The following is a 118,995-nucleotide window of genomic DNA, read 5'->3' as shown; positions in this document are numbered from 1 at the left end:
ACATGTTTGACCATTCGTCTTATTCAAAAAATTTAAGTAATTATAATTTATTTTGTTATGAGTTATTTTATCACTCATAGTACTTTAAGTGTGATTTATATCTTATATATTTGTATAAAATTTTTGAATAAGACGAATGGTCAAACATGCGAGAAAATGGTAGTATCTACTTTTCAGAAGCACCAATGATTTAGCCTTATAGCAAAACTTGAAATTTACTGAAGAATCAATAGTCGTGTTGTGTGGAGTTATGGATGCATTCTAATCGGGGTTTAAATTTTGATGCCTACAAATATTACAAACATGCAGTTGTGCTTTAAATAGGAACTAGCATGGTGGCCCGCGCAAATTGCGTGGCTAGCATCATTATATTTTCTCTCATATAATAGCATATATGTTTTCTCATTATATTATTTAAATATATTAAAATAACAATATAATTTTAAATTTTGCAATAACTTTACAAAACTACTAATGTGTAATATTCATATTATATTTATTTTAGGGGTAATTGTGTTCTTACCCTTGCTTTATAGTTCAATTGTGATTTTACCCCGCTTTACAGTTCAATTGTGATTTTACCCCTATTTTTTAGGATTTGTAATATTACCCCTCTTTTTTTAAACCCTTATTTTTTAGGGTTTGTAATATTGCCCCTGCTTTTTTAAATGAAGCAGCTGCTTGCCCCTACTCTGTTACCTCATGGTAACGGTGTTAAATGTGTAGTGAATGGACAAATATACCCCTACTATAATTTTGGCATGAACACCGGACATGTTTCAAGTTAAATTTGTGCGTATTTCATATGGGACCTAAATGTTAGACAAATTTTGTACAAGTTGACAGAACACTATATTTAGGATAGTTTTGACAGAATTTTAGCAATAATTTTGACACAATTTAAAAAAGATGACAGAACACATTATTTGGGACAATATGTACAGCATCTCCGTCATATGATTAGAACACATTATTTGGGACAATAAACTCCTCCGCCGTCGCCCTGCCGATGCCGCTGGCGCCGCCGGTGATGACGGCGACCTTCCCAGTCAGCCTACAAACCCGCAAATCACATTCACATCCATCCCCGATTCGCAATCAAGAAGATGAAATCAGCGTCCCCAACCAATGGCTCAATGCAACTCCAAGCTGAATCGATCAAATCACCTCTGCGAATAGGAGGCGGTAGCGAAGGCACTGACGGAGGAAGACGAAGCTGCAGGTGTCCTCCTCCCCCTGAATTACAAAAGTTTTGATCCCTGCGCGTGCGCCCGCTGCTCCGCGCCCTCCTGCGCACTGGCCGCGGGGCTGCCGCGCCTCCCTGCCGCGCGCGTCGCCGCCGCCGCCGCTTGTCGCTAGGTTTTCGATTTGGGGAAATCGTTCCAGCAAGAGAAGTGGTTACTGGTTAGCCCTTTTAGTGAACCAAGGGATGGTCATTCACAAACTATAATATCATTTTCTTTCTTCGTTTTATTGGGAAATTCCGGGCCCATCAAACTACCGTCAAAACCAGGGGTAAACGGGTGCTTCATTTAAAAAAGCATGAGTAAAATCATAAACCCTAAAAAGTAGGGGTAAAATCACAATTAAACTGCAAAGTAGAAGCAAGAATACAATTGACCCTATATTTTATATACATGTTAGTTATTAATTATTTTTACTATCAAATTTTAGTTATTTATAAATTATATATATTCCTATATGGACTCTAGACTCGTCTTTTAATTTCATTTTTTATTCCAAATTTTCTGTAAATTGTATTTCTATATAGACTCTATGCTCTTCTTCCAATATTATTTATTTTTATTTATGAATTTTCATATTATATTTTATATATGTGTTAGTTAATAATTTTTTTAATATCAAATTTTAGTTATTTGTAAATTATATATATTCATATATGGACTCTAGTCTCGTCTTTTAATATTTCTTTTTTTATTCCGAATTTTCTGTAAATTGTATCTCTATATACACTCTATGCTCTTCTTCCAATATTATTTATTTCTATTTTTGAATTTTTATTATTTCTAATTGTATTTCTATGTGGACTCTAAACTCATCTTTCAATATTCTTTAATTTCAAATTTCACTTACTTCTAAATTGTACTCTGACCTTAAACTCTTCTTCCCATGTTTTTCTTAATTTCGAATTTTAGTTATTTGTAAATTATATTTTTATACGGACTCTAAACTCTACTTTTAATTTTATTATGTTTATTCCAAATTTTAGTTAGTTTTTAAATTCCTATATGGACTCTATACTCTACTTCTAATATTCCTTATTTTTTAATTTCAGGATTTCTATTTTTTTTTCTTAATTGTATTTATATATGGACTCTGTACTCTACTTCTAATATTCCTTATTTTTAATTCCAAATTTATATTATTTCCTAATTGTATTTCTATATGGACTCTATACTTTACTTCTAATATTCCTTATTTTCTAATTCCGAATTTTAGCTATTTTCCAAATTGTATTTCTATATGGACTCTGCTTTTTCTTTCTCCTATTAATGTAAGAATTTTTAGACCATAGGAGTGAACGTGGAGGCTCCTTTTTCTATTCTGAATTTCAACTATTTCTAAATTGTATTTCTATATGGACTCTAGTCTCCTCTTCTAATATTTCTTATTTTTTAATTCTGAATTTCAGCTATTTCTAAATTGTATTTCTATATGGACTCTGCTTTTTCTTTTTCTCCGATTAATGTGAGAATTTCTAGGCCATGAGAACGAACGTGGAGGCTCTTTTTTCTATTCCTTTAATAATATAATAGATAGATTTAGTGAGGTTTTGAGATTTGCTGCCCACCTCTGGCTATTTGAGCACGTGTTTAGGGGTGGGTTCGTGGATGTGTGAATATGGTAAACCTTTTGTATTATCCTCACAGGATATTGATGACTCTAATCTTACTCCTCCATCCAACATATGAAATACCCCATGCTTGCAGGATACCAATAATCCTTTTTAACAAAATTTCTTAGGTCGCCTTAGTACAGCGACTCCATATGTGACAAGCCCTAGCTCAGTTGCTATCCTTAGAGCAAATCAATCTAAATCGTTTTCGCACCAGTATTTTGAATTTTTTTTTAAAGAAAACATGAATACACCTAGAAGGGAAAATGCTAAAGCTATCTTCACGAAATCTAAGACAAACTATGAAGTCCAAGGGAAGAGCCAAGGTAGAACGAAACTAGTGGGGTTAGAACGTTACCAAGAGATATTAAAAAAATATATCCTCAAAAAAAAAATTGAGAACCCTAAACAGAATTTGATGCATGAAAATAGTCGTCTTTTCCAATGGATGCCTAAAACTAATTCCCTACAATTGATAAGTGAGCTCGGTAGAGAAGAAATCTGATTTTTCAATATAAAAAATCACCCATTCCTACCAACAGTTCCTCGTGCTCGCGTTCGGATCCGTGGATTAGAAACAAGGAGGACTCCCAACTTATGGAGAGCGAGATATGTGGAGATGGGGTTTTCAATTTTTTTTTGGCACCTCTCTAGTGGAACTGGAATCCTATTTAACACATATGCACTAGCAAGATAAGTAGCGCACACCTTATCCAATCTCCTTTTCCTCTTGTTGAAAATTTTTAACTCGGATTTAAAAACCTTCAACTTAAGATTTGAAAACTTTTAAGTTAAGTTAACTTAAAAGTTTTAAACTTAGATTTAAAGACTTTCAGGTCAAGATTTAAAAACTTTTCAACTCAGAATTGAAAACTTTAAGTCAAGATTTGAAACTTCCATTTCAGATTTGAAAACTTTTAAATCAATATTTGAAATTTTCAACTTGGATTTGAAAACTTTCAGCTCAGATTTGAATTTTTGAGTTGAGAGTTTTAAATTTTGAGACGAATGTTTTGAAATCTGAGTTCAACATTCGAATTGAAAATTTTCAATAGAATACTTTAAAATTTAAGATGAAATATTTAATTATAAAATACAATGAAAAAATTGCCAAAACGGCATGCTAACGCTAATCGCTATTACCTTAACATTAATCTCTACTAGCGCTAAGCGTAGGAGGTATGCTGCAGGCGGGCTTGCTGGTGTGGTGTGCTCTAGGAAAATGCGGAAATCCAAAATTATACTCCCTCAGTAAAAAAAAAAAGTCAAATCTAGTCCATAAAAAAAATCAAATCTAGGACGTACAACGAATCTGGACAATCAGATTCATTATATTAAACGGGAAATCTATTTCGAGAGCGCTCTCGGTTTAGCTGTATAGCGCGACACATCTCAGAGCCGTCTAATCGTGCATGTCATCGTGGTGTCCATCCACGTGGGTGTCTTTTTCCTCTTCAAATAAAGTTTTCTCTCAAATTACTTATCCGATCTATAATCCGATTATACCATTGTGTTCGTTACGATAAATCTTCACAACAAGATATTACATGATTATATTACAATGAAAAAATATTTATATTTGTTAATTACTTTTATTATATAAATAAGTTACTTTTATCATATATATAAGTTAGTTTTAGATTTGACTAAATTACTTTTTAGACATATAAAAGTAAATTCAATAAAGTCTAAAAGTAATTTACATATATTATAAAAGTAATTTAAAACAAAACGGAAGTAACTTTGTCACAACATTAGAAGTAAATTCGTTGTAGGGATAAAAATATGACTTTATCTAGAAATTAAATTTAATCAGCACAGATCAACACACGTAAGTTTAACAATTTTTAAAAGTAACTTCAATGTTTTTCAAAAGTAACTTCAATGTTAATTGGAAGTAACTTTTGCATGGTTAAGAAGTAACTCTCTATAAATATGTTTAATTACCGATTGTTTTTTTCCTTTCATTTTTGTTTTTCATGTAGAAAGAGAAAAGAAGATAAAACCTCTAATGGATTGTAAATAACATTGATGGAATAACTAATGAGAATTAACCATGTATAAGATGTAATAGTTACTTCCTGATAACATAGAAGTTACTTTCTAACATGTAATAAATTACTTTTAAATTAATTAAATGTTTGAATATATTCAATAGGAAAAAGTATGAATTACCCCCTCGAACTATCGCGGTCGTCTGAATTACCCCCCTGAACCACAAAACTAGACATTCTTCACCCCCAACTATGCAAACCGGACGAATTACCCCCCTCGACCCAATCCACGGTGGTTTTGGTCTACGTGGCGTACACGTGGCAGTCCAGTCAGTGTTTTTTTAATTAAAAAATTGTGGGTCCCGCATGTAATACTCTTCTTCCTCTCTCTCTCTCGCTCTTTTCTCTCTCGCGTAGCGCGCACGGCGAGGACAAGCGCGGGGACGGGCGGTCGGCAGGAGGCTGCACCGCGTCGGCAAGAAGCCTTTGGCTGGGAAGAAGCCTCTGGCTGCTAAGGTGGATCCAGACGAGGATGACGCGGCGGAAGAGTGCGACGATGGTGCGGTGGTGCTCGGCGGCGTTGAGCGAGAGGTAGCAGGCGAGGAGGTCCTGCAGGTCCTCCAGCCGCCAGACGCCATTGGTGCACAGCATCTCGATCATGCTGTCCACCAGCTTGATGAGGACATTCTCTACTATTACCCGCTGGCAAAGACGCAAAAGTCGAGCGCCGACCGTATGAGCCTCTGAATAATCCTACCTTGCTTAGCTTGGGAGAAGGAAGACACCTTAAAAGAGAGAGCCACCCTTCCCCTATTGGACTATTTTTTTAGGGAGATTGGGCCTTTCCCCGAGTGGGTGTGCCTAAGAACTATTGGGGTCTGGGCAACCTTAATTTATTGGGCCTCGGCCAACCCCACCTGGGCCGGATCGTTATCATTTGGTATCAGAGCTGAGCCCTTGTTAAGAGGGTGGGAATGATGAGGACATCTTCCACTATTATCCGCTGGCAAATACGCAAAAGTCGGGCGGCGACCGTGTGAGCCTCTGAATAATCCCACCTTGCTTAGCTTGGGAGGAGGAAGACACCTTAAAAGGGAGAGCCACCCTTCCCCTATTGGATTAGTCTTTTAGGGAGATTGGGCCTTTCCCCAAGTTGGTGTGCCTAAGAACTATTTGGGTCCAGGCAACCTTAATTTGTTGGGCCTCGGCCAACCCCACCTAGGCCAGATTGTTATCATTTTGGTGGAGATGCGGGGTATTCTTGAATACAAAGAATACAATACCGTGAATAGATTATTCCAATTTGCTTGCAAAGCTGAAAGAGAAGTGCAGGGACGCAACAAGCATAGGAGTTCTTTTGCAGGTGCTACTTCCACACGACAATCAACACCACGTCAATTTACTACGGCCGTTCGTCCACCTACCTCCACGCCATCCCATGCTCAAGAAACAAGCAAAAACGCTTCAGTTCAGACTCCAGCCAAGAGTGCAACTTCAGTAGCTTCCACTGGACGTACCCGTGATATTACATGTCATAGGTGCCATGGCATTGGACACATTGCCCGCGACTATCCAAATTAGCGAGCTCTATTTGTGAATGATGATGGTGAGTATACTTCTACTAGTGATTGTGATGATGAATATGCTTTAGTTGCCACTGACCATGTAGGAGGACAAGATAACGATGACATCGAGGAAGTCCATTTGCATCCAGAGTCGCTAGATCAGTATCCTAGCCTAATTGTCAAGCTAGCACTTAGTGCTAAAGAGAAGTGTGAAGAGCAAAACCAACGCCACAATTTATTCCAAAGCAAAGTTCTTGTGAAAGGCCATACCGTCAAAGTGATTATTGATAGCGGGAGTTGCAACAATTTAGCAAGTGAAGAGATGGTCAAGAAGCTTGGCTTGACTACCCATCCACATCCACATCCGTATCATATTCAGTGGTTTAATACATGTGGTAAGATGAAGGTAACCCGCTTGGTTAAAATACCTTCTTCTATAGGCTCCTACCATGATCAAATTGAATGTGATGTTGTGCATATGCAAGCTTGTTCTGTTATTTTGGGGCGACCATGGCAATATGATAGAGAAGTTGTTTTTGATGGTAGGACTAATACATATAAATTTATATTCGATGGTAAAAGAGTTGTTTTGCATTCTATGACTCCAGCCGCTGCTTTGAAAGATGATCTTGCAAGTCTTGAATGTGAAAAGAAAGCGAAAAGTGAAAATCAGATTATTACTAAGAATCTTGCTTCACCTAGTACAACAGAACCAAGTGCCACAAAGAATGAAATTAAGTTGACGGGTGCTTTGTTAGCTTCTAATATAATATTTGTGCACTAGAAGAGCCAGATTCTTGTTGCTATGCTCTATTTTGCAAAGATCATATACCCACATTGGCTACTGCTTCCAGTACTTTATATTCTTTGCTACTCGCTGTTACTAACCTTTTGCAGGAATATGAGGGTGTTTTTCATGATGAGATACCTCCAAGGATGACCCCTGGACGACAGAGTGAACACGATCAAGAAGATGGGATTGAGTCAAGGACGACTCCAATTCAAGAAGGGGAGGATGATGAGGACATCACTTCGTCGGAAACGCACATAACTTCACACGTTCCAATGATAATTCCAAGTCCAAGTCCATTTCGGCCTCCGGAGATAGCATTGACTTCAAACGGACCTAGCGTCTTCTTGCCAACTCCGATTTGGGTGATCTTGGACTTTGTGGAAAGCTATCTCGCTACCTTTCAAACGCATCCGGTCTCATGTCCAAATTCATCTCGAGTCAACGGGAATCACCAAAACAAGACAGTGCTTTTGCTCAAACCGAACTTGGGTCTTGGGCCTTGTAATAGACTAGACCCATCTCGGAAGTGTCTCCCTCCACCTCCACGAATTAGCACTTAACCCTAACTTTATTTTCCTCTATAAATAGCTTTGTACATCCTTAAAAACAATTGGGTTTTGTTTAGTTGAATTTTGCCAAGTGCCATTCACCTTGTCTCTAGTCTTCGTTCGATTAGTCAGCTACTATAGATTCAGAGCCCCTAATAGTTGGTGTGTTGATTTGCTGGGTCGATTAGATCTACCACTTCAATTGCAACTATTCCTTTGTGCTTAATTACCTATTTTCAATATTTAGATTGCATCTTATCTTCCTTTGTGCTTAATTACCTATTTGCAATATTTAGATTGCATCTTATCTTGTTCTTGCAGTGTTCTCTCGTTTGCATTGCAGGGATCATCAACCGCGGGTCACGGTTGATACGACATTGTTTGTGGTGTAGCGATTGCAGGCGTCCTGGACTTGTTCTGGTTGGTAGCCACATCGCAAACGTCGCACTCGATCAAAGCGAGAGTTATCCCCCTCACCAGAAGATTGGGCCACGAGAGAAAGCGTCATCACAGCTCCAGCTCTGCTCCATCGACTCCATCACCACCGCCTCGCTCTCGCGCAGCCACATCCACCACAACCGCGGCCGCCGGCTCGGCCTCCCCGCGCTCACCGACGACGACGACGTCGGCACCGGCGCCGGCACTAGTGTGCCGGCATTGTTGCTGTCATGGCCGTCGCCGCTACTGCCGACGCACGCACGGCCGCCGACCCAAGCTCCATGTGTCATCACCGAGCTCGCATTTGGATCTGGGGTGGTGGAGCGGGATTCCCAGTCGCCATTCACGCCTGCGTCCTCGGTGGAACCGCGTCCACCAGTCTCCGTCGCCGATCCTGGCACGAGGAGGTGGGATGGGGCACGGCGCGACGGCTCGGAGGAGGAGCTGCAGTGGCGGTGGTGTCCCCGCGCGTCCCCGTGCGCCCACAACGAGGAGGAGGAGCCCACCGCCCACCACGTGTCCCCGTGCACCCAGTTGGCCTCCGCCTCCGGCGGCCGCCGTCGTCCTCAGGCCCCCTCCGCCACCCACAACTGGCTCCGCCCCCCACGCGCCGCCGTCCTCACCTCGCCAATCGAATCAACGATGAGTCCGCCTCCGCGCCGCCACGCTCGCCTCACCTCGCCGACCGCCCACACCGACCGCCCGTCCCCGAGCTCGTCCTCGCCGTGCGCGCTGCGCGAGAGAGAAAAGAGCGAGCGAGAGAGAGAGAATAGAGAGAGGAAGAAGAGTATGACAGGCAGGCCCCACAATTTTTTATTAAAAAAACGTTGACTGGACTGCCACGTGTACGCCACGTAGACCAAAACCACTGTCGATTGGGTCGAGGGGGGTAATTCATCCGGTTTGCATAGTTGGGGGTGAAGAATGTCTGGTTTTGTGATTCAGGGGGGTAATTCAGACGACCACGATAGTTCGGAGGGGGGGTAATTCGTACGTTTTCCTAATCAATATGAATCTCGTTTTGTCACATATTTTGGGTGGAGTACAATGATGCAAATAGATCTTAAAAACAATATGTGATTTAAAATATATAATTTATTAAAGAGATTAGAAAAAGATACATACTATTGCATTTTTCAAGTTAAAAGGTGACACTAGATGGAGTACAAACCAGCTATCACTAGCTGTGTAGTCACGTCCACAATGAAAAAAAGTATGCATTAAAGTTACTTTCTCTTTGTTATAAGTTACTTCTATAATATATGTAAATTACTTTTAGGCTTTATTAAATTTACTTTTATATGTCTAAGAAGTAATTTAGTGAAATCTAAAAGTAATTTAGATATATTATAAAGTAATTTATAATTTTTCATCAAAATATAACCATGTGAGATTTTATTATAAAGATTTAATTGTTACGAACACAATGATGTAATCGAATCATAAATCGGATAAGTATTTAAGAGAAGATTTTATTTCAAGTATAGATGGATAGGGTTTCTCATAGATGATGTGGTAGCTGATTTAGACAAAACAGCTACCACTATATATGTAGTCACGTCTTATATTAAAATAAGACACATTCAATTCTATATTTAATTTTTATGGGATGGGGTAAGTATGATTGAGTGTTACATTTAACTATTTGTCTTTTTTAAAATGTGACAATTACGGATTTAACACTCACTATTTATGACATATGTACCATCATGTGTCTATAACATATAAGTTTAATGACAAATCCTTTATGACCATTCATAAAAGTGGAAAATAGTTAATTATTCCTGATTGAGTAGTATAGGGACGCACACTTACACACACCACGCGTGTAAGTGTGTGTCCCTATATTACTTACACGTGTGGTGTGTGTAAGTGTGCGTCCCTATACTACTTACACGAGATTGGAGGCACTAGGCCTCAGTGCACGGCACGCGTGTATACCTTGTTACCGCCGGGACCAACAAGAAGTCAGTCCCGGGTAAAGAGAGGAAAAAAAACCCGGGCGAAGGACGAGCGTCGAGTCTAGGGATTCGAACCAGACTCGTACGCTGGTCGGCACGGAGCGAGCCATCAATCAATTTCCTCCCACGGGAACTCCATGGTGATGGTGGGCTGGGCCAGTCCGGGCCGTGTTACCATCTGCAACTTCGTGCCGGCCGGGCCCAGCACGGGAATCCCATCCCCAACCTCCGGCAGGAGCCCAGGACGGCACGGCGCAAGTATCCTTGTTCCTCCGGCTCTGCTCCTCCTCCTCCTCCTTCCAACAAGAGTTGATTCTACAGTACAGATCCCTCCCTCCTCCAAAGCTTTCCCATGGCGCTGCAGTACGTGGAGGCACAGCGCCAGGCGCGCCCCGACCTCGCCGACGCCTACGCCGACCTCGCCGACCTCTACCAGCGCAAGCTCTGGCACCAGCTCACCCTCAAGCTCGACCACTTCCTCCAACTCCCCGCCGCCCAGGTCTGCACTTTTCCCCTTCCCCTTAGATGCGCCTCTTCTAGGTTAGCCACTGCCCCCCATACGGATCTCGCCGCAAACCCTACCCGCCGCGTTTGTAGGTGCTCGATCTCAGCCCTAGTTGAGTTGGCCCTGCCCTGATACCGATCCGGCCGCCGCAAGAAGCCACCACTTTGTGTAGACTTAGCTGAATGTTTCAATCTTGGATTACTTCAACAACCATATGCTTAGGGTTTTAACTGATGGGCAATCCTGCAATTCTAACGGCATTCATTCTCCCACAGACTGGCGACACCATCATACAGCTCTACAACAATTTCATCTCTGACTTCGAGACGAAGATCAATCTTCTCAAACTTGCCCACTTTGCGGTCATCGCTTCACGCCAGTACCCTGACAAGGATGCCGCGATTAGTTTCCTCGAGGGGGTAACCACAAAACTGCGCGAGACGAGGGAACGGCGCATCGATGAACCCGTTCTCTATGTCAAGATGCAGATAGCTGCAATTAACCTTGAGAAGGGAGATCAAAAGGAGTGCAAGAAGCTTTTGGATGAAGGGAAATCCACCCTTGATAGCATGACTGATGTTGATCCCACAGTCCATGCTAGCTTTTATTGGATATCATCTCAGTACCATAAGGCTCGCCAAGAATTCGCTGAATTCTATAAGAATGCTCTTCTTTATCTGGCCTACACTACTGTGGAGTCGCTCTCTGAGTCATTCAAGCTGGTATTAACAATGCCAATTACATAACAGAAAAAAAATAGCATTTCCTCCTCTCATTAGTTAGTTTAATAACAACATACCGTGCATATTGTTTGTATTGATAATTTACCCTTTGACACTGTCATGTGTCAGGATTTGGCATTTGATCTCTCCCTTGCAGCCTTGCTTGGTGATAACATATACAACTTTGGGGAATTATTAGCTCACCCGATTGTAAGTTGGGCTTTTCTTGGGCATGATTTCTTTGTTCCCACTGCCTACCTTTCATTTAGTCATATCATTTGTGCTAGTTGATTACTTGATTATGGCATTAACTCCACTTGCCTCTATAAACGTTACATGCGGCATGTTGTCATCCTCAGGAATAATCAGTTTACAAATTATGCTTTGTAATGTGAACTGCAGGGCTCCCAAAGAAGTTGCATGTGTGTTATAGTAGTTAGGCTTCGTGGTTTTGTAGTTCTGTACGCAGATTAACAACATTTATTGCTAAATTGGCAACAGTAATTTCATGAGTTGAATGTATGGAGTTAAGATTGACATGATTTTTGCTATGTAGCGAATATAAAATACAATGAAAAATCATGTGATAACTTGTGATTTTTTTTGGCTGAAATTTCAATAATGTAAATGTAAACCACTGAATTGTTATTACGGAAGCTTTGTACTTTCTTTGAATGGAAACAGCGTAAACTTAATTTTGCATAAATTAACGGCAAACCATCTTTAGTTGAAAATTAACTTAGGTGGACTAATTTTTTGTTGGGAAAATTGATATTGACCTGTGGAAGCCTTCAGCCCCCAAACAGAATTATTCCACAAATGCTACAAGGTGTTTTTTTAATGCTTGAATGGCCCCCTAAATCTATGTCAGCATATAGTTGTCAATTTGATACATCTCTGTTCTGAAACTGCTATTTTTTAATCCTTAGATCAACAGTCTAATTGGAACCAAGGTGGAGTGGGTCTATCATATGTTGCAAGCATTCAACACTGGCAACCTAGCTCTCTACCAAGAACTTTGCAAGGTCCACAACGCTGCTCTTAGTGCACAGCCAGCTTTGGTGCAGAATGAACGAAAACTGCTAGAGAAGATCAACATTCTATGTCTGATGGAGATAATCTTTACGTATGACTTTGCTACTTGCTTTTATATGACAAGAACAAATGCCCTATTCCATCGTTTTCTTTCTTCTAAGCCTTGTGTTCTTTTTCATGTTGTAGCCGGCCATCAGAAGACAGAACTATCCCATTAAGTGTTATAGCTGAGCGCACTAAGCTTTCTATCAGTGATGTGGAATATCTTCTTATGAAGAGCCTCTCGGTAACTGCATTTCCTACTTTCTATCTTCCATAAGATATTATTTGCATTTTCATGGAAATTCATTGTTGTTATGCATAAATTGATTTTAAGCTTGGGAGTTGCTGCCGGTTTATGTTGCAGCTGGATCTGGAATAGTGATTGTTGATAACTTGTGATGCATATCACTGCTGTCAATTCCTTGACTTTCTTAACTTGTAATTTACTTGGTGATTCTTTATGGTTTGTTTTGTGAACCTTTAGTGGTGAGTAATGACCTACGAGTGTGTTGGCAGTTCAACTAGTCCTGTGATTCATGTCTTTGCGTTTGGATGATCACAGCCCTGTTTCTTTTCTTGTTGCATGTCACTTCCTTTTGCCTTAATGCTATTTCACTGTTTGCACAATGCATCAGCCAGTATTCCTAGTGCTAATGCATCAGCTTCATTACCGTTCTTTCCAGTTCCACCTTTTTCAGACTTCCATTACAGTTTCTTTCTAAATCATTAGTACATGATTCTCACCCTGAAAAGCAGGCTATCTAGTACTTCCTCTGTTTCACAATGTAAAACTTTCTAGCATTGCTTATATTCATATAGATATTAATGAATCTAAACATATATGTGTCTAGATTCATTAGCATCTATATGAATGTGGGCAATGCTAGAAAGTCTTACATTGTGAAATGGAGGGAGTAGTCAAATATTGAAATTATTTTAGTCGCTAGTGTATCAGCTGCCATGCATTTTCTCCACTGCAGGTTCATCTTATAGAAGGGATAATTGATGAGGTGGACAGCACAGTTCACGTGTCATGGGTCCAGCCTAGAGTACTTGGAATTCCACAGGTGAAGGCCTTGCGTGAGCGGCTGGACGCATGGGTCGGAAAAGTTCACACTACACTGTTGTCAGTTGAGGCAGAGACCCCTGATCTTGTGGCTGCATAACTTATCGACCACTTGTCCTTTCGCTATACGAGCTTGGTCAACAAGGCTGCGGTGCTTAATGAGAGGTGATCTGGCTGTGGTGCTTATAGTTTTCTGGAGAATGAGAACATGTTGCCTTGGATATTTCCCTGCGTCCTGTTGATCAGGATCTGTAATTTCACCCTTTCTTTTATCCTTTGGGCATTGAGTCCTGGAGCTATCACGGAAAAGATACAAACGGGCCAAAAGTTTCATACCGGCAAGATGTTATCGTAGTTCTTTTAGTCAAATTTAGATTGTAATGCAGAGGATTATTTCCCCTTTTTTTTTTTACATGGATGCAGGAAACTCTAGCTGATTCCCGTTGTGTTAAGAGGCTGGTGCAGTAGTGCATGACGTTTGGACTGGCAAACAGGGAGCGCTTATTCGTTGTGCGTTTTGGTGAGGTGCTGCATAGTGCTTACAATACTTTTTTTTCAAATAATTATAATTTAATGAAATTTTGCAAAAAAAAAAAACAGAAAAAGGACCAAGTTCTAAAAAATCAGTAACCTATCGGCAATTGGGTGCCGACAAGGAAAAAGATCCCATGGGGCATCGCTAGGCTAAGTGTACAATCTATGAAAATAGAGCTATAGGAATGCATGTGCATTTCAATCCATAGAAATTTTTCAAAAGGTTTGAGTGGATGAAATTTTTCAATATGAAATAGAGGGAGTAGATTTTGCACCCTACACGCACTCGCATTCTGAACTTTCACTTTTTTAGTCTAGCCAACAACTCTATCGACAACCGTTAGACGAGCTTTTGACATCACACATCCAGCTAATCGTATGGTGACCGTCTGATGTAACATGTTGAACTTTGATTATTCGATATGGTGTTACACTTGTGATTTCCAGCCAACCGACTTCTATTTTTGGGAATTGCTAAAAAAACTGTCGCAAGTTTTTTTTTTTAAAAGAAGACTTTCAAATGTAATTATAGTATATTTTAGACTGTCGACCTATATTTTTGGCAAATTTTAAATAAATTGCCGTAAGTTTTTTTTAGATAAAAAGCTAAGGGCCTGTTCAGATTGTAGCCAAAATAAATCTTACCAAAATTTTGGCAAATTGACAATATTGCTTAAATTTTGATAGGATTTCCTATATATTTATCAAATTTAGCAACAAACTAAACGTAGGAATTTTTTTTGACAACTTTAAAAAAAAATGGCATGGTTGAAAATAGCATTAATTTGAACAGCCCCTAAGCACCAAGGCACTCTCTAGGCAAGCATCCCACCTTCGCCGACCCACCGCTGCCGGCCTCGCGAGTTCACCCACCACCGGAGCCGATCTCCATCTCGCGAGCAGCAATGCCCCCCCTTGCTATTTCTCGTCGTTTGCTGGTGAGTATCCATCAGTCCGGCACTCACATCCTCTCTTTCTCTTTCTCCCCCACATTTTTCTCTCCCGTTTGCATTAAACCCAAATGTTTTCTTCTAGAGGTAGAAGCTTTTCTCTTTGCCTGAACTTACTGATAGCATACAATTTTTGCCCCCAAAAGTCAAATGAATCCCCAAAAGGCAGGCCCACCGTAATTCATGGGTATTCAAATGGGTATTCATAAAGTATATATATTTAATATGCACATAGATATGGTGGTGTTTGAAATTCATGTAGATGAAGATTAAGTGTTTTACGTAAAACGATGTGGTATTAACGTTTGATTAATTGAGTTTTTATTATTACAAATTTAAAAAATATATTTATCTGATATTTTAGAGCAACTTCTTTATAGAAAGTTTTCATGCAAAATATACCGTTTAGCAAGCAGTTTGAAATCGTGCTATAAATATCTAAATTTTCATCCAACCTTTTTTTGAGAAAAGAACGGTTACTTAATTGGGCTTGCCATCCTCCCACCCTCCTTCTCTCCTCGTCGTTTCCGGCCCATTAACCCCCAATAGAGAGAAAAAAAAACCCAAAACCAAAAAACCCTAACTCTTCTCCCCATCGATCTCCTCTCTGAGCTCTCTCCGACAGCCGCCGCCAGGCGAGGACGCGCCGGCGCCCGTCGCCCATCGCGCCGTAGCCGACCTCATCACCTCTCCGGCGCCCCGCGGCCTGCGCCGTCGCCCCGTCTCGCCGTCGCACCCGCACCGCCCCGGCGCCCCGCGAGCCCGCGACGCCGCCCGGGCCTGGCGAGTGGCGTCGGCGCGCTGCCGTCCTGTTCGTCCACCGACCATTCACCACCGCACTTTTCCTGTCCCGAGAGCTGAGAGGCCGAAGGTAACTCTGCCTAAATCCTAATGCCTACTGTTAGATGGTAGTGCTAAGTGCTGTGAATTTAGGATTTAGGAACTTTTTTACCATTTGAATCCAGGGGATGGTTCATGGTTGATTTATTGCATATATTTGAACAATTGAACTTTAGTAATTTAATTAGTAGTTTCATGGTTCATGGTTCATGGTTTCTTATCATTTTGCCATTTTCCATCCTCTATAAATTTGATATGTTTTGTCAATTAGTAGTTTAGTACTTTCATATGCTAAGCACATTCAATTTATGGTCAATTTTATTTATCTATGACTTTATGATATTATGCTTATACCGCTATATATTATACAACTATTAGACTTTGGGTTGTAAAAAAAAATGATCTCTTCCCATTGCGAATAACCAAGTTCAATCCTGGGCCGGTGGGCCCACCCCCATGGCCCCCTGAGTCCTGATGATTACAAGCGTTTATATTGCTTTGTCAGATTAACCGCCGCAACTCCGCATGTTCTCCTTGTGTTGCTGTTTCAATGCTTAGTCATCTTCATTGTTTCTTGCTCTGTGGCACATTAAGGGAGTAGGAATGTAAAATTGTCTCTTGTGCAGTTGATTCAGTGCAGTTTGTTTGGGCAACTTTTATGTTCTCGTTAGCTATCTTACTTGCTGCAGCCTGCGAGTATATAACATATCTATGTTTTTTGAGGAACATGTTAGTTTATTACTACTTTTCTGTGTTATTAAAAGGAACCTGTGTTATTGCAGAAAACTCGAGGGTTAAAGTGTTCTCTTACCTGTTCCTTTTTGTGACATTTTTAGAGTTTAATTTAAAAATATATGTATATATTTAGCATTCTTATAATTGACAATACCACCTGTCTTGAAAAAAAAATCACCCTTTCACTATGAAAGACACAAAAGATAAAATGATTTACACATGGTGATTCATGCAGCTTAGGTGGTGCAATGGCTTTAAGTTCATCCATTAGCATGTCTCGGCGTCTTTTCAAGGGACTTACTATCAACCCGGCATTGGCATCTGGGATGACGTGCCAGCATCACCAGCTTCAACAGCATGCCCCAGTGAGTGGAACAGCCAAGGGTAAGGCTAAGCTCAAGTCTGGCCAACAATTGAAGCGTAACACCATTGGAGCAAAGAAGGGCGGCGCGCCTTCCACTGGTGGGGGTGGTGGCAGTGGGCGTGGTCGTCGTGAGGCTATTGAGCGTATTACTCAGATTGCAGAGTCTTGTCTGAATGCCTCAACTCCTCTGCGCCATCTATCCCCCAAGGAGCGTCTTCGTGAGGCCAAACGTGAGGAGCTTGGACTCATTTCTAAGGAACGTCAACGTGAACTTGATTTGGCCAAGGCTAAAGCCAAGTCCAAAGGTACCCGTGAGGGTGATGGTGGCCGTGTGCTGATGGGTCCACCAGGTCTTGACTACATCAGTCTTGGATTGGTTGATGAGGACGCAATCCCTAAATACGAGCTGACAGTCGAAGATGGCCGGCGACTTGCCAAACAATACAGTCAGGTGCTAATGCGACGGCACCGCGCACGGCAAACTGCAGAATCGTCTCTTCTAAGTCTCAAGAAGGAGGCCATCGCAGCACTCCCTGAGAAGCTGCGAGCTGCTGCTATGATTCCTGACATGACACCATTCCCTGCAAACCGATACATGGCAACACTCACGCCACCAATTGAAGGGTATATTGAAAAGGTGCGGGATGCTGCCAAGAAGTATTCTGTGAAGGAGAAACTTCGCTGATTTTTACCTCAAGGGAGGAAAGGGTATCTAGAGGTAATTATTTAAGTTGTGCTTTTGGCCTTATATAGTAAACTAAGATGTGCAATGCTTGCTATATTTTATTTTACTGAAATAGTGTGTTCAATAGCTCACCATCCAGTTTCCAGTATTTACTCTGTAACCTATATTAGTAATGTACAAGTCCTCTTGGAAGATAAATGAACTTAATCCAATTCGTAGCAATGTGTACATATAATGATTTTGGCAAGTGTTAGTTTCTAGTGCTACCAGAAATTAGCTTGAGAACATGAGTTGAGAATCATGTGCTCTTTTAGACAAATTTGTTGGGAAGTTTGACCTCAAGCAAACTGTGTTGATGTTGTTCACTTTCTATAGACAAACTAGTTTGGAACTCTGACCGCAAGCATGAATGGGCAAAACTGCACAGGTTTTTTTTTTTTTTCATTAGACACAATGCAAGCTGAGTAAACTAATTTGTTTCCTGTGTCTACTGTCAATATCCTCTAATCTAGCATATGTTTTTATAGTCTAGAAACTGGGCTTAAGTTTAATCTCACATCCAATAAAATGCTAACCACTATCTTGTATCTCTAGTGCATACTGTCTACTAAAATCCAGTATCTGCTCTTTTATTGGTGGGGTTTCATCAACTGATTTCTCTCGTGTGTCCATCTTCTAACTCACTTCTGTTTTTTTTTTCCATTACATATGTATAGGTACATGAACATGTCAGGCTGTCAGCTATGAGAACAGAGCATACTTTGTGGATTGGCATATCAATGCAAGGAGAAATTGGGAAGCTTGTTCAATTTTCGGTGAGTTTTTGGTCATTTTCTTCTGGCTGGGATGCTGCATGAATGGCAATTTCTGAAGCTCGATGGGCATTCGCTTTGTTTCATTGTTTGTTTGTTACGAATGTTGTATGCAGCCACTTCTGTAATAAGTTCCCGGCAGTTAGATTTGCTTCTGCCATTTAGATTTTGCGAACTTTTTTTTTACTGCTAAAATGGCTGTAGCAAAGCAATGCCTCACTTAGGATCTTGATAATGGCTCCCGTGTTTATCTCGGCAAAATAGCACTGCTGTCTGCTCCTGAATTTAATCTGGATAGTGCTGCTCCTTAGTTTAACCTGGATATGTGTTTTTTGGGCCTGTTAGCAAGCACGGAAAGGGAAATATTTCAACGAAAGCACTAATTGCAGAGGGTGTGGATGCTACTGTGTTCGGGCGCCCAGCGCGGAAAACGGTTCAATTAAGTATTAGCTAAACTTTTGTTAAGAAAAATGGGTCAATATGATTTTTTAAAGCAACTTTATTTCCATGTTTTTTAAAAGCGCACCATTTCAGTTTGAAAAACGTGTAAAAAAAACAAGTGAGGGTAGTTGGGAACTTTAACAGACGAACACAGCTGTTATTGTGTTCTTTGTTGACAATGGATTAGCATGGGCACGCCTAAAGTTATTCTGGCCTAAAATATAATAAGTTAAAGTTAGTTATAACTCTTATTTAGATGTATAGGTAAACCGTTAATTTATTTTGAGATAAAGGGTGTAAATTGTTTTTTTTTCGTGCTACAAAGAGTTTACTTTTATAAGGGCATTTCCACTGTACTAATATGTGCAAAGGCATCTAAATGTCATTTCCCACAATACTAATATTTAATTTATTTATTTGTACTCTTAATAATTGTCAAAAACTTAATTTTATCCATCATCACTTTATCACACCCTAACAAAAACTGATCGAGAAAAGCAAACTCCACTTGATTACTTCATCGTGCCGACGTCGACGTCGACACGCAAAATGTCGTACTACTGCATCGTCGTGCCACGTGGCTATGCAGCGGTCGTCGCGGATCTCTCGTGTCGTGCAAGTGTCCACCGCCTTCGGGAAGCTCGGACCTGATGAGGCACATCCAAATTGATCCAAAGCCAAATTTTGATACTTCCAAGTCGCGCGTGATTTGTCAGCTGTCAGTTGTCACACCTACTCATCAGCCAACCAATTCGCCATCAATAGCAAACCAAGCGGATTGATCGACCGAGCATTCTAGCGAGCGAGCGGCCAAGCCAGCAAGATCGACTCCTCACTCTCTCACCGATCGAGCAGCAGCAGTGGTAGTAGCTAGCAGCGTCAGCGTAGCAAGGGGTTGCGAGAATGGCCTCGCCGTCAGCGCCGGGGCCGAAGCTGCAGAAGGCGATGGTGGCGGTGGACGAGAGCGAGTTCAGCCACCACGCGCTGGAGTGGGCGCTGCGCAACCTCGCGCCGACCATCGCGCCGCCGCTGCTCGTGCTCACCGTGCAGCCGCTCCTCCCCCTCGGCTACGTCTCCGCCGCCTCCTTCGGCTCCCCTCGTACGTGACGCGGATCCCTTTTTCCTCCTCTTTCACCGGATTGATCCCTTTTTCCCCTTCTTGAATCCGTTGTTGATTTTGGGATTGTGTGCTTCTTCTGCTCCGCGTGTGTGATAGTGGGCACCCCCGTTGTAGCCCCGGAGCTGATCAAGGCGATGCAGGAGCAGCAGCAGCAGCTCTCGCAGGCGCTCCTCGACAAGGCCAAGCAGATCTGCGCGCAGCATGGGGTATGTATTATGTGCTTGTTTCCGCACCTACTATGACCATAATTTCTCCTCATTAAACTTGTGAGAAGTTGAATTATCAAGCAGGATGTGCAGTACATCAGTATGAATGACCTCTTGTGTTTGTTTGGTCGCTGCTCAACTACTCAGCACATTGTTGTTAGTTGTTACTAGTTCAAGATATTCAGCATTTTTTGTTGTTTGGCCATATCAGTAAGGGAAAATGCCATAGGTGTCCAATTTCATGTGTTTGCAACTGCAATTAGGTAACTGGAGATACTAGCTTGTAGTTACAAATAGTAGGAGATACTAGCTTGTAGCTTGTGATCGGTTTGGCTCTTGTCTGTCTTGTCATCTTATACATTTGACTACATTTGTATCTACTAACCCTGCTCTAGACCACATGGACTGGGTTTATATTTTACAATCGACACATCATATCAGGGAGGGTAGAATTGTGATAATTGTTTGGATTGTCGTAAATTTGTCTATGTTATTTTATAACGAATGGCAACGTAGGACCGACCAACAAAAATAAATTAGCGTGAGGTCATAAGGATAAGGCAAATCACAGGAGATCTTCAGTTTATTCCGTGCAACACTGTGCTATGTGGATGGATTAGTGTTCAGTGATTGTAATCCTTGTAATATTGTACCTACAATTCAGGTAGCTGTAGAGACAATGATCAAAGTAGGAGATCCTAAGGAGATGATATGTCAAGCAGCTGAGGAATCAAAGGTTGATTTACTGATCGTTGGGAGTCACAGCCGTGGACCTGTACAAAGGTATAGTTTGAAATATCGTGGTTTCTTTATAGATTATAGTTGATAGATTATATTTTCTGCATGAACAATCAAAATAGAATTATATGTTCGATGAAAAACTGAAAACATGTTGCTCTTTTTGTATGTATTATGGTTGGATTAGGCTCTTTTTGTATCTTTTCATTTTTTTTTTTAGATAATGGATTAAACCGGCCTCTACATCCAAACGGATGTACACAGCCAACAGATATGATCTTTTCATGAACCAGACTAAATGGATTGGTACAAGACTGTAACACCTTCCGATCAATAAGGAAATCCACAGTTGCACCTAGCACCTATGGAGATAATTACTGTTAGCTGATATGTTTTTATAGGACTCCTTATATACCGCTTGTAATCATGGTTTTACTGAGGAGCACAATATAAAAACAAGAGTAATATTTTTTATGGGTGAAGATAAATAATATTTTTTGTGTAGATCCTAATAATATGGTATTTTAGTGAGCAAGACTAGATGGACTGGCAGAAAACCTCCATTAGCTTCAGCAAAGAAAAGCCTCAGTTTCACCTATGGGATTAATCGTTGTCAACTGAACATGTTTTGATGGTGCTCTTTATAAACTGCTCATAATCATTAAGTTTATTGTACTCTGTACATTATAAAGATAAGAGTAATATATTTTACAGGTGAAGATAAAATATTACTTCTAATAATTTTATCATTGAGTGACGCAGATGTAGTGATTGCCCTTCTTTTCAGTTCCATTCCTTTCTTTTGTTTTTCTCAACTCAACAGCTTCTGTTTTGTTATGTTCCTTATAAATTCCAAAGGCCTAATACATATCGGACATTCTGCATTTCTACAATGACATTGATACCAACTCTTTGCATTCAACTATCTTTTCTTGAACAACAGTTTTATCAAGTAAAAGAATAACTCTGATTACATCAGACAACTATTCAGTTACTTATATAAAGCTCTCCTGATTCCAGATATAGCATTATCGAAGACAAGGATATAGCATAAATCAATTGCTTGTTGCATGAATTAATTTCCAATTTATACATAAAACTCATCGTGGATTATCTAACTGTTGCCTATTGCTGCTGCAGGTTGTTTCTTGGAAGTGTCAGCAATTACTGTATGCATCATTCGAAGTGCCCAGTTCTTGTTGTGAAGAAGCAGGAGTAAATAAGCTTTCCGAATCTCAATAAAAATCTTTGTGTATTGTCGATGTGTTATCCTCAACAATGCAATAAACAAAGCCGTATTAGATGATATTCAGATAACTGAATAATGTATTGTGTAAATAGTCAAGATTATCTTGCAAATAAATATCCGCTTCTTGTTGCTGTAAAGTAAGGGCGTTTCCTTTAGGAGTATCATCCATGTAGCTGGCATCTGTTGCAGAACCGAAGACGATGAACACCCAACTTGTGTATATATGTGATATGTGTGTATGTTTTGTTACTTATTCACAATGTGTCTCGTTCATCTTGATGTCTATTGCCGCTTATTGGTTGGTTATTCTTGTACTCTCTCTAGCCAGCCAAAAAAGGAAGTCGTTTTGAGATTTGCATAAAGGTAAATACGAGAATCGTTAAGCCAACGTGACAACTGCCTCTCGTGACAAATATTATAGCTGTAGGAATAAATACAACAATCAATCCCAAAATTACGTACTAAATTTCATTTTTTTTTGCAGTATTTTTTGTTTGCATCCTAAGGTGGGGAGGGGATGGCATGCATGCACAGGTATTAGTTGTATCCTCCCAACTTTTGGTGCATCAACACATGATAGATAATTTTTATTTCGAACATTAATTTTGTCTTGGGATCAAAGATGTGAACTCGTCAGGAACAAATCAGATCTCGAAAAAGGTTAGTGAAATACCACATCAACTCTGGTTTTAGGAGTCGACAGACGCGTCATATCTAGTAATGCGGTTTTGAGACGAATTACAAACTAGGCGACAAATTAAATGACCTAAGTGAACTTATTATTTCCTTGGTTTGCAAGAAGAAGCCATACATTTTCTCTTTAAAAAAAGCACGCACAGGCCCACTGATGCGAAGTCTACAGAAAAATCACATACTCCAATTTGTTAGTCTAAAGGCCGACAGAGAACCACAGAGACAAAAAGCCCACAAAACAAATAAAACCCACAAAGCCCGAACCCAGGAAGCATTTACTGGGCCTGAAGATATACAGATCCAAAGCACATTATGTGTGTTTCAACATCCACCCTATATTCTATATCGAACGGCTTAAGAAAAATGCTAGACAACACAATTTCATTTTATAGATGTGGGTGTACATAGACTTATTTCTAATATAAAATATGTTTTATACAATTTTGTGGAGGAATTATCAAGGGAAAAAATGATAATGGTGTAGGGGAAGCACTTAGTTTTAGTGTCTGCCATCTAATTCAATATGCATAGACTAATCAGTCATATCTAAGCAAGCTATGCAAGCACGTTTGTTGTTTGCCGGCCCCCACTGCCATACACGCAAAGTCTTCGAATTATATTTTGAAAATATTACTATTTTTTCGTAATTTTGCAAAAGTACACCGGTTTCAAAAATTCTACAAAAATTTTTGTGTATAATACAACGTTAGGAAGAAACAAGAAAAATAAATAACGTTAGATAGTAAAGCGAACCATTTTTAATCTTTTGGAGGGGTAAATAAGTTTTTTAAAAAATAATAGTTAGTAAGTGATCCAATGAAATAGTTGAGGGTAAAATTGACTTTTTTTATATGAAAAGAATTACACAAGAATCATTAGAGGAATTGGCGAAGCCATGTCCCTTTGTTTCCAAGCCATTTGGCAATACCATGCCGTGCCATCCGATGGATCAGCGACATCCAAGTTGTTGCCAATCCAATTGGCAAATCGGGTATAATTTTACAATTATTCTGAAAACCAGTATATTCCTTAAAAAAATATGTAAAAGTTTATATTTTCATATTTAAAACAATAGTCCTCAAGCTATGCTACTCCCATGTTTTCTTTACCGTTTGGAGAGGTTAAACTACCCCCAAAGAAAAAAAACCGTTCTTGCAGTTTCTGTGGTAACAGTCAATAACCGCATGAATTTCATCTAAAAAAATGAATTCAAAATTTTCAAAAATTACACGGGTGTGCTGACCTTAGCGTAGGCCCATATGTTATGCTGCCATAATACTTGAATACCTTTCACCGTGGATATATTGTGACCTCGAAATATTCTGTGATGAGCATACGGGAAAACCTTCTTTGGATTTCATCCAATATCTTTGGAATTCATTTATTTCTTGTAGGGGTGGCTTTCTTTGGCTTTGGCAAATTTCATGTAACGGGTTTGTATGGTCCTGGGATATGGGTGTCAATCCTTATGAACTCACTGGGAAAGTACAAGTTGCTGTTACGCCAGAAATTTAAGGTTACACACGAGTTCCTATTCACGGCGTGCTGCTAGGGGATTTGTTCTAGGTATAGGTAAGGTTAAATCTGTAGGGGTTATACAAATACATAGGCCCCTTTTCTTCTATCGAGTTGTTTAGAAGACATTTCCGTTCTACGGTCCTGGCTCTAATGTTGTGTTCATCAGGTTGCAGGTGGATAAATGTGGATGTGGGGACTCGGGTCAGGGCACAGCGTAACTAACATAGGAGAGTGGTTTGTTCACGATAAGCTATGGTAACCGTATGCTATAACCGTGGTATTTGTGACTTAAATAATGAAAGCCACTAAGAAAAATAAAAATCACAACCTCATGTTTGACAACAACAAAAATAAACCCATAATATAACTGTCATAACCACAGAGATTATTGTGAACATAATATACTATCCACGAGCATCAAATCTTTATTTTAAAGCAATGCAGCTTTGTTGTTATGCTAAATATGAAGTTAGCCTTAGAACTTTTCAAAAAATAAAAAATCACCATACCTCATTACAAATAATGTAATATTTCTCCAAATGTTTTGAGATTTTTCCTTTTTCTTTTTAAGATTGAACTCGAATAAATTTCTGTACCCCCACGCTGTCGTGGTTACTGTGGTTACCGGTAGTTGTAGAAACTCTGGTTGACACTGGTGTGCCTATGTGGGAGGGAGTGTAAATTTTGTGCAGTAAATACTCCCTCCGTCCCAACTATATCTTTTTATAAGGTCTTCAATGACATATTTTTACCATTAATTTATTCCATGTTATGTTCCCAACAAATATGAAACTAGCATCACATGAATGTACTTTAAAATATGAATCTAGTGATATAACATACATAATACTTAGCATATATATGTTTAGTATGATTATTAGTCAAAATCTATCAAGTTTAATTTTCTTTAAAAAGAGGACACCCTATAATTTAGGGATAGAGGCAGTAAAATACTAGTAGTGGTATTAATTATGTGCTATTACAAAATTCGGACATCACATGATTAATTAAGTAGATGTTAAGAACCTTTCCCATGTAAAAAAACGAGGTTGTTTATTAGCACATAATTAATTAAGTATTAGCTAAAAACTTAAAAGTTAAATTAATATGATTTTTTACAATAACTTTTTATTTTTTTAAAAAACACACACATCAGTTAGTATTTTGGGAAGCGTGTGTATGGAAAACGAGTGAGTAGTGGTTTGGAACCTTGACTAACACAACTTTAGGCCACCCAACTCTCTATGTCATCTAGTGTTCATAGCATTAAATACATTACCACATAAGCAAAAATCTTATGTGGAAAAAGAGTTAATGAGGAGAGAGAGGGGTAAAAAGGTAAAGAAATAATTTCTCATGGAAGAAACCATCTCTACACAAGAACCAAGAATGAAAAAAGGGGATATTTATGTGAATAAAAGGAGAGGGAATGGATGTGGTTGGATGAGAACTTAATTTGAAGATATTATCTATAGAATTCATAGTTTCAACATAGTGTTTATATAACATGATAAGTATAGAAACTTACTTGATAGTTTCTAAGTTGGGATAGCCTTAGGCTGTGTTCATTCCAGTCGATTCCCAACCCCTCTCACTCGTTTTCCACGTGCACGCTTTTCATACTGCTAAACGGTGCGTTTTTTGCAAAAAAAAGTTTATATGCGAAAGTTGCTTAAAAAATCATAATGATTCATTTTTTTAAAAAAATTAGCAAATACTTAGTTAATCACGCGCTAATGGACCACTCCGTTTTCCGTGCCAGAGGTAGCGCTTCCAGCCCAAGGAGATGAAGGCAGCCTTAGTTTGTGTTCCCAACTTCACTCTTTTGTTTTTTTCGCACACGCTTTCCAAACTGTTAACCGGAAAAGTTGTTATAAAAAATCATATTAATAAATTATTTTTTAAAACTAATACTTAATTAATCACGTGCTAATGAGTCATCCTGTGTTCGGGAGTGATTAATTAAGAACTAGCTTAAAAAATAAAACAAATGGATTAATAGCTGAGTGTGCGAGGCGGTGCAGCTCGCGCCGCCCACTTCTTCGGACCGCCCAATAACCTGTCATATCACGCGGCAAGTGCCCGCCGCTAGATTCTCGTACCAACCCACAGACTCTCTAGCCAATCCAGGATTCAACCCGCGAGTCTTTTGCCAATCCAACCAACGGTGAGAGCGACGTACGGGTTCCAACCCTGAGCAAAGGGGGATGTAACCTGTAACCAGACGCCCATGGTCCATGGATTCCTTCACCCCACCCCCCTCCTCCCTTAAAAAAAAAAAATGCGGCTCCGGCAACTCGGCACGCAAGTGGCGCCCGCGCACCACTCGCCTCGTCCGTCCCCGGATACGTGATCCGGTCACACGTACTATACTACATCATCCGTAAGAATCAGCTGGCGAGGCGGCCAACCACGGGCCCCGGATTCTCTCATCTCCTCCTCATCAGGCTTTGGTTTCCGCCAAACAGTAGTAGTAATAAAATAAGCACAGTATTCCATTCCAAGTTGCACGGAGGAAAACCGCGGAAGTGGGAGCCGTTGGGAAGTCACGAGCCGCGGCCGCGCTTGCTTTGCTTGCTTCTCGCCCAAGATTTTTTCTCCCCGCCAAGCAAAACCGCTGCACCGCCCAAGGCATCGGGGGCGGGCGGTTGTTCTCCTTCCTTTCCTCGCTGGTTTGACTCTGGATTGACAGCCAACTTGGGCTCTCTAAAATGCTGGAATCGCTCCAATCCGTGGGTGGCATATGCATGAACCTGAGCGAAACCGACCGGTTTGGAGAGGTAGAGACGGTGGCCCCCAGAGTTTTGGAAAAAATCTTCCTTTGGCCCAGCCGTGGCCCGTGGGATTGGGGGATGCAGCTTCCTGTTCCCTCGGTGGTATTCCCATCTGTGTTCCGTTAGTATCAACGGCTGAGTTTATAAACAGCGGGACCCACACCTTCTTCTTCCTTGAGAACCAGCATTTATTGCATCGAGCTATCCATATATATGATCAGTGCCCTTTAATTTCATTCATCGGAAAAGATCATAACTCACAAGAAAAGGAATCTTCACAGTAAAGAAACATGGGAGATCCCTCAAAATTCCGATCACCCGCACGCGGCTAGATTTATAATCGTGTTTAATTACCCACTAGATGGTTGCTGAAACAAAATCATGCCGTCATGGACGTGATGACTCCATGGCGCTGAATATTTGTCTTTTATGAAAATTAGATGGCACTTGACTCGTAAATAATTGAATTGCAAATATATTTGAGAATCTTAGTTATGATATATTCAATTTCTGTTCAACTTTTTGATACAATTCAAGTTGATCATGGTACGAGAGGTTTCGTCGTCGGCTTGCCAATTGTATTAGTAATGGCATGTTTGTCCAAGTCTAATTAGTTTGTTTTGGAAGGAAGAGATGGTGGCTCGATACTGAATCTAATTAGTTTGTTTAGTGGTTGATGCCATTAGCCGGTTCTCAAGGAAGAAGAAGGTGTGGGTCCCGCTGTTTGTAATCTCAGCCGTTGATACCAACGGAACACGGATGGGAATACCACCGAGGGAACAGGGAAGCCGCATCCGGGATTGGGAACATCAGTTGTATTTGTGTGCTTTGCCACGTCTCTTTTTGCTGAAAATTTCATTAATCTTGAAGGAGTACAATAGCAATTTACTGGGATAAATATACATATAACCGCACTGGTTAATAATTTTTTATTTCAATTATATAATATATAATTATCTGTATATATTTTTGAATAACTATTTCCAAATTTTTTATATGTTGAAAACCATATAAGTTTACAAATTAATTTTTATATTACATAACTAGTTTTTATTGTTTATACAATAAATACTTAAAAATTGCAATTGATATATACCAAGTTGTACATGATGAAGAGTCTTATAAATCTAGCTAGAATTCAGATCTAGTATGTATAAATTACTTCCTCCGTCCCATAAAAACTCAATCTCCTCTTAGATTGAGTTTATTTTGGACGGAGAGAGTAAACCAATAAATTTTGGAATTAATAGTTAGTACTGCGTAGTAAGTTGTTGGAATGAAGTCCCTAAATCTCTACTTAATATATATATCTTTTATCTAGATTGTGTTATCCTGTGACGTGGAATTGAGATTACATAAACCCATTTTTTAATTCATGCTAAGGGGGCGCTGAGCCATTGTCTTCAGGAAATAAAAGAAAAGGAAGACATAACCCTCTATTTTATTTTGTCGTAGAACACCCACTTGACGTTTTCCCAACAGCTTGAAGAAAGCGATACAAGAATCCCACAACAGAACTACATTTGTATCCATCATACCATCATGGCATCATGCATGCTTGCGGACCAAAGATCTTTTTTTTTTTTCCAAAATTGGGCCGGAGAAGATAATGCTATTCCTATACCACATTTATTAGAACACACGGATTTTTTTTATTGCTTCTAAAATTGAGCTATACTTTCTCTGAGCTGATAATACTTGTCATTTTAGATAAAGGTGATGTCAAACGTTAGAATCTTTGATTATAAATCTTTTTAAAATATTTGTCCTTCAAATATGATGACTACATGTATAGACTGGTTTTAAATAGTACTTTAATAAAATCATACATTTGTTAACACTTTTATACATATTATAATAGAAAATAAGTGTTAATTTTTTTTGGAGACCGTACTTTTGTCAAGACGATAAGTACTCCCTCCGTTTCGAAATGTTTGACACCGTTAACTTTTTAGCACGTGTTTGACCATTCGTCTTATTCAAAAAAATTTTATGAAATATGTAAAACTATATGTGTACATGAAAGTATATTTAACAATAAATCAAATGATATGAAAAAAATAAATAATTACTTAAATTTTTTGAATAAGACGAATGATGAAACATGTGCTAAAAAATCTACGGTGTCAAATATTTTGAAACGGAGAGAGTATTATCGTTCCGGAGAGAGTACTAGTAACAGTAAACGCTTCCACAGTTATTTTTCCTTTTTCTGTGAGGACATTTTTTTTCTGTGAGGATATTAACAGTAAACGCTTCCAAAGATTCTTTTTCCCCCTTTCTTTTCGATGAGAAAAACGCACCAAAAGTTCTGAAAGGATTCGCGCAGCCCCATATATAACTCCTCTCAGAACGTTCTCCTCCTATACGAGTATAAATGCTGCTGTGTGATTTTCTTTTTCCTTTTTTTAGAACGTTTGTGTTTTCTCACGACAATCAATAAAGGCCTCAAAGAAATGGTAGACCCCAGAAGTAGCCACCTGTATCCAGATTCCATGGGGAGGAAAACACACATGCGCCGGTGGGGCCAGGACGATGGCCGGGAAGTTGGAGCTCTCTCTTTCTCGTTCTCCTACTCCAACAAAACCGGAAACCTGGACTCCCAAAACCGCGGACGCAGCTGGCTGTTTCGGACGCCCCCGCGGACCCGCGATGGCGACGGACGGCCGAGCCGAGTCGTCCCGGAAATCTAGGGAATATAATTGCGCACAATCACGACGCCATCACGCTACAGTAGTAACCAGTACCCCTCTCCTAGGACAGGTGCCAGGTGGGACGCAGGCACGGCACGCGCGCGATTTTCACATCGCTGCAAAAATGGAATCACGATGCGCGCGCTCACCGGGTCGGCGTCACCGGCCGCACCCCCACCACCACTGCGTTGTGGGCACGGCCACTCCGCTTATCCGCAGCCGCTGGTTATCTCCATTATTACTGCTCCGGCTATGGTGTGGTTGAGATTGATGGGTAAAATATACCTTACCAAAATTTTGATAAATTGATAATATTACTAATATTTTTTTTGTTAGAATTATCTTAATAATGTTGCTAAAATTCTATGCACATTGCCAATATTTGATAACAACTAAATATAACCACATAATTAGCATTCTTACCAAATAAACAGTATGGTTGAAAATGTCATTAATCTGAACAGGCCCAATGTAATTTCAAACCATACTCCCTCCATTCCATAATATAAGTCACAACCACTTTTTTTAAATGTTATATAATATAAGTCATGCATGCATGTAGGCAATTAACTATAACACATTCTCCATTAAATTATTACTTTTTTAAATCATCCACTCTCATGTTCTCTACTTTTATTGTATGCATGTATTGTATTTATTAGGATGATCCAAACTACAAGATGATAATAATTATTTTCTTGGTTTTTGGGTTATGGGTGGTTATGCCTTAGGGCATCCACAATGGTTATCTATAAGCTCTCTACAAGATATCCATGTCAGCATATTTTCCTACTTGGAAGAGATTAAATGAAGAGAGAGAGCAAAGCTATCTACTAACCTGGAGATAGTCTATAGAGAAAAACGAGGCAATGGATTAGAGAGATATAGATACCCATGTGTAGATATGCTATTGAGGTGGTATGCTATTAATCTAGTTGCTGAGATGTACATATTTTATAGATAGCACCTTACTTTACTATTGCGGGTGCTCTTATATTTTGGAATGGAGGGAGTACTATTTTTGATAAAGTTGTTAAATACGTGTATTCATTTAGTTTTTTTTTTATCAAACTCTGGTAAATAGATAAGAAATTCTGTCAAAACTTAGTAATATTATCAAATTGCTAAAATTTTAGCATTGCTAAAATTTGTTAAGATTTAATCTAAATATTGCCCTGCACTAAAATATTACTGCCCTGTTTCGCATGCGTTGCGTCCGACGAGTGGGAGCACCGGTGTCCTGGAGTACCACTTGTGCTGGTCAAACGGCGGTATGCCGGTATGGGTGTGTTAGACTGTTGTACATTGTGTTGGGGGTGTATGGTGTGTTGTGTGTGAACAACTGAACATAGGTAAGGGAGTGGGGCTTAAACAAACGATCAACTGGGCAAAATGGTGCGGGGCTGTCTCCTGGATTACGCGAACCTGGCGCCTTGGATTCAAGAAGACCGGTTAGGGGTGAGAGCATTCTCCGGATTAACAATCCTAGTACAACTTTTTTATATCTTTGGCCGGTGAGCCTTCTTTTTTTTTTCATTCATACCCACTATATAGTAGAGATGCTGGCAGTTACACACGGTTGGTCTTTCAAGGCTTCCCTCGAGAAAAATAGCCGTAGTTTATAGAAGTTGTTTCGAAAGGCCGGTAAGCTTTATAAAACTATGGGAGGTAGGAGTATATATAATATACATGTGCAGATCTAGTGTCAAACTTATGAATAAATTACGTTCATAAGAATAAGTTCTACATAACTATGTTTAATTCTATAGCTCACATCTCCAAGCTACAGAATATTCCAAAACTCTATGAGCCTGCATTATGCTTCAACGGTGGCAAAGAGATAAACATGTGATTTTAGGATACAAATTGCTTATGCACTTAGGCTCCATTTGTAACATACAAATTCAACGACATCTTCGCAGGAGTTCGATAAAAATACAAAACAAAGTCTTTTTTTTTTGTAAAGAAAAGCACTCAGTTCTCCCTTTGTGTTATAAAAGAAACCCATGTTTAGTAACGTTGATTCTTGAACAATAGTTCCCTGGCAATTTTGATTAGTATTATTTGTGGAAACTTGTACGAGAACATGTATACGCATTTATGGTTCAATTCATCAATTATATTAAGCCTCAAGCGTCGATATAAATAGAGCTGCAAGGTTTAGATCTCAAGTAAATGAGTAATCCTAGAGATAAACTGCAAACTAATCATATATGATAATATCCTAACAAATCAGCCGGGTCATATATGATCCTATCGTTCTACATAAAGATGTCATCATTTAGCAACTAATTAGGTCTTCATGTTTTGTGCGTAAGGCCCACCGTTTGTCCATTATTGTATTTCTTCCATAACTCCCACTAACTTTGTATTGGGTAGGTCATTCGCGGATTCCGCTGTTTAGTCATGTATCAACTGCACGCACGGGCTAATTTTTGCGATTTTCATACTTTTTCAAATTTCGTAGGATTGGGGTAAGATCTTTTATGAAAGTCAACTTAAAAAATGATCTACATATTAAGAGAAAACATACATACATTATTTTAAATGGAACAACAAAACAGAGTAAGACACTACTATACAAAACGTTTTTCTACACGGACAAAGTAGATTATCGCATATAGATGGCTGACCCGCTTGCCTGAAGCTATATATCTATGAAATTGGGGTTTTACATAGACGGCCAGCCGTGCTGCATGAGTTAACTCCTTTCGCACACGTGCACTTGTCCCTCGAAGGACCGAGCATACCGCAGGCATGAGTTGAGGATTGTCCGTTAAAACCAAATTTACATAGTGAGATCCAATTCATTGAAGTTGTGATACAATTTTTTTTCTCTTGTGCATCAAAGTTTGAGTTGAATATTTCCATGTTTTATTATCAACGACGAGGATCCAATTACTTGAAATTAAGAATTTGAGACATTTTATACATCCACGCCCTTCTTTTTCTGCTAGTAGTACGTGAACCAACAGTGAGAATTGACAAGTCCATATGAAAGTTTGACCATAACACATCCTATCAGTAGCCTGACGAAAGAGAGAAAATTGGACGCAGCTTAAGTAGGAACTAGGAGTGCCTGCCATACTAGTACATTGCTTTACTCTCAGGGTGTGTTTTTTCTGTTAAAATTGGAACGATGTGACGGAAAAGTTGAAAGTTTGTGTGTATATGAAAGTTTTGATGTGATGGAAAAATTGAAAATTTAAAGAAAAAGTTAGGAACTAAACCAGGCCTCACTCACTCCATCCAAATATGCATGCCCGTGGTTATCTTCAAAATATTTTTTCTTCTCAACCACTTATCTGATTTTCAATCATCTGATTTTCAATCCGATTACACCATTGTACTTTTTATAATTAAATCTTTACACCAAAATATCACATTATTATATTCTGGCGAAAGAAAAACATAGATTTCAAACCGTTAAAACTTAATGTTCATATACAAGAGTGGCATGTTTCACTATGGGTTTTTACTGTGTTACACAATTTTTTTTTCAAATGTTTCAATGTTTACTTTTTATTTCACCATATATAACTTAATATTTCATCGATGGCTGATATACATAGGGTGTGTTTGGTTGGTGGGATATACCCGGATAGGCCACCGCCTTTTGGAGGGTGTTTGGATGCTAGGCGAGAGTGGGATAGGGCGGCCCAGAGGGGAATATTCTCTCCAGATGTTGGATAGAGGGATCCGGCCGATTTGGCCGGATGCAACCGCCCGAGGCTCGGTCGAGCCGGGCAAGCGAGTTGCGTGACTCGCGTCACCCCTCACCACCACAACGCGAGCGAGGCGACGAGCGCGGCGGCCGGCGAGAGGGGCGACGAGCTCGGCAGCCGGCGAGAGGGGCAACGAGCTCGGCGGCCGGCGAGAGAGGCGACGAGCTCGGCGGCCGGCGTGGGCGACGAGCGTGGCGGCAGCGGCGGGAGGAGGCGAGCCGCGGTGGTGGGAGGAGGCGGCCGGTGGCGGGAGGAGGCTGCCAGCGGCGTCGGCGAGCCCAGATCTGGCGCTGCTTTTTTTTCCTTTTTCTTTTTCTTTTTTCTTTTTTCTATGTGTATTTATAATGGAATGTGTTTTTATAATGGAGTGTGTATTTATAATGGAATGTGTATTATGTATTAATTTGATGAGGTATATTCACTATCTCAAGTGAGAGGTGACCACACCTACAAATCCACCATACTTCCTCTAACCAAACAAAAAATTGGATCACCAAATCCACCTTTGTCCCTACAACCAAATAAAAAATTGGATCGCCATATTCACATAACCAAACAAAAAACTGGACCGCCATATCCAGCAAAATATGGACCGCCGTATCCCATCCAATCTTGACCAGGAACCAAACACACCCATAGCTTACTGTATATGCATGTAGTGATCTTCAAAATATTTTTTTTTGCTAAAACTACTTATTTAATCCACAATCTGATCACACCATTGAATTCGTTGTAATTAAATATTTATAACAAGATATCATATAATTATATTTCAATGAAATAAAAATATATGTTTCAAACCATTAAAACACATTGTTTCATACGGGATAGCGATGCATTTCAACGTGTGTTTTTATCGTGTTTTACAAATATTTTGACTGTTTCACCATGCACTATTTAATATTTCACTCGGTAATCAACTGAAATATTTGACCATTTAATTTTTTGGTAAAATCAGGCACTTGATTTGTAGGTGTTCGAAAGTTTGGCTCTCATTTTCGCTGGAAAAAGCGAAGAATATGCATGCCTCAGCTCAGCGCAACTTCAAGCGGGCGACCCAAAAAGCCAATTTCCTTAAACAAACTGCTAACCACATTTAGTTAACGTTGATTGACTCCAACAGATAAGCACGAGAGGAGGCGCGAGAGAGGGAGAGGAAAAAAAAAAAGCAAATAAAGTGGGTACAGGCACGGGTGCAACAGCCAAAAACTATGGAGAGCAGCAAAGGAGGAGAAGAAAAAACAAACGTGGGTTTCTTGGGGGTGGATGACTAGGAAACTGAGAGGGGGAGGAGAGTGGGGGGACCTGGCGGGAGGCGGGATCCGGAAACCCGCCCACGGTATTGGGCGCGCGCGCCCACAGAGCAGCGGAAACAGGGGCCGTCGCTGTACGATTTCCACAAAACCGGGAGCCAGAGCCACCCCACCCCCTCCCCTTTCCAGTTTCCGCGGTATATGTGGTGGTGTGGCGCCGCGGTCTGTGGCTAGCTTGCCTGTTCGCTGGGCCCCACGGGGACGTGGACGCCACGCGCTGCGCTGTGCTGCCCCGCGCGGCCCGCCTCCTCCTCCTCGCCTCTCGGGCACGCACCACTGACCACCCTCCTTTCCCTGCGCCGTGGGGTCCACTGCCCCCCGGAGTCTTGGATCTGTTCGCTCTCTTCACGCCAACTGTCAGAGGACAGAGGTTAATCATAAACACAACTGCACAGTAACTAGTACTACTAGCCACGATTTTTACCGTGTTTTTAAAGATTTATTTTTTACAGAGTAGAATGATTGGAGAAGGGAGGAAAAAAGTGGAGCCGGAGTACTAGTTTCTTTGCAGAATCCTTTTTTTTTGCGGGGGTTCTTTGCAGAATCTGAGTCATCGCCACGTCAAACAACCTGCGGTTTACTGTAAAATCAACGGACGGCCGGGCCGTTGTTTCCTTTCTGGAATGAAAGCAGCCCTGGAAGATGGTAGTAGTAGGGGTAGTAAATAAACTGGAGTAGTATACGTAGTACTACCAACACGTAATAGTAGCAAAAGTGTGTACTGCTGCTAGTGTACTCCAGGACGACGCGCGCGGGGGTAGTGGTAGTAGCGGCACGCGAGCAACAGGGAAAAAGATAGCACGCGGTTCCACCGAAATCTCCCGGCCGGGGCGCCTCCAGTTTTGGAGCTAGAATCCATTCCTCGGACGCGGCTTGGCGCTCAAGCCCGCAGTTAAACCACGCGGTGGGCCCCGCCCCTTGCTTCGCCTCGTTTTTTCTTTTCCCTTTTTTTTTTCTGGTGCGGCGCCGAACCCGGCCTTCCGAAACCACTGGCGCCGAACCCACTTATAAAACAGGCACCCCTCTCTCTCCTCCGCTCCCCGTCATTCTCACACCAAACATCTCCATCTCAACTCATCTCCAACAAGCAAGGCAGTATCGAGTCGAGTCCTCGCACAGGCTTGGAGAAGAAGAAGGAAGAATAGTACCACCTCGGATCTCCAACAAGTCCGGCGCCCAGTTGATAAGGGTTTGCAGAAGCATTTCGAAGATGCGGATGAGTTGCAACGGTTGCCGGGTGCTGCGCAAGGGATGCAGCGAAGGGTGCACCATCCGTCCGTGCCTGCAGTGGATCAAGACCCCCGAGGCGCAGGCCAACGCCACCGTCTTCCTCGCCAAGTTCTACGGCCGCGCCGGGCTTCTCAACCTGCTCGCCGCCGGGCCCGACCACCTCCGCCCCGCCGTCTTCCGCTCGCTCCTCTACGAGGCCTGCGGCCGCATCGTCAACCCGATCTACGGCTCCGTCGGCCTGCTCTGGTCGGGCCAGTGGCAGGCGTGCCAGGCCGCCGTCGAGGCCGTCCTCAAGGGCGACCCCGTCGTGCAGGTCTCCTCTGAGGCCGCCGCCGCCGCCCAGGCCACCCCGCCGCTCAGGGCCTACGACATCCGCCACGTCGCCAAGGACGCCGAGGCCGACGCCGCCGCCAACCTGCTCCGCGTCGCGCGCGGCGGCCGCACCCGCTTCAAGCGCGCCTCCTCCAGCTCCAACTCCAAGCACGGCGCCAAGCTTGCCGGAGCAGCCGCCGCCAAGCGCGCCGCGTCCCCCAGCAGCAGCAGCCCGACGCACGAGACGGAGCCGGAGGCGGTGGTCGTCGTCGGTGACCATGACGACGACCACCACCACCCTGCGCTGAGCCACGAGGCCCACGAGGAGGAGTCGGCTGGCAGCCATGACCACGACGACGACGACCATGTGGACGACGGTGACAACAACGACATGGCCATCGCCGACGTGACGCCGCCGCGGGCGGGATCGGAGGATACCGAGGTCGAGACCGGCTCACACGTGAGCCAGGCCGAGCAGAGCCCCGTGCCGGTGGAGCACGAAGAGGGGGAGGAGGAGGAGGAGGTCGGGCTGGAGCTCACGCTCGGGTTCCAGCCGCTCGTCGTGCGCGCCTCGAGGAGGCCGGCGTCGGCGGAGGCGCGCTGCGATCTTAGCGGCTTGAGCGCGGAGTCGAGTCGCATCGGCCTGCGGCTCGAGCTGCCAGCGTGAGAAGCGGCGTCGCGAGCCGCGAGCTTTCTTTTAGCTGATAGTAGACAGTTTTGGTTTCGTGCCAGAAGGGAAACAGGAACAGAGGAAAACATCATTATTAGTTTTCTTTTTTTTTTCACACCTTTTCTTTTTGCTTGCTCTGCATCGTTGTAGGATTCCCATGTTCCTCCTGTCATGTACTTGTGTGATGTCTGCCTGTACAGACTTTCTCAGATTCGGCTGTGACAAAACTTGTTCAAAATCGATAGAACAATCCAGATTTCTGGAGTGAAAAAAGAAGTTGAAATCCGATTATTCTCCAAAGAATTGTGATATAATTTATCTTTGGTTATTTCCTTGTTTCGCACCTTATTTTAACTTCTGCGATATTCGTCCTAAAGAACTGCAAGCTTGTTAAACTTGATTGGATATTAAATTACTCCATTGGAACTTTTATTTGTGATTCGTTGCAAGTCAGGCCAGGAAGGATTGGAAGCATTAATCCCAGCAAATAACCAAGAAGGTCACAGTCCCATAGTCCAAACATTCAGTGAGATCGACAAAGTTGCTGATACTCTGTCGCAGCCTTATTGTTCATTTCATCCACTCCTCGCAAACCAGAGAACTTTTTCCTGAGAATGAGAAGCAATTGGATGACTTCAATCCCAACAACAAGACTCCACCTTCCCAACATCCAGTCAGACCAATACAATTGAGAGGATTCATGAAATGATTTTGCTTAGACCTGATTCAGGTAGGCAATAAAAATCATGGGGATACATGGCAGTATGGGTCGTATGGCCTGCAGTACCAGGTTTTCCATGACCTGAATAATTGGCATTCGATGATCCAAGGACCACAGTCCACAGGAGAAGAGCACTAACAGGACCTATCACCTAACCACATGAAGATCGGCGTTTTGGAGAACATAGCAAAAGCTGAAACTTTAAGATGCTTAAATCATGACTGGAAGCAGCGAAGTCATTCTAACACCATGGAGCATATGAGATCAACCTTGCATGCTGTCTTCCTCCACTAGTGAAATACATTTACATATGTAAAGCACAACAGTAGGGTTGTGAGACAAATTTCTTCTCTATGTCCATCTTATTTCTTGTAGTCCAATTAGTCGAAACAAAAACTGATGAAGAAGAAGAAGAAGAAGAAGAAGAAGAAGAGTCTGAATTGATAGTTTCCACACCCCAAGCATGAGAATCGGGGATGCCACTCCATCCAAACCCAGAGGCTAATGACCATCCAAATCTACCTGATGAACAACAAAAATTTGTGTCCCCGGCATCTTTTCTTGAGTTTCTTGAATTTTATTGTGAAAGAGAAGTTGCAAGAAGATCTTAACTTTAGATGGGTTCTACAGTGCCGAAGTTTTTCAAACTATTTACTCACCCTCTAGATGAAATAATTTTGTATGAGGAGTTGGACACACGTTGATGATTTTGAGTTTACTTCTGAACCACTTGGCCCTATTGCCCAGGAGTTTGTGAAGGAGTTGGACATTGAAGGAGTTTGTGAAGGTCGGATCTCACATTCAAAAGAGAAGAGATACTCTTGGTGGAAGGAGTAGTGCATTTGTGCAGCCTCAGAGGATAGGGTCAGAAAAGACTCGGCTCATTGTGAGCTCTTCAAAGGAGAGTAGAATCCCCTCAAGAATTTGAACTTTGGTAACACATCGACTTGCAAGAATCCCGGTGATATCTCTCTCACACTCTTATAGCTTTGCTATTTGGTGCTGCTAGTAGTTTAATCGTTGTTTGAACAATCCTTTCCCTACATGTGTGGCTATCCCATTGTGCTTGCCTTGCTAACTTGCTTGAAAATATGAGATTTTCGGAATATCCGAAAATATTCTGAAATATCCGAACAAATTCTAGGATATCTAAAAAGTTTAGCTTCTGCATTTTATTAAAAATTTTAAATGCCTATTCATCCCTCCTCTAGGCAGCATCAAGGTCCTTTCACAAACTCTTGAAATCTACAGTCTTGGAAATAATTCAGTCAGGTTGAAAACCATTTCAGGGTGTGAAGAAACTCCCATTCTGTTTTGAAAAGAATTAAAAAATAGAGAAGTCTTATGTTGGTGAGAAGACACCAACGTTACTCTTTCATCATTGATTTGAGCAATTATATCATCCAAATCTTTCTGTAGCCATTGCATGGAAGAACTTCGTGTTTTCTCCCCTAACTCGATCCGTCTATTAGTGCATCTCCTTTTCCAATATAATCTTCTAAAAAGATAGAGCTTTGAGATTTGTTTCTTGACCACTTCTCTAAAATTCCATTTTAGGATAGTGAGACTTCTGCGTTCTTCTATCAGATATAGAAAGTCTAAACCCTTATTATAGATAGAGATTAACTGAAGTAGCTTGGAGAGACCCTTACTCAATTATTTTAAGAATTTTCTCAGTAGCTCTGGCTTATAGATGATACATCTAGCAGGCTCAATAAAACTTGGATCAATGTTCCATATCCAAGCACCATGATAAAAAAAACCCTTCCATATCAACCCAATAATTCTCAAAATGAAAGACATTGGATATGGGGATAGAAGAGTATTTTAATCATATGAACTGATATTGCTCTCGTTAGGGTAAGAACATAGGACTTTGGATATCTTAGTGTCCAAGCATTGGAAGTTAAAACCTAGTCAAGCTGCTCTAACAAGAGGTTAGCTTGTATATTACTACAAGTAAAAGATTTTCCTTTTATAGGAAATTCCACTAAGCCTTAAGAACTTATAATATCAGTGAAAATGATAATATCATTCATGTCAACTCCAAGTTTGTTCCTATTCTTGGTGGATCTATAAAAATTGAAATTCCCTTGGAGGATCCAAGCTTCATCACTTTGCATATGAAAATTTCTCAAGTAGTCAACAAAATTCTCTTTCCTGTCCTCTACATGGGCCATAAATGGAAGCCATAAACCAAGACTCAGAATTATGCTTTGAGACAGAATTCAAGCATAAAGCATAATTATTAGCAAGAACTAAAGAACCCACAAAATATTTTCACATCATAAAGCCACTAGAGGCCCCCATAGAAGGTATGATCTGAAAACAATTAAATCTCTTAGGGACCACTTTTTTGAGGAAATTTATGTCAATTGATTCTCTCTTAGTTTCCTGCAAGCATATGACCTGACATTTGCTATCATCAATGCATTGTTTCAAAGCATCTCACTTGTCCTCTGAGTTCATCCTTCTTATGTTCTAGCACAAAATATTCCAACTACGAACTTGATGGATATTCATTGATAAACAGTTAGTTAAAGAGAAGCACATAACAAGCAAAGCAGGTCTGAATAAAACTAGACTAGCACATTACAATAAAAGTCTTAAATCCTCTGAACATATTTAGAGGCACGACATAAATAGATTCACAAAAGGAGGACCACTGCAAACACATTATCTTTAAGACAACTACCATTAACATAATGAACATTTGCTACTCATCATCCTCAGCTGGCCTTGGGAGTTTTTCCATCTTGTCTCCACCCAGTTTGCCCTCAGCCACCTCGTCAGGAGATAGGCCACACATATTAACTCCCATCTTTTGTAGAAACAAGATAGAACAATAAGAAGAGGAGGAATCAACATCAGAGTAAAAATCACAATCAAAATCAGATTCTGTATGGATACTGCTAGAAGATTATGCAAAATACCTACCAGTTCCTTAAGTTTTTTGGCCGACATTCCCTTAGGCTTTCCAATACCCATTCTTGGATCTTGCTCAAGATAACTTTCAGAAGAAGCCCTCAGCCTTGCACTCTGCCTCCTCTCTGGGTTAAAGAGTATAGTCTTACCATCCCTCTTTTTAACTGGAGTTCCTGGGAGGATAAGGGCCAATATGTTACCCTGATACGGGGATACGGATACGGATACGGATACGCGATACGGGGATACGAGGACACGTCATTTTCTTAAAAACACTGATACAGGGATACGTCTATATATATTTAAAAAAATAAAAAATACAAAGGAAAAACATAACACATAAATAACTATAAGCCTGCAAATAGAGTTATATAAATTACATGACATCATTAGAGATAATTAGAATAAAACTTGTTCTGGATATCAAGTTCAACTCAATAGCAGTTCAAGAGCTGCTTGCATTCATAGCAAGCGATGTGGCTAAAAGAGATACATCCCAGACATGTCCCATGCACCAGATCTTTTAGTAGTACTATCCCAGGAGATCAAGGTCATCATGTAGCTTGCCCCTCGTAAATAATATGCTCCCATGCCTAGTCACAAGTGATCCTGATGAATTTGTAGCCGCGCTAGCAGTACATACTAGTGCTAGATAAGTGGTTAAGCTTCCAATTCCAAAATTCACCGGATCTAAATGACAAGGAAAAACACATAACAAAACAACTAGTGCAGATCGAGACTTAAAAGGGGAAAGAACCAAATAGCCGGTGATGATGGACTGTACGCGTTGGGCTTGGTAGCTGGCGGAGAAGCTGCGCCTGGTGACGGAGATGCCGCGACTACCGACGGCGGAGGCCCTGCGCCCAGGGGACCAGGGGTGGCGACGCGACGCACGGCGGGCGGTGGAGGCCCTGCTCCTCAGGTGGCGAGTGGCGGCGGAACCTGGCGGCCAACTGGTGGAGGCCTTGTGCAGTGTGCCCCTGGTAGCGATGCAAGCGGCGCTACAGGAGGATTGGATCTGCCCTTCTGTGCTGTGAGCGTGGGTTTGTGAGTTCAGACATATTGGGAATGTATCGGAGAAGTATCCGAGTAATTTTCTTTTTTTTTATATCGTGGTGATTAGGGATACATATCCGTATCCGATACGGATACGTTTCTTGTGAGCCGTATCTGGGTATCCTAGGGGCCAACTGAGTTGATTTGTGGAAGTGAAGAAGGCTGCTGTTGTATAGCCTAGAGCTGCAAATGTATGATTAGGACCGATTCTTTAGTCACTGGTGGCAAAATAGCCAGGGGAGTTGGTGGCTCTATCAAGAGGTCTTAAGTCATCATGACATCATCCACATAAGCTGGCTTGTTTGCACGGCCCAACTAGAGGCCTCATCCAAATGGTCTATTTTAAAAACTAGCGGGAGATGATCAGAAGGAGCATTCCTCTTTGGGTACAAAAGCTGAATGAAAGGGGTTGCAATCTGAGTTGGCTTTGAACACTACCCCTTCCACCCTATCCACAAAGTTGTTTCAAAAGTTGTGTTTTAAGCACCAACTCTTCAATTTTTCCCTGCATGTCTTCAGAGATAGAAGATTGAGGAAGTGTGAGCTGTTGTTCTGGGGTTTCATCTGCATACATAATTATGTGCTTGTGACCCTCATTGGCATCATGAGAGCTCACACCAGATTCACCAGTTGCCTGCTGGTTTTCTGCTTGGTGATTCCAATTGCCCCAACCTTCATCTTGCTGTGGTGGCTCCTCTTGGTCATCCCAGGTTGGACCCTAATGAGGAGGTTGTTCCGGAGGTGGAGGTGGAGCACCCAAAGTTGGCAAATCTTCATCTTGCGCTTGTGTATCCACAAAATCATTATAAAGGACAAAAACACAAAAGGTCCAAGATTCTCCTTGCCCTCGCTGAGTCGGGATTTGCTTAAAAACAATCCTCCTAGGAACCTGATCAACATCATCAAAGAAAGCCCTCATCATAACTTTGTCGGGAATAATGTCAACTTCCTGCCAATAGTCCAACCAACCAAAGAGCCCAACTCCTCTAGATATATAACTTGTAGTGTGAAAATCAAGTGGGCAGCCCAGGAACATGATCCACCCAACCCTATCTACATACGCTGCCCTCCAATTAGAGCCTCTATCATGATTTCTAAATTTGACCACATTAACCCCATTGTAATGGAAACCAAAAGCCTCTACCAGGGTATCTCTGGTTAAAGTTGATCTAACAATGAAAAAACCAACCCCAAAAGGATGAGGAGAGCAATGGGTAACCATTACACCTAATTCATTTTGCAGATGATTGCGAATCTGAAGCAGATGACCATCCAAATCATCTTTTGGAACCCATGGCTCTATGTCTGCAAGCATGTAAGACTCATGCTACCTTTGAGGGGTAGGAATCATCAAGTCATCGTGAAACAGATGGTTAGGGCTACCATCGTACACATGCTGCCCAACATCCAAGAAACGCCCTAGGTTGATGTTGATGTTGGCCATGGAGGAAAACTTCAGCAAGTTGGAGGGAGAGATTGGATTGGGGGTTTTTGGCATGAATAGTAACGGGCGAGAAGAAGGAGGCAAGGAAGGAGGAGACTGGGATTTATTATATTCCTTTTCTACTAAATTCTCCTTAACAATCCACTTATGACATGCCAACTTCCATCAGGCCAAACATTGCTTGGCATTATGACCATAACCAAAATATGCTTTACAACGAAAAGGCATAGTACAGTTACGAGCAAGATGGCTAGAGCCTAAACATCGAAACACATGGGAGTTTAGAATTTGAAAATTGCTCCACCTTATCCGGCGCCATCATAGGCTTTGAAGAAACAGAAATCTCCTGACCATGAACATGACTTTGCAATCTCTGAAAAACCAAGGTTCAATTGGCGACATTGAAATTCAGGCGATTTTTAACATGAGCATTATGAGAGATCAAAACCTTGTGGGAAATAATCCTTTTTCAAAAAGGAAAAAAACATTTTCGATCAGGATCACCGAGGCCTTAGTCAAAGACACACGATGAAAAAGAGCACTTTTAGTACTTGCAACCTTGGCGAAAGAAAATCCTAGGACGAACAAAAGGATTAGAGAATTTCTTCTTGTGTTGAACCTCAACCCATTCATTTTGTTGTTCCATGACCCAATTTGAGTATTCACGGTACCAATTTGGACCTCCATTTCTCCGAAGATGGTAGAAACATTTGAAATGATCACAAGAAAAAAAAAAGATTTCAATGAACGGACCAAAATGCCAACTTGCTTAGTAGCCCCTACAAAACTAAAGAATTGTTCTAAAGATGAGAAACTTGGAAGGCATTGGAATCCCTGCCCAAACAACAACAAAGAGGCACAACCACAAATTCAATGGATATGCGAAAAGCAAAACGCAAAAAACAGACCACCATCTTAAAAGGTCTATGCCGCAGGTGATTTGCATAGAAATGCACTGTTGTAGCGAAACGAGATCTAACCTTTGATGCAAAAGAAGATTCTGGGGATAAGTCCCAACGATCGGCGAAGGAAAAAATCTAACGCACATGGATCATTGCGGAAGAGTAACCAAACGCCAAATCGCCAACATAATCGCCTCCGAGAAAGGTGGAGCCCTCATCTCTTGTCATGTCGGATCCTCCGAGAATCTCCTACTGTTAGTACTAGTAATATGCACGTGCTAACGCTACGGCAATATTTGATAATTCAAATCAAATAATAGAAAAAGATATATGTTTGAGAATGAGATATATACTCAAGATTGATTGAAAAAAGAAACAATATAGAATTTTTATACATTGTTAATTACATAGCAACTTTTTAGTCTTTCAAAACCCAAGCTGTACTTCTCATGGAATGTGTGTTAGGCACACAGTAATTTTATCCACTGCAATGGGGACAACTCTACAAGGGGCTCAATTGCTTAGAATTGATCATCGAACACAACTTCCTAAAACCATTGTATTGGCACTTCTCTCGGTCACGTAGTATATTTGTGAGCTGGTTCGCAATTCCTGCATGAACTAAAAATAGCAGAAATCCGATGGGATTCATAGCACAAAAACAAAGGAAATCCTCTTATCCCATATACCATCGTTTGTAAATATACTTCCTAATTGATCAGGAAACATAAATAAAAATTATTCCTGCTTGGTCTGTTTAAGCTGTTCTAAACAACACGTAATGGACAAACATATATAAGTATGATATGTATTTGTAGCCTCATTAGAAGTACCATTAGCTTGCATGCTAAATAATTGTAATTGCACTAATAACTATAAAGAAATAATATATGGGCTATCACAAATGCACCTATTTTCCATAAAAGTAATTTCCATCTAACATAGCTTGCATATATTACCTAACCAAGGTGTTCAAAGAAGCAGCCTGGTTGCTGGCAACGCCCTTCGAGTCGATCACCTTGTTCCTCAAACACGCTGTGTTTCACCGTCATCGACTAAGCTTCTCCTCCACCCCCCTCTACACATCTGTCTAGAACATCCCATTGAACATCCCATTGAAATCGCAAGTAGGGCACCACTGTAACACAACATCATGCTCAGGGAATATTTGGCACTGAAACAAAACTCCAACAGCAAAAAAACTATAGTAATTTTGACTTGAATAATCTATAGTAATTTGCATCAAACCAGCATCCCAAGCCTAATCATATCATATCATATAAAGCCTTTAGTTTTCCTACCAACAGTACAACGTTTCACCAGCTGACACCGTTCTGCTACAGTGCAACTGCGCCTGCCCTGTTTTTATCCGTCCGATGCTCCCGTGATGCTCAAATCCAGCCGTCCACGTGTGCTGCACGCCCCTATCTGCTTGCCATCGGCCGCTCCGCTTGTGTGCCCCATCCTCCTTGACTCCTCGTGGCCGATTTCCCCAATCCATGGAAAATCGATTGCCCTAGCCCACCGTCTGCCCACGTATCGACGGCCTCGTCCTACCGGCCGCCGGCCGATCAACCCCGCTCTGCTGCGGGGCTGTAGTCGCCGCTGGCTGCAGCACCTGCTAAGGCGGCTGCCACGTCCTGCCGGCCGCCGGCCGATCGTCCCCGCTCTGCTGCGGGACTGCAGTCGCCGCTGGCTGCCCCGTCCTTCTGGCCGCCGGCCGATCGACCCTGCTCCGCTGCGGGCCTTCAGTCGTCGCCAGCTGCAGCACCTGCTAAGGCGGCTGCCATCGGCCAAGGATTTGGCTCCTGAGGCGTTCGTCCTGCGACTTAGTTTCCTTCTCTAGCTGCCTGGTATGGTTCTATTTCAATGGTTTGCCATATATACTGCGATTAATTTTTCCTAAGTGCTTTCTGCTGCTGTTGCTTCCTGTGATGACATGAGCTACCTGACATAGTAATGAATGAACATCTGCTACTACTTGGCACCCCATTCTTCACTTCTTCTTGCTTGGTTTCAGTTTGAGACTTTGAGGCACACAAACGGTGCCAAGCTGAAGAATACTATGCCACTGTAACAGCTGAAATCTGAATGTATTATACCAGCCTATAACAGCTGAAATCTGAATGTATTGTGGCAGCCTATAATGTATTGTGTCAAACCTATTATAATATCTATAACTCACCAACCTATAACATCATATTTCGATTATTGAAATGTCAGTTTTGATGTCATTCTAGAACTTCAACTTGGTGGCTCAAACCTATTACAGCATCTGCATACTCTAGCATGACATTTGGTCTTGATGCTTCCATTTTGAAGATACTCTGTTTGTTTTCTCGCGTGCAGACGTATTCTATCTAACAATATTCTACACAATCTCTCAATCTTCTCTGTACTTGCACTTTTACCTCCTTTCTAGGTTGATTCAGCTCCTGATGTCAGAAATAAAACATTTTCTGTCTTCTCTTTGTTGTCCCAAGCTTACTCATGTATAAATGCTACATATCAAGTGGTTAAACAGAAAATTATGTGTATGTATGTATGTATGTATATCACGCAATGTATACACCAAACTGAACAATTGGTGATATGCTGTCCTATGGATGCTCGCATTTACTCAGATCGATACATTGCTTATATGATGTTTTCCCTGTTTTAACAAGCATAACGATTTGATTATTGTAATTTCTGCATCAGTCAAACAATGTCAGCCTCCTCTGGGCCATCAACGCCTAAATCAAGTCGCAAGCGCAGACAACTTGAGATAGCTTCTCTGCCTTCAGGTTAATCCTAAACTTGCTTATTTATACTTTTGTAAAGCTTACTAGGTTTCTTCTTGAACTATCCTATTTGTTCTTATGCCATATCTATTTTTTAGAACATATATGTCCCAATGATGCTCATGTGCTGCCTGATAACACTCTCTCCCATGTTGGTGATTTCCCTACAAGTTTTCATCTGCCATCAAGACACTCTGTACGCTGACGATTACTTGCTCAGCCTGGTGGTATAATCATTATTGTTCTTCTGATTTATGCGTTCCAGTCTATTCTTGCTGATATGCAGCATTTGTTTCCATTTATTCCACATAAACTTCATTAATAGTATAAATTATTCCCACATTGTCTCTCAATTCTTCCAATTCTTAACCAGGGTTCCCCCATCCAGATCCTATAACTGCTGCTCAATCACGTCAAAAACGTAAGCTTGCTATGGCTGCGAAATCGCATAAAGGTTTGATTATATTTTTTATATGCAATGTTTATGTATATCTGGACACTCATACCTTCTACAGAAGATTTCCTCCTAATGCATGTCATTTGCTCTAGAAATCGGTAGTACCACAGATAATGTTGGGCATCCAATGCACAGCCAAACACGACAGCGCTATGTTCGACAACGAACCTGTCCTTCACCAATCAGTTGCACTCGACTTGCTGATCAACTTGCTAATGTAATTATGATACTCAACCTGATGCCTCAATAATACACATAAACAACCCCCTTCATTTTCATGCATATACTTATTACATTTCCTTTTTTTAGGCACTGTTTTCTTGCCATTAAGGCTTGGACCACCATGTCACACTTGCCAATACTGCGGGGCTTTTTTCTGGTTTGAAGAGCGCGTTCATCGAGGCCGGCAGGGCTCACCACCAACATATAACACATGTTGTAAAGGAGGAAGTGTCATCTTACCTCCATACAGGCCACCTCCAGAACCTTTGCATAGCCTACTCACAGGAGTTGATAGGTCATTGTCAGCCCATTTCTTTGAGAACATTAGGTCCTACAATTCTATGTTTGCCTTCACATCAATGGGTGTTAATGTCATTGATTCTATCAATGATGGGCGAGGCCCATATGTTTTCAAGATAAGTGGTCAACTCTGCCATCGCATTGGATCATTCATGCCAGCTGAAGGAAGACGGCCAGAGTATGCTCAATTATACATTTTTGACACAGAAAATGAGATCAGGAATAGGATGAATGTTGGAACCTATGTAAACAAAAGTTTCCGTCCGAATCAGGAGATTGTGGCTGCACTTATAGAAATGTTCAACACACATAATCCAATTGTCAAGCTGTTTAGGACGGCTCGTGATAGATTAGCTGAAAGTGGTGATGATCAGTATATAATAAGGTTATTTGGGGATCCTGACAAGCATGGTGATGTATTTAGTGCTCCTGTTGCATCAGAAGTTGTTGGATTAGTTGTTGGTGATCTAGGTATAGGTGATGTTGGTCGTGACCTAATAGTGCAGGACCAAGTTGGTCATCTACAAAAAGTTAAAGAAAATCATTGCAAGTTTATGTCAATGCAATATCCAATCTTATTCCCATATGGTGAAGATGGCTATCATGAAAATATCACATATAGACGTTGCCCTCGATCAGAGGGTATCAAAAGAAACAAAGCTACTATGCTTGAATACTTTGCATATAGGCTTCATGATAGAGCTGATGACTTCAACACTCCCATGCGTTGCAAGAGAGGAACCCAATCCTATGTCATAGATGCCTATTGTTGCATGGAAGAGTCTCGGCTGAATCACTACAGATCCAAGGCTTTTCAGCTGAAGTATAGGACAGCTTCATTCAATGAGGTCCGCGCTATGGTCTATACAGGTGTAACAGATGCATCAGAGGCTGGACACCGAGTTATATTGCCTTCTTCTTTTATTGGGGGGCCAAGATATTTATACCAGAATTACCTGGATTCAGTTGCTCTATGCCGAAAATATGGTTGCCCAGATTTGTTTATCACTTTCACATCAAACCCCTTATGGTCAGAGCTAACAAATGCTTTGGCAATTATACCTGGGCAATGTTCAGCAGATAGGCCTGATATCATTAATCGTGTGTTCCATATTAAGCTACACCTACTCATGGATGATATCATACAGAATGAATTTTTTGGCCCTGTCACTGCAGGTAATAAGTTAGTTGTTCACGACATAGCATAATACACGCTATATACCTTATGATATTTTGTCCCATATCATTCTTACAGAAATTTTTTTGTCCTTTGTAGTTGTGTACACAATTGAATTTCAGAAACGTGGTCTTCCACATGTTCACATCATATTATGGTTAGATAAAGATGGTCCATTGACACCTGCCGATATTGACAGATTAATATCAGCACAACTTCCAGATCCGTCTATTGACAAGGTTGGTTATGAGGCTGTTACTGCATTCATGATTCATGGACCATGTGGTGATGCAAATCCGTTTTGTTCATGCATGGTCAATGGTGAATGCTCCAAGCATTATCCAAAGGAATATTGTGATACAACAACGATCCTGCAAAATGGCCATGTTAGATATGCTCGACCACAGAATGGAATAACTGTCACCAAAAATAAAATTCCTCTTGATAATCGTCATGTTGTCCCTCACAACGTCGATTTATTAGTCAAATACGAGGCACATATCAATGTGGAAAGAGTTAATCGTGATGGGATGGAAAAGTACTTATTCAAATATGTTGCAAAGGGCTTTGATTTTACAAGGGTTGGCCTTCAACGCAGTCAATCACCCACAGAAACTTCTGTTCACCAAATTAATGAGATACGTGCCTACTTGGAATGCAGATGTGTTGCTCCAAATGAGGCAGCATGGCGTTTGCTTCAGTTCAATTTTCACTATACCAATCCTGCTGTTGAGCGTCTCCATGTACACATGCCATTGGAGAACAATGTTACATTCACTGAAGATGATAATCTCGAACAGGTTTTGGACAACCTATGCAATTGTGTTACAAAACTTACAGCTTGGTTTATTGCAAATAGAGAATACCCCTAGGCTGTTGCGTATACATATGCAGAGTTCCCTGAGTACTTCACTTGGCATGGTGATGGTAAATATTGGGCTCCACGAAAAAATCACCGCAAGAAAATTGGAAGGATAGCACACGTTTGTCCTGCCCAGGGAGATGTCTATTACCTTCGAATGTTGCTGCATATTGTTAGAGGAGCAAAGTCATATTCCAACCTTCGGACTTTTGAAGGACAAGTATATCCTACATTTCAAGCTGCTTGTCAAGCATTGGGTCTTCTTGGTGATGATCGTGAGTGGTCCTTTGCATTGGCTGATGCAGCTCACTGGGCTCTTCCCTACCAGCTCCGTGAGTTATTTGTGACATTGCTTCTTTTTTGCAATGTTACAGACCCATCGGCATTGTTCGAAGAACACATGTCTTCAATAGGTCAAGATGTAGCATACCGCCTTAATCATGCCACACTGGGTATTGATTCTTCTGCACCTTCCCTTAAACAATATGTCAGATCTTATGTCCTTACTGAGATTGATATTTTACTTAAAAATGCTGGTCGTACCTTGGCACATTTCCATCTACCCCAGCCTACTATGCAAAGCATATCCATCATTGGTAATAGACTGCTAATGGATGAACAGGCATATGATTTAGACAAGATATCAATTGAGGCAGCTGATCAACTAGGTAAATTAAATCTGAATCAAAGAAATATATATGATGCTATTGTCAATTCTTTAGACAGTGGCACTGGGCATACTTTCTTTGTCTACGGATATGGAGGAACAGGAAAAACATTCCTTTGGAATACCTTACTAAATAGTGTGAGGGCTCAAGGAAAAATTGCTTTGGCAGTTGCCTCTTCTGGTATTGCGTCGCTATTGCTTCCTGGTGGTCACACACCTCATTCCCGCTTTAAAATACCATTGGACATACATGAGCATTCACTTTGTTCTATTAAAAAGAACACTCACCTAGCTCAGTTAGTTCAACAGACCTCTTTAGTCATATGGGATGAAGCCCCTGTTAATCACAGGCACTGCTTTGAAGCCCTTGATAGAACATTAAGAGATATTCTTGCATCCAATGATCCATCACTTGCTAATAGACAATTTGGAGGCATTACAGTTGTTCTTGGAGGTGATTTTAGGCAAACACTCCTGGTACTACCCCATGCAAGAAAACAAGAAATCTTATCTTCATCCATTACACGCTCTCATTTGTGGCTTAATTGCATTCTTATGCGCCTCACAGAAAATATGAGGCTTCAGTCGTCATCATTGTCTGATGCTTACCATCAACGCCTTGAAGAATTTGCAGAATGGTTGCTGCAAGTAGGAGAGGGAGCAGTACCAGATTCTTGCCCTGCTGATCAAGATGATGCTTCTTGGATAAAGATACCAGAATATTTGCTCTTGCCAACCGAAGCAAGAAATCTTTCAGGTCTGATCTCTTTTGTATATGATGCCTCAATCAATTTTCACACAGCCAATTATCTTTGTGATAGAGCAATTCTAGCCCCAACAAATGAAATTGCTGCAAATATTAATTCCCAAATAATTTCTCAGTTGAGTACTCAAGAGATGTCATACTATAGCTCAGACACAATTGAAGATGCTACAAGTAATCGTGCCACTCTTGATGCTCTTTACCCAACTGAGTTTTTAAACACGATACAGTTCAGTGGTTTGCCAGACCATCACATCCAGCTCAAAGTAGGAGTCCCAGTTATGTTGCTGCGCAATTTGAACCCATCGAAAGGTCTCTGCAATGGAACTAGACTAATAGTAACTCAATTGACTCGGCGTGTGATCGAAGGGGAGATAATCACAGGGAAGGCTAAAGGATCCAAGGCATATATACCAAGGATAGTAACCACTTCAAATGACAAGAAGTGGCCTTTTAAATTAAAGCGACGACAATTTCCTGTTCGAGTGTCATATGCAATGACTATAAATAAAAGCCAAGGACAAACACTTAGTAGAGTTGGTGTCTACATACCTAGCCCTGTCTTTTCACATGGTCAGTTGTATGTCGCACTCTCACGTGTAACATCACCTGATGGCCTGCGTGTTTTGGTTGAAAATAATCCACCTGAACATGTATCCAGCACTCAGAACGTTGTTTACAAGGAAATTTTTGATGATCTACATCAACAGGGGATGTACACATAACTCTAGGTAAGTAAAACATACTTAGTTCTATCTATTCATATTGTTGGTTGACCCAAAGAACAACCTTATGCTGTTATTTTTCTCACCATTATTGCCTCTCAATCCTTAAATTGTTCGTTAGTCATGATACTTACTATAAAATTTACTTGTCTTCATATTATTGCAGGCCGCAGGACTATTTATCTCAAACCTCTGGATGATCACATACACAAAATTGGCGCGTGACCCTTTCACTCTCTTCACAAAACTTAGCATGACAATGCAGTTCTTCACTGTCTATGTAATCTAATACCTGGGCTGAACTTTCTTCTAATACCTTCTAGTGGCCCATGGTTTTCCTATAACTTTTGTTTTCTCCCTTTCAGATTTTACCCGTTAACTGATAAACAAATAAGTTTAGTGTATTTAGTTGGAAGTTTATAAAAAAGGCTTCAGATTGCACCTTATGATTGTTGGCTTTACACAATTTACAAATAAGCCATTAACTGCAAGAGTCCTTCCTCTACCAAAGTAAATATGCCCTCATTTTTTTTTTTTTTTTGCAGTTACGATGCTCTGCAATAGTTGAGGTTGCATGTTGCCCCTATCAATCTCCTGATGCTTCCAACTTTATTCGACACTCAATTATATTACATACTTATATCTGCTCATCCTCATTTCTACTCAGATATAGAAATGCGATTTAAAGATCCTTGAAAACTTTGTTTCAGCCCATATTCAAATTTCAAGTGCTTTCAAAATAAATGCTTTTAAATGTCTCATAGGGCTCCTACAACAACTTCTCTTAGTACAACCTTAGTGACATTTTACAATTTGCATCGCATTTTTCATCCATGTGTTTTGTACCATAGATTTTTTAAGTTTCTTACAATGAATATGGACCATCTATTTAAATAGATCCAACGAATTAGATGAATATCAGCAGTTGTGGCAGAATATTCTTTTTGTCTACTACAATATGTCATCAACTATAGTTTATTTACAAAATTTATAATGCTTATACATCCTATTGATCTTTGTATTGATAATCCTATAAATGCAGGCTGCCATATGGATAAGCGCAAGCAACCAGCGTCATCTCAAACAATCTTCACAGATTCGACATTTTCATTAGCCTAGTCTTTCTGCCAAAGAAGAAGGGATATGCCAGCATGTCTAGCTTTTGTCTTACAAGATTTTGTACCAGAGAACATATATGCCTATTTTATGCGACTTGGACACCTATTATTATATATCTAACTTCTACCTTACAAGTGCTTGCAACTATAATGCAGTTTGCTTACTCACAAAAAATATAATGATTGCCAGTCTCATTAGTTCTATTGTGCAAGAGAACATCTTTACAATATTACATCATTTACTTATTAAAACATTACAAAAACATATACTACTTGCATGCATCTAATCCCATCACGATTGATATCAGTTATAAAGGCATGTATATAGTTCAGCTTGATGTTGGCCTGACCATCAACGATGACATCTTTTTTCTCGAATGCTTTGCTCGCTACTGCAATTTTGTTTTTCGGTACTTTGCTCACTTCTGTATTCTACTCATCTTGCCCTGCGGCAACGCGCGGGGTGCTAATTAGTAATAGATAGTCCATTGTTCACAGTCTCATTCCGCAGAAATAAATGACATGGATCCAACATCCCAACCATATGTACCAGACAAGAAATAAACCTCCTGAGGCGGTGTGTACTGACCTAAATGAAGGCCCTGGCCCCCGCCTAGGTCGCAGCTGGCACAATCAGGGACGTCGTGGCACAATCAGTATGAGCATTACAGTGTACTGATAAGGCGTCAGGGATAAGAAATCATGAAGAACAATATAGACCATTTTATTTCCCTACAAGGTTGTTTTCTTTGTACATAATTTATCTCTTCAAATGGAATGCAAAGATAAGGGAGCATAATTATTGGGCCAACATGTTAAATGTGCCTCAAACTTAACTTCACATCTAAATATCTGTTTCAATCTTCCTGGGACCTTTTTTTTTTGCAATAATACTGGTTATTGGTTTTAGCGGTAAGATATTTCTAGTTCATATCTTGTTTGTTGTTGTGCTTTACAAACCACAAAGTGAACCAATCAGCTATTGCAGTTCCTGAAACTTTATACGTTACTAAGTTGATGTGTCAAACAATAAGATTCATACCATACTATTGAAGTAGAAACCAACTGTAGTGAGGTATAGAGACAACATCCTGTAGAAATCAAATCTGTGCCCTAGTCGATAAATATCTCGACAGAGTGTTTGTTCACCATTTTCGTTTGCCACCTTGGCCTCAAAGTTGGATATTTGATTCATTCCAACAGAACGTTCTTTACCCAGATGTATATATTCATGATGAGTAACGTTTCCTTGCCGCAGAGTTGAATTGAATCCTTTAATCAGAACAACCATAAGCTTACTGCACAGAACAAAACTAATTTGCATGATGCACATAATCTCTGGAAATTTTACCTGCAAAGATATCCTCGCTAAGGTTATTATCTAAAAAAAATCCTCGCTAAGGTTGATAACCTTTGATGCCTTGCTTATGCCACCCGTTGTGAGGTGAAAGATTCTACCGAAAACATCAGGGTGACCATAATGGAATCGTACCCTGCATAAGAAATTTGGTAAAATAAGAAATTAACTCCGCTGCTCACGGTACAATTGTACAAAGATCTACACAGCAAGGTGAAAATCATTCTGGCCTAACCTGTATCACTTGAGTTTTATAATTCCTATATTTACTTAACAACAATTTATCTCCTATCCTCTCAAAAAATTATCTCCTACACGATAAATTGTACCTAAAAATCTAAAATCATGTTTTACACGGTGAGAATTGTGATAGTACCTAGTCCCCACTGGTTTTCCTAAAACTGGTGGGTTCTTGGGTGGTTTCTAGACTCACTCTGGGCACTGCCAATCATGTAGTACCAGATGAATAACATAACAAAGAAAAGGAATAAACACAATTCAATGTTTTTTCAGTAAACACTAACCTTAACTCCGATGAGATGCACACCAACTGCTGACGCTGCACACATGTCCTTGCAATTGATCCAATATTTCCTAGGATATATGATGTACAATTATAATGCAGTGACAACCAATGATTCTCAAGTCTGCTATCTACTCTTCACATGCAGAATATAAAATATTCACATCCAATAAACTGAGTTGTTGACTAAATACACGAAAAGTTCACGACTGCATATGTGTACCCTCCTGTTGTCATAATGAGAAGAAGCTCGATAGAAATTTCATATAGATATATATATTTTATATTTCTACAGGGAATTAATATGCACGATAGAATCACTAAAATATTTGGTCAAATATCAGTTTTTAAGAACTCTTTTAGGATATTTAACCAGTACAAATTATCACCATCTAAACTTATGGGGAGACACAAATTAACATGCTCAGAATTTCAGATAGAACATTGAGAGGCATTTTGTCAAACAATTCATGAGCAGCAAGGAATTGCCTCTGACTTGATGGAGATGCGACGGAAACCATCCCTATAGGGCGACGACGCGACATAGTTCCGGCGACGGGAGTTCCTAGTGGAGATCGGAAGAGGTGCAGAGGAAACCGCTGAGACGGGCGACAAGCGACGGAGTGGCGAGCGGAGGGGACAACTGGTGGGGTGGGAGAGCGGGTCGGGTGCGATGTGCAGCGCGAGACGGCGTTTGGCGGGGAAGTTAGGTCTAGGGTTTGGAGAGCGATGGAGGCGGCGGGAGGAGCGAAGATGAAGGGGGCAGGGTGGGGGTTGGCGGCGGGATGCGGGGCAGGGGAGCGATGGCCATGATGCGGTGTTGGGGGAGTGGAGCGGAAGGATTTCGCGATCGGGAATCATGAAAGTGCGTCGTGATTTCAGGGATCTGGATGAGGGAATGCGACGCATACACGGGAGCTATTCCGGGCATTGGATCTCAGCGAGACGATCTGGACCATTGAGTGAGGAATGAAAAATGAGTGATGAGTGAAACTATTTGTTCAACTATAGGGTATATAAATATAATATATGTCTATTTTATTGTTAAAACATGATTTAAATGCCTGGTGGAGACCATAGCTCTCATTGACATCAATGCAAGTAGTGGCATCAATAGTATGATGACGAGTTTGTTGGCGGTGCAGGTGGCGACCGGGTGTATAGGTTTGGCCCGGTGACCTTATGGTGAGAATGACCGCAGCGGCATCAGCACGACGTCAATGGATCCGTTGGTGGTGGTGCTGCAATGGCTAGGACAAGGCACTAGAACATAAGGCCAAGAACAATTCATTCACGTAGTGCAAACAGCGTTGGTGGTCCTTCTTCTTCTCTGCCTCCCTTGGATGGCATTGGCGAGCGAAGGCACTATGGGCTTACAACGGTTGGATCTAGAGAATGGATCTGACCGACGGTAGGTGCAAGGTGGCTAAGGAATTGGTTAAATGTGAATGGCACACTGATGAGGGGTTGCAGGAGTTTGGGCTACTTCTAAGATCATCTCAGTGTGGTTTTTGGGCACAACAAAGCTTGTCAGGCAGCGAAAGACCAATTTTTGGTTAGATGATCATGATATCAAATTTTATAAGTAAATCAGTGGATACGTGCTATTTGTGGCTGCGTAAGAAAAGAGCAAGTATGATAGAAGACGATTTGAAGCTATGTCTTCTAGTCTTTTCTTTTCTTTTGTTTATTTATTTTATATTATTGTTCCTCAGTTGTAAGGTCTTCACACTTTATTCTGTTCTTGCTGTACAAGTTTGAACATATTTTTTTTATCTAACAAAATTACAATAATGTAAAGCGCTTATTAAGAAAAATCTACCCATATATTTTTGTTGTTTCCAAATTAAGTTGTGAGAGAGTTTTAAAAGTGTGACTAAATAAAGTAAACAATATTATATATTTAAATATGGAGGGTGTACAATTGTATACTTTTATAACAAGCTCATAATTGTATAACAAATGATTCTAATTTTAATATAAAATTTTTAAGTGGTTAAATTCTTTTGTATAACTAATGATGCGTGAATGGGGGAGCATAAATACCATATTTGTAAATGATGAAATACACAAGAATACAAGAGAGAGAGAGAGAAAAGCGTCTTTTAGTAAGAAATGAAATATAAGAAAATACACGTCCCCGGCGCCTCCTCCACACCGTTATACCATCCGATCCGACACAGGTCTCCTCGCCTCGCTGGAAGAAGGTAGTAGTAGCCTCTGCTCTGCTCTGCTCCTCTCTCTAGTTTCTCTCTCTAGCCCCGACACATTGTAATAAGGGCACCCGCAATGGTTATCTATAGGCTCTCTACAAGAGATTTATGTCAGCATATTTTTCTACTTGGAAGAGATTAAATGAAGAGAGAGAGCAAAATTATCTACTAATCTGGAGATAGTCTATAGAGAAAAACGAGACAATGAATTAGAGAGCTATAGATACCCATATAGACATACCATTGAAGTGGTTTACTATTAATTTAGTCTATTACTGAGATGTACATGTTCTATAGATAGCACCTTACTTTACCATTGCGGGTGCTCTAAGTGATCAAATATAGTAACCTTTTTCGTTTTAGCAAGAAAACTTGGTTCCTAAGAGCAGGTACAATAGTGCTATTAGGAAGGCTCCAAAACTTGTTAATCAGTCTAAAACGAGATTAAGGAAAGAAAATCAGTGATTGAGAAAGAAGCCGTCGCTTGTTCTGGCGCCGGCGCTTGCACAGCGCTCCACGCTGTATCGGCCAGGAGATACAATAAAAAAAATTATTTGTAGGTTCTACTGCTTGTTAATTCGTTTGAACCAAGGCAGTTTATAGCTAACTTGTAGGTAGCTTGTTGTATGAGATGCTTTTTAAGTTAGCTCTACTTGAGACATGATAAAATTTTAGAGCCTACTACTAGCTGCACTATTGACCTTGCTCTAATGGCCGCGCACACGCCGACTGCTTAACTCGGGCAACGCCCCCCTCCCCCACGCCCTGCGCGCGATTAGGGCAAGACGCCCGCCGCTAATTATAGTCATTAGCGATAATTACAGTAATTACTGTTAATTATCATAATTAGCAATTTTCAATATACATAAATAATTTTAAATTTGAGTTAATTTTTTTAAAACTTTGATATGGAAGTTTTCAGTTAGAAATGAAAATTTAGAATTTTGAGTTAAAAGTTTTACATTTTTGCGATGAAAAATTTTAATTGTGAGTTGAAAGTTTTTGAAATTTGAATTGAAAGTTTTCAAAATTTGAGTCAAAGTTTTGATTTTTGAGTTAAAAGTTTTGAAATTGGAGTTAAAAATTTTCGAAACTTGATTCGAAAGTTTTCAAATTTGAATCAATTTTGAGTTGAACGTTTCAAAATTCAAGTTGAATGTTTCGAAAAATAAAAAAACGATAAGGAAACGAGTGGAGTCGAAAATAAGGAAACATAGCACGTGGATTTGTGGGCCGAAAATCATGGCAAAAAAAGGAAACAACAAGTAGGCTGGTGGGCCGAAAATCACGGGAAAATGTGAAAACAGCACGTGGGCTGGTGGGCTGAAAAAGTGTGCGCGACCATACTGACGCGTGTGCGGCAGATAAGAATTTCGCAAGTAAACACCCTAGAGAGAAGTATATAACCAATTGCTCCCTAAGCTGGGAATATATCCTACGAAGTAGTTTTCTATTTTACGAGAAATTCTTGATTCACAAACGTTTCCCAGCCACACTCGGTCAAATCCTCTTCTCGTCGGCTCCGGCGTGCACGCCAGCGGCGGCGGCGAGAAACGCTGGCGAGGAGGCAGCGGCGAGCGCTTAGATGCTAGCGAACCAGCGAAGAGGGCACTGCAGCAGTGGCGGATAGGCGGAGGCTAGAAGGGAGCAGTACGGCCAGAGAGCTAGGGTTTGGGTAATTTGGCGAGCGAGGAGCGAGGGGAGGCGAAGGGAGAAGGGGGGGGGGGGGGGGGGGGGGAGGAGAAAGAGCGGGGGAGGGATGAGCATAGTGCCCAAAGAGACGATTGAGGTGATCGGGCAGAGCGTCGGCATCGCCAATCTCCCCGCCGATGTCTCCGCCGCGCTCGCCCCCGACGTGGAGTACCGCCTCCGCGAGATCATGCAGGTCCGTGCCCCCCGCGCTCCCGAATCTCTCGCTTCCCTTCGGTTTTAGTTTCGTGCACTTTGGGGGACTAGGAGGCAACTTCCACCATTCCCTTCGTAGGAAAATTGCCTGCCCCCCCGAGGCGTGGATTTGTAGTTTCTGGGTGATTTGGGACCGCAGGGAGCAATTACTTGCTCTTTGTTCTTCGTTCTCTCAATTGATTGCTATGCTCAACCATTGTGCTAAGTTGTGTGGTGGAATATTTGCGATAGAGCTATTCCAATGGGTTTTGAGTTTGCTGGACGAGATGCGTTTCCATCTTGTTGTTTGAACATGCTGGTTCACACTGACTGCTTAACTGTGTCCTGCTCAATATATGTTCACTGGGTTTTTGTAGCAATGCAATATATTGGACGGTCTTCATAGCAATGCAATATATTGGACGGAAGGTGGTTGTTTTTTTTGTTCACTATTGTCTCTTCAAAAGCATTGAAGCACACCATTACAGAGTTTCTGGACTGTTTAATCTTCTCTCATTCGATTGCATGCTATAGCTTACTGGTAACATATGTTGGGGTTTTGTTCCTGTTTTATCACCATTTTTTTTAATTTGTATATATTTAGTGAGGTAGTGAGTCTAAGAATTTGCGTTCTATCCACTATTTACACGATAAATTCATCATTTGAGGTTTTCTTTACTGAATCTTGGAAATATGTTATTCCTATCTGATCTTTACTCATAAATTTTGGAAAACTATCATTGACAAACTACAGAGTTGTCACAAAAAATACAAATTTAACACTGCATTACCAGAAAAATACATATTTGAGCCATATCACACAATTATTGATTTAGCACCGATTTTATCATGAAACTACAAATTTTACAGGTTTCATCTATCGTGATGAACTTTTCATAAATTGTAGTTTTCTCATAAAGTCCGTGCTTTATCTGTAGATCTATAATCTCGTTGCTTAAGTTATAAATTTGGTGTTACATCTGCTGTTTTGCGATAATTTTCTGGAAGTATATGTTGATCTGCAAAATTTGTATGTAAGCATATAAATATTTTCAGTCACAGAAATGCCATTCCATTTTCTCCTAGGCACTATATGTATTTTATTATGCTGTGGATTGTGACAGGAGGCCATCAAGTGTATGCGGCATGCAAAGAGGACAGTCCTGACTGCCGATGATGTTGATAGTGCTCTCAGCCTCAGGAATGTTGAGGTAGTTTCTATTTCGTTGACAATATTTTTTAGGACTACTAAATAAAGGTTTTGTAGATCTAGTAACTGTTGTATACTTGAATGCATCAAACTTCTGAGTTGGATAGCTAAATAGTCGAGCTCAGTATTTCTCGGAATCAGCTCATTATTAAGCTAAAAGTATGAATGTTTAAGAAACTTAGAGTTGACGATCTTTTCATGGAGACATGTTAGCCATAACTAAGGCAAAATCTATGCCTGTATCTGTTTTTGGTATGTCTGTTCCCTGACATATAAATGCCATTGCAATCATCTCTTGTTTGAAAACTGATACTGCAATTGGTAGAGGCTTTTGGTGTCTGGGTGTATTCGGTGGTTTCTTCCCCTCTCTTCTTCTTTAATACAAATATACAATCCTTCTGTTCCATTTGAGAACACAGCTCTCCTGTGTGTTCGAGAAAACAAATAATGTCTTTAAAGCTTGACATGTAATTCCTCAAGGGAACAGCTGAACTGAGCATAGGGGAGAAACCATATCCTTCCATTCAGCCCCCTATTTCTCTGACACCCACTAGTTGTGAGGTTACTGCAGTCCAGTAGGATGCTGATTTTACTTTGCGTGGAACTGAATGAGAGAAAGCTGAATAAGTAGGATGAAGCCCAATAGTGTACGCTGGGTAAGATGGGGGAAATAATCCATGTGAAAATACAAAATAAAATATGAGATATGTATTCATGTCAAATGGGGTGTGCTAAGCTAAATGCACTTTATGTTAGAATTTGATGATTATGTTTTTTGTTTCAAATCAAGGACTGAGAACTATGTATTAAACGTTGCCAATGTGTTTATATGCTGTTGTATATGACTGCGTATGTAAAAGTTTCCTACTTTGCTTACAAGTAACATAATGCCTCTTTGCCACGCTCAATGTTAGAACTGGGAAAATGTGAAACTGTTTTTCTTTTAATTTCAGATTAAGAACTGAGAAGTATATATTAAACATTGCCAATGTGTTTATATGTTTTGTATGACTCCATATATAGGCGTTTCCTCCTTTTTTGAGTAACATAGTGTCCTTTTTGGCACTCTCAATATTATCACTGGGTTGGTTTAGCGTGCTAGGTTGGTTTCTTTGATGTTACTTTTGCTACATATTTTTGTTATTTTGGTTAAAATGTTACTGTAGTGGAGTTTAGGTGGGACATGATTGCCTTCAGTGTCTAAGACACAAGCTAAAAATAATAGCATTGTATTGGATCATAATCTATTACCACAAAAACTGATGCATATGCAGCACCGCTGGTAGGAAATTTGTTGACATTAGTTTTTATGGTGGTTCTATGTTATGGTGAAGTTGGCATTAAAAAGTATTTTTTCAGTGCATTTATTTAATTGCTTTGAATTTTCACACAGCCTGTATATGGATTTGCTTCCGGTGACCCCTTGCGGTTTAAGAGAGCTGTGGGACACAAGGATCTCTTCTATATTGATGACAGGGAGGTAGACTTCAAAGAGGTAGGGGCTCTACTAATGGATGAATCAAATAACTTTTGTACTTATTTTATTATAGGGATCAATTTGAAAACTTTCTTATTCATTGGCTCTGTGCAGATTATTGAGGCCCCTCTACCTAAAGCTCCTCTTGATACAGCAGTTGTAGCTCACTGGCTAGCCATTGAGGGAGTCCAGCCTGCAATTCCAGAGAATCCTCCTGTAGATGGTTAGCTCATATATCTTATCTTATTTTACTCTTTAAAAGAGCGAGTTGGGGGGTTATGCTAGGTTCTACACCCACCCCCACGTTGATCTTTTGTGGCTGTAAATATGTAGGTATGTGTTATTCGTGAGATTTTTATAGAAAAATATTGAATCTTTGAATATGAGTATACGAGGTGGTTAGTTGGTGTTCAATTGGAGGATTATTAATTACCTGTTGCATTTTATATTCTAGAACTAACATTTAGTTAGGATATTTGGATCCATTCCAACACAAATACCTTCTAGTTATCTGTATATGGATTTGCTTCCGGTGACCCCTTGCGGTTTAAGTTATCTTCACAAAACTTATATCATATTGTTACCTGCTTTATATACAATGTTCCTTGGGTGAGGAAGAGATTAGTTGTGGGATCTATCAACAGACCTTAGTGTGATGAAATCCGTGTTTATAATGTTCCTTGCTTGTTCATTATTTGTAGATTTTGGTATTATCTGACAATTAGTGTTTCACTTCAGCTATCGTAGCACCAACAGAGAATAAAAGGACAGAGCATGGGAAAGATGATGGACTTCCTGTTGACATCAAGCTTCCTGTTAAGCATGTGTTATCTAGAGAACTCCAGGTATTGTGGTTACTGTATATTGTTAGAGCCTTACATAAGATTTATATTCTTCTTTACTGGTTTCGTTTGCAGATGTATTTTGATAAAATAGCAGAGCTTACAATGAGTAGATCTGAAACCTCAGTTTTTAGAGAAGCATTAGTGAGCTTATCAAGAGACTCAGGCCTTCATCCGTTGGTTCCTTACTTTTCCTACTTCATCGCCGATGAGGTTGTTATCTTGCTCTTAGAGTCTATATTGTGCGAGCTGGCATTGCCTTACAATGTATATCCTTATAATTTCAGGTTACCCGGAGTTTAGGTGATCTTCCTGTTTTATTTGCTCTCATGCGTGTAGTCCAAAGCCTCCTACACAATCCCCACATTCATATTGAACCATATGTAAGTGGTTGATCAGTCAACTTTGATGCTTCTACTTTCTAGTTGTTTTGTTTTTAGCATTGCACACTTATGTTTGCAGCATATTTCTGCTAAAGAAACAAAATTTCTCTTGATTGCCAGTTGCATCAGTTGATGCCGTCAATTATCACCTGCATGGTTGCGAAAAGGCTTGGGCATAGGCTTTCAGACAACCATTGGGAGCTTAGAGACTTCTCTGCTAATTTGGTTGGTTCAGTATGTCGAAGGTGAGTGAACACGAAGAGTAACTACTCAAATACCTATGCATCGCAATGGGCTTCAAATAGACATATAATAAGTAATAAAAAAATATGAAAAAGGCGTATATATTTCGTGAATTAATCTTGTTACAAGCCATACAAGCGAATGATCAAATAGTCCACAGAATATGAAAATATCCCACTAACTCAGGATGTTACCACTACTAGGTTCAAAAATATATATCATAAATTTTAAATTTTTAGAAGTTTCAAAGCTGCATGCACAAAGATCTACTTGTAGAGAAACTCAACTGGAGAAGGACGAGAAGAAAGACTTGAGTAGCTTCTTTTATCAGATAGTAATATGTGCTATCTAACCTCATTCTACTCAGATCCAAGAATGTTATCAGAATCTAATCTGTTCTTGATGGTTACAGTTTCTAGACATAATCTTTAGAATCATTTCCACACCATTATCATAGTTCTTCATTTCTTCTATTCCCTCCATTCTCTTATACATGACATTTGTTATTTCATTTTTGGATGAATGGTGTACGGACTCTCTGCACTGACTTCTGGATGAATGGGAAGTCAATAGTGGTTTGACCTCCATTTCCTACTGTGTCAGTTATTTATTTCTAGGATAAGTCCATTTTATCCCCCTCAATTCTTGCCTTTGTAACACACCCCCAAACTTCCAATACCATACAATTTACCCGCCTGGAAATTCGGGGGGGGGGGGGGGGGGGGGGGGGTGTTGCAAAATACCTGGTTTTGAAGTTCAGTGGTGTGTTTTAGACAAAGGCAAGTAGAATGGACTTATCCCTTTATTTCTTGGCGAGACAAGAACAATTACTATCAGTTATGGAACCACTTCCTCACTTGCATAATTCTACTAATAAATAGAATGTTAGGTAGTATTTGTTTTATGTTACATTGATTTTTGCATTTTTCTATAGGCCATGTAGACTAAAAGCTCCACGCTTTATCTCGATGCATATATTTAGTTGGCGGTGACTTTGTCTCATGTGAAGTTCCCTTAGAGAAACGATAGGGGAGAACCCCACTTAGAAATATAGCATACAGTAGATAATAAAGCACAAAAAATTTCAAGACCCAACAAGAACAAGGTCTACAAGATCATAAAAGCTAGGAAACTGGACACTGGAGAGTGTTAATACAGATGGAAACTAATAACCAAACATATTTTCATGTGGGGCAGGAACTTGCTTGAGGCTTATTCCTTACGGATTTACTATGTGTGATAGCACCTCTTCTTAGATTTATGTTTAGTTGGAGGAGCTTTGTCACAATTACTAGGGGTGGGCATTCGGTTTCCTCGGTTTAATTGGATCAGGTTTTTCGGGTTGCTTGGAATTCGGTTTTCGTAAAATGTAAACCGAAGGAAGTTCTAGAAAAATATCAACCGAGCAAAATAAACCGAAGAAGATCGGTTCGGTTTTTTCGGGGTTCAGTTTTTACCGAGAAAGATCTATGCCACACACCGCGGTTGACTTCACGCGAGTACGCACGGCCTGCCCAGCTTTGCCCGAGGGCGTGTGCTTGATTTGGAGAGGGAACAGGATTTGTGGATCTATTAGCTGTCATGTATTTGAGTGCTTATGTTAACACACTTCTGTTATGAAGTCCCTGCGAATGGTTGAACATTACTTAAGTTGCTCTGTGGCTAGAGGTTAATTGGTTTCTGCTGCTTGTGCTGATTGATTGCCTTTTGATGTTGCTTTCATTGAAATACAAACATTTCTTTTTGTAGGTTTGGTCATGCGTATCACAACATCCAAACCCGGGTGACAAGGACGTTGGTCCAGGGATTTCTTGATCCTCAGAAATCATTGACACAACACTATGGTGCGATTCAAGGGATATCTGCATTGGGGCCCAGTGCAGTAAGTCCTGTTCAAGCTAATCTAATTTTATATTTCAGCAAAATTTTGCTCACAATTTTTGTTCTTTACCAGATTAGGCTTCTGCTTTTGCCCAACCTCGAGACATACATGCAGCTTTTAGAGCCGGAATTACAACTTGATAAGCAGAAAAATGAGATGAAAAGAAAGGAAGCATGGCGTGTTTATGGTGCCCTGCTGGTTAGATTACAAGCTTTCGATGAATACATGTTATCTATTTTTATGCACCAGCTTCTTACCTGTGGAATGCATTTTTCAGTGTGCTGCAGGAAAATGCTTATATGATCGGCTCAAGTTGTTTCCTAATTTGCTTTCTCCATCAACACGGCCTCTTTTGAGGAGTAATAAGAGAGTCGTGACTAACAACCCAAGTAAGTTGGTACTTCTATATAATATATGTGTTGCTACTTGCTTGGCAACGCACAACAAATAAAAATGGTTATTTTATCGGCTGAACAATTTCTTCTCAGATACATAATACTGCAAAATGTTGAAATTATTAAGGTGTGAAAGTAAGGCTATGGTCAATTCAAATTTCAGATAAACGGAAGTCTAGTACAGATCTCTCCACATCCCAGCCACCTCTGAAGAAGATGACAACAGATGGTGCGATGAATTCTATGACTTCAGCTCCCATGCCAGGAACCATGGATGGCTTCTCCACCCAATTACCCAACCCTAGCATGACGCAAACTTCATCCTCTGGGCAATTGGTGGAAAGCACCGCATCAGGTGTGATTCGGAGGGATCAGGGAAGCAACCACACACAAAGAGTTTCCACAGTGCTGAGGCTAGCCTGGAAGGAGGACCAAAATGCTGGGCATCTGTTGAGTTCATTGTACGAGGTATTCGGTGAAGCCATCTTCTCCTTTGTTCAACCACCAGAGATATCGTTCTTTTTGTAGGAAGCAAATGCATAGTGTTCAGAGCTATGTAATATGCATTGTACCATTAGGCTGGTCTTGTGGAATTCTTGAAACTGAAATTGACGTCTAGGAATCTTGTAGTGATCTCTGATGCTAGATTTAATCGCTTGGTGACTTGCTGCTGCAATATTTTATGTGCTGATTTCTTGAAGTTTTATGTTTATTGTAGTAATTTTATCTAATGTAAACATTTTATTACGCTCTACTGGTGCGCCATTTTATGGCATATGTACATTTTTGAACCTTACTGATTAAGCAGAGTTGTCGTTGACATGTGCTAATGCCAATGTATTATTTGCGTTGATGAAGGTTGCATAAAACGAGAGAAAAAAATCACCCATATGAGACTTACCTTTTTTTATATACTTTTTAATTTTCAGGGTTTAGCTAGGTCACATACACAACTCATGATATTTTTTTTTCCCTACAAAAGTTAGCAGCTGCAGAACCGAACAAAACAATAGGGATGCAGAGTGGGAGCAGCAACAGCTGCAGAGGCCTTCTCTGTGTTTTGACATTTTTAACAACAGTCTGTTGAACATTTAAACTTTGTTGTGAGTTTATTTTTTTAGCCTTTAACTAAAAGAACTATACCTTTTTACTTCCAAGTTTTCTTTTTTTAGGTAAGACCTCACAAAAATAACTACCGAATATAGCTATCAAAATTACATTCTTCCTTTAAAATATGGTTGATGTAGGCCAATGGAACTGACAGCCAATTCGATGTTTCGCCCATCACGCATCCTTCCTTGCCTATCAAGTGAGCAGCTTTATATGCTGATCGTCACACCAATTGGACCTTCATTTCCCGGAACGATTTTAACCTGCTATCGAGGTTTTGGATTATTGTCCCATACATAGAACAGTTTACTCCAACCTGTGTTAGCATCCCCACCACCTCCAAATTATCTATTTTAATTATCACTCTATCCACCCCTTCTCCATAGTCAGTTCTGTGGCTTGCCTACATGCCAACACTTCCGTCTTTGTGGCATTTGCTACCTGTGAATAAAAACTAGTTGTTGCAGCCACAAAATTCCCAAAGCATTCCTCATGTCCACCCCTGATGCTCCCTTATGTTTATTTGATGAAAATGCACCATCCGCATTCAGTGGCGGAGGACGGAAAAAAAATTAGGTGTGGCGGTGTGGCCCATGATCTTCTGCTTAAGATGCACAACTAGTGCCCGGGTTTCAGTAACTCTTCAAATCTGCAAAATACATTACACAAATGCAATTTTAGTACCAAATTTGTATACTTCAAACCCACAAAAATATTCTGAAATTGTTAACATTTGAAGAATATGTACATCTTTGTGAAGCCAATGCTTTTCCTTTTCTCTTTCTATCCATTTTTTGGTTGATAAGTTGATTGCTTGGCTAGTTGGCTGCTTGCCTGCTTCTGCCTGACTGCTTGCCTTCTTCCTGCTGGCTGCTGCGGTGCTGCCTGCCGCCTGCCGCCTGCCTTGCCTCCTGCTGCCGCGGTGTTGCCTGCCTGCCTGGCCGCCGGTCCGCCGCGCCGCTGCCCTGCGCAGCCGTGCCGCCGCGCGCTGCCTCGCGTCGCCGGCTCGCCGCGCCGCCGCAGCGCCGGCGCTCGCCCTGTCGGCCGTCGCCCGCAGCGCCGCCTCTCGCCTGCTCTGCCGATGAGGATGGATCGGGGATTGGGGATTAGAGAAATTTGGGTTAGGGTTTCATGGTAAAGAGCCTAATTTACACAAGAAAACAAGCCGCACACGGCTTTGGCATCTCGAAGGTCGCAGCGTTGTTCAGCCTGCGCTCTATCGCCGTCTCGCGGTCGTCGCGGTCTCTGCGTCTCGCACTCTGCAGACCTGGACTCCCGGGGGTAGGCGGGAGGAGAAGGTATGGCGAGCGCCATACCTCGCCCTACCTCGCCCTCCGCCCCTGTCCGCATTTACCCATTTGGTGGCTTCGTCCACCTCTGTGCCGGACTTGGAATGGTGAGGTTCTTCTGCTCCCTCAGGTTCGCCCACTCTTCCAGCTGGAACAACACCCTTTCCGCCACAGTTGAGGGATGGTCCGGAATTTTAATATTCTAGCACATAATGGTTCCGGGTTACTTCCTCCATCCTAAAATATAAGCATTTTTAATGTTGGTATGGATATTAAGAAAGTAGATGAGAATGATTGAAGAAGGTGTGTGATTGGTTGAAAAGAGAAAGTAGGTGAAAAAGAATGGTTGTGATTGGTTGAGAGGAGAAGATAGGTAGAAAAATAGCTTCATTTTGAGACAAAGTACTGTGTTAGAAATAGCTACATTTTGGGACGGAGGTAGTAACTAGCAGTCTCCACCCCTGACGAGCCAGCAGAGCTTGATTGAAATCATGTAAATCCCGAAATCCCAATCCACCATTTCTCTTTGTTCGACACGTACGCTGCCACCCTATCCAGTGCATCTTCCTTTGTCCTTTCTTTGCACCCCACCAAAAATCTGAGATCATTGAATGTAAGTCCGTAACTAAGAGCATAGGCCTTTGGAGATCTGAAACACGCTCAGAGAGTACTTCCTCAGTCCCAAAAAAAAGTCAACGAATCTTGACATACTCTATGTCCGGATTCGTTGTAGTACGAGGTTGTTTTTTTACAGAGAAAGGACGTCGGTATCGTCAATAGTACAAATTTTATCAAATTCTCCTTCCCTGACTTCGACAAACCCTGCCACTTAAGAGTCGAAATTTTCTCCCACATCTTTTACTTGATGTTCTTAAAAGCACCTTCTTTTGATCCACCAACCAGTGTTGGCAGTCCAAGATATTTATGATATTTTTAGAATTTGACAAAACCACCTGTGGGATATTTTTTTAATAGAAGTACTTGACTACTACCATAAAGGAATACTCCCTAAGTTCCAAAATATAAGGGATTTTGATCAGATGGGACATAGTACTATGAATTTAGACAGTCCAGATATGTAGTACTAGGATATGTCCCATCCGATCAAAATCCCTTATATTTTGGCACAAAGGGAGTAGTTTGCTATGTTACGTGTGTTTTAAAAACTGAAGAAAAATAACATATTTGCTAAATGACATTTGACAAAAAAAAGAATCAATGCAAATCTTACTATTTTGTGAGCTTCATACATACTCCACAATTTGTATGCCATGACCTCCTTCTCTAGTCTAACATTATCATTTGGAGGGTGGGCATCTCCAGCGAGTGGTTAGGTGACAATGGACAGTGGCAGTAGATTCGACGGCTGGAGTTGGCGGAGACAAGAGAGAATGACAGTGTGGGAGAATCTTCCCAGAGTTGGAGAAAAAGAGGCCGGAAAAGAAAGTGGCAATAGATAGAGGACAGCACATCGTCCGGCTCATTCTAGGCATAAGTGGACATGGCACAGAGTCAACGATTGCCTCTGAAATTGAGGTAGGAGGCTTGGTTGGAGGTAGATAGGAACTAGGGTTGATTGTAGGTTGGAAAGAGATGTGGATTGTGGGATCTCAATCTAATATAGGAAAAAAGTTTGACTAATATGGAATGGGGATTTCACGCAAAAATAATAATGTAGAATCGATGACCATTGACCAATTCTGTAGTTAAATACGAAAGGGATTTCAAATAAAGTTTTAAGGGCCAAAAAATGAACTTTGTTAATATAAATCACCATTGATTTTGAAATATTTTCATGAAAAATGATTTTTGAAATAATTATTTCTACAATGTTAGCACTTGATATATTTGATTTTCCTTAAAAATTTAATTTCAAAAATTTATTAGATTTGTGTAATTATTCCACATAAAATTGTGATAAAAATTCACCTCAAAAACTGTGAAAAAAGACATAATTTCTTACTTTGAAGGCATTTATTCTGAAGTTTTATGTAATTTACTCAAAGATAAAGTGATATCCGTTTAGGAGTGTCTATTTCACTACCTAATACATTTGTTGGCAGGGGCGGATCCAGCATGAGGGCGGCGGGGTCTCGAGCCCCCACTACTGCCGTCTCGAGCCCCCACTACTGCCGTGAAGACTATGAGAGAACCCACGAAGACCCCACTAAATTTTTCTACCATAGGTAGATAGGAGGAGGGAGTGCAACTCTATCTAGCTAGTTTGCTTAGACCCCACTGCAATTTCTTTCTGGATCCGCCACTGTTTGTTAGTTGCACAAATCTTCAACATAAGGAACCTTGTTTAGTGATATAGAATCCGGATGGTTTTAAACAAAAGTAGGGGTTTTAGAATGCAATATAGCTCAGGCTCGTCTTGGCTCGCATAGTCGCATGCCAAATGAGCCGAAGTCGCTAGCAGCTCAGTGGCTCACTCTGGCGCTTTTCTTTAAAACTCATGAACTTTATTGAAGATTAGATTAAAAGCATATTACATGAGCGATGATTACATCTCCCAAAGGGAGTGTTGAAAGGGTTCCCAAAATGGGACTGCTTGGAGGATAATAAGCATGTATGTCTATTGTTATGACAATTCAGATCAGTTTAAAGTTGGCTTTGAGATTTCTAGCCTTTTTTGCAAGGCTATCAGCGTGCTTGTTTGCTTCTCTTGGAATCCATTTGATAATGATTTGTGTTGAGTTTTACTGGAAGTATAGTCATCCTGTTGCAAAGTTTGAACAATGATCCCGCAATCGGAAAGGAATACCGTGGTTCCCATAGAAAGTGCAGAGCATATCTGATAGGCCATGATTATTCCTACAAGTTCAGCAAGCAAAGACGAAATATAGTTTTTGGAATATGCTTTTATCAGATAAAAAATTCTAAATCATGCTTCATTGTCCTTCCAATATGTGTAAACATAGCAACGGGTACCTGTAGGTAAGGGCTGAACAGAATGTATAAGTGTTTGGTCTTGATTGATTACCTGTTGTTCTTGTTGTCGGTTTTGCATATTGTGTTCATAAGTTTTTGCCATAGCTTCTGCTGCGTTACAGACCTAAAAAAGCTTACAAGTTTTTGAATTGAAAATATGGTCATTTCTAGCTTTCTAGATTTTCCATAGTAAAACTGAAATTTTTAAAAGAGGTTTGGCATTAGTGAAGTTGCTACTACCTCCATCCCAAAATATAGCAACTTTTGACCATGAATCTAAACATATAGCCAGAAATGCTTATATTTTGGGACGAAGGGATTAGAAGATAAGACAATGTCTCAAATAGCGTGTAAATGGTTAAGGGCATCTGCTTTGAGTTGAAAATCATAGATGAACCAAATAAGCCTGCTGAAATAATAATGAAAACGCAGTTGGAAGTTTTCGGACATAGGAGCTTACACGAGTAAGTTTACTTACCGCACCTATTTCACTAGGTCAATAAAATTTGAGAGAATCCCTTATATACCACTCTAAATTAACCGGCTCCCTTATATGCCATTTCAAATTGGCTTCTCCCTTTTATGCCACCGGTTCAAGTTTCTCATCCTTTTATGCCATTGCCGTCAGTCCACCGTTAGTTGACCGTTAACTTCATTGTAAAAAGACGCATTTGCCCTTTAGAATTAGTATGCAACCAATAATAGGTATTTTAGTACTAATATAGCTACCAGATACAACATATGAAAATTGATTTTTTCTGCATCACATTCAATTTTAGCCATTACCATCACAAATAAATTTTCAATGTAAGCATGAAACATGCAGTTTTCCAACAATATTTTTAATATAAAGAGCATTTTTCACTGGTTCTGACAAAATTTTGTTCACTCGAAAAGGATTTAAAATAAATTAGTTATGATTTTTTTGAAGTTTACACTTTTTTAGTTGAGAGGGCATATTGGTCATTTACGAAAAAAAACTAACCTTTGACTAACAGTCAACTAACACTATAGTGGTGGGAGTGGCATAAAAGGGTGAAAAAACTTGAATTAGTGGCATATAAGGGAGAAGCCAATTTTGAGTGGCATATAAGGGAACTGGTCAAATTCTAGTGGTATATAAGGAATTCTCTCATAAAATTTGCCCTACGGAAGAAAACATACCGGATTTGGGCGGCCCTTAAATGTAAGTTCTTTTTTATTGGTAGTGAATAACCGATGTTAGACATCGGATCGCCTTGAGAAGTTTGGGATGTCACACCCGGATGTTTGCCATCTTTGTGATCAACAGGAGGAGACAGTACCTACGTTACCCAGATACGGGGATACGGATACGCGATACGTCGATACGGGGATACGCTTATATATATATATATATATATATATATATATATATATATATATATATATATATATATATATATACTATTAAAAACACACAAAAAATTAAGGAAATTGTATTTATATATATTAAAAATACAAAATAATCAAGGAACTTTTGTAAAGAAATAGCGATATAATACTAGTATTAGTGTAGCCGATTCCATATCAATATTCTGCAATTTTCTCTTCTATAGGCAATTCAAATTAAGAAGCAATTAAGATCCCCAGAACCAAAGATTAATAGTTCAATCATATATTTCTTGATGACTTTGCATCAACATTAACAGCCGCACTAACCAGTAACCACTAGGATTGCTAGATGCACTACCACTTGTAACTAACAAAAACGGTAGTACTTTGTCCTAAGGAAAACAAGAAAGGCGCAGCAGATTCAAGCATGAAACTTTTGAAGAGAATGGATTACCCGGCCAGGCGGTCAAGCGAAGAAAGAAAAAGTTCTGCCGTCGAGGTTGGCGGTGAAAGAGGTGCGTCACCGCCCAGCAGCGGCGGCTCTGTCGTCTCGCGGAGGGGACGTTGTGGCCCCATGCACGGCAGCAACGCGCGCGGCTGCAGCCGGCGTCCGGCGGCAACGCCGGGCATGCACGAGAGACATCAGCCATCAAGTTGAGCCAGAGCTCGTGCGGTGGCGCATCCCAGATGCGAGCGAAGACAGAGGAAGGTCGTGGGTGTATCGCTGGCGTATCTCGATTTATTTATTTTTTTGCAAATCACAAATATGTGGGATACGTACGGGATACGTATTGGAGCGTATCCGATACGTATCCGTATCCATTGCCGTATCCGACACGGATACGTGACTATACAAGCGTATCAGGGTAACCCACAACACATCCTTGTGTCTTACATCCGTCCCATAATCATTGTATTTCTTGGATTCTCTAACTTCCTCAAGGCGATTCTCTAACTGATGATCCCAAGTGGTCAGAGGTGTCTCTAAGAAAGCTAAGAAATGGCTAAACTCTCTAATTATCTTAGTGGCTTGGAAAATTTGGAAACACTGAATGATTGTGTCTTTAACAATGCCACACCTAGTACTGCTGCCGTATTGGATGCTGTGCCAAGAGAGTTTATTATGGTGTACTGCTAGAGCCTATTCATTAACTCTTGGCCCGGTCACTCCCCACGTAGGAGCTTAGCTTCTAATGGAGTTGTTGCGCATCGCTTCGGTGAAGCCTTTTCTCTCTTTTTTTTTTAGAGTGTTCTTATTGAAGTTGTTGGTCATATGGGTCCGGGGTACCCATGCTGAGGGGAAAAAGTCTTTTCCCCCAGCCACGTGGCCGAGCGGCCCGGATCCCCCCTCAGGGGGTCAGACGCGCGGGTAATAAATAGCCAAGAGGCGCCCGAGTCCGCCTAGGGGGCTCGGGGTATCCTGTCGCACCCCGAGGCCCTCACTCGGTTGCCACGTGGCGGTCGAGTGGGCGGAGATAGGGGCGTTGCCAGGCGTATTTATGGGCGGCGCCCCAACCGCCCCCCGTCTCATTTAATGCGGTGTGGCTGGTCGTGCGCCGCCCAGTGATTGACGTGCGTCAATTTCCTTGACCGGGCTCTGACCGGCCACCGGCGGATGGGACAGGCGGCAGCGCACCCACGTCCTACCCTGTGTCAGGCGGCTTGGGGCAAGGTATGCCCCGTCCCATCAACGGCAGAGGATCGATGTTCGGCCGATGCATCCCATGCGCATGTACCCACAAAAGTCTCCAGGAATTTATGAAGGAATGACAGGGGATGTCCCCCGTGTCAGGTGAAGGACGACGCTGGGGCCCACCTGAGGACGAGCGCCACCTTACTTTCGGCCTAAGGCATGGGCGGCAGCTCGACCCAGGTTGATGTGGGCCCCTCTCTAGGAAGGAGATGTGTAGAGGCGGTGCATGTGGTATCCCCTTGAACTATAAAAGGACCTTGCCCACCGAGCAAGGGGATGACTATTGGGAGCTTGAACCTTAGGAGAAGACTAGCCAACCGTCTCTCTTGGGTTTGAGATCTCTTGTAATAGCGTAAACAGAAATCCACACAAAGGAGTAGGGTATTACGCTTCCCAGCGGCCCGAACCTGGATAATCTCTCGTCGTCCTCTTGATCGCCATCCACCACGCTAGCCTAATCCACGGCGAGGTTACGCTCTTGATCATCGCGCCCTATCCCCTGGCCGAACTCACAAAGAGGGGTCTCACGTCCTCCCGCTCTTTGTTGTACAAACTTTCTATTCTCTTCTAAGACATAAAACAATGAGCAATATTTTTTGGGTCAGTTGTAACCTGTCCATTCATGGGGGTTCCTAACGCGCGCGTATGCGCCACGAGCATAAGTCATGCGCACCCGCTGACGCGTACGCTGTGCCCCATCGCTAACCATGTGATTAGCACTAATGATGATGTGATTAGTGATTAGTGCTAATCATAATTAGTGCCTACAAGAGCTTTTTATTTTTTCTAATAGATTGAAAACTTTAAGTTAGATTTGAAAACTTTCGACTTAAGATTTAAACTTTGAAGTCAAATTTTAAAATCTTTCAACTCAAATATTGAAAATTTTCAACTCAAATTTAAATTTGCAATATAAAATTTGAAAACTTTCAACTCGAGATTTGGAAACTTACAACTCGAGATTTGAAAACTTTCAACTCAAATTTGAAACTTTCAACTCGAGATTTGAAAACTTTCAACTCAGATTTTTTGAATTATAAAAAGTATTTTCCATTAAAAATATCTTACTTCCTCCGTTTTATATTATAAGATTTTCTAACATTGCCCACATTTATATATATGTTAATGAATCTAGACATATATATGAATGTGGACAATGCTAGAAAGTCTTATAACCTAAAAAAGAGATAGTATAATATAAATTTTTAACTTTCACTACATCCTAAATTAATTAAGATGAAAACATTAAAATAAAAGATTATGCATGCATGCGTGTGTAGGGACATGCATGCATGTGTGGGACCAAGGTGGATGCGCAGTTGATCTGCCGTGTGCATGCGAGATAAGCATATGGCGCATCTGCGCGAATTAGCAAAACCGCCATTGATGAGGATACTTCAAATATTTTTTCTCCCTTTCCTATTTAGAACTGCTTGTTGAAAAAAAAAAAGGTGTTTCTATCTAAAATCTCGCACGGTTGCACCCAATATTTCTGCGGGCCAGCCACACGCAGTCACGCACGCATCGCCGCATCAGTAAACGAGCTGGTCTGCTATGTTAGCCGAGCCAAAGCCAGGCTCGGCTCGGCTCTCCGCAGAGCAGATGACGATATGAGCTACTAGCAGCAGCAGCATCCAACGACAGAAAGGGAAGAGATTTTCCCTTATCCTCTTGATGGAGCTCCTCCTGCGTCCCTCCCCTCCGCCGCCGTGGGCGATTCCACGGCGGAGCTCCGGCGAGAGAACCAAGCCCTGCCGCTCCCGCTCCCGCTCCCGCACGGGAACCTCTAGTGCGTGCCCATTTCCTTCTCCCTTTCCGTTTCTTGGAAGCATTTCTTGGATGATCTTTCGAGCTGTTTATTGCGATGCGAGCTCGAAGGAATTTGCTGGATTACTTTGAACATGTATGTATTTGTGTGAGCATCTTTGTTGAAAATTGAGGGTACTTTGTTTTTTTTCTGAGCTTTTGCTTGCCACTTTTTCCTACGACAAACATGCTGGTTCCGTTTCTATTTTGGTAACATTTATTTTTCAACTGAAATAAGATAATAAATCCTTCACAATTTGGAGTTCTACCATTCAAGGTTTGTTTTGTGGAATTATAGGTGCAGGAAGCTTACCTGAGTTAGCCCATATATAATTTTTTATGCTTAACACAACAAGCTAACTTGTCAAATAGGAAATGCCAATTTATGTGTTTCACCCTACTTTGGTTGATTCTCTGATAATGCTAAGCTAACTTTGTTGCAGTGGTTTGAATACATAAGCTGCGGAGCTTTCTTGCTTTCTTGTTTTTCTTGCTTGCAATATTAGTACACATGGTAAACAGGAACCCAAGTTCACAGTTCATGTAGTTGGGATTGATCATAGAATTCACTGTAGCGAATTTTATATGATTGATAATGGAGTGGCCGCCTGGCCGGTGGACACTCATGTTGCGCCGTATAAATATCAAATAGAAACTTACACATTCTGAAGAGCGAACAATTGTTTTGAATCTTTCTGACATGTGCTACCACTTGTTTTGCAGAGCAAACATTTCCTGTCCCTTTACTGGTTGGCAAGGTTGGAAGACGTCCGTTTCCTGTGCAGTGTTCTATAGTTCGATGCTGCTTGTCATCAACTGATGCCATCCATTCTACAAGTGATGACATCCATGAAGATAATGGACACGGCCATTTTCTTATGAAGTCTACATCTGACCTTCAGGTATGATGGTGAGTCCCATGATATATATATATTTTTATCCTGTTATGTTTCACCTGATTCTTAATTATATAATGCTGTAAAATACCCCTTTATTCATTTGCATTATTTTTCTTAAAATAGTATTGTATCATCTCGATTTTTAGTACAATTCAATCTTTACTCCTTGGGCTAATGTTTACTGATAACATCAAAACATCTTTTTTCTTTTCAGAAAGTGATATCTTCCTGTTTTGGGAAAGCATGTCTTCTCAGTTCTGTCATGCTTGTTCTACCACCCAGTTGTTTCGCAGAACCGTGTGAGCCAGAGTACTCTCTACCTAACATGCCTTTGCTTTTTGCAATTGCCATGATTGGAGCTACCGTTGGAGGTAAGATCATTACAATATGAAGTACAGAAATGATGGAGGCATGTAGAAACATGTTGTGGATAGCAAACTGGATATAACATTCAGCCTTCCAGTACACAATTTTCTTATATATCTACGGCATGATACTTATTGTGCAGGATGGTTTGAAGAAGATTAAGGTAATAGAAGAGAGTGAGAGACAAATTGGAATGAGAGAATTAGAAGTATTGAGATATAGCAAATTGAAGAAGAGAAATAGTTATTATTTCTTAACCATCATCCTTGTATTGAGGATGTTGCTATGAACACATAGACCATATCTCCAAATATCCATTACTCAAGTCTCCCTGAAGGTTGTTTTGGCCTCTTGTTAGTCCCTCCCATCCAGCCATGGTGTCCTAACCCTCCTTTTTATTGTGTTTATCCCCATAAGTCCACTGTGGTGCGTACAATCCTTTCACTTTTTGAAAAACACATACCTGGTACACCAAATGTACATTAATGAAAATTTCAATAAAATAATTCCAAAGGAGTTCATATGTACAGTACACAACTAAAAGCTAATACTTTCAAATTAACTGTTCATATTTGATTGGTTGATTGGTTAATATTTAAAGTACAAGCATACCCACTTTACCTAATGTTTGACATGTAATCCCGTATAGTACACAGAATAGACCGATTCATATGGTTATCATTTACACACATCCTAAGTTCCAAACATCCAATCTTGTTTTGTTTCTTCAATATATTGTTATTTACAATTGTAAAAAAAAGCAGTAAATAACACAACTCTAGGCTTGAGGCATTTCACGACCCTTAGAGAAATATTAATAAGTGCATGTGCTGAGAATGTGAATTGTCGCTCACCAATGTGGACATATGCTAAAAAAAAGAGTTTAATCCTATTTTTTAATAAAATTGCAAAATATGCATTATAGATGCCTCAAAGCCTCAAAACCCAGAGTTTTGTGAATTTGACTGTAAAAAATATCATCTATCTGTGTGTATTCTAGATGTCTTGCCTCATATATCTTTTTAGCTTACTGTTGCTTTTATTCATTTCTGATCCAGTACCAGTTATAAAGTCTTAAACTGGAAGTGTGATATCATCAGATTATTCAATTCGCATGTTTCCATTTATCTATGCAACTATGTGGGCCAGTATAGTTGGTACATCATACTACTTCATCCTCTTTAAGTTGGTTTTACTATTTCTTAATATGTTGAAAAATTTAGATATCCTGTAGGGCTCCTTGCAAGACAACGGAGAGGGGAGCTTAAACGATTGAATGATCAGCTACGTCAGATAAATGCAGCACTGAGAAGACAAGCCAAGATTGAATCTTATGCTCCTTCTTTGAGCTATGCACCGGTTGGTAGTAAGATACCTGAATCAGAAGTCATTGTTGATCCCCAGAAGGATCGCTTAATTTCATATCTGAGGGCTGGGAAGAACTATCTGAGAAACCAAGCCCCTGATAAGGCATTTCCTGAGTTTAAGGCTGCTTTTGATCTTGCACAATCCTTGGGTGATCACGTCGAAGAGAAGAAGGCGGCACGTGGATTAGGTTTGCTTCCCATCAATAATTTACTTTCGTGCCTTTTTCCATGCACGTTTGAAACTGGATGTTATAATAGCCACCTTGATTGTTGTAGAATCCCCTATAGATTGCTTTTTTTATGAATGAACGTTTTTGAAATGCTCGATAATGAGACACATGTTCATATTTATGCTGATTCCTGAAGGATCTTTTTTCCATGTTCAATAGAAATTCAAGAAATGCGACCTGCAAAAATGAAAACAGCAAACAATCTACTGATGTTCGTTTTTTATTTGCATTCTTTAGGAGCATCTTTGCAGAGACAAGGCAAGTACAAGGAAGCTATAAAGTACCACTCCATGGTGTTGAACATCTCTAAGCTGACCGGAGAGGACGCAGGTGTTACAGAAGCCTACGGTGCGATCGCCGACTGCTACACTGAGCTTGGTGAGCTCGAGAAAGCAGGCAAGTTCTACGACAAGTACATCGCAAGACTGGAGAATGACTGAACAGATTTAAAGAACCGTGTGTGCAACCTTTGAGAGCTCAAGTAGGGCTGTGTCCCATCTTTTGCCTTCTTTGGCCTGTCTTGTAGCAACGTTTTTGTAGTGGACGCTCAGTTCATGGCTGTAACTGAGGCACATGCCATCTTTCAAGTTATTTCTACTAAATAGTGTCATCAGATTTTTTTTTCTTTGTCTGGTCAAGATCGGCACCATGTTGTGTAAAATTTCTCCATCTGTTCCAAGTTATAAGCATGGCTATGTATCTGGCTATGCTTGTCCTGAATCAGGAATGCTTATGTTTTGAAACAGAGGGGAGTAGTTGTAGCAGCAGGAAGGCTTGTTCTTAACCTTGTTTTAGATAAAAGGTTTGCAAAAAATAATAGCTTTAATTGTTTTAGATAAAATATTCGCTTGAGATTTTGGGGAGTGACGGATGACACCGTTACCTATGTTATGCAGTTTTTTCCCCCTAAAAAATGGTTATAGGTTTTGTCTGTGAGTTTGAAATAATTGGCCTAGCCAATCATCCTTTCAGCAATACAAATTCATCGTTCTGGAAAATAATAGGTTATATAGCTGCTAGTTTATGTCCCACTAAGGATGCTTGGATTTGATATGATTTTGCCCGGAAATTCTTGAGCAATTCAATCACAATACTACATGGAGATTTTCCAACATTGCAACGTCAAACACTACATATGAAGTCACCTAACCGAATTTGGTTTAGTATAAGTTATAACCAAGGACGCATATACTGTGCACGCCAGAGAAACTTGGAGGTCAAAGATATCTTCTTATCTGTTGAATGAACATGTACGCATGTGCATACTCTAAATAAATACGGACTAAATAACACACCTTCGTAGAAATTTTGCCATCAAGGGTAAATATTTCTTGAGTTCACAAACCCACATGACGCTTTAAGTGGGCCAAGGGACCATTTTAGACTAAAAGATAAACTTAAAAAGGAATCTTTTGAATAAAATTAAAACATGAAGGGTGCCAATCTACAGAAGGGCTCCCTCCCTACAAGTTCTAAGTTGGTCCAGGACATTTCAGTTTTTCATCAGTAACTCAGCCAAAGCCTGTTAACATTCCATTCAAAATGCTGCAAACTCATTTGCAGAGAACAACTAAGTCGCTCCCTATACACGAAACTTCAGGGGGAAAAAATCAGGCAGGATTGTTAGAGCTGAAATATCACAAAAATTCGAAACCATATGGATTACCCACTTGCCCAACAACCAGCATACTGGAATCTGGGCATTCGTCAGTCTAGGGTCACAGTGTACACTACATTAGTAAGCTAGGATCTTGCTCATTTTCTTGGAGGGTGAGATTTCTATTCCTGTACAAGTGATCCACTTTAGTATTCATCAAATGGAACGCAGAAAAAACATGGCAGCAGATCTCTCAAAGGAAAAAAAAAAAAGCAAGCGCTGCATCAGCCGTCAATGACATTCAAAACGGTGATCAGGTAAACTGAAGTGTGGTCAGCTACGAGGCCAACCCCCACCAGAAGAGCCTAGCTGTCGGTACGGGTATTGTGGAACCCCTCGTGCACCGTAGTTTGTATCCTCTAGAGGTGGAGCATACTTGTCCATAACCGAGCTTCCAGATGCACTTGGACCCAGGGCGTACATGTCCATAACTGAGCTTCTTTGTGCACTTGGAGCCAAGAATCCAGGAGCATACTTGTCCATAATGCTATATGGTGTACTCGTACCGGGGAGTCCATATGAAGATGTTTGCTGACCATATGTAGCACCTGAAGATCCAAGGGAGTATTGACTTGTCTGTAAGTAACCATCAGCATGTCCAACATGCGTTCTTAGATGTGCCTGCTCATGCAATGTTGATGGGACCCTACTGGTTTGTAGATAATTATCATCACCAACTTGTCGACTGTACCTTGTGGGGTGTCCATGCAAAGGTGCATCACCAGTTGTGCTCTCAAGAGAATTAGTGTTCCTCTCTTCTGAGCGCTGCGTCCTATAAAACCTGTCACTACCTCTTAGAGATTGCAAACTGTACACGTCGCCAGTTGGGGCAGTGAAATGCTGCCTGTTCACTTCGAAGTCAGTACCAGGGCTGAACTTCCTGGAGATATCATCGATATTGGTATGAAATGGAGGATCAATCTTCCCTTCAAATGCATTGTTGCATTCATTATTGCTTGCTAAATATCTGCCCTGATAAGTAGCCTGCTTAGAGACAAGATGTTCTTTTGGAGGATAACTGATAAAACTATCTCGACCTGTACTCTTATCAGCAGGGTGTCCAATTGGAATAAAAGGGGAACCACTTCTGGATTTGTTTTGAGCATTACTGGAGTCAGAGGATGACATGCTCATGTCAGAGTTCGCTTGTTCTGTGAATTTGGCACCCATAATCTCTGATCCTCTATGAGCATTTAATCTGTCTCCTGCATCTAGTTGTTTTTCTTGGTGAGTACTCTTCTTGATAGGAATAGCCATTCTTTCCTCATAAGCAACTTCCACTTGTTTTTCTGGAGGGAGGCTCCCATCAACCTGATCAGGGGTTCTTTTCCTGCTCCTGTTATGAGTGCTATTGCTTTCATCCATGCTATGCTCTTTCTCCTTTCCTGATTGAGAGATTTGCTGGTAATTAGTCTCAGCTTGTTTCTTCACAGGAAGGCTATCGGATCTATGGTACTCTTTAGCTTTCACTTGTCCATATCCAGCTTGTGTCTTCACAGGACGATCATCTGATAGAATAACCTCTCTGACATCGCATGATGTCTTCTCTGTAGTCTCTTTCTCTTTGCCTGGTCCAACATTTCGTTTGTTGCCAGCTTCAGCCTGTCTCCTCACAGGGAGATCTGATAGATTGGTCCCTTTGAGATTGCATGAAGTTTGTCCTGCATTCTCCTCTTTCCCTGATCTAGAGTTATGTATACCATAAGATTCAGTTTCTTTCATCATAGGGAGGTTATCTGATAGATTATCTTCTTCAACATGGGAAGCGATCCTCCCTATGCTAGTGTGGTTATGCTCCTCAGCTACTTTCCTGTGCTTCCTTGTCCAATCAGGATGGCTCCATAAATAGAGAGGTGGTGCAGAGGCATTCCACCCTTCAACTACTTTATCATTAACATCAACAGAACCAGGCAAATAAAATGCCTAAATTACAAGAAAATGTTAGGAAGAACGGGTATATGATAAAAAGGGGAAGCTTAAAGTTCAATAAATTTTCCTGACGGTCTTTACCTTTCCCGAAAGACAATCACTATCCTCCCAAATCAAATCATAAGGTGTCTTCTTTTGATCCAACCTGATGGCCAAAGAGTGGAGACAGATATGAAAGTAAGGAACATACGTTACACCAAAATAAGTGATATTATGTCATTATGTGAAAGCAATATCAGGTGAAATCTATTTTTTTAAAAAAAACATAGTTAAAATCCAATCAGCCCCAATTTGGCCCAGGCGATCAGATGCTTCACATTAAATACTTTAGATCTTCACCTGATATTTTGCCATGTGTTAGTAAGACAAGTTCAACTCAATTTTCTAAGGAATGGGTACGTGTTGGTTACCTTTTTGTTTCCTTTGGGACAATCAATATAACGAGCTTAGGCTTAAAGGTCAATGCCTTGTCAATAAATTTGTTCGCAAGAGATGCTTTGACTCCAAAAGGAGGATTAAGCCCCATTATCTAATCAAGAAGCAATCAGATGTTATAATTATTTTAAATTAGCAAATTTGAGTTAAATAATGTCCAAATTAAACATACTAGTTTGGATCCATGAGGCAATTCTTTTGGCCGTACAGTCATCCAATCTTTCCTTTCGAAGGCGAAGCAATTCTGCAAAACACATACACAATGCATGCTTATCAGAATGTGCATGATGACCTGTTAAATGCTAATAGACTTCACTTTCTGGCTATGATAATAGAGTTTGGAACTGGCTGAGTTCTAACGCATTTGCATTGAGGAGTTCTATTTAATATAAAAGAAAGCAATGGCATTCCAAAGGATCATAAAACTCAGATTTTTTTTCCCCAGAAGGAAAATCGAATGAAAAATGATTGATGGCCTCCATTTTACCTGCGGCTGGATAAGATCATAATTCTTGAAATGACACTTCTTCTGGACTTTGTCAAGTTTTTCTTTCATCAATCGGCTGAAATCATTTGCACCACAGCAGAAGTCCACTATCTACAGTTAATTAAATTTAAAATGATCAAGGACTGGTGTAAAACACAGCATTGGACTAGTAATGTTATATATCTGTTTCAGTCAAGGGATAATTTTTTTTTTAATTAGAACAATATTTTCAGACCAAAGACCATATGGTCCAGCTTCTATTAAAAGCTGCAAGGAACAAGTTTCTTTTGCATGGGACACCAGCTTACAGTGGCAGGCTGAAAGCACAGGGACCTATTTGGGGACAACCATCCATACACCATTTGAAAGACCCAACAGAAGAACTCAGAGATAACCCAGCTCGATTTTTATGAGAACAGTAAAGGTGAGCCATACTGAAATATTTATATCAATATAAAGGTGTACAATTATCATATGATACCAGATACAAAGGTATCAAAATTGAATATTGATATGGATAAAAGCTCTAATCATTCCTTAAAGAGCACCAACTAAGATAACCTGCCAAATTAGACAGATCACTACTACTATAGAAGTGCAGGCACTACTGGTAGCTTATTAGGCCACAGCCATTTTATTGTATTACACTCATCATATGGAGGATGTAATCTACCAATGAATAAACATGTGATTCTTGTACTAAAAAATACATACCGTGTCACCAGGTTCCACGTAGCAATGAAGCTTATCAACAATCTATACCAAGAAACAAGAAAAGTAAAGTTACAACTATATTACCCAATCAAGAGAAATAACACATAAACAAGAAAATTACATAAACCACATGCTAAAGGTTATGTTAGCAGAACACCGCAGATTTATTGGCTAATGGCACTCATCCCCAAGGTATTGCATTCGGTTGGTTTTACTATGGATCAATGAACGTTGTCAACAAATTTGTCCCTGCCTCCAACAAAATCCTACTAAGCTTAGCTTTGGTTGAGACACAACCACATGAGACAATGGTACAGTACTACAGTTGTTCACCTTGCTAGCAGACATCAATTTGAACACAAGCATATGCTACATTTTGGCTCTGGTTAGGTCTATGAAAATTTATGACCACAAGCCTTGTTTGGGTGCATTTAGACATGAAATTTGGGGTTCTCTAGAGCTATGACCATAAATGTGCAGTTTTTTTTTCTCGAAAATGCAAGAGAACTGCGTTTCATTTCATTAAGGGGAAGAAAACAAAGCGAAGATAAATGTGTGGTTTTAAGCGATGTATTAATAAGAAATCATGGAAGTATGCATGAGGTGATGACTGCAAGAAATCAGAGTCAGGTTTTATCATTTGTGTTTAGAAGTAATATCCTTGACAAGTTTATGGTGTCCAGCCAAAATTTTCCTAGGGAAGATCCAGTTTGTTCGCACTTGTTTCCTTCTCCTTAAGTCATTGTATGTATAGTGAATAATAAGATAAGTCTTTATAAGTACATCAACATAGCATACTGACATTCTTATTTGATGATCTACAGTGAGGATAAGAGGATTAGGAAAACATGTCAAAAAATCTGCTCCCTAGCCAGATGGCAAAAAAACATATTCTACAATGTTTTTTTTTTAAGAGCAAGGGTTTTCAAGATTCTATATTTGAATCAGGTATATAACACATAAAAAAAAAGCATCTATTCTACAAGGAAGAAAGATGTCATTTATGCCTTGAATTGGACCTTTTTAAAAAGGCAAAAAATCAGACAGGTTTTCTGGTTTTTCTCTACTTTCTTAAACCTAGTCTGCAATATTTCATTTTTTTTTGAGGCAGAAAACACTTCTCAACAAATTGCACGCAAGTGTGTGTGTGTGTGTGTGTGTGTGTATATGTATATGTATATGTATATGTATATGTATATGTATATGTATATGTATAACCGCAGTTAAATGCCAATGTGGTTATCATAAATCATAAAGCCATCAGCCATGCTAGAAAACAGATGAGAGGATATTTGTTTACAAGAGCCATCACAAGATGACACTTAGATTGAGACTGGAGACTTTCTTTTCAATGAATCTCTGCATCTAACATCCGGTTTGTGGTGCCTTTCCAAATAGATCCGGAGGGTTAATAGGTATATAGTTACGCATTTATATACAACTCACTATCAACATATATCTGGATTCAAGTATACCTCAACAAGCTTTTCCACCTTTGTAAAATGCCGACCAAACGAACTGTAGCGAGTGCCATAAATGAAAGGTGATATATATACTCTGAGCTTACTCTGGAAGGACAAACAATCAAAAGTTGGTAAAAATTAGTCAAATACCATTACATTGCAAGGTATAAGGGAAAATTTTCCACCCAACTAAACATCATAACTCCAAAGTAATTACATATTGGAGAAAATTAGTGCTCATTCATGCAAACACATAGTGAAAAACATATAAGATTGCAACTTTTCACAGAAAAAAAATGTACTCAAGTCAAGAATAGTAGATGTTTTGGACATGATTTCAGACACCATTTGGAAGCAGCGAAATGGACCCATTTTTGATAATGTTCCCCCTCTGTCCTCTCTTGGATGGCATTCTTTAAGAATGACTTATCCCTTCTTCTTTTTTCGTTTAGGTATAGATGAGAGACCAACTCTTTCCTCCTGGTTGAGTCGTTTGTAATTTACTTTATTTTATTATAATATATTTACTGTGGGTGCTTCCCCTACAGTGTTTTCCCTAAAAAAATCAGATACCAATGCTGGGGTGGTATTATTTACCCCTGTTAACTCCAAACAGAGCATACCCACATTAGTGCAGGTACTGTAACTCCGATGCACATTCTCTTCCAACCTTCCTACTATTGCCATACAATACACTTTTTTTTAATGAAAACTAGTATTACACTATTACTAGTAGTTGCTGAATCCTGTCCTTCAGCCAGCCTGTAGGTCACCTGGTCACTGCTGTTGCCTCCATGACTGTGTCTAGAGGGAGTGAGGGACTCATTGTACCAAGGCTGTCACTGCCTCTTTGTGACTGTTATGCACTGAGTCACTCATAAGGGTTGCAAGCGTCCCACCCCTACTAGACAACCCAAGTGCCGGACATACCCTCCCAATGGCCAAGCCTAAACACCAGGATTACCTTCAGCACCCACATTGGTCTGGCTTGGGAGCTACCCAATTTGAGCTTAGGAACAGATATTTTGTATGTAATGCGTGGTGAGCTCAGCCACCAAATCAAGAGCTCAGCAAATTAGTGATAGATCGCCCCAAGTTGCTTCTGTGGTCTTCTTTTGCTTTAAACAATGAAGGTAGTGTTAGGAGATAGCCTAGTTGTAGTAGTATGTGCGCATTCAAAGAACAACTTTTATGGCAACCGCAAGATAATTAAAATCAATTAAGGGCATAAGGGCAACACTAGACTAAGTCTCCCCCCCCCCCCCCCCTTCGCGGGGAAAAGGACAGGTATACTTGGATTTTTCCAAATAAATCCAAATGACAGCTATTCCTGACCAGACCCATCGGAAGCAGATAGTGCTAAAACCTCCATAATATAGCTATAAGTTAGTGGAGGAGCACAAATTTGCACTCCAAAGCCCAAATGGTATAAGACATCATTCAAGTAAAAGAGATTACTTAGTAATGCCAGTATTAATGGAAAACACAAGTACCAGTTAAAACATAAGAGTACCATACATATTTCACACTAGATGTTAGGAATGGCACTATTAATGGAAAACACACAAGTACCAGTTGAAACATAAAAAATATGTATAATACATATTTCACACTAGAAAGCAAATACGCATCACATCTAGATCCAGGAGAGGGCCTGTGCAGTAAAAATCTCAAAGCAGGAATAATATATAAAGATTCTATAAAATAATGCAATGAAAACATAGATTAATATATGTCTAGTATTTACATACATGCCATCTTGTAAGCTGCTTCAAGACTTCAGGTTCACAGACTGCTTTAGCATCATTAACATTGCCTCCATTTTCCAGCATTTTTAAAGCTGCCCCTACAGCCTACAAATGCCATCATTAAGAAAACAGAGTCCAAACAATAAATAGTGTGAACTGGGTATCAATTCATGTTAGAACTAATGACCTGAACAGAACGCTCAAGCTTGCCAGTCGCAATAATCCTGTCAACCTGCCTGCCCGAGTATGCATGAGTTGAAGGCATCATGCACTTTCTTGAAATATCCTTTAATGTCAAATAAGAGGCTTCTCTTTCCACCAAGGCCATTACCCTATAAGACAAAAAAAATCCTGTTTCAGCTCCATGAGGATTCTTAAATATAAACACTACATACTGTCTCATAATCATTTACTCTGCACATGACAAGATAGAACAAAACAATTTAAAAAGAACAGAATATGAAAGAAAACTGTAGCAATATAAATATAAATGACTAAAAAACTAAAAATGCCTAGGTACAAATAGTTGTGACCTCGATCCCCAGTAATTATGTAGAAGTGACTCACCTCTTCTCTGTTTCGCTATCCACTCTAGGAAATGAACTTTGGGGTATCTTCGTAGAAGTAGATGATGAAGGCATAGTTACCAACAGTTTTCCCTGCTCTTTTGCAGGTTTTGTAATGCCTGTAGAAGCATCCTTGAGCAGACATGGATCAGGCTGTGGTGTATCTTTCAAGAACCTGGCTTTTTTCTTATCGGGTTTGACAACAAATTGCTCAGATGAACTCCTAGCACTAATCTTTCTGGCTCGATCACTTTCTTGAATGCAAACCATATCTGGCAGTTTTCGAAGTTCTGTTGAAAGTTGATCAGGAACTGACTCACTAAAAGGCCTTTTTTTCTTAACCACTTTGGTTGACTTCTTTAGAAGTCTTGCAGGTTTTTCTATGTTTGGAGTACGAGGGAACTTTATATGGTCTCTGATCGGTGTGTCAATGTCAGTATCTATCTCATGGTCCCTGTAACAGTTTGCAAAAAATCATTGATATGAACAATGTTGACAAAGCAAGTAGCAAGACTGTGGATAAGTCACATACAAGCAATAGATCAAAATTCTTTTCGAAAGTTCCCAAGCACGTGTAATAGCATCCTCATTTTCACTATCTTCAAAGGAAATTTCTCTGAAAGAATTTCAATTTCCATGAGATAAATAGAAGATATAATAAATGAAATGGAACTTGAAAAGACAAACCACTTGTTTCATAACAGCACCTAGGCAAACACTTTCTGTGATATGACTTTGGGCAGCGTCTGCAAACAGCAAACTGTAATTCCTCTTGAGTTCTGTCCTCCAAACCTTTGCAATGAAAACACCAATGGCTGGGGCATGTAAATGAATGTCCATTTGCTATCTTCATTTCCAGTTCTGAGGCTTCATTTTTGTTTTTAGAATGAAGTTGTCGCGCAACACATTTTGGGTGGTAAAAGTGCCCACACGTGGCATTATTACAAAGAAACACCTAAAAGAAAGATGACAAAATTAACAAAACATAACTAGAACAAAGCCCTGAAAAAGCATCCCACACTTAGAATTTATGATACGGACTTCCAAACTGCTGAACTATATAGCGTTACTTCCTCTTGAGTGAATCTAAAATAATCAGGTGTTACCATGGCGGCATTAAATTGGCCCGACTGATAATTGCTACATCGTTACACAACTTCTGTCATTAGGGCCCATATAGAAGCAGTCAACAAATCCAGGGCCAGCGGTACTGTACATGAATAGTGCCCACGTGATACTGTTCAAGCAAGTTGTGTACATTAGATCGATTTGTTAGCTATTTCCATCAGTACCATCACCTCAGCACCATAGCGCGAGGCACTACAACGCTACATGAGGTGGCTGAGGCATGATTAGTGGAAAATATTGGATAAGCAAGAGAAAAGGGAAAATTGAATAAAGGCCCACTAAAACTTCCGCTAGAGATTCAAAAGCTGCAGCAATCTGCTAGATCTGATAGTAGTGGCGTGGAATCTGCGACAGCAGGCCAGCTGTGGCAAGGAAGAAGGTGACTGCACACTTAAATCAACAACCCGCTGCTTTCTGTCCCCTTTTTCCTTGGAGCTCTAACCCTTCCTTCTCCTGTAAGACAAGGCACCAACACCTTACTTCCTCTGTGTGTTTTGCTGCTGTAGCGACACTTAACCATGATAAAGTTCCTTAAGGGTCAAGTCATCCCAGCTATATAAGGATGAGGTCGTATCTCAATTCATTATTCAAAAAAATAAACAAGTCTTTGCATCTCCCTCTTCTCCACAGCCATTGTGATGCGGCTGCCCCCATGGCACCATCGCACCCGCTGCATGGACAGCTCAAATAGGCCTACGGGGCCCTTATCCCAAACATGCCATTAGAACTTTGGAGCTTACAAGTAGAATGCTATAGCACTATGCCACTATGGCCATATTCAACAATAAAATTCACTGTATCATAAAAAAAAGAATAATAAAGAAACAGTTTTTTTATCTAATTAGAAGTGAGCAATGACAGTATACCTTAGCAGTTGGTCCATCTGAAGGTTCTAAAGCTCCACATATAAAACACTGATGTTGCTTATGCTCACAATTTTTGCACAAGAAAGTTTTCATTGCCTAAAAATCAGTAGAATAAGATAACTCAATAAAATAAAAAAGGTGTAGATTTAGAGCTCTCTTTATCACTCAAAATGTTCAAGGGCTACCTGAACTTCTGCCTCAGTGTACCCAAGTGTATCACAATAGGAATCTTCACCAGTACCGATTTTTGCATGGAAGGACCTCATACATGGACCATCACAGCTACAGTAGGATAATATGTAAGGATTAAGAATTGGTATTATAGGCCTGACAAAACTACTCCACAGTATTTACAGGGAATTTCATATGGCAATGATGAAACCAGAAGCAAAATATCAATGAAAGCAAAGTATGCAATGTTGTTTTAAGCAAAGTAAAAATCAGTAAGAGGAACTAAAGAAAAACAAAATTGTACCATTGTACTATCATTTTTGTTGAACAATGGATAACACCATAGCAGACAGGGTTCAGTCATGATCACATATTCCATGTAGACTAATTATGTGAGCGCTAAAACAGTTAGAAATCAACTAATTTAAGTGCAAACTGAATGGACAATCTTTCTAACATTGCATGGGGCAGAATCACTAGATGGTTCATTACTTCATTTGGTAAACAACTAGTGTTTCCTGATAAAAACAAAATGGTCTGAACAATTTGCTAGAAGAACATGCAGAGGAAAGTTCCAATAACATTTGAAATTATCATCTACAGGCAAAATATGTTATTAATACAAGTAAGAAAATGATGGAGCAGCTGTACAAAAATGCTCAAATTCTTGAATGTAGCAGCCTTGCTTGGATCTGTTTTGGGGGAACCCAAAACCTACTTAAATTCATTTGCATTCTTAGTTTCTTGTAGATTGTTTTTTTTGGAAAAAGTCCAAATACCCACCTAAAATTTGGATGGAAATCCATCTAGCACCCTGAACTTTAAAACCGGACATCCAACCCCCTAAACTTTGAAATACCGTTCATATTACCCCCTAAGGTGGTTTTAGATGGTGGTTTTGCATATTTTGGAAGATTAAACGAACAATTTTGAATAACTAATATAACATATGTGCATATCGTCAGTTGCAAGCCATTAAATTTATATTTATACAGTGATACCATACTATATTATGTTGGTACTTGTTTGTAAGTGAGAGCTAACAAGGGGTAAAGAGAAAGATTTAGGTGATCTTAATATACAAGCAAAATCTTCAAGCTCCCTTCACCAACCCGCTCACCCTATAGAGGAAGCAAAACCAGATTGCTCGGCCAGCCACAGCAGCCTCCTTCCTCACCTGACCTGACATGACAAGCCACCTTTACCACACAAAAATATGCCCCCTCGGCCCACCGGGCAGCGATCCCCCGGTGACCCTGTCCCCACCCACGTGACCCCAAGCTCCAAGCTCCCTTCACCAACCCACTCTCCCTATAGAGCAAGCAAAACCAGATTGCTCGCCTAGCCACAACCAGCCTCCTTCCTCACCTTATGTGCGAGCCACCTTTACCACACAAAACACGCCCCCTCGGTCCACCGGGCAGCGACTCCATCCCCACCCACGTGACCGCCCCAGTGACATACATTAATGTGTGTGTGTCCAATCAATAAATCGTGTTCAAAAATAGACATGGTATTGAGCGTTGACATGTAATTTCGTGTGTTTAGAGTGGAAAGGTTAACAAAGTTTTGTTTTGGATAGCTTTATCAGTGTCCCATTTCTAAACCTTCGAATGAACCATGCCATTATACATATGGTAAACATGAATTCATGGTCAAGCTCTTACGTTATTGATGTACATTGCCTTGCATCGTAGAATAAATATATTACCAGGAAAGATGTTTTTTATTACTTTTCTTGGATGGTTTTAAAAACTAAAGAGTGAACGTGCTTGATATATGAGTTGAGAGTCAGATTTTAAACATATAAGATAGTTGATAGGAGCATAGACTTATTCCTTCCGTTTTAAGTATATGATTAGTTGGCACCCTGTGCCTTGCTGCAGGATTTGTTAGTTTTATCGTCAAAGAAAATCAATGTTTTAAATGATTAGGTGCAACTCTGTGCATATAAAAAATAGGTGATAATGTGGCTTCATACCCTATGTTATTATGATACAATTTATGCTTTACTTTTCAAAGCTTTATTGTGTATTGTTATTTCCATGTGTAATGTGGATGTAGTACCAATTAGATTGTTTGGACCTCTCTGCTTCATCTCAAGTTTGTTCTGAACATGGGTTTAGTATGCTATCTAATTGTTCCTAATAAACAAAGCTCGCATCTAAGCCAATAATTTATGTTGTATTCAGGAAAAAAGATATGTTTGCGTTATCTTTGAGGACTTTGGGAGGAAAAAACATGGTGTTAAGTGTAGAATGGATAACACTGTCGTAGGTGACTGTGAGGTGAATGGATAACTAATCAATGATTGAGTTAGATGAATAAGGCTGTGTTCGTTCTGTTGAGTTGGGAACTCATTCCCTCCGTACGGAAAACGGAGCAACATATTTTCTTATGTTTAATTAAGTATTTACTTTTTTTGAAAAATGGATTAATATGATTTTTTGAAGCAACTTTCATATAGAAACTTTTTGCAAAAAACGCACCGTTTAGCAGTTTGAAAAGTGTGCGCGTGAAACACGAGAGATGAGTTGGGAAAACCGGGGGAAGAACACAACCTAAGTACCTTGTTGATCCAACTGTTGTATCTTTGTACCAATGCGATCTAATGGCTTAAAATTAGTGATGACGTGGCTTCTTGCGTGTCTTGCTTTATAGGAGTAAGTGCTACTTAGTGGGTACCAATTATATGGTAAGATACGATATGTCCAGTGTGTATGTCATGCGATCAAACTCATCCAACTTATATACAAATTAGATAAAAACCACTCTACAAACCACCTTGAGGATTTATATAAACGGCATTGTAAAGTTTAGGGGGGTTGAATGTCTAGTTTCAATGTTCAGGGTATTAGACGGACCTCCATCCAAAGTTTAGGGGGGGGGGGGGGGTAGACTTTTTCCTCTTTTTTTCAAAAAAAAAAAAACCCCTATGTAGAGGGACTTTTAATTTCCCTTGAATAATTTAAATACCTAAGGGCCTGCATGGACAGGAGTGATTCAGATTTTAATCAAACTATTTAACCAGGAATTAGTGATACCATCACCTGAGTAGCTACTTTATAGAATCCAATTTCTCAAAATCTAATCCCAAAGACCAAGAAGTCAGGCATGATCTCATTGTACATGAGACACAGGCTTCAATAGGCGAGGACATGTTGTTGTTGGACAGCTAGAAAATTCAGACATTGCTAAGCAGTTAAACCTGATAGCTGACAAAGTCTTTAGAAAATGGGAGCAAAACTTTCGCCAGGTAATATGGACCTTCCTGAGCTTGACATCGCAAATAATTCCTATTTCTAAAAGCAAGTATCTGTGCCAATAATGAACTCTCCCCGTGTATGTTCAACTGACTAATTAGACTAGAAGTCGCATACATTCTGAAGCGATGGGAAAGGATTTTGGATGATATATCATCTGTAGAAAGATCAAACTTACCATAACAGATCTCCTCCATTGTCACATATGCTACAGATTGAATCAAATAAATCTTCCTCCTCTTCTTCATCAGATTCAATATTGTTATCCACGTCAGCCATCTCCTCTATGTCCTCATCATCAGCAATGAATGGAACTTTGATTTCCACTTTATCTGAACCAACCTAGACGTAATTATAATAAGGGTAATAATTAATATCATAGATCAGTTTTTCAAAATTTTCTAGAGAAGGCACAGTCCCAACGTACCTCACTAAACTTTTTCCTAGAAGTTTCTTGAGTGAAGCCTTGCAAAATCTGTAAAAAAAAACATGATAAGATAAGATGTCACCGTAAACAGCAATCAAGCACATTGAAGAGTTGTTACAATCACCAGAGTTAAATTACACTATACTGGTGTTATTATCCATATCAATAATCAGATGGTGCGTACCTCTGATTTAGCCAAGGTCGAGTCTTTCTCAGCAAAATGCTTAATTAGTGAACGGTGATTTCTTAAGTCATCCTCTGAGGGTCTAACCTCAAATTTGCTACAAAATGAAAATGTTTCAACAAATCTGAGTTTTTGTCATCAGGCGAAGAATGGACAGATAGTGAATGAAGGAGTACTCGAAAATTTTACGAAGATGACTCCACAGGTTCTTTTCAGGCTCCTCAGGCTTCTTTTTGAGGAAGTGAAGCATCTGCACGGTGATCAGTATTGTCCGAATCTTCTCCTCATAGCTGTTCTTGGGTTTTGTAAGGCTAATCCAGCTGCCTTCTGCTGAAAGAACAGAAATCTCCGGCTGCTTGCCTTGAAGGCCTAGCTTCCAAGCGATCACTTTCCTGTATACTTTGATGCCAGGATCAGCAGTTCCCCACAAGAAGACATCCTTCTTGCATTCAGGAACCTCATCGGTGTCTTTGAACTGAAATGGCAAGACTGATAAACAGACAGGCACCTCCCGTGCATCAAGAAGATAGTAATTATCCACCGCATTCAACTGAGGCTCATCGTCATCATCGTCGAACATCATCCTGGATACCGGATTCTTCGCCATTGATTCTCACCGGATGAGTTGGACCTAGCGTGGGGCATGTGGGTTCAGTTGAACCCCAATTTTTTTCTGGGAACAATTGAACTGTTTATTAGTACTAGTGTTAAGGCAAATTAGGGGGAAAAGCAGCTTCCAGATCTTAGGGGAGAAGCTAGGGCTAACGCAAATTCGAGAAGTAGCATGGGTGGGTAACGGATGGATGCTCACCAGAGACAGCGAGCTAGGATGCGGCGGAAGCAGCAGCGACGGCGGCGCCGCTCCTCGTCGCGGGATGGAGATCGACGCAGGCGGGGCGGTGGGCGAAATCCGAGGAAACGGCCGGCCACCGAGGGGACGGGGAGATTGACAGGCTCTTGTCTTGCACGGGCGCACCGCCGCAACCCGCAAGGAGTCGTGGCTTTTCCTTTTTTTTTCCTTTTTTTTCTTAAGGAATCAGAGGAGTCGGGACTCGGGACTCGGGACTCGGGAGAGGAGAGGCGAGTATGGGCTATGGGATTAGTACATGATAATTGTGCACGTGCAATGCACGTTGTGGTCAATATTTAAACTAAACCAAACATATTGCACCTAAAGATTTTTTTATTGATATATATTAAGAGCAGATATAATAGCAGTCTATAAACTAGCTATAAATATAATTTAAAGAGATAAAGGAAGAGAGAGAAGAGCAGCGGGCTACATATCTGTAGCCAGCTGCAGCACGGACTATAAAATATAATATGTGTATGACAGGTGGGACCATATATTAATAGTATAGTAAGCAACTATTGTATGAATTAGCTATTATAAAGGTTATAGATGATTTGAAGCTAGTAGTAGGCTATACTATTAAACTTGCTCTATATTGTTTTAAGGCTACTATGTTTGCGCATAACATAGTGCTTACTATTGCTTTAGAAAATGAAAAGATAAGAAAGATCTATAGCTTCTTTTCTATACTTTATACTCGATTATTGACCCAACCAACTAATTTTATTTTCAAACCTAAAAGTTCAAATAACAAAACTACAAAAGGGCAAGATGCATATCATATGGAAAGATGGCAAATGCCACAAGACACCAAAATTTGATCACATTGGTCATGTGTAGGTGCCAACTGATATATATGTGATTGTCATAAGGACACCAGTTTCTCTTACATACCAATTTACACATAATCTCATAAGACTTGAATCCTGGATACTCTAATTAATTAACTTTGCATAAATAATTTTGTAACTCCATAGGATCTAACAATAAAGAAATAAAAAGCCATTGTTCTTTGCATAAATAATCCAGAAAATTTTCATTGTTCTCATAAGCTCCAGGTCCTGCCATTCTGCCCCAAAGGATTTGATTACACCAACTTTAACTTTTGACCATGTTCAATGCTGTCTACTTCGAACAATAGAGCTGCTTCTCCATAATATCTGATTCGAGATGTCAACTTGCCTCTCACATGAAAGTATAGAACCAAGGTTATAGGAATAATATATAATTTCTGAAATAACGACAAACCTGAAAATTTTTGTAGTCCACCTGTTGCTTCATTCCGTTGGCCTTTACCAAATTTAGAAGTTAGACACAACTGAGCTCAGAAGGTTCAAACTACACTCTTTTCCCTTACTTGACCACAACACCAACATCAAAGATTCCTGGCGTAAGATCAGATTAGAGAAGAGGCAATTGCTTAAGAAAATTCTATTATTTAACAACAATATCTTCTACATCACTATTTTTTATTTTTGTGGAGCATGGTATAAAGAAGAAATGGAAACCATTATTCATATTTGTCTATACATATCATGACACTACTTAGTGTGTTCAACTGAATATTCACTAAATAAATTTGTAATCGTGTTGTTTATGTGTTGTGAGCTGAGTCAAGTAGAGTAGCATACATATATTCATAAGAAAATTCGTTGCATGAGATTGGCACTGGATCAATAAAAGAACATCTTGAACTATTGATCGATGCAATAGTTTGACACACATAGACCACCACATGGCCCCTCATGGGTGAAACATAATATAGAACAATTGGATTATGCCTGACAATTAAGGGGTCATGTTCTTTCTTGACCTGGGAAGAAAGATTTCAGCTCTTGCACTTTAATCTTGCATCATGTGCAGATGTAAAAGAAATTAACAGCTACATCTATAATTTCTTTTAGAATTTATCATGTTAATTTAGAACGAAAGTGAAACAGTACTTCATAGTTAAGTAATGTCACCATGTGCAAGCTTCATTTTCAAATCTTCCTCTGAAGTATATCTTCAAGCAGCATAATTTTGCTGAGAAATCAACCTGAGATAACAGCTTGGTTGAGCATATTTCGTCGGACATTATCCTACAATAGAGAACTTTTACGGTGTTTGCATTCCAAAAAGGGTAAAGATCCAACGCTCCTCAATCACAGGTACCATGTTAAAGGTATTTAAGTATTGATATAGGTATTTAGGTACTAAGGGTAAAAATATAATTTTGCTAGTAGAGTGAAAAGGGTAGAATTGTCCTCCAAATTATAATAGGTACCGCATAGGTACGCTCTACACGGTATCAGCGTATCTTTTACGTGGTTTCTTGAAGATTTACGTTGTATTTGAGTTAAGTCACCGTAGTGTTCTTTGATGTTCTCTTTTGCGTAGATTTCTCTAGATTTACATTGTATTGTTATAATACATTAGTAGCCTAATTATGTGGTTTTTTTCTACATTTACATTTTGTTCCAACGAACACATGAAAACTCATACCTTAATTCTGTTAAAAATTATAGTTTGTTTCCAGCAAGATATTTATATTGTGTTTCAGAAACATGACCAGTTAAAATATCACCCAAGGTTAGCATCAATTTAAATTATACATTTCATCAATTTATGATACTTGCTTCCAATTGAACATGCTATGTCAAGTTAACCAACAACGTACGAACACAAGTAGTCTGACTCATGGTGAGCATGCTCACAAACACCAATATCATACCCGCTAGATAAATATGTCAGACAAACTTCATCAACAACAGCCTTTTTACAACAAAAGGTCATAGGTTCAACAACAGGCTAACTCTAATATTAGTTCAACGCATAGCATTCTGTACCATTAGCCTATTTACATTCCAACATTCGCACATATACAACCAAAAGGATGCTTCTGGGACATGGCGGTTAAAAAGGTGCTTAGCAGCCATTCATAGCCCTTAACAGTTTCCTCTGCAATTATGCCACAACCAAACACAACAGTGCTCCGGTGCTGATTCAATCCCACAAAAGGAATAAATGGCAATTTATACCTGTTGGTCCTATATGTACTGTCAAATACAACAACATCACCAAAAGCTTCATAATCTAAACGAGATTGACTATCCGCCCAAAATAGTCGCTTTAGATGTCGGTCCTCATCGGCCTCAAATCTGAAGAAAAAATCTGGATCCCTTTCCTCTCGCGCCCTTAGGTGTCTTAAAACAGTTTCAGCATCTCCTTCTACTATTGTTTCAATCTTGTATCTATGACAGTAATTATATAGATCTGTATCTATAAACCCAACATTCTCATAACCTCCATATTGCTTTTCCATTATATTCATAATATGGTGCTTTCGAACTCCTGCAATTTCCATCTCGATTATTTCTTCTTTTTGCACATCACTAATGACCTGATGGGAACGGAGAAAACATGTCTGATCTGGGGCAGCTAACGGATGATTATGGTCATCAACAAAGTCTTTCACATACCACTGACCTGTGTCCTTGTTTAGCTCTATTACCAGTTTGGCCTTACAACCACAACGAGTGATGTTTCTTGCCTTCCTTATCCTGTTGTCCCTCTTCACATGCTTCGATTCTCGATATCGTTGCCTACTACAGACAATCACTCTCCGTTTGACCTCTTTTGCGACATTTCTTCTTTCAGCATATGATTTTCTTATGCTAAAGCCTTTATCCCAAGCGTACTTGTTGTAGAAGTGAATTCCTTCATCCTCACTATTGAATGTCTTGCTGACAATTTGTTGGTACTCCAACAATTCCTCAACCAATATCCCTGTATCCTCCATCAGTGCTTAAAACCTACAAGAAACAACATTTAATTTTTAGAACACCCTTTACCATCTTGAGTTAATTTATAATTTTAACTCAAATTGTACATAGCAAATTGCTTTGTATAAACAAATCTACAAAAGCTAACTTAGTGTACAACTAATTTGCATGCGGTACATACGAAAGAATAGTGCACTGCAACAAGAACTAAACTATGTAAATAAGAAAATTCAATATGTGTCAATTCAGGCCCTACCCAAGTAAACTTAGGGATCCATGAACTCGGTAAAAACTATAACAATTGCATAAATAAGCATAGGAGATCTTACCTATGCACTTGTTACGTACGTGTCAATCAAATTATGTCTCATATTCAAACACAAGACAGTGCCAATGCTTCTCCCTCAATTATGTCACCAAGCAAGTTCACCTATTCAAACCCCAATATGAAGAACATATTAGGATATCTCTTTTTGATCCCTTGTATGAAGAAATTTGTGAACTACATAAATAACTAATCAACTACGTAAATAAGCATAGGATATCTTACTTATACACGCACCCGTACATGTCAATCAGATCTTGCCTCCTGTTCAAACGCTCAACCATGCCAAAGCTTCTTCCTCAACCGTGTCTTCTCGTGGGTACACCCGTTAAAACACTAGAAAAACACCATTGGAGAAGATCTCGTTTAATATACCACAAATTGACAAAAATTCTAAATCCCTTATATAAAGAACTTATGAACTATACATAAATAACTAATCAACTCTGTAAATAAGCATAGGATAATTTACCGATGCGTTAGGTTGACGTCGACCAGGCGATCTAGTCTCCTCTTCAACCCTCAACCATGCCAAAACTTTTCTCTCTGTCTCCTTTCGGTGAACCTATCTCCTTCCGGTGAAACATCCAAACCCTAGAACAAGAACGAACCCAAGGGAAAGAAGAATGGAGATGCGATCTGTTAGGGATCGATCGGATTGATATCCGTGATTTACTCTTTTCTCTGATGGCTTACCGATCTGGATACTGACTTACCGATCTGAATACTGACAGATGGATGTTAGTATTCAATTAACGTATAATACCCATGTTTTACAAGTTAATTACTCCACTGCCATCATGTTACAATATTTTTGTTCCGTACCTTGCCCCTCTCTTGATCAACGGTTCACGTTGTTCCACCTCCAAGTACCTCCAAGTACCTCGCAAACACCATAAAAGATCTCCCTACAATATGTAACAACTTGATTGAGCATAATCATGTATATAGAAAATTTCTAATGGAAAAATAACAACAAATACTATTCTGCTAGCCTATATGTAACAATCATAACTATTATGCACCTCCATGAGTTCCTAGACTGAGTGGTGGTAGATCATCACTATCCTTACTATTATTCCCAGTCATGACCAGTCTAAAAAATCCCAAATAGGTGGTCATCCTTGCTGACTTGCCGTTATTAACAGAGGTAAGTTTGTGTTTCACCAAAAGAAAACCATTTAGCAAGTAGAGTAGTGTCATACCAATCAAACTCACAAAAAATGGGTAGAAAAATTGTCAAAATCCAGCATGTAGAGCATGGTGCACAATATTTATTTTGTTCATGGGATAGTAGGCTAAAACCGAAACACCATCAAACTGCTTTGGCAAGAAGCAAAGCGAGCAGCAGAATAAGAGCTAAACATATGGATCTAAGACATGACTCCCTGGTTGCATATCAGTTAGGCAATAGTTAAATATTCCTGGTCATTGCTAAAACCACTACAACAATTGGTTGATACTCTAGGCCGAGCAAGCCCCTTGATTTGTTGATCAAACATGAATGATGAATCAGAATATTACCACCAGAAAATGTTGCAAGGGAAGATTGGGGGAGAGTAATGGACTCTGTAATTGTCCAAAGGTTGGTCTACTTCTCTTTTATTTTCAGTGAAACTGAATAGCGCCTCTAGTTGCTCACTGACAGGATTTGGAGTGCAAAAAATTGAGATCTATGTCAGGAAACATGCATCATAATTACAGAGTATAAGTGGATCATAGTGTTGGAATCAAACACCCAGTGATCATTTTCATCCATTATCGTAAAGATCATCTAAGAGTAACTTGCAGTTCCTTCAATACTGTTTCTCCTCCTTGCAAACATCATACACAATATTAGATCTGTTAATGAAATAAAGGTCAAAAATTATTTTATTTGAGTAAATTTTATTTAATACAAATATTATTAAAAACAAAAAGATAGAAGTAAAAAACCAAAAAGTGTGTATGAGGCACATTTGCAGAGAGCTGAGCAACATTAAATTCTCAAAAAAAAGAAAAGAACTTGCCTTCCTTTGCAGTATGATGGCACACTAACCAGAAGATGAGTCCGATACTCCTATTTCTCATCTGGAGAGGAAAGAGTGCATCTAACAAGGATGGTGGCTAGTAAACAGTCGAGCACGAACATCAGTATATGGCAGCAAATCATTGGAGTCTATCTGTACATAGTCCTGAAATTCCTCCCGTAGAATCAAAGTGTTTTTGCTTGTTATTCTGTGATGAACAATTGGCACCTGTGATTATTGGTTTTGATATTTAGAGATTATTGGCGAAGTGGTTTTGGAGATGATTGATTTTCAGGTGATGAACAGAGTTACTGTTTTTATCGAGTCCGGTCAGACCGGGCAGGTGCTGCCAGTCAGACTGGCATGTATCAAGCGGTCAGACAGGCTAGCCCGTGGTCTGACCGGCCGACTCTGTGTCGGTTTCGGTTGTTTGTTTGGATATCCGTGATTGTTTCAAGTATATGGCTTCTAGATAGATACTATGCGTATGTAATACTGTTGTTTGCTACTAATGAGTCAAGTTGGAGATAGCTTGGTCTCGGAATATAGTTTCTTTGTTTGATTCATATGCAGGTGACTTGATGCCTCCGGAGAGTATTGCCGGTGATGGATCGGGAGTCGGCTTGGGGATAAGACAATGTCCGTGACGGTCAGATATCATGCGGGATACTTAGGCTAGAGTTCAATGCATGTGGTTGGTGAAGATTCCACATGGCATACGATGGAGGTATTGTGTGCGTATGGGATGCGGAGTCGAATTTGGAAGGAGTCCAAATTTGGTATGATTGGAGTTTGTAAAGTTTGTTTCTTGTACGAGAAGGTTTCCTATGTGGATTAGGACTTTTAGTATGAGTTTGGTTCGTGGCTTTAGGCTGCCTACCTCATGTATAAATAGAGAGGGAGCGTGAGGCTTCCCGGTATCGCTTTTGAGAGCATTGAGTTGATAGTTTAGTTAGGGTTTCGAGTTTAGTCGAGATTTTCGTGAGGAGTGTTGTTGTTGCACTTTGTAAACACAAAGAGAAGTAATAAAGTTGTCATCTACTTTGAGAGTTCTTTGATTTATGTTTTCTCGGGTTTGGCGGTCTAACCGGTGAGACACCGGCGGTCAGACCGACGGCATTGTGGCGGTCAGACCGGCAGAGGAGTGGCGGTCAGACCAGTGACGGCTTCAGGAGGCATAGGCGATTTCAGGGCGGTCCAACCGGGCAATCTACACCGGTCAGACCGGTGGTACAGGCGCGGTCAGACTGGCAAATCAACCTCGGTCAGACCGATCTACATCGAATTTGAGGGTAACTTTTAATTCCGTAAAAAGTTGGGTTTTTTTTAGTATACCAACCCTCTAGTTGGCTTAGTTCTTGTGTTTCAATCCTACACCTCCCTTACTCCTCTACGCAAGCTGAAACAGAAAACACAAAATTTTCTCATGTGGGAATTCCATCAAGCAGCTAGTACACATATAGGACGTTACCTGAGGAGAATGAAGGCAAGAGTTTGACATATCCATCTTGTGAGATGACAACAGCAGAGGAAGCAAATCTGTAGAAAAGAAAGAGAAACATCTTTGCTTTCACCTGACAGTAAGTTGAGAACTAAAGAAGAGATCGTTGTGGCCTTGGAGGCAGAAGCTCGGCATGGATGGAGGGCCACTATAGCTCGGCAGAAAATCGGGTATATACTTTCCACATACCAAAACAAAACAATATTTGAACGGGGAGTTCCCAAGAGAAGCTGATCCAATAAACTTGATCTATCATACACAACAAAAAACTGCCTTTTCTGCCCAAATTGCAGCGCACCTTGCGAATCCATCCAATAATACTAAATTTCTGTCATGCTGTAACAAAAAAAATCAGGGGCTACACCATTATATCCCCAAATCAACGGATTTACCTCCTCAATTTTCCTCACTGAACAACCCCGTAATCTGCAACTCGCCAACCCAACCAACTCATGATTCCAGTCTCAATTAGAAGCGACATTAGATTCGCACAGCACGGCCGCAATTGCATGAGAATGAGAATAAACACGGAATCTAGAAGGATCCAATACCTGGGTGAGATGCCTCCACCTTAAAATAGTTCCCAAATCACCAGTTCCCAAGCATCTCGAAGAAGGTTTGGCGGAACGTCGGACAAACTCGGCGCCGGTAGGGATAAACTCGGACCAGCGTGGCGTGCGCGAATTTGCAGAACGTGGGACTGCGGTGGTGGCTCGGCGCTATGGTGGTCCGTCGGCGCTGGTCCGACGGTGCGCTGGTACGCCGTCGCTGGTCGAGTGCCGCAGCGGCTTCGGCAGTAGAGGGAACCACCGCGACGCCATCGGGGGTAGTCCCGAGCGGGGCTCTGGTGGAAGGGGGATGCGGTGGTGTGCGGTGGTTCGGCAGTGGAGGCGCAGCAGTAGCGGCGGCGCTGGTCCGTCACGAGGATGAGGGAGCTCCGGCGCTGTGCTGGTCCGTCGTCACTGGTCGAGCGCCGCAGCGGCTTCGGTAGTAGGGGAATGTCACGCCCTCAAAATCGCCTAATTTAATAATTTATTCTTTAATGCATTTTAAGAAATTATTTAAAAGCCTACAAGTTAAACCCTAATAAAATCTTGGTAAAATGCAACATAAAACTGAGTTAGATAAAATATCATTAAATACTTTGCTTGTTTATCTGTTTCCTGGAATTTTCTGGGAATTATTTGAGCAAGGGAAGTATATTTTAATCAACAAAATAGCATTTCACGAATTATTTAAATAAGAAAAAGTTTTAAAACCTTTCTCTAGGCCATGGGTCATTTTCGGTCCACAAAGCCTCACTCGAGCTGCAAGCCATGCCAGCCTGCTGCTCCATTCCCTTCTTTTCCTTTCTTTTTCCTTTCCTCTGAAAGTCTACAATGCCTCCCTCGGCACTGTTCATCTTCAACCTCAGGCCAGCCAATTGTGCCCGAGCTGCTGCCGCCTCCCTTTGAATCCACCTCCATCAGTTGCTCCCGAGACTGACTGGATGAGGGGAATTTATCTCCTCGATGTTCTCTATCTTTACCCTTAAAAACCGGAGCTTAATTCCTCGTATTTCAACCGAATCAAACTCGTTTAGAGTTTATCTCTCCAACCAAACCATCGGATTTTCCGGTTTCGATTCCTTTCATTCCGAGTTCGATCTCCTTAATCCGAGCCTATAAATAGCATCCTCTAGTCGCCCTCTTCGGTTTGCCTCGTGTTCTAGCTGCAGCCGTCGCTCGTAGCGCCGCCGCCGTAGCCGCTTCAGCCGCCTCGCGCCGTCGCCGTGGTGGTCGTCGCCGGTTGCCGTCGCTTTCACCGGGTTCGCGAGGAGAAGCCGCAGACCGTCAATCCCTTCATCGGCGTTGCAACCCGCCGGAAAGCCGTCGTCGCCGTCAACCCGAAGCCGCCGCTTTTGGAAGCTCGTCGCCGGCCGTTTTCTGTCGTCGATTGTCGTTGCCGTCACCACCGGTGGGTTCCTCTCGTCGTGCTCGTTGCGATGGTGCTCTCTGTTTGCGCCGTTGTGCCTTCGTTCGCCGGCGGTTGTGTGGTCCAGAACCATGCCAGGCAGTGATGTCATCCTGACATCATAAATTTTTTATTTAAATCGTAATAGTTTTCTGAATTAGGTGAAAAACTGATTAAACTTCGGAAATTCATAGTTAAATCATTGTAACTCGGATTCAAGTGGTTCAAGTTGCTAAATTCATCTAAAATCGAGATCTACATGTTAAAAATATCCACATGTACTTTTTATGTTTGTTTTTGTACTGTTTTGTTGATTTTGTTCATTTGCTTTAGTTTCCAACGTTCCCGAGGAGAGCGTTTACGTTGAATAAGGTTCAGAAGTGTTTAAAGAAGCTCAAGGCAAGTCACACAGATCCCAAACAACCCTTTGAGCATGTTGACCCTTTTAAAGCTAATGTTTTATTTCAACTTATGCATTATTTTCGAATGTCATCGGGTGGTGAGCCTTTTCCCAATTAATTATGGCCGAAGATGACTTTATCTTACTATGGGTAATAAATTGATTAGCTCGAACCTTATATATTGGTTTGGTTCAGCTAGCCTAAATGCTATATATATAATTGCTTAGCCATGCTTAGAAACATTAGCTCATTAATGGGATAAATCACACTACATTACTACTTATGGTTATATTTAATGGTAGCTCACGATGGTTAATCGTGTTATGATAATTAATTGATAACTAAAATTTGATTAATGGTGGGTTGTGAGCACATGGTTTTGATGGTAGTCTCATGACAATTAAGGACCGGTTCGCGAGCTACTGTTGTGAAACATTTACCGTGCCAACCACAAGCCAGCGTGAGCAACGGCTTTACCTTCGGTATAGCATGGTTCATTACGGGGTGCCAGACTGAGAAGTGGCAAGAAGTCCGTGGGGGTCGCTGGGGAGTCCATGTCTCTGGTTGTAGAGGGGGTGATTATGATCCAGGATTGGTGCACTGTGGTGAGTTGTATTGTGCGAGGGGTATTGTCATAGTTCCTTTCCGAGGTACCGTGGTGGTATTGAGGCGCATGGTGACATGTCGTGGAGCTTTGTCTTGTGGGTACAGTGGTACATCTCTGGCCAGAGTAAAACTATTTGAATAGCCGTGCCCATGGTTATGGGCGGGTCTAACAATGTTTTTCGTGATTAGTCTCACACTACTCATTATTGGTGATAAACTGTGATAATTAAATTGACTCCTGGTTTGGAATGGTATATTCCTGGTATGGAGGTTTGATTTGTACAACCGAGGTTGGTTGTTCAGATGAGTTTGGGCCTATGCAACACGGGTGTGTTGTATAGTGTTTATTTAATATTGCTTAATTTATACAACTGTTTTACTATTCTCTCAAATGTTTATTAAATGTTGTTTATGCAAATAAGCTATATTATGCAATCCTTTGTTATCCTGTGCATTTGCATATTTGCTGTGTGGCTTGTTGAGTATGTCATACGCTCATTCTTGCAATATTCATTCATCAGAGGAGGAGTACTTCAGTGAAGGTGATGTTCAGGAGGATTAGGCTATGTTCGGGTCAAGATGCTTGTGGAGTGGAGTCGCCATAGCTGTTTAGTCTTTTGTTTTTATTTCCGCTGCGTAGAATTTCATTCTTTTGAGAGGAACTATCCACCTCTATAATAATTTAACATTTTGCGATTATTAATTAGCTGTTTGATAGTATTCTATTATCAATTTGTTATTGTGTACCTCGGTTGATTCATGGACGAGGATTTAACACACATGTAAGCGTTTGGAATTTTGGATAGAAATTCTGGGTGTGACAGGGAACCACCGCGGTGCCATCGGGGGCAGTCTCGGTCGGGGCTCCAGCAGATGGGGGATGCGGTGGAGGCGTAGCAGCGGCAACGCTGGTCCGTCAGTGGGCACCGGTGTGGTGATGGCTCAGCTCTGGTCCGGTGTTGCAGTGGCGCTAGTCTATTGCAAGAAGCGAGAGAGGATGCGTGCGATGGAGTCATTGTGGCGGAATCATCACGTGGGGGCGAAATTGGTGGAATCAGTGGGAATCGCGGAGGATTGACATAGGAAGGAGGATAGACCCACAGTGGACGGATGAGATTAGATGAGAGGGCGGATGGAAGGATGAGATGAGATGGAATGATTTCACTGGTAGGATTGCAAGGGACAACTCCTCTTTATATTAGTATAGATTATAATTAATTATTAAAAAAAGTCTATTTCACCTTATCAATTTAAGTATTGGGTTGATATACTTCCCCCTCTGAAATATGAAATCAGGTCTTTTACTCCTGAAGTTAACCAACTCAAATAAGCTCCTTAAGTGATATTTTATGTGGTTTTGCCATGTTAATGATAACGTGGTAGCGGTATTGTTTACATGACATGAAGATCAGTCCACTAAACCAAAGTTGATCCAACAGTTTTCTTTTTTCTCGCTGATTGGCAAGATTATGAAATAGCAGTATATATTAGCACAAATGTATATCATTCTCAAACCGTTTCACATGTGAAAAAAAATTAATTGAGTCTATCACCATGTCATTAGCCACCTAATGACATGTGGCTAAAACCACCGTCACGTCATCATGTTCATAGTTAAACCTCCTAAAAAACCACTCAAGAGGGTTATTTTAGACAGTTTTCATACTTTATGGGGGTAAAATACCTGATTTCATGTTTCAGGGGTTAAGGAGACCAACCCCATACTTTAGGGGTGAAGAAAAAAAATTCCATTAGTTATTAGCTAAAAAGTTAAAGTATGGATTAATATGATTCTTTAAAGCAATCTTCTTACAAAAACTTTTTATAAAAAATACACCGTTTATTATTTCGAGAAACATACGCACGGAAGAGATAATAGAATTTGGGAAAGGATAGATTAGAACTCATCCTAAGGCTGTGTTCGGGAGTAGCACGTATAACGAAGCAACATTTAGCGCATGATTAATTAAGTATTAGCTAAAATAAATTTGAAAAGTGGATTAATATGATTTTTTTAAGTCACTTTCATATAGAGAATTTTTGTAAAAAGCATACCGTTTAGCGGTTTGAAAAGCGTGTGCGCATAAAAAAATGATAGGTGAGTTAAGAAAGTAGAGATAAGAACTCAGCCTAAGTCTACCACGGGCTGAAATAGTAATGGTTAGTTGAGATACTTCTAAACATGATTATATTTTTCTTAAAATAGCATTATCAAATTGTTACTATCGGATTGCTAAAATTATGACGTCACATTTTCACTTAATTTCAATCACTTTTCTTTCATTTTAATTGCTCCCTCTTCTATATATAAAAACAATAAATTGTGTTCAATCCCAATTCTCTTATATACATTGTAAATTATAAAAATTACAATATTGAAACTTACAATTATTACATCATAAGTTTTGAAATTTATGGCATAATTATAATGTAAGGTACATAATTTACACGTATAAACAATCTACTCCCTCCGTTTAAGGTTATAAGACGTTTTGACTTTGGTCAAAATCAAACTGTTTCAAATTTGATTAAGTTTATAGATAAATATAGCGATATTTATAATACTAAATTAGTTTCATCAAATAAATATTTGAATATATTTTTGTAATAAATTTGTTTAGGGTTGAAAATGTTACTATTTTGTTTTTACAAACTTGGTCAAACATAAAGCAGTTTGACTTTGACCAAAGTCAAACACTAGTACAGATCCTTCCATCTGTGACGGCCCATAACAAGACTGGAATTTGCGGGCCGTCACAAGGAAGTAATCTCAATCGGGCCGGAGTTTCGCCCGATTGAGATATGGTCGTACAGCCATGGTATATCGGCATAAAACTAAAGCCCGTCACGGATGACACTTATCTGTGACGGGCTATAGTTGACGCCCGATTGAGATGAGGGTTCCATATCTCAATCGGGCCCTAAAAGAAGCCCGTCACAGATGAGGGTCATCTGTGACGGGCTCCAACTAGAGGCCCGATTGAGATAAGTTTATTGCCCGTCACAGATGACACTCTTTTTTGACGGCCTTTTATTAAGGCCCGATAGAGATTACTTGTATGCCCATCATGGTTGATTGTTTTAGGGCCGTTACAGATATTTGTTGCACAGTATAAATACCCCCCACCACCTAGTGTAACTGTATCCCACTGTTTACTATTTTGGTGGGAGCTGTAGGGGGCGATTTTTTGTCCTTTTTCCAAGGAAAACAGAAATTAAATTCCCAAAAGTGATCAAAATGGATCAATCATGTGAGTAATATAAATCATTAATTGAACAATTTCATCACGTCTTACTTTTGCAATACTGATCTTATAATATGTGCCTCTAATTTGTTTTTTTTATTTTGTAGCAATTGATCGAAGTTGGATGTATGCCAAAAATTTGAAACGTCATTCTACGGAGTACCGAAAGGGCGTAATAAATTTTATGAACGCCGCGGAGGAGGATCGGATAAGAAGAAACAATGATTACATGTGTTGTCCATGTGCAGATTGCAAGAACGAGAATATGTTTGATAGCGGAGAGGACGTACACGGTCATCTGATACAACGAGGATTCATGGAGGGCTATACATGTTGGGTGAAGTATGGAGAGCAAGAATCAGGAAGTGGAGCAGCAGCAGACAGAAGTGGTGCGCATAATCAGGAAGATGAAAATGAGCATGACATGTTTATACCTTCTCCATTGGGTGGTGAAATGGTTGATGTGGATCACGATCTGCTGCAAGACATGTTACGTGACGTTGAGGACCCAGCCCAGAATGAGAGAGATGGAATGAAATTCAGCAGGTTGGTAAGTGATTCCGAGACGCCTTTGTAGGCTAGATGCAAAGCAAAACACACTAAGTTGTTAGTTACCTTGGACCTAATGAAGCTGAAGGCAAGTAGTGGATGGACAGACAAGAGTTTCACAGATCTTTTAGGAATTTTGAAGGCTATGCTTCCTGTTGAGAACACATTGCCCGAGACGACATACGAAGCAAAGCAGGTTCTGTGTCCACTGGGGTTAGAGGTCCGTAGAATTCACGCTTGTCCCAACGACTGCATATTGTACCACAAGCAATATGCGGACTTGGATGCTTGTCCTGTCTGCAAGGCTTCTCGATACAAGCGAAAGAAAAGTGCTGACGAAGGAAATAAATCAAAGAGGGGTGGTCCGGCAAAGGTTGTGTGGTATCTACCTATCATTGATCGTTTCAAGAGAATCTTTGCCAACCCGAACGAAGCGAAGTTAGTACGTTGGCACGCCACGGAAAGAAGGAATGATGGTATGCTTAGACACCCAGCGGATTCGATTGAATGGAGAAATATAGATCGAAAACACAAAGACTTTGCTGCCGACCCTAGAAACATGAAGATATGTCTTTGTACGGATAGCATGAATCCTTTCGGTGACATGAGTAGTACTCACAGCATTTGGCCAGTTCTTATTGCGAACTATAACCTTCCGCCATGGTTATGCTTTAAACGGAAATATATTATGTTGTGCTTGTTAATCCAAGGTCCAAGGCAACCCGGCAATGATATCGATGTGTTCCTGGAGCCTGTTATCGACGATCTGGAGATTCTTTGGAAAGAAGGTGTGGAAACTTGGGATGCATATGGTCAGGAGAACTTCAAGCTAAGAGTTCTATTGTTCTGCACCATTAATGACTACCCTGCACTCGGAAATCTTTTCGGACAAACTATAAAAGGAAAGAAGGCATGCTCCGATTGCAAGGAACATACACGAAGCCGGTGGCTGAAGAAATCACGAAAGATGGTATACATGGGTCACCGGAGGTGGCTCCCGCTACGTCATGCATTTAGAAGAAAGAAGAAAATTTTTAATGGTAAGAGAGAACTTCAGCCTACTCTCAAAGATTTGTCCGGAGATGAGGTCCACAATATGGTCAAGGACATAAGCAATGAGTTTGGGAAGAAAAGAAAATGTAGCAAGACAAAGGAGAAGGGTATGTGGAAGAAAAAATCCATATTTTGGCGGCTACCTTACTGGAAAGATCTTGATGTCCGTCATTGCATTGATCTCATGCATGTAGAAAAGAATGTGTGTGAGAGTTTGGTTGGCCTGATGCTGAATATTCCCGGGAAGACAAAGGACGGGTTGAACGCGCGCCTTGATCTACAGGACATGAATATTCGCAGTGAACTCTAGCCCATACGAGATGCAGAGACAGGTAAAGTCTACCTCCCTCTAGCCTGCCACACACTGTTGAGGGATGAGAAGATCGCAATGTTATCATGCTTGAAGGATATTAAAGTTCCATCGGGCTATTCAGCGAGGATAAGTAAGTATGTTAAATTGGACGATCTAAAACTTGTTGGAATGAAGTCTCACGATTGCCACATGCTAATCACACAAATCTTGCCAGTTGCTATCAGAGGCATTCTACCACCGAAAGTGCGTCACACGATCCAACGTCTGTGCGCCTTCTTCAATGCAATTGGACAAAAGGTTATAGATCCAGAAGATCTAGATGGGCTGCAGACCGATATTGTGAATACCCTCTGTCACCTGGAGATGTTTTTCCCACTGTCTTTCTTTGATATAATGGTTCATCTCCCTGTTCATCTGGTGAAGCAAACAAAACTATGTGGCCTGGCTTTTCTAAGGGAAATGTGGCCGTTTGAAAGGTACATGGGAGTTCTGAAGTCATACGTTCGTAACAGAGCTAAACCCGAGGGGAGCATCATTGAAGGTTACACGACAGAGGAGGCTATTGAGTTCTGTGTCAATTACATGCCCGATGCCGATCCTATCGGAGTTCCAGCGTCTCGTCACGAGGGAAGGTTGTCAGGTGTTGGCACAATCGGAAGGAAAAGAATTAGGCCCGATCAAGCGTCGTACACGCATGCTCATTACGCTGTGCTCCAACATATGGCAGAAGTTGGCCCATACTTTGAGGAGCACTTAGCGAAAATCCGAGATGAGAACTTGGGGCGATCTGATGCATGGATTAACAGAGAACATAATTCTCGGTTCAACGAATGGTTCAAGAATCGTGTGACAATGTCCACGGATGTCCCAAATGAGATAGTACAGTTGTTGAGTATGGGACCGTCTTGGACCGTAGACACATGGCAAGGATACAATATAAATGGATACACATTTTACACCGTCAAACAAGATGACAAAAGCACAGTGCAAAACAGCGGCGTCCGTATAGATGCATTCCAGGATCAAGTTGGGTCAGACACATACTACGGCCGCATTGAGGAGATCTGGGAGCTAAACTATGTCAAGTTCAAGGTTCCTTTGTTCCGCTGCCGTTGGGTGAATCTACGCACTGGTGTCAAAGCCGACAAGGAAGGTTTCACTTTAGTAGATCTATCTAAGGTGGGATACGCCGATGAACCATTTGTACTTGCGTAACAGGTCGAGCAGATATTCTACATAAAAGACCCTTCAAACAAGAAGATGCACATCGTGAGGGATGGAAAGCGCCGAATTGTAGGAGTTGACAACGTCGTCGATGAAGAAGAATACAACCATAATCTTCATGTAAGACCTCACATTGACCTTGACGATGATCCCCAAGAGCCTGTGGCATATGCTCGTTCAGATCATACGGAAGGCATAACCTTGTGACTGATGCATTTGTACTTATCTATTGTAATGAATGAAGTATTTTGTTTTATTGCAAAGACTTGATAAGTGTAGTCATTAATATGGCTAATTTTGTTTTATTACAAATGACCAAAATAAAAGTTGTAGATCCTGATGAGAGGATCAACTTTGTTGTTGACCATATTTCAATTTGAAATCATTTAATATTTACAAATGCTGTTAATTATATTTGTCATATTGTCAAAATCAATTTAATTTCAAGCTGTTGGGAAAAAAATTATATAGAAAAATGACCAAAATAAAACTAGTAGATCTTGAAAGGCTCTACAACTTTGTTGTTGACCCTATTTCCATTTGAAATCTTTTACTATCCGAAAATGTATTATGACTAATAAAATGAATTATTACACAGCTGCTATATATTTTGCACTCACAACAAATGAAAGATGGAAAATGAGTCATCGGTAACGGGCCTTAGTTTACGGCCGATAGAGATAAATCTATCTCAATCGAGCTTTGCCGTAGGGCCCGTCGCAGATGACTCATCGGTGACGGGCTCCATACTAGTGCCCGATTGAGATGACATTCAGGCCCGTCACGGATGACTCATCTGTGACAGGCCCTAACATAATGCCCGATAGAGATAGATTAATCTCTATCGGGCTTGAACTAAGGCCCGTCACCGATGACTATTTCTCCATTTTCCCAGATAAGTCTTTATATTTGTGAGTACAAAATGTATAATAATTCATTTTATTAGTCATAATACATTTTAGGATAGTAAATGATTTCAAATGGAAATATGGTCAACAACAAAGTTGTAGAGGTTATCAAGATCTACAACTTTTATTTTGGTAATTTGTCTATATAACTTTGTTTCCAACAGCTTGAAATTGATTTTGACAATATGACAAATCTAAACAGCATTTGTAAATACTAAATGATTTCAAATTGAAATATGGTCAAAAACTAAGTTGATCCTCTCATCAAGATCTACAACTTTTATTTTGGTCACTTCTTCATCCGACAAAAATAAAAGTACCAATGTTTACAAAATTGATATATTTGTGTTGATATTTATAAACCAGATGAGATAAATGTGATTATTGTGAATAGTATAACAATTCACTTTGTCGGATGAAGAAGTGACCAAAATAAAAGTTGTAGATCCTGATGAGAGGATCAACTTTGTTTTTGACCATATTTCAATTTGAAATCATTTAGTATTTACAAATGCTGTTTAGATTTGTCATATTGTCAAAATCAATTTCAAGTTGTTGGAAACAAAGTTATATAGACAAATTACCAAAATAAAAGTTGTAGATCTTGATAACCTCTACAACTTTGTTGTTGACCATATTTCCATTTGAAATCATTTACTATCCTAAAATGTATTATGACTAATAAAATGAATTATTATACATTTTGTACTCACAAATATAAAGACTTATCTGGGAAAATGGAGAAATAGTCATCGGTGACGGGCCTTAGTTCAAGCCCGATAGAGCTTAATCTATCTCTATTGGGCATTATGTTAGGGCCCGTCATAGATGAGTCATCCGTGACGGGCCTGAATGTCATCTCAATCGGGCATTAGTATGGAGCCCGTCACCGATGAGTCATCTGTGACGGGCCCTACGGCAAAGCCCGATTGAGATGACTCATCAGTCTACTATAACTAGGGTTTCTCAGATCGGATCGAAAATTTTTCTAAGTCCCGCTACAGTTTCCCGCTTCCTTAGAACCCTAGCGCTGCCGCCAACTCCTACTTCGCCGCCGTCGTCCTCCCTCGCCGCCACCGCCACCGAGACCGCCACCGCCGCCACCGAGCCCGCCGCCGCCACCAAGCCTCTACGCCGACCGGACCGGTGTCGGCCTTCCTCGTCGTTGCCGCCCACGTCCTCACCGACGCACGTCTACACCGACCGGCGTCTACACCGACCGGCAACGCCCTCAATCGAGCCCGGCGCCGCCGCCGCGAACTCCTCCTTCACCGAGCCCGCCGCCGCCGCCACCGAGCCTGCCGCCTCCACCGAGCCCGGCGCCGCCGCCGCGAACTACTCCTTCGCCGAGCCCGCCGCCGCCACCACCGAGCCAGCCGCCCTCCACCGAGCCCGGCGCCGCCACCGTGAACTACTCCTTCGCTGAGCCCGCCGCCACCGCCACCGAGCCAATCGCCCTCCACCGAGCCTGGCGCCGCCACCACCGAGCCCCCCCGGCGACCTCAGGTGAGTCCTCCATCGCGCCGCCCTCTTCTACCTGCATGTGGTGAATGATGAAATGTAGATATTGGGGTGAATTTAGTTATAGATGATTTTAGTTGATTGATGACATGATGATGAATAGATGAAATGTGGTGCATTAATGAATTTAGTGATAGATGATTTTAGTGATAGATGATTTTAGGGATTGATATCATGTGCTGAACGAATGATTTATATGCTTGATGACATGTTGATGAATAGATGGAATGTTGTGCATTAATGAATTTAGTGATAGATGCATGATATGTGGATGAATAGATGGTATGAGGTGAATTTATGATTTTAGGATTTCATGATATATTTAATTTATTTATATGTGACATTCAATTCATTCTATTACAGTGAGACGTGCAATTTAGTTTATTTATATGCTTCATTTATTTATAAGTGACATTCAATTCATTGTAATAGATTGTAGCACTGAATTGTGTATTTTCGTTATTTTGAAAAAAAGAAGACGATGTCTCAGCAAGGCGAACCAATGTCGATGACAACTAGTGGGTCCTCAAGGGCACGTACTCCTAGGACAGGGAACAAAATCCCTAAGGAACGGTTCCGCATAACAGCGGTGGACGCCGTAGGGTTGCCGACATCTCCAAGGAAAATATTGAGCCGATTTAGGTCTATCTGTGGGGTCATAGGAAGGCAGAAATTCAGTATTCTGCAAGACGACATCAAGCTCGTGCCGGCCGCAGAGAAGGACATTGCTTGGCTAACGTTCAAGGAGAGCTTTGATTATCCTGCGGAGCATGAGGACCGTCTCAGGCGGGTTGCTTTCAAGGTTATGGGCACTGCTTGGAAGAACTTCAAGACTAAGCTAGTCGGCGAGTTCGTCTACAACCCGGCAAATCCAGATCCAAGAGAGAAATTTCCTTGGATCACGGAACAGGTCTGGGAGGAATTCCATGCGAAGAAGTCGACCCCCGAGTCCAGAGCTAGAAGCGAGGCATATCGCTTGCTCTAGACCAGGAACCAGCATCCGCGCCGGCTTGGTACCACCGGATATGCCGGTAAGGAAGAGGAATGGCATCGTGAGGATGAAGAAGCGGAGGAATCGTGCACACCGCTCGTGTTTGGTGATATCCTACACCCTCGGGCTAGGAACTGGGCCAGGGCTAGGTACCAGAAGAATGATGATGGCACAATCTTCATGCCAAATGCAGAAGATCAACGAGTATACGAAGCTATAGTAAGTGTCTAGTCAAACTAGATGTTCGCATTGTTTCCCATTGTGCAGTTTATTTGACCCCACTAAATTGTAATGCAGAAGGAGTTGGTTGCCGAGCAACAAGCCTCGCAAGAGGCCTGCTCTCAAAGACGCGAGGACGACCTCCTCACAAAAGCGTTGGGCAACAAGGAACACCGTGGACGGACACGGGGCGTTGGGTCTTCTGTTCCCTGGAAGTATGGATTTCCAGACTACGCGTGGCAGTACAAGAAGCAGACTTCCAACAAGGCGGAGAAAGATGCACGCCTTGAAGCCAAGATCCGGGCGTCGATACGAGCTGAGCTGACATCTGAATTCGACGAAAAGCTCGAGTCGATGAGGGCCAAGATTAGGCAAGAGATCCGAGAAGAGCAACAAATCCCCCAGGCCGCCGCTGCTGCTGCGCACAAAGAGTTAGGAAGTCCCACCGAAAAACGCAGCAGTTGCGCATCAACTGAGTTGGCGGAAAATCCAACATCGGTCGACAGCGCCGTCGACCACATAACGGTAACCGTGAACTTACTCAATACATGAAAGACGTAACGAATCCATATGATATATAATATTCTAAAAAAATGATTAATCTATCGCAGGAACCAACGAGCTGCACCCTCACAGTTAGGGTGATGCCGACCTTCACTGTTCCAGCAGTCGAGGGACTTGCGTACAAGCCGACCCCAGAGACAAGAGTGCATGGAGCGCAACTCAGGGCCGATTGTGCAAAAGTTCAAGTCGACTCGGTGAAGTCCGAATACGAGTTGTTCCCTCTGAAGTATCCACCAAACGACGAGGTCCTCTCACTAGGAAATGCCCGTGGTACCTTCATCCAACGGCCCAAGGACCTCATTGAGATCAGCGTTACAGCAAGGCCAACCACTGCACCAGGCGGTCGTCCACCAAAGAGACCCGCCTCTGCTCCTTCAGCCCCTTCTGCTCAAGATCGTCATGCACAATCTTACGATGTGCAATTGCAGTACGACACGGATTTTGGGGAGGACCGAACGGAGGCCGATAGCAAGACGATTCATGAACCCCCACCGATGAAGAAGAGCAGAAAGGCACACTCTTCCCCTCAGAGAATTACTCTCGATAAACCCGAAGCAAAGGGGAGAGGAAGGGGAGGAAAGGTGCAGGCCTCGCTTCTAGCTCCAAGAAAGCTAGATCTGGGCAAGGGCCAGGAAAAGACTAAGGGCAAAGAGGTCAAGAAGAAATACGTCGCTCCACAGTAGTTCCAACTAGGCATGCCATTGGTTGGAGATGACGTGCTTGCCGCAATGGGCACCGCTTGCAAGGACCTTCACTTATACTACATGGAGAAATCTAACGCCAGGAAGCCAAGTTAAGCTACCGATATCCTTGGAGAGCACGATGGAAAGCCATTCCTTGGTCCAACAAATTATATCGTGGTCGACTTCAAGGATCTTTTCGACCTCTCCAGGCTCCGAGCGGTGGACACAAGCCTCCTTAAGTGCTACTCCTTGTAAGTATTGTCGCCCAACTCATTCTGGTAATAACAATCGGTTTAACTTGCTTACAAGATCGTTGATCCTGTGTGTAGGTTAAGTTGGCAATGGTGTCTGAAGCATGCACCGGAAGTTGCCTTCCTTGATCCACAAGTGGTCACTGTCACAAATCTCCAGAATGACCGTCAAGGAATGGTCAACTACATCTACGACACCTTGTGGTCCCGCCGAGACAAGGAGTACATTATGTGTGCCTATAATCAATAGTAAGTGTGTTAACTAAATATACACAACAGCATGACACATTCCTTGAGTACTTAATTAACTTTCACTATATTAATGCTGCAGTGCCCATTGGATCCTTCTGGTCATAACACCTAAATGGAGTACATGTCACTACCTGAACTCCAGAATTGATAAGAACGCATATGATTGGACCCCAATTCAATTAGCGATAGATGAAGCGTGGGCCCAATACGTGCAAAGAGGAGGCCTCAGGAAGACAGGACATGACACCCTTATCCACAAAAAAGACTTCCCGGTGAAGCAACAAATAGGTGACCAGTGCGGATTCCATGTGTGCCACAACATGCGCCTTCTGTATAGAGAAAAGGTGAAGACTTTGGCTGAGTTTGAGGTCGGTGGTCTCAATTGTGATAGACTAACTACAATTTAGTACTTATATATTATCGATCAACTAATCTAGAATTATGACAATGTAGGGCACAATAACCAAGTCTCTGCCTACCAGCTTTGAGGAGGTTCGCAAGGAGATAGTCAGCTTCATCCTCCGCGAAATAATTAACCCCAAAGGAATGTTTAGGCTTAAACTAAAATGATGCACAATGTTGAACTTTTATGTTTAGGCAATGATGAACACTTATTATGCAACTGTGATGATGTAACTGTGATGTTTATATTTATGTATATATTTCATATGTTTATGTTAAGACTTGCTAAATAAATATTTGATCCAATTAACTCGGTTTTGCATGTGAAATATGATAAATATTTGAATGGATGTGAAATATGAGATGGCTGTGAATGTGTGGTTGTGTGAAATATGTTGATGTCTGTGTATGTGAATGCATATGTATGAATGGGTGATGCTGGGGAGCTGGGGATATTGGATATCTGTGTTTGTTTCTGTCATTTTTGCAGCGGGCATGGCTAGCAAAGGCCTGAGGCTAGCCAAAAAACAAAATTTATTTTTTTGTGGATTATAGTCATCTGTGACGGGCCATAACTAAATGTCCGATTGAGATGAGGTCATCTGTGACGGGTTCTAGCTTAGGCCCGATTGAGGTCACTAGTCATCTGTGACGGGCTCTATTTTAGGCCCGATTGAGGTCAGCAGTCATCTGTGACGGGCTATAGTTTAGACCCGATTGAGATGAGTATCATCTGTGACGGGCTCTACTTTAGGCCCGATAAAGGTTAGTAGTCATCTATGATGGGCACTAGTTGTGGCCCGATAGAGATAGGTCATCTGTGACGTGCTATAATTTGACTGGTCGTCTGGGTCAAAGCTATCGGTGACGGGCTTAGGGCCCGATTGAGATATATTCATTCATGACGGCCGTTTGCCCGATTGAGATAACTCTTCACATCAGTGACTTCTAGCCTGTGACGGACGCTGTGCCCGATTGAGATGGGGCTTACCGCCCGATTGAGATGAGGGTATCCGTTCTAGTTTAAAACGTCTTATAACCTGAAACAGAGGGAAGTAACTATTTTTATTTAAAAATATGGCATCATAAATATAGCTACTCCCATCAACCGAAATTATTAATTATGGTTGGCAAAGAGAAGATAATATCTCATAAAAAAGGACAAAATTGCTTATCACCATTCTATCCTCCACTACGTTCTCATCTACCACATTTAATTTTATCTTTACCTACTTAATAAAAATAAAACTTGTGTTGTTTAGTCCACCGTCACGCATGACGCGTCATAGAAAAATCATGATATGTTTTTTTTTAGAAATGGATCCACATGAAAGAACAAAAAGCATACAACTACTTAAAAAAAGGCCTCCGGAAAGGATCCACTATTCCTCTTGCTGTTATCCAAAATCAGATGGAAATTTTCATTCAACTTTTTAGATGGTGTGATGACATACAAATGACGATGTTGTCGAGTCCAGAAGAATCGGATGGTTTTCACCACCTCTCCCCTCTTCACACTAGTATTCCATGCCTTTACATGTCCCAATAATTGCATCCCATGCAAAAACAAGCAGACATGAGTCACTTTTTTTTTAAGATAATAGACATGAGTCACTTATGGATGATCTAGATTGCTGAACCTCATTCAGTCATCTGTGGTCGGT

General features: G+C 40.7%; 10 protein-coding genes and 1 pseudogene across 25 annotated transcripts; 8 read left to right on the top strand and 3 right to left on the bottom strand.

The window, feature by feature from the left end:
- Positions 1-10,409: 10,409 nt before the first annotated feature.
- On the top strand, positions 10,410-13,965 carry LOC127760340 (26S proteasome non-ATPase regulatory subunit 13 homolog B-like). The gene is made up of 6 exons (XM_052284580.1): positions 10,410-10,655; positions 10,937-11,383; positions 11,513-11,593; positions 12,313-12,509; positions 12,605-12,704; positions 13,441-13,965. The coding sequence occupies exons 1-6, from the start codon at positions 10,509-10,511 to the stop codon at positions 13,624-13,626; spliced, it is 1,158 nt and encodes a 385-aa protein (XP_052140540.1). The 5' UTR covers positions 10,410-10,508; the 3' UTR covers positions 13,627-13,965.
- A 1,618-nt stretch (positions 13,966-15,583) lies between these two features.
- On the top strand, positions 15,584-18,743 carry LOC127785365 (uncharacterized). Of its 2 annotated transcripts, none has more exons than XM_052312807.1 (3): positions 15,584-15,881; positions 16,826-17,667; positions 18,351-18,743. In XM_052312807.1, the coding sequence occupies exon 2, from the start codon at positions 16,834-16,836 to the stop codon at positions 17,632-17,634; it is 801 nt and encodes a 266-aa protein (XP_052168767.1). In that variant the 5' UTR covers positions 15,584-15,881; positions 16,826-16,833; the 3' UTR covers positions 17,635-17,667; positions 18,351-18,743. The 2 variants fall into 2 exon arrangements, with proteins under 2 accessions (XP_052168767.1, XP_052168758.1); XM_052312798.1 differs by having other exon boundaries at positions 15,585-15,881; positions 16,821-17,667.
- Positions 18,744-19,503: 760 nt separating this feature from the next.
- LOC127785380 (universal stress protein A-like protein) lies at positions 19,504-22,453 on the top strand. The gene is made up of 4 exons (XM_052312816.1): positions 19,504-19,986; positions 20,104-20,213; positions 20,878-20,996; positions 22,092-22,453. Exons 1-4 carry the CDS (start codon positions 19,791-19,793, stop codon positions 22,168-22,170), a joined length of 504 nt encoding a protein of 167 aa, XP_052168776.1. The 5' UTR covers positions 19,504-19,790; the 3' UTR covers positions 22,171-22,453.
- A 13,484-nt stretch (positions 22,454-35,937) lies between these two features.
- Positions 35,938-37,431, top strand: LOC127761173 (LOB domain-containing protein 40-like). The gene has a single exon (XM_052285422.1). The coding sequence runs from the start codon at positions 36,127-36,129 to the stop codon at positions 37,123-37,125; it is 999 nt and encodes a 332-aa protein (XP_052141382.1). The 5' UTR covers positions 35,938-36,126; the 3' UTR covers positions 37,126-37,431.
- A 3,134-nt stretch (positions 37,432-40,565) lies between these two features.
- LOC127774582 (uncharacterized) lies at positions 40,566-43,274 on the bottom strand (annotated as a pseudogene).
- Positions 43,275-45,649: 2,375 nt separating this feature from the next.
- Positions 45,650-50,013, top strand: LOC127774894 (uncharacterized). 3 transcript variants are annotated; one of them, XM_052301194.1, is made up of 7 exons: positions 45,650-46,029; positions 46,877-46,962; positions 47,058-47,155; positions 47,333-47,413; positions 47,509-47,633; positions 47,726-49,114; positions 49,215-50,013. In XM_052301194.1, exons 6-7 carry the CDS (start codon positions 47,980-47,982, stop codon positions 49,985-49,987), a joined length of 1,908 nt encoding a protein of 635 aa, XP_052157154.1. In that variant the 5' UTR covers positions 45,650-46,029; positions 46,877-46,962; positions 47,058-47,155; positions 47,333-47,413; positions 47,509-47,633; positions 47,726-47,979; the 3' UTR covers positions 49,988-50,013. The 3 variants fall into 3 exon arrangements, with proteins under 3 accessions (XP_052157154.1, XP_052157147.1, XP_052157161.1); XM_052301187.1 differs by having other exon boundaries at positions 47,058-47,186; XM_052301201.1 differs by lacking the exon at positions 47,058-47,155.
- Positions 50,014-50,129: 116 nt separating this feature from the next.
- LOC127774827 (uncharacterized) lies at positions 50,130-53,364 on the top strand. 12 transcript variants are annotated; one of them, XM_052301163.1, is made up of 4 exons: positions 50,130-50,252; positions 50,352-50,429; positions 51,279-52,138; positions 52,299-52,670. In XM_052301163.1, exons 1-3 carry the CDS (start codon positions 50,135-50,137, stop codon positions 52,130-52,132), a joined length of 1,050 nt encoding a protein of 349 aa, XP_052157123.1. In that variant the 5' UTR covers positions 50,130-50,134; the 3' UTR covers positions 52,133-52,138; positions 52,299-52,670. The 12 variants fall into 12 exon arrangements, 7 of the variants coding, with proteins under 7 accessions (XP_052157123.1, XP_052157087.1, XP_052157139.1 ...); XR_008017824.1 differs by adding exons at positions 52,678-52,701; positions 53,175-53,364 and having other exon boundaries at positions 50,135-51,401; positions 52,299-52,412; XR_008017822.1 differs by adding exons at positions 52,678-52,701; positions 53,175-53,364 and having other exon boundaries at positions 50,135-52,138; positions 52,299-52,412.
- Positions 53,365-59,066: 5,702 nt separating this feature from the next.
- LOC127778332 (transcription initiation factor TFIID subunit 6-like) lies at positions 59,067-66,489 on the top strand. The gene is made up of 12 exons (XM_052304922.1): positions 59,067-59,228; positions 60,352-60,438; positions 61,831-61,932; positions 62,029-62,137; positions 62,653-62,759; positions 62,832-62,969; positions 63,044-63,139; positions 63,260-63,384; positions 65,132-65,264; positions 65,337-65,462; positions 65,542-65,653; positions 65,823-66,489. The coding sequence occupies exons 1-12, from the start codon at positions 59,103-59,105 to the stop codon at positions 66,185-66,187; spliced, it is 1,626 nt and encodes a 541-aa protein (XP_052160882.1). The 5' UTR covers positions 59,067-59,102; the 3' UTR covers positions 66,188-66,489.
- Positions 66,490-75,640: 9,151 nt separating this feature from the next.
- Positions 75,641-79,470, top strand: LOC127760392 (protein FLUORESCENT IN BLUE LIGHT, chloroplastic). 2 transcript variants are annotated; one of them, XM_052284641.1, is made up of 5 exons: positions 75,641-75,827; positions 76,568-76,746; positions 76,958-77,114; positions 78,344-78,664; positions 78,944-79,470. In XM_052284641.1, the coding sequence occupies exons 1-5, from the start codon at positions 75,713-75,715 to the stop codon at positions 79,144-79,146; spliced, it is 975 nt and encodes a 324-aa protein (XP_052140601.1). In that variant the 5' UTR covers positions 75,641-75,712; the 3' UTR covers positions 79,147-79,470. The 2 variants fall into 2 exon arrangements, with proteins under 2 accessions (XP_052140601.1, XP_052140602.1); XM_052284642.1 differs by lacking the exon at positions 75,641-75,827 and having other exon boundaries at positions 76,608-76,754.
- A 256-nt stretch (positions 79,471-79,726) lies between these two features.
- LOC127760391 (protein ENHANCED DOWNY MILDEW 2-like) lies at positions 79,727-94,799 on the bottom strand. Its single transcript, XM_052284640.1, has 19 exons — positions 94,556-94,799; positions 93,921-94,417; positions 93,745-93,841; positions 93,561-93,608; positions 93,312-93,475; positions 89,885-89,981; positions 89,700-89,795; positions 88,413-88,660; positions 88,238-88,321; positions 87,707-88,159; positions 87,327-87,471; positions 87,143-87,244; positions 85,404-85,496; positions 83,929-83,970; positions 83,215-83,325; positions 82,900-82,971; positions 82,703-82,821; positions 82,374-82,437; positions 79,727-82,286 (listed from the first exon to the last, which is right to left on the bottom strand). Exons 2-19 carry the CDS (start codon positions 94,349-94,351, stop codon positions 80,637-80,639), a joined length of 4,116 nt encoding a protein of 1,371 aa, XP_052140600.1. The 5' UTR covers positions 94,352-94,417; positions 94,556-94,799; the 3' UTR covers positions 79,727-80,636.
- Positions 94,800-97,436: 2,637 nt separating this feature from the next.
- LOC127774489 (protein FAR1-RELATED SEQUENCE 5-like) lies at positions 97,437-98,378 on the bottom strand. The gene has a single exon (XM_052300777.1). It carries the CDS (start codon positions 98,376-98,378, stop codon positions 97,437-97,439), a length of 942 nt encoding a protein of 313 aa, XP_052156737.1.
- Positions 98,379-118,995: the final 20,617 nt, after the last annotated feature.

Source organism: Oryza glaberrima, chromosome 1, assembly GCF_000147395.1.
Source record: "Oryza glaberrima chromosome 1, OglaRS2, whole genome shotgun sequence".
Lineage (NCBI taxonomy): Eukaryota > Viridiplantae > Streptophyta > Magnoliopsida > Poales > Poaceae > Oryza > Oryza glaberrima.
This window is presented reverse-complemented; position numbering and strand designations above follow the sequence as displayed.

Bases quoted from the DNA above. Each gene is read 5' to 3' on its own strand.
- LOC127760340 (XM_052284580.1), top strand. From the start codon at position 10,509: ATGGCGCTGCAGTACGTGGAGGCACAGCGCCAGGCGCGCCCCGACCTC. The intron at 10,656-10,936 runs GTCTGCACTTTT...ATTCTCCCACAG, and splicing joins TCCAACTCCCCGCCGCCCAG to ACTGGCGACACCATCATACA. The intron at 12,510-12,604 runs GTATGACTTTGC...TTCATGTTGTAG, and splicing joins CTGATGGAGATAATCTTTAC to CCGGCCATCAGAAGACAGAA.
- LOC127785365 (XM_052312807.1), top strand. From the start codon at position 16,834: ATGGCTTTAAGTTCATCCATTAGCATGTCTCGGCGTCTTTTCAAGGGA.
- LOC127785380 (XM_052312816.1), top strand. From the start codon at position 19,791: ATGGCCTCGCCGTCAGCGCCGGGGCCGAAGCTGCAGAAGGCGATGGTG. The intron at 19,987-20,103 runs GTACGTGACGCG...CGTGTGTGATAG, and splicing joins CGCCTCCTTCGGCTCCCCTC to TGGGCACCCCCGTTGTAGCC. The intron at 20,214-20,877 runs GTATGTATTATG...CCTACAATTCAG, and splicing joins AGATCTGCGCGCAGCATGGG to GTAGCTGTAGAGACAATGAT.
- LOC127761173 (XM_052285422.1), top strand. From the start codon at position 36,127: ATGCGGATGAGTTGCAACGGTTGCCGGGTGCTGCGCAAGGGATGCAGC.
- LOC127774894 (XM_052301201.1), top strand. From the start codon at position 47,980: ATGTTTGCCTTCACATCAATGGGTGTTAATGTCATTGATTCTATCAAT. The intron at 49,115-49,214 runs GTAATAAGTTAG...TGTCCTTTGTAG, and splicing joins TTTTGGCCCTGTCACTGCAG to TTGTGTACACAATTGAATTT.
- LOC127774827 (XM_052301127.1), top strand. From the start codon at position 50,135: ATGTTGCTGCATATTGTTAGAGGAGCAAAGTCATATTCCAACCTTCGG. The intron at 50,253-50,351 runs GTGAGTGGTCCT...GCAATGTTACAG, and splicing joins GGGTCTTCTTGGTGATGATC to ACCCATCGGCATTGTTCGAA.
- LOC127778332 (XM_052304922.1), top strand. From the start codon at position 59,103: ATGAGCATAGTGCCCAAAGAGACGATTGAGGTGATCGGGCAGAGCGTC. The intron at 60,439-61,830 runs GTAGTTTCTATT...ATTTTCACACAG, and splicing joins TCAGCCTCAGGAATGTTGAG to CCTGTATATGGATTTGCTTC. The intron at 65,463-65,541 runs GTTAGATTACAA...TGCATTTTTCAG, and splicing joins GTGTTTATGGTGCCCTGCTG to TGTGCTGCAGGAAAATGCTT.
- LOC127760392 (XM_052284641.1), top strand. From the start codon at position 75,713: ATGGAGCTCCTCCTGCGTCCCTCCCCTCCGCCGCCGTGGGCGATTCCA. The intron at 75,828-76,567 runs GTGCGTGCCCAT...CTTGTTTTGCAG, and splicing joins CTCCCGCACGGGAACCTCTA to AGCAAACATTTCCTGTCCCT. The intron at 76,747-76,957 runs GTATGATGGTGA...TTTTCTTTTCAG, and splicing joins AGTCTACATCTGACCTTCAG to AAAGTGATATCTTCCTGTTT.
- LOC127760391 (XM_052284640.1), bottom strand. From the start codon at position 94,351: ATGGCGAAGAATCCGGTATCCAGGATGATGTTCGACGATGATGACGAT. The intron at 88,661-89,699 runs GTATACTGTCAT...TCTTTCTTTTAG, and splicing joins CAGATGGACCAACTGCTAAG to GTGTTTCTTTGTAATAATGC. The intron at 83,326-83,928 runs GTATGTATTTTT...AATTAACTGTAG, and splicing joins ACGTGGAACCTGGTGACACG to ATAGTGGACTTCTGCTGTGG.
- LOC127774489 (XM_052300777.1), bottom strand. From the start codon at position 98,378: ATGGAGGATACAGGGATATTGGTTGAGGAATTGTTGGAGTACCAACAA.